General features: G+C 46.5%; 1 protein-coding gene across 2 annotated transcripts; it reads left to right on the plus strand.

The window, feature by feature from the left end:
- The first annotated feature begins 33,731 nt into the window (after positions 1–33,731).
- ITFG2 (integrin alpha FG-GAP repeat containing 2) lies at positions 33,732–119,126 on the plus strand. 2 transcript variants are annotated; one of them, XM_063927966.1, is made up of 12 exons: positions 33,732–34,016; positions 34,113–34,208; positions 35,608–35,649; positions 36,953–37,112; positions 75,560–75,696; positions 78,035–78,180; positions 78,651–78,745; positions 79,392–79,445; positions 85,993–86,084; positions 111,896–112,013; positions 112,095–112,268; positions 113,748–113,975. In XM_063927966.1, exons 1-12 carry the CDS (start codon positions 33,921–33,923, stop codon positions 113,777–113,779), a joined length of 1,242 nt encoding a protein of 413 aa, XP_063784036.1. In that variant the 5' UTR covers positions 33,732–33,920; the 3' UTR covers positions 113,780–113,975. The 2 variants fall into 2 exon arrangements, with proteins under 2 accessions (XP_063784036.1, XP_063784035.1); XM_063927965.1 differs by lacking the exon at positions 113,748–113,975 and adding an exon at positions 118,427–119,126 and having other exon boundaries at positions 33,736–34,016.
- Positions 119,127–121,896: the final 2,770 nt, after the last annotated feature.

Genomic DNA, 121,896 nt, shown 5'->3' on the forward strand with positions numbered 1-121,896 from the left:
AAAAACGATGTTCCTCTAAATCGTTGGCAAAAATGAGGATATCGTCTAGATAGACCACGACATGACGGTATAGAATGTCTCTGAAGATCTCATTGACAAAATGCTGGAAGACAGCTGGAGCATTGCTCAATCCGAAGGGCATGACGAGGTACTCATAATGTCCGTCACGGGTGTTAAAGGCGGTCTTCCACTCGTCACCCTCACGGATCCGGATGAGATTGTATGCACCTCGCAAGTCCAGCTTGGTAAAGATGGTAGCTCCGCTAACTCTGTCAAAGAGCTCAGTAATCAGGGGTAAAGGATAACGGTTCTTGATGGTAATGTCGTTCAAACCTCTGTAGTCGATGCACGGCCGCAGACCACCATCTTTCTTTTTTACAAAAAAGAAGCCTGCGCCGGCTGGAGAAGAAGAAGGTCGAATGAACCCCTTTGCTAGGTTCTCTTTAATATATTCCTCCATAGAATGCGTCTCAGGCAGAGACAACGGATAAGTTCGGCCTCGAGGTGGAACCTTCCCTGGAACGAGATCAATCGGACAGTCCCATTCTCTATGAGGAGGAAGGATATCAGCAGAAGCTTTACTGAACACATCCGTGAAATCTTGATATGGAGGAGGTGGAACATCAGACGACCTGGGGGAGGAAGAACAGACAGGCAATACTTTAAACAAACATGTCTCAGCACAGGAGGAACCCCATGCCAGGATTTGCGTAGTCGTCCAATCAATTGTAGGATTGTGAAGACGGAGCCATGGAAGGCCCAGGACCACAGGATGTGTGGCTCTTGGAATCACTAAAAAAGAAATAAGTTCGGAATGAAGAACTCCCACTCTCAGACGAACTGGCAGAGTCCTTAAAGAAATAACTGCATCAAAAATTTTGCTGCCATCCACGGCAGTTAAAGAAATGGACGAAGGAAGTCTCTCGGTGGGTAGGGACCACCGTTTAACATAGGCTTCGGTAATAAAGTTCCCAGCTGCTCCGGAATCAAGGAGGGCAATAACGTTCCGATAACGTTGAGCAATTTGGAGCGACACTGGGAGATTACAATCATGAGGAGATGGAGAGGAGATCATTACTCCTAGCCGGCCCTCTCCTGGGCGAGCTAGGGTTTGGAGTTTTCCCGGACATTCGGGACAGGCATTGATGGTGTGAGACGGAGCTGCACAGTAAAGACAAAGAGACTTGGAGAGACGTCTTCGGCGCTCAGCAGGAGTTAAACGGGAACGACCAAGTTGCATGGGCTCATCTTTAGATGGTGACAGTTGACGAGGAGGAGGAGCAGAAGATTTTGGAGCAGATGATCTTCCACGCTCAGTTGCTCTCTCTCTGAAACGTAAATCAACTTTCGTGCAGAGTGAGATTAGCTCATCTAACTTAGAAGGTAAGTCTCTGGTAGCTAACTCATCTTTAACACGCTCAGATAAGCCATGCCAGAATGCAGCATACAGGGCCTCGTCGTTCCATGCCAGTTCGGATGCCAGGATCTGGAACTGTATCAGATATTGTCCTACAGTACGTGACCCCTGGCGTAAACGGAGAATCTCGGATGAAGCTTAGGTTACCCGGCCTGGCTCGTCGAAGATGCGCCTGAATGTTGACACGAAGGCAGTGTAGGAAGATAGCAGGGTGTCGGACCTCTCCCATAACGGTGATGCCCAATCAAGGGCTGAGCCACTGAGAAGAGAAATAATGTAGGCAATTTTTGTACGGTCACTAGGAAAATTGCCAGGTTGTAGCTCAAACTGAATCTCACACTGGTTGAGAAATCCCCTGCAGAATCTTGGAGATCCGTCAAATTTTGCTGGCGTTGGAAGATGAAGACGTGGAGCAGAAATGGGTAAGGTGGGTGGGGTTATAGCTGGAGTCACTGTGGTTGACGCACCAGACGCGCCTGATCCACGGAGAGTTGTCTGAATCCCATCCAGCCGAGTAGAGAGATCCTGGAGACAGCGGATGATGTGGCCCTGTGCAGCCTCCTGATGTTCTAGTCGGGCTGCCAGTTCTTGCATCGGCCTGGCCGCTTGATCCTGGTCTCCGGCTGGATTCATTAGGTCAGTGCTTACTGTCACAACTGAGGGCCTGAGCTGACGGGAGGCAGCCTCAGTTGTAGGGGCTGAGATGTACCGGAACCTGGGAGGTTGTATCAGACCCCTGGACATGTAAGTAACATAAATAATAACTGCCCGAAGGCGTGACCACGACAACTTGGATAAAAGTCAATGATGTTTATTATGACAACTCCGCAACACAGCAGCAGTAAAAGAAAACGTAAAAGTCAGCAAATAATAAATACAGTTCCTGGGTACTACAGGATGGCAGGAGCCACAGGGCACTGGTAGTGTGAGATAGTTCTTATGATCTTCTAGATGGAAAGTCCTTACCAGGCCCGACTGTAGCAATGGAGATAACCCAGGATTGCGCCAGCTGGTGTTCCAGGAAAAGCTGGGTTGCTGAAGGTAAAACAGCTGCTGTGGATACTGGCTGGAACCAGACTGTTGTTAGCACGGAGTGGATACTGGCTGGAACCAGTTAAATAATAGATGAACTTGGGAGCGATGAAATATGAACTGAAATGTAGAATTTGAGAGCGGAGAAATAATAATACCGGTGGAGAGTGGTAAAGTGTAGAAAGGACACCGGCCCTTTAAGGGAAGCTGTACTCTGCTGGAAGCTGAGCTGGAAGCAGGTAATGTTGTAGCTGGAAACAGATGAATCCACAATGGATTGGAGAGTCAGGCTACACCGCAGGTGGAATGCTGGTGCGGGTCTCTATGGTGGAAGTCTTGAAACAGGAGCTGGAACCTGGAAGACAATCACAGGAGAGAGACAAACAGGAACTAGGTTTGACAACCAAAGCACTGACGCCTTCCTTGCTCAGGCACAGTGTATTTATACCTGCAGCAAGGAAGGGATTGGCTAGGCAATTATGCAGATTATCAATACTGAGAACAGATTGGTGGAAATGATCAGCTGACAGAATCCAAGATGGCTGCGCCCATGCAGACACTTGGAGGGAAGTTTGGTTTGTAATCCATGTGGTAATGAAAACAGTAATGGCGGCGCCGGCCACCGGAGACAGGAGGCGCCAGGCTGACAGATGCACATCCAACCATGCGGACACAGCGGAGGCCGCGGCTGACGTAATCGCCACTCAGACACTCTGCATGCAGAAGTTCAGGGACGGCGGCGGAGGCCGCGGGAGACGCCATGCCAGGTGTAATATGGCGTTTACTGTGACAGCGTCCCAGAGTGACAGGAGAGGATACAGGAATGTACACATCAGGATAACAGATGGGATCCGGTCCTGGAGCGCTGAGCCAGCCTTAGGAGGCATCTGATGGGTAAGAAATGGCGTCCAGATACCCGGATCGTGACAGCACCCCCCCCTTTAGGAGTGGCCCCAGGACACTTCTTTGGCTTTTGAGGAAACTTGGAATGGAATCTCCGGACCAAGGCAGGAGCATGGACATCAGAAGCATTGGTCCATGAACGTTCCTCAGGACCATAACCCTTCCAGTCAATAAGATATTGTAGTTGACCGTAACGGTGACGTGAGTCCAGGATCTTGGCCACTTCATACTCAACGCCTCGTTGAGTTTGGACTTTCGGAGTTGGAGGAAGTGAGGAATGAAACCGATTCAAGATCAGCGGTTTCAACAGGGAAACATGGAATGTCCTGGGTATTTTTAAGAAGGGAGGCAACTGGAGTCTGTAAGCAACAGGATTGATGACTTGTTCAATCTTGAAAGGACCGATATAGCGAGGTGCAAACTTCATACTGGGAACTCTTAACCTCAAATTCTTCGTGGATAACCATACCCGATCACCCACCTTGAGAGCAGGAACTGCTCGACGCTTCTTATCCGCAAACTTCTTGTACCTGAACGATGCCTTGAGCAGAGCTGATCGTACGCTCTTCCAGATATTGGCAAACTGATGCAAGGTGATATCCACTGCGGGAACAGAAGTTGCTGGAAGCGGTTGGAACTCAGGGACTTTAGGGTGGAATCCAAAGTTAGTGAAGAAAGGTGTTGAAGCAGATGAAGAATGATACTGGTTGTTATGACAGAACTCGGCCCAGGGAAGTAATTGAACCCAGTCATCTTGAGAGGAGGACACATAGATGCGGAGGAAGGCCTCCAAGTCCTGATTCACCCTCTCGGTTTGACCATTGGTCTGAGGATGGTAAGCCGTGGAAAACTTTAGCTTGACTTGGAGGACTTGACATAAACTTCGCCAGAATTTGGCTGTGAATTGAACTCCTCGATCTGAGATAATTTCTTCAGGAAGACCGTGGAGTCGGAAGATCTCTTGTATGAATACTTGAGCCAACTTGGAAGCTGACGGAAGACCGGTGAGAGGAATGAAGTGTGCCATCTTGGTGAACCGGTCAACTACCACCCAGATGGTATTGAACTTGTTGCACATGGGTAAGTCTGTAATGAAATCCATCGACAAGTGGGTCCATGGTCGACGGGGAACGGATAGTGGAACCAGTTGCCCCGCAGGCGACTGGCGGGATACTTTATGTTGGGCACACTTTGGGCAAGATGCAATAAACTCCAAGACGTCCTTTTTCAGAGTTGGCCACCAATAGGACCTAGAGATAAACTCCAGGGTTTTTTGGATACCTGTATGTCCGGCAAAACGGGAAGCATGGGCCCAATGCATGAGCTTCTTCCTTAGCATCGGCTTCACAAAACTTTTCCCTGATGGGGGCGTAGAGTCCATCCCTACCGTGGAGAATGCCAACGGATTTATAATAGGATGCTTGTCTGAAGACTCTGACTCATTTTCTTGCTCCCATGAGCGGGAAAGGGCATCGGCCTTGCGATTCTGAGAGCCCGGACAGAACTGGAGTTTAAAGTCGAACCTGGAAAAGAAAAGTGCCCATCTGGCCTGACGAGGGTTGAGACATTGTGCGCCCTTCAGGTATAAAAGGTTCTTGTGGTCTGTAAGTATGGTGATTGAATGAGAAGCTCCCTCCAACAGATACCTCCACTCTTCTAGAGCGAGCTTGATGGCTAGCAACTCCTGGTCGCCAATGGCATAGTTGCGCTCAGCTGGGGAGAACTTCCGGGAAAAGAAACTGCAAGGGTGTAAATGGCCATCTTTAGCCCTCTGAGATAACACCGCTCCTACTCCAACGGAGGAGGCATCCACCTCTAAGATGAAAGGAGAGTCGATGTCAGGCTGTTTCAGAACAGGCGCAGAGATGAACCTTTGTTTTAAAAGATGAAATGCTTGCATGGCTTCTTCAGACCACTTGGACGGGTTAGCACCCTTCTTAGTGAAAGCAGTAATAGGCGCCACAATGGTGGAAAAGTCTCGTATAAACTTTCGGTAATAGTTGGCGAACCCTAAGAACCTCTGGACCCCTTTGAGGGTTAAGGGTACCGGCCAATTTTGGATTGCTTGTAGTTTCTCAGGATCCATCTCTAGTCCGGAACCGGACACAATGTACCCTAGAAACGGAATGGACTTGACTTCAAAGACGCATTTTTCTAATTTGCAATAGAGATGATTGACACGGAGACGGGACAGAACCTCTTTAACCCAAAAACGATGTTCCTCTAAATCGTTGGCAAAAATGAGGATATCGTCTAGATAGACCACGACATGACGGTATAGAATGTCTCTGAAGATCTCATTGACAAAATGCTGGAAGACAGCTGGAGCATTGCTCAATCCGAAGGGCATGACGAGGTACTCATAATGTCCGTCACGGGTGTTAAAGGCGGTCTTCCACTCGTCACCCTCACGGATCCGGATGAGATTGTATGCACCTCGCAAGTCCAGCTTGGTAAAGATGGTAGCTCCGCTAACTCTGTCAAAGAGCTCAGTAATCAGGGGTAAAGGATAACGGTTCTTGATGGTAATGTCGTTCAAACCTCTGTAGTCGATGCACGGCCGCAGACCACCATCTTTCTTTTTTACAAAAAAGAAGCCTGCGCCGGCTGGAGAAGAAGAAGGTCGAATGAACCCCTTTGCTAGGTTCTCTTTAATATATTCCTCCATAGAATGCGTCTCAGGCAGAGACAACGGATAAGTTCGGCCTCGAGGTGGAACCTTCCCTGGAACGAGATCAATCGGACAGTCCCATTCTCTATGAGGAGGAAGGATATCAGCAGAAGCTTTACTGAACACATCCGTGAAATCTTGATATGGAGGAGGTGGAACATCAGACGACCTGGGGGAGGAAGAACAGACAGGCAATACTTTAAACAAACATGTCTCAGCACAGGAGGAACCCCATGCCAGGATTTGCGTAGTCGTCCAATCAATTGTAGGATTGTGAAGACGGAGCCATGGAAGGCCCAGGACCACAGGATGTGTGGCTCTTGGAATCACTAAAAAAGAAATAAGTTCGGAATGAAGAACTCCCACTCTCAGACGAACTGGCAGAGTCCTTAAAGAAATAACTGCATCAAAAATTTTGCTGCCATCCACGGCAGTTAAAGAAATGGACGAAGGAAGTCTCTCGGTGGGTAGGGACCACCGTTTAACATAGGCTTCGGTAATAAAGTTCCCAGCTGCTCCGGAATCAAGGAGGGCAATAACGTTCCGATAACGTTGAGCAATTTGGAGCGACACTGGGAGATTACAATCATGAGGAGATGGAGAGGAGATCATTACTCCTAGCCGGCCCTCTCCTGGGCGAGCTAGGGTTTGGAGTTTTCCCGGACATTCGGGACAGGCATTGATGGTGTGAGACGGAGCTGCACAGTAAAGACAAAGAGACTTGGAGAGACGTCTTCGGCGCTCAGCAGGAGTTAAACGGGAACGACCAAGTTGCATGGGCTCATCTTTAGATGGTGACAGTTGACGAGGAGGAGGAGCAGAAGATTTTGGAGCAGATGATCTTCCACGCTCAGTTGCTCTCTCTCTGAAACGTAAATCAACTTTCGTGCAGAGTGAGATTAGCTCATCTAACTTAGAAGGTAAGTCTCTGGTAGCTAACTCATCTTTAACACGCTCAGATAAGCCATGCCAGAATGCAGCATACAGGGCCTCGTCGTTCCATGCCAGTTCGGATGCCAGGATCTGGAACTGTATCAGATATTGTCCTACAGTACGTGACCCCTGGCGTAAACGGAGAATCTCGGATGAAGCTTAGGTTACCCGGCCTGGCTCGTCGAAGATGCGCCTGAATGTTGACACGAAGGCAGTGTAGGAAGATAGCAGGGTGTCGGACCTCTCCCATAACGGTGATGCCCAATCAAGGGCTGAGCCACTGAGAAGAGAAATAATGTAGGCAATTTTTGTACGGTCACTAGGAAAATTGCCAGGTTGTAGCTCAAACTGAATCTCACACTGGTTGAGAAATCCCCTGCAGAATCTTGGAGATCCGTCAAATTTTGCTGGCGTTGGAAGATGAAGACGTGGAGCAGAAATGGGTAAGGTGGGTGGGGTTATAGCTGGAGTCACTGTGGTTGACGCACCAGACGCGCCTGATCCACGGAGAGTTGTCTGAATCCCATCCAGCCGAGTAGAGAGATCCTGGAGACAGCGGATGATGTGGCCCTGTGCAGCCTCCTGATGTTCTAGTCGGGCTGCCAGTTCTTGCATCGGCCTGGCCGCTTGATCCTGGTCTCCGGCTGGATTCATTAGGTCAGTGCTTACTGTCACAACTGAGGGCCTGAGCTGACGGGAGGCAGCCTCAGTTGTAGGGGCTGAGATGTACCGGAACCTGGGAGGTTGTATCAGACCCCTGGACATGTAAGTAACATAAATAATAACTGCCCGAAGGCGTGACCACGACAACTTGGATAAAAGTCAATGATGTTTATTATGACAACTCCGCAACACAGCAGCAGTAAAAGAAAACGTAAAAGTCAGCAAATAATAAATACAGTTCCTGGGTACTACAGGATGGCAGGAGCCACAGGGCACTGGTAGTGTGAGATAGTTCTTATGATCTTCTAGATGGAAAGTCCTTACCAGGCCCGACTGTAGCAATGGAGATAACCCAGGATTGCGCCAGCTGGTGTTCCAGGAAAAGCTGGGTTGCTGAAGGTAAAACAGCTGCTGTGGATACTGGCTGGAACCAGACTGTTGTTAGCACGGAGTGGATACTGGCTGGAACCAGTTAAATAATAGATGAACTTGGGAGCGATGAAATATGAACTGAAATGTAGAATTTGAGAGCGGAGAAATAATAATACCGGTGGAGAGTGGTAAAGTGTAGAAAGGACACCGGCCCTTTAAGGGAAGCTGTACTCTGCTGGAAGCTGAGCTGGAAGCAGGTAATGTTGTAGCTGGAAACAGATGAATCCACAATGGATTGGAGAGTCAGGCTACACCGCAGGTGGAATGCTGGTGCGGGTCTCTATGGTGGAAGTCTTGAAACAGGAGCTGGAACCTGGAAGACAATCACAGGAGAGAGACAAACAGGAACTAGGTTTGACAACCAAAGCACTGACGCCTTCCTTGCTCAGGCACAGTGTATTTATACCTGCAGCAAGGAAGGGATTGGCTAGGCAATTATGCAGATTATCAATACTGAGAACAGATTGGTGGAAATGATCAGCTGACAGAATCCAAGATGGCTGCGCCCATGCAGACACTTGGAGGGAAGTTTGGTTTGTAATCCATGTGGTAATGAAAACAGTAATGGCGGCGCCGGCCACCGGAGACAGGAGGCGCCAGGCTGACAGATGCACATCCAACCATGCGGACACAGCGGAGGCCGCGGCTGACGTAATCGCCACTCAGACACTCTGCATGCAGAAGTTCAGGGACGGCGGCGGAGGCCGCGGGAGACGCCATGCCAGGTGTAATATGGCGTTTACTGTGACAGCGTCCCAGAGTGACAGGAGAGGATACAGGAATGTACACATCAGGATAACAGATGGGATCCGGTCCTGGAGCGCTGAGCCAGCCTTAGGAGGCATCTGATGGGTAAGAAATGGCGTCCAGATACCCGGATCGTGACACAAGGCTAATAGCATGACCACCTTCCACGTGAGATATTTCAACTCCACCATTTTGAGTGGTTCAAACCAGTGGGATTTCAGGAAACTCAACACCACGTTAAGATCCCAAGGTGCCACTGGAGGCACAAAAGGGGGCTGAATATGCAGCACTCCCTTTACAAACGTCTGAACTTCAGGTAGAGAAGCCAACTCCTTTTGAAAGAAAATGGATAGGGCCGAAATCTGGACCTTAATGGAACCCAATTTTAGGCCCAAATTCACTCCGGACTGTAGGAAGTGAAGGAAACGGCCCAGCTGGAATTCCTCCGTAGGAGCATTCCTGGCCTCACACCAAGCAACATATTTTCGCCATATACGGTGATAATGTTGAGCTGTCACGTCCTTCCTAGCCTTTATCAGCGTAGGAATGACCTCATCCGGAATGCCTTTCTCTGCTAGGATCCGGAATTCAACCGCCATGCCGTCAAACGCAGCCGCGGTAAGTCTTGGAACAGACAGGGCCCCTGTTGCAACAAGTCCTGTCTTAGAGGAAGAGGCCACGGGTCCTCTGTGAGCATTTCTTGCAGATCTGGATACCAAGTCCTTCTTGGCCAATCTGGAACAATGAGTATTGTTCTCACTCCTCTTTTTCTTATTATCCTCAGCACCTTGTGTATGAGAGGAAGAGGAGGAAATACATAGACCGACTGGAACACCCACGGTGTCACCAGGGCGTCTATAGCTATCGCCTGAGGGTCTCTTGACCTGGCGCAATACCTCTGTAGCTTTTTGTTGAGGCAGGATGCCATCATGTCCACCTGTGGCAGTTCCCACCGACTTGTAATCTGTACGAAGACTTCCTGATGAAGTCCCCACTCTCCCGGGTGGAGGTCGTGTCTGCTGAGGAAGTCTGCTTCCCAGTTGTCCACTCCCGGGATGAACACTGCTGACAGTGCGCTTACGTGATTCTCCGCCCAGCGAAGAATTCTGGTGGCTTCCGCCATCGCCACTCTGCTCCTTGTGCCGCCTTGGCGGTTTACATGAGCCACTGCGGTGATGTTGTCTGACTGAATCAGAACCGGTTGGTCGCGAAGCAGGGTCTCCGCTTGACGTAGGGCGTTGTATATGGCCCTTAGTTCCAGGATGTTGATGTGAAGGCAAGTCTCTTGACTTGACCACAGACCTTGGAAATTTCTTCCCTGTGTGACTGCACCCCAACCTCGGAGGCTTGCGTCCTTGGTCACCAGGACCCAGTCCTGAATGCCGAATCTGCGGCTCTCGAGAAGGTGAGTGCTCTGCAGCTACCACAGGAGTGATACCCTGGCCCTGAGGGATAGGGTGATTAACCGATGCATCTGAAGATGTGATCCGGACCACTTGTCCAGTAATATTAATGGCGAGATATTTTATTGAATCAGACTGCCAATTATACGAGTAGCGGGCTTGTAAGGAGGGCAAGACACTGGTGAGATTTATAGGGAGGGCGCCCGTTTTAGTTGTATTCAACTTATAGTAAGAAGCCTTACTATAGTCATCCAATAATAAAAGAAGATGTGGTAGGGTAGAAGAAGGGTTCGAGACAAATAAAAGAATGTCATCTATAAATCACCTATCACAACTCCTGGAAAACTACTATCATTGCAGATCCTAACTGCTAGTGGTTCAATAGCCAGAACAAAAATTAAAGGGGACAAGGGGCAGCCTTGCCTAGTTCCATAAGATATAGAAAAGACATCAGATAAAAAGCCATTGCTGAACACATGGGCCGATGGGGCTGAATACAATTAAAAAAAATAAGATTTTACTTACCGGTAAATCTATTTCTCGTAGTCCGTAGTGGATGCTGGGGACTCCGTAAGGACCATGGGGATAGACGGGCTCCGCAGGAGACATAGGCACTTTAAGAAAGAATTTAGGTTCTGGTGTGCACTGGCTCCTCCCTCTATGCCCCTCCTCCAGACCTCAGTTAGAGAAACTGTGCCTAGAAGAGCTGACAGTACAAGGAAAGGATTTTGGTAATCCAGGGCAAGATTCATACCAGCCACACCAATCACACCGTATAACAAGTGAAAACAACCAGTTAACAGTATGATAAGCAACAGAGCATCAGGTCAACCCTGATGCAACAATAACATAACCCTTATTGAAGCAATAACTATATACAAGTATTGCAGAAGAATTCCGCACTTGGGACGGGCGCCCAGCATCCACTACGGACTACAAGAAATAGATTTACCGGTAAGTAAAATCTTATTTTCTCTAACGTCCTAGTGGATGCTGGGGACTCCGTAAGGACCATGGGGATTATACCAAAGCTCCCAAACGGGCAGGAGAGTGCGGATGACTCTGTAGCACCGATTGAGCAAACACAAGGTCCTCCTCAGCCAGGGTATCAAACTTGTAGAACTTTGCAAAAGTGTTTGAACCTGACCAAGTAGCCGTTCAGCAAAGCTGTAATGCCGAGACCCCTCGGGCAGCCGCCCAAGAAGAGCCCACCTTCCTTGTGGAATGGGCCTTAACTGATTTTGGCAGCGGCAATCCAGCCGCAGAATGAGCCTGCTGAATCGTGTTACAGATCCAGCGAGCAATACTTTGCTTTGAAGCAGGAGCACCAAGCTTGTTGGAAGCATACAGGATAAACAAAGACTCTGTTTTCCTGACCCTAGCCGTTCTGGCTACATAAACCTTCCAAGCCCTGACCACATCAAGTAACTCAGAATCCTCCAAGTCAGTAGTAGCCACAGGCACCACAATAGGTTGGTTTATATGAAAGGATGAAACCACTTTCGGCAGAAATTGTGGACGGGTCCGCAATTCTGCTCTATCCGCATGGAAAACCAGATAGGGGCTTTTATGTGACAAAGCCGCCAACTCTGACACACGCCTAGCCGAAGCCAAGGCTAATAGCATGACCACCTTCCACGTGAGATATTTCAACTCCACCATTTTGAGTGGTTCAAACCAGTGGGATTTCAGGAAACTCAACACCACGTTAAGATCCCAAGGTGCCACTGGAGGCACAAAAGGGGGCTGAATATGCAGCACTCCCTTTACAAACGTCTGAACTTCAGGTAGAGAAGCCAACTCCTTTTGAAAGAAAATGGATAGGGCCGAAATCTGGACCTTAATGGAACCCAATTTTAGGCCCAAATTCACTCCGGACTGTAGGAAGTGAAGGAAACGGCCCAGCTGGAATTCCTCCGTAGGAGCATTCCTGGCCTCACACCAAGCAACATATTTTCGCCATATACGGTGATAATGTTGAGCTGTCACGTCCTTCCTAGCCTTTATCAGCGTAGGAATGACCTCATCCGGAATGCCTTTCTCTGCTAGGATCCGGAATTCAACCGCCATGCCGTCAAACGCAGCCGCGGTAAGTCTTGGAACAGACAGGGCCCCTGTTGCAACAAGTCCTGTCTTAGAGGAAGAGGCCACGGGTCCTCTGTGAGCATTTCTTGCAGATCTGGATACCAAGTCCTTCTTGGCCAGTCTGGAACAATGAGTATTGTTCTCACTCCTCTTTTTCTTATTATCCTCAGCACCTTGTGTATGAGAGGAAGAGGAGGAAATACATAGACCGACTGGAACACCCACGGTGTCACCAGGGCGTCTACAGCTATCGCCTGAGGGTCTCTTGACCTGGCGCAATACCTCTGTAGCTTTTTGTTGAGGCGGGATGCCATCATGTCCACCTGTGGCAGTTCCCACCGACTTGTAATCTGTACGAAGACTTCCTGATGAAGTCCCCACTCTCCCGGGTGGAGGTCGTGTCTGCTGAGGAAGTCTGCTTCCCAGTTGTCCACTCCCGGGATGAACACTGCTGACAGTGCGCTTACGTGATTCTCCGCCCAGCGAAGAATTCTGGTGGCTTCCGCCATCGCCACTCTGCTCCTTGTGCCGCCTTGGCGGTTTACATGAGCCACTGCGGTGATGTTGTCTGACTGAATCAGAACCGGTTGGTCGCGAAGCAGGGTCTCCGCTTGACGTAGGGCGTTGTATATGGCCCTTAGTTCCAGGATGTTGATGTGAAGGCAAGTCTCTTGACTTGACCACAGACCTTGGAAATTTCTTCCCTGTGTGACTGCACCCCAACCTCGGAGGCTTGCGTCCTTGGTCACCAGGACCCAGTCCTGAATGCCGAATCTGCGGCTCTCGAGAAGGTGAGTGCTCTGCAGCTACCACAGGAGTGATACCCTGGCCCTGAGGGATAGGGTGATTAACCGATGCATCTGAAGATGTGATCCGGACCACTTGTCCAGTAAGTCCCATTGAAAAGTCCTCGCATGGAACCTGCCGAAGGGAATGGCCTCGTATGATGCCACCATCTTTCCCAGGACACGAGTGCAGTGATGCACTGACACCTGTTTTGGTTTTAATAGGTTCCTGACCAGTGTCATGAGTTCCTGAGCTTTCTCCATCGGGAGATAAACCCTTTTCTGGTCTGTGTCTAGAATCATGCCCAGGAAAGGCAGACAAGTCGTAGGAACCAACTGCGACTTTGGAATATTTAGAATCCAGCCGTGTTGCCATTACACTTCCAGAGAAAGTGCTACGCTGATCAGCAACTGCTCTCTTGATCTCGCTTTTATGAGGAGATCGTCCAAGTATGGGATAATTGTGACTCCTTGCTTCCGCAGGAGTACCATCATCTCCGCCATTACTTTGGTAAATATTCTCGGTGCCGTGGAGAGACCAAACGGCAACGTCTGAAATTGGTTATGACAATCCTGTACCACAAATCTGAGGTACGCCTGATGAGGTGGATAAATGGGGACATGAAGGTATGCATCCTTTATGTCCAGAGACACCATAAAATCCCCCCCTTCCAGGCTTGCGATGACCGCTCTCAGCGATTCCATCTTGAACTTGAACCTTTTCAGGTATATGTTCAGGGATTTTAAATTCAATATGGGTCTGACCGAACCGTCCAGTTTCGGGACTACAAACACGGTCGAATAATAACCCCTTCCTTGTTGAAGGAGGGGAACCTTGACCACCACCTGTTGTAGATACAATTTGTGAATTGCAGTTAACACTATTTCCCTCTCGTGGGGGGAAGCTGGCAGGGCCGATTTGAGGTATCGGTGCGGGGGCATCTCCTCGAATTCCAGCTTGTATCCCTGAGACACAATATCTAATGCCCAGGGATCCAACTGGGAGTGAACCCACTTGTGGCTGAAATTTCGAAGACATGCCCCCACCGGGCCTAGCTCCGCTTGTGGAGCCCCAGCGTCATGCGGTGGATTTTGTAGAGGCCGGGGAGGACTTCTGTTCCTGGGAACTAGCTGTGTTGTGCAGCTTCTTTCCTCTGCCCCTGCCTCTGGCAAGAAAGGATGCACCTCGGACTTTCTTGTTTTTCTGTGATCGAAAGGACTGCATTTGATAATACGGTGCTCTCTTAGGCTGTGAGGAAACATATGGCAAAAAATTTGACTTTCCAGCAGTAGCTGTGGAGACCAGGTCCGAGAGACCCTCCCCTAACAATTCCTCACCCTTGTAAGGTAAAACCTCCATATGCCTTTTTGAGTCGGCATCACTTGTCCATTGCCGAGTCCACAGGACCCTTCTGGCAGAAATCAACATAGCATTTATTCTAGAACCCAGTAGACTAATGTCTCTTTGAGCATCTCTCATATATAGGACAGCGTCTTTAATATGCCCCGGGGTCAATAATATAGTATCCTTGTCTAAGGTATCAAGTTCCTCAGACAGGGTGTCCGTCCACGCTGCTACAGCACTACACACCCAGGCCGACGCGATCGCCGGCCTCAGTAAGGTACCTGAATGTGTATAAATGGACTTCAGGGTACCCTCCTGTTTTCTATCCGCAGCATCTTTGAGGGTAGCCGAATCCTGTGACGGCAGGGCTACCTTCTTGGATAAGCGTGTTAAAGCTTTATCCACCCTAGGGGAGGATTCCCAGCGTAACCTGTCCGATGGCGGGAAGGATACGCCATAAGAATCCTTTTGGAAATCTGCAGTTTTTTATTTGGAGATTCCCAAGCCTTTTCACATAACTCATTTAGCTCGTGTGAGGGGGGAAAGGTTACCTGTGGCTTCTTTTTCCCATTCATATGTACCCTCCTGTCAGGGACTGGGGTTTCCTCTGTGATGTGCAACACATCCTTAATTGCTATAATCATATAACGGATGGATTTAGCCAATTTTGGCTGTAATTTTGCATCATCGTAATCGACACTGGAGTCAAAATCCATGTCGGTATCCGTGTCAACAATTTGGGATAGTGGGCGCTTCTGAGACCCTGTCGGCCTCTGCGACATAGGATCAGGCATGGGTTGGGACCCTGACTGTCCTGAGGCTTCAGCTTTTTCTAACCTTTTATGTAAGGAATTAACATTATCATTTAAAACCTTCCACATATGCATCCAATCAGGTGTCGGCGCCGTCGGCGGAGACACCACATTCATTTGCTCCCGCTCTGCTTCCACATAGCCTTCCTCATCAGACATGTCGACACAAGCGTACCGACACACCACACACACAGGGAATGCCCTTTTTGAAGACAGTTCCCTCCACAAGGCCCTTTGGAGAGACAGAGAGAGAGTATGCCAGCACACACCCCAGCGCTAAAACCCAGGAATAACACAGTAACTTAATGTTAACCCAGTAGCTGCTGTTTATATTGTGTTTTTGCGCCTAATTTATGTGCCCCCCCCCCCCCCTCTCTTTTTACCCTCTTCTACCGTGAATCTGCAGGGGAGAGCCTGGGGAGCTTACTCTCAGCGGAGCTGTGGAGAAAAAATGGCGCTGGTGAGTGCTGAGGAAGAAGCCCCGCCCCCTCGACGGCGGGCTTCTGTCCCGCTTAAATATGCATTTTCTTGGCGGGGGCTCATACATATATACAGTGCCCAACTGTTTATATGTTTACTTTTGCCAAATAGAGGTTCCAAATGCTGCCCAGGGCGCCCCCCCCTGCGCCCTGCACCCTTACAGTGACCGGAGTATGTGAGGTGTGTGGGAGCAATGGCGCACAGCTGCAGTGCTGTGCGTTACCTCAGTGTAGAACGGAGTCTTCTGCCGCCGATTTGAAGTCTTCTTGCTTCTCATACTCACCCGGCTTCTGTCTTCCGGCTCTGCGAGGGGGACGGTGGCGCGGCTCTGGGATCAGACGGCGAGGGTGAGATCCTGCGTACGATCCCTCTGGAGCTTATGGTGTCCAGTAGCCTAAGAAGCAGGACCTAGCTTCAGAGAGTAGGGCTGCTTCTCTCCCCTCTGTCCCACGATGCAGGGAGTCTGTTGCCAGCAGAGCTCCCTAAAAATAAAAAAACCTAACAAAATACTTTCTCTCAGCGAACTCAGGAGAGCTCACTGAAAAGCACCCAGATCGTCTGGGCACAGTATCAAACTGAGGTCTGGAGGAGGGGCATAGAGGGAGGAGCCAGTGCACACCAGAACCTAAATTCTTTCTTAAAGTGCCCATGTCTCCTGCGGAGCCCGTCTATCCCCATGGTCCTTACGGAGTCCCCAGCATCCACTAGGACGTTAGAGAAATAGATGTTAATATTTTACCATGAAATCCAAATTTAAGGAGAACTTCTTTCATATACGACCAGTTTAGACGGTCAAAAGCTTTTTCTGCGTCGAGATAGCAGAAAAAGGCCCTGATCTTGCGATAAAGAATCTATTAAATTGAACACTCTACGAGTGTTATCGGATGTCTGCCTGTCAGGAACAAACCCAGCTTGGTCCGTGTGAATCAGTAAGGGCAAAAAAGAATTAACACGAGTAGCTATAAGCTTTGCATAAAGTTTAATATCGCCATTCAATAGAGCTATGGGCCGGTAGTTTTGGCAGTAGGCGGGGTCCTTGCCAGGTTTGGGAATAGTTACTATTTGTGACTCCAGCATTTCTGGGGGGAGAGTACCTAATGTGGAGATTGTATTAAAAAGTTCAGTCAACAAAGGAGCCAAAATTTCACGAATTGAGGTGTAAAATCATTGATGAAGCCATCAAGGCCTGGGGCTTTACCTTTAGGCAGAGACTTTATAGCTGCATCGACCTCCAAGCTGGTCCATGGAGCATGTAATGTGGCCAGTTGATCATCAGTAAGAGAAGGTAAATGTAGCTTATCTAGAAAAGAAGATATAGAGGCAGAAGAGGGTTGGAAGGTGGAGGTGTCATGGGAGAGATTATAAAGCCGGGAATAATACTTAGCGAATTGATTCGATATGTCTTTAGGGTTCAAAATCTTTGCAATAGTGGAGGAGAAAATTTGCCTAATTCTGTTCCGTGCTTGTTGCATTCTCAGTTTTCGAGCTAGCATTTTACCCGACTTATTTCCAAATAAATACAATTTCTGACATAATCCATTTAAAGCTGATTGGGTTTGTGCCATGAGCAACTTCTGTAATTGGCTATGAATGTCAGAGATTTCTTTACATAAGAGCTTACTAGGCAAGGCTTTATTCCTATCTTCTAGATCTTTCAGCTTAATTTCTAGGTCACGTTGACGTTGGATATTCTGTTTTTTAAGGGTAGCTCCAGCCTGTATGGCAGAGCCTAGTACGACAGCTTTAAGCGCATGCCAATGATTTAGCGTAGACGTGTCTTGAGGGACATTTGTGGCCAAATAAGACACTATACTATCTGCAATATTTTTTTTCGACATGTTGTCAAGTAAAAGATAGGGGGACAGATGCCAAGGCCTTTGTGGGAAGTGATGTGTTAAGATCCCAGCACCACAGTAAAGGTGCATGATCCGACCATGTAATAGGAAGAATGTCGAGGGATTTAGAGTGTTGCAAAGACCATTTATGACCTAGAATCAGGTAGATTCTGGAATATGTATTATGTACAGGGGAATAAAATGTATAGTCCCGACTGGATGGATTTTGTGTTCTCCATATATCGTAAAGATCAATTTCAGCTAGTACATTTCGAAACGCGGCAGAAGGGCCTGAGTTGATTGAGGTAACGGGAGGCTGTACAGAAGTGTGTTTAAGGGATCTATCCAATTTAGGGTTCAAAACTAAATTAAAGTCACCCATGAGGATTAAGGAGCCTTTAAAAGACTTACGAATTAATAGAAAAAGTTTACGAAGGAATGGGACCTGGTTAGAGTTTGGAGCATATATGGATACTAAAGTGACCAATTTATCATTAAGAAAACCAGTCAGTATTAAGTATCGGCCATTTTTGTCAGAAATCTGGGAGTGACGGACAAAGGACAAATCATTACGAAATAAAATAGCTACACCGTTTCGCTTAAAGGGGCCATTGGCATAGTACCCCAGAGAATATCTGCGGCCTTTAAACACGGGGGCTGACGTCACAGCTGGGTGGGTAAATTCATAAGCCCACCCAACTAGGTATCCTGACAGACACATCCAGCGGCCAATTGGTAAGTGTGTATACTTACCTGGATAGGCTACTCGGTCGGCACAATGGTGGGTGCGCCGATGTGTCGGTCAGGTGTGTGCCCATCTTTAGATGTATGGTCTACATAACGGGTGTGATACTATTTACCGGCGGTCACAATGCCAGCGATTATATGACCAACGGCAGTATCCCGATGGAGGCGATCCCGACAGGGGTGAGGTAAGTATACTTACCTTCCCCACTAACCCCCTTAACCCTCCCCCACATCCTAACCCTAACTCTCCCAGTGGTGCGTAACCCTAACCCATCACTCCATCTGCCTAAACCTAACCCTCCCCCCCTGCAGCCTATCCCACCCCGGGGGTACCTAATACTAACCCTCTAACAGCAGCCTAACCCTAACCCTCCTTTCCCGGCAGCATAACCCTCCCTGTGGTAGCAAAGTATGAAAACAGTCAAACAAGTTCCCTAGGCGCAAAGCTGCCTGTACACTTCTGATGTCAAAATAAATGTCACCACATTTATAAAACACAGATATACACAAAAAAATAGACACCAGACTGTGTCCTAGGCGCTTATAAAATAAATAATGTATACAATACGTTCCTTTTAGAGATAGATGACCTCAGAATTGGTTCACTCCTTGAGGAAGAATCGTGATCTCATCCAGTTATATTGTATCGTGGTTAATCGTACATATGAAAATAAAAAATAACATGCAATGTGTAATATTGCTAATAGTCCAATAACAACAATAATAAGGAACAGCTGGTGTAAATGGTGATCCTAAAATGTCGTGCGTACCCCACTCACACTAAGATAGATATTGGTGTGCCCATAAAGGTATCTTTTATGTAGTGGTATTAACAGCATCCAGGTAACCAGACATCAAGTAGTAATGGATCAATCATACACTGGCGTACCCAAGACTCACACGAAGGATATGGAGGGTACTCCTTAAAAGGTATCTTTAGACTTTATATTCTTCATAAAAATGAGGCGTACCCCAACTCACACTGGGACTGGAAGTTATGTTCCTATCAAGGTTTCTTTATTCCATGATGGTGCTTCCAGCAGACTCCAATGATCTAATTCGTTAGCTCATAAATATGCAGAAAAAAGGAAAATAATAGCAAACAATGTGTAGTATTGTTTTAGGCAAAAAAATGTGCACAAATTATAGGGCACTGATGTTTGGTAGGCAACTGATGTTTCGCGTACCCCACTCACATCAAAAGATAGGTGGCAATATGCCCGTAAAGGTATCTTTTATATGGAGACTCTCACAGACCGTAAACTAAAATTTTATCCGGAATAGATTAATGTACACAAGCGTACCCGAACTCACACAGGATATATAGCAGCCGTTCCTATAGTGGTATCTTTTACACCATATTACTCAAATGTAGGCGTACCCAGACTCACGTTGGAGTGGCGTGGCTGAATCCTATCAGGGTATCTTTTCCGGACTCAAATGATTTATTCTGTCTATCCTGTCTTCCAAGATTTCACCAATCGGTGTGTGATAACGAAAGGAATCTGATAAAGTCTACTATACACTGTTGGTGATGTGTAATTTTTCCCAAAAAATTTCCAAGTGCAGACAATGGCATTCGTAAAAACAAAAAGTGATTTTAATCCATTCCAGCAAAAATGTTTATCAATAAAATTGGAAAATCTAAACAACATACAAAAAAATAATGTCCTGTTAAAAAAGTTCAAGCGAAAAAATTTTGGAATCTTGCTACTCACAGTCCAGATAGTGTCGACGCGTTTCGGTCATAGGACCTTTGTCAAGACATATCTGGACTGTGAGGAGACTGGGTATTTATGAGGCCACTGGCCTATCTGTGAGTAGCAGGAAGTGGTGCAATCAATTAGCCAACTTCCTGTTCCTTAATATCATTAATTATGACAAAATATCCAAAATACAATGTAAATATATTGTAAGCCATGATGTATACAATATTGTTAGAGCAGCATATATATCGTTCATATATTGTATGCAGAACGTCCATTCCCGGTACATCGCAATTACCGCGCTTAGCCTTGTGGGATTCGTAGTTTTTTTGTTCAGCTATGCAATCCATATAAGGTGTTTCCGCCGGAAGCGGAAATGACGTCTCAGACGTCCCGGTACATCGCGATTACCGCGCTTAGCCTTGTGGGATTCGTAGTTTTCTTGTTCAGCTATTCAGTCCATATAAGGTGTTTCCGCCGGAACCGGAAGCGGAAATGACGTCTCGGACGCTCTGACCAGCGGAGTTTTGCAAAGTATTCTGGATCTTGTAGTCTAAGACCCCGGACTCGATTCAGAATACATGTTTCTTGACAATAAACAAAAATATCATTACCAATGGAATCAAAAGATCGTTCATTATATTCCAGCACCACTATAATTACTGTACCGTGTATTTATACCCTACAGTAATATGAAGATTTTTATGCGCAATGGTGACGTCAATCAAAATATTCATATCGCCAACTGAAATAATTAAACTAGTTAAAATAATTAAAATGATCCCTGGATACCCCTCCCTTTAATAATCCTCACTGGTCCCACTAACAAACATGCAATTTTACATGTCAAATGGGACCCGTTACCTTTATTATTTGAAATAGATGCACCTATCCTCATGATCATGTAATGTCCCTAACAATAGGAATATATTTATGAACCCAACCATAAGTATGTATTATCTCAACAATCCTGACTTAAATTATATGGGATTTAACCAGAGGTATTTAAATGTATTTACAGAAATTATAAGAACCACTTCAGCTCGAAATCACTGTTGAGACCCATCAGAATGAGAGTGTTGTATGTGAAAATAGCCTTCATTTCAGCTTTTGCAAGTTGGGACATTGTGTCCCTATACCTGATGTTATTTTTTATATGTTTAATTCCATAAAAGGCTACAATATTAGAAACTGCACAATTATGGACCTTTTTGAAATGTAATGAAAGAGAATGGGTCTCCAGACCCTTTTTAATATTTCTTACATGTTCCCCCATTCTAACTTTCAAATCTCTTGTGGTTCTTCCAATATAAAAAAGAGAGCAGGTGCATTTGATGGCATAAATCACATTTTTAGTGTGACAAGTGATGAAGTCAGTGATTTTGACTTCAGTGTCGTTTATACAGATACTTTCAATCTTATTATGTCCCTTGCTAGTGATATTTTTGCAGCCCTGACATCCCCCACATCTGTAAAAGCCTTTGGAGATGATTCTTGATATGGGCTGGACAGAGGGGAGATTACTGGAAATGAGTTTGGACTTCAAATTGGGTGCTCTACGGTATATGTGGATAGGCTTTTCGGGAACAAGGGTGCCTTTCCGAAGGAGCTCCCAATGTTTCTTAAACACCCCCTCAATCATACGATGTTGGGAGGTGAACTCAGTGATAAATGCCCATTCAAATTTGGGATCCTTCTTTGAATCTATTTTACTGTTAATTTTCTTCTCAAAGAGACTCTCTCTATTGATATCAACAATTTTGGATTTGGCAGTATCTATCATGTTCCGATCATACCCACATGCCACAAATTTTTCTGTCATGATATGAGCCTGTGATTCGAAGACCTCATTATCAGTACAATTACGTTTCAAGCGCTTGAATTGGCCAGTGGGAATCGAGTTCAGCCAGTTGTTATGGTGGCAACTGGTGGCCTCAATAAAAGTACTAGAATCCGTGGGTTTGGAGTATGTTTTGGTGTGAATTTTACTGTCTTGAATGTAAACTGTTATATCCAAGAAATTAATGCTGACTTTGCTACTTTCGAATGTGAGTTTGATATTCAAATTGTTGGTGTTCAGGAAGGAACAGAATTCGGTCAAAGAATCCATTTCACCCTTCCAGACGAAAAATATATCGTCTATATATCTGGCATAGGACACCAGACCCGCCCCAAATGGGTTGTGGGACCAGATGTTATTCAACTCCCACAAACCCATGAATAAATTCGCATAGCTTGGGGCGAATCTGGTGCCCATAGCCGTGCCCGTCTTTTGGATGTAGAAGTCACCCCCAAACATAAAAAAATTATTGTTAAGGATGAACGTTATTCCTTCTACCACCAGTTCTTGAAGATTCTTGGATAGATTAGAAGCATTAAGAAAATATTTCACTGCTTGTATACCATCTGAGTGATCAATGATGGTATAAAGCGAACTTACGTCCGCTGTTACCAAAATATAATCGCTCTGCCATTGAATCTTTTCTAACTGACAAAGAAAATCCCCTGTGTCTTTTAGGTGGGACTTGTTTTGAACAACAAGAGGTTGCAAGATAAAGTCGATAAACTTAGAGAGATTAGATGTAACTGCGTCAACCCCTGAAATGATGGGTCTTCCTGGTGGCGCTGTTGCGTGTTTGTGTATTTTCGGCAAAATATACATCACGGGTACTGTAGGGTTTTCGATGTAAATGAATTTAGCCTCTTTGGTGGTAATCGTGCCCTTTTTCTCATGTTTCTCTACCATTTCTTTGAGTTTGGATAGCACCTGTTCGGTGGGGTTGTTTCTTAATTTCCTATATGTGGATACATCATTAAGTTGGCGTAAGACCTCTCGTTCATAGTCCTCAAGGTTCATGAGGACTATGCCTTCGCCTTTGTCTGTAGGTTTGATAACCACAGTATCCAGATCTTTTAAATCTTTTAGGGCTTTTCTCTCTTTGTATGTGAGATTACATCTTGTCTGTTGGTTCTTTTTAGTAGGTTTGTCTAAGAGATGTTTACAGTCCTCAGTTACTAGGGCTCCAAAGGTCTCTATAAATGGACCCTGTAAATGTTTGGGGTAGAAGATAGATTTTGGCTTGAAAGGGGTTGTGGATAGTGATTCTACTTCACTACTGGACTCCTGATTAGTGAAAAATTTCTTGATGGTTAGTTTACGTAAAAACCTTTGTATATCAAGATAAATATCAAAGGGATTGGAAAAATTGGTAGGGGAATATTTTAACCCCTTTTCCAACACTTTTGTCTCGACATCGGTAAGTGTGTGTGAACTCAGATTAAAAATCTTTACTGCTGAGGAAATTTGTGGAGATACCTTTGGGAGGGTTTGAATAGATTTTTTATGTTTCTGGATTTTTTTCTTTTTACATTTCCCTTTATGCGGTCTCGGTTTACCCCCTCTCTTGCCCCTGTGGGTCTTATATCTTACTACCTCGGTTTGTTGAAATCCCGATTCCTCCCTAAAAAATGAGAGGAGTGACTAGTTCCCTCTAACGGTGAAAAGACATTTGATGTATATATGAAATCTCTTTGATTTCTCAGAGGTCTTTCTCTGTTGTTTCTCATGGGGATTTCTCTCCATTCTGGTGTATGGTCCCTCCTGGACCTTATCCGGTTCCTATCGGTGAAATGTTCTCTGTAAGGTCTGAATGTTTGGGAATTAAACCTATCGTTCTTAGGTGTGTGACTATTCCTCAACTCATTTTGTTGTATGGGACTCCGCCCCCTCCTGGGTCTAATTGGCGCTGTTCTTTTTTGTAATCTGTCTGATATTCTCATAATTCTTGGACTGGCCATCCCATATGGGGCTTCATTCGGGACAGTCAATTCCTTCTTGTCCCTATTAAATTTTTTTAATTTCTTATCTATGAGTTGTTTTTGGGCCCTTTTTAATTTCATCTCAATATCTTTCTCAAATTCTTTGTATTCTTTCGAATCACAGTACGGAGTTGCTAGGGATTTAAGAATACCTATTTCTTCCTCTAGTTTAGATAGTTCTTTTTTTCTTTCCCTGATGATTAATTTCATCAGGGAAAGGGAACAGTTTTGTAAAATGTTGTCCCATTCAGTCCTAAACTCTTCATTAGCTGAAGTAAAAGTGGAAGTTTTGGTGATTTTCAAACCCCGTGGGACAAGGTCATTCGCTAGATATTTATCCAGAGTAGCCACCTCCCACCAGATTTTACTTTCTTTTAATAAGATGGTCTCTAATTTTCCCATTACAGAATCTAAATTATAGTCTAAAAGTTCAGTGACATCTCTATTGTCTCCAAAGACATTTTCAAATAGTGCTGTACGTTGGTCTCTATATGCAAACATTTTTCAATAGTTGCTGCCAAATGGAACTAGCTTTAACAATGGTGAAGAAGTGGAATAGCAAAGTATGAAAACAGTCAAACAAGTTCCCTAGGCGCAAAGCTGCCTGTACACTTCTGATGTCAAAATAAATGTCACCACATTTATAAAACACAGATATACACAAAAAAATACCAAACATCAGTGCCCTATAATTTGTGCACATTTTTTTGCCTAAAACAATACTACACATTGTTTGCTATTATTTTCCTTTTTTCTGCATATTTATGAGCTAACGAATTAGATCATTGGAGTCTGCTGGAAGCACCATCATGGAATAAAGAAACCTTGATAGGAACATAACTTCCAGTCCCAGTGTGAGTTGGGGTACGCCTCATTTTTATGAAGAATATAAAGTCTAAAGATACCTTTTAAGGAGTACCCTCCATATCCTTCGTGTGAGTCTTGGGTACGCCAGTATATGATTGATCCATTACTACTTGATGTCTGGTTACCTGGATGCTGTTAATACCACTACATAAAAGATACCTTTATGGGCACACCAATATCTATCTTAGTGTGAGTGGGGTACGCAAGACATTTTAGGATCACCATTTACACCAGCTGTTCCTTATTATTGTTGTTATTGGACTATTAGCAATATTACACATTGCATGTTATTTTTTATTTTCATATGTACGATTAACCACGATACAATATAACTGGATGAGATCACGATTCTTCCTCAAGGAGTGAACCAATTCTGAGGTCATCTATCTCTAAAAGGAACGTATTGTATACATTATTTATTTTATAAGCGCCTAGGACACAGTCTGCTCCCTGTGGTAGCGCCTAAACCTTTCCTCCTTCCCCGTGGCCTAAACTTAAGAGTCCCCGGCATACTTATGTTCGGGATATCAGGGGTTGGGACTCCGGTGTTGGCCTTTTGACTTATGTGGGAGTACTGGATTGGTAAATTATCCGCGCATCGGGATTTTGACTGCCGGCATCCAAACAGCTGACATGCTGAATGAATCCTCGCATAACTATGCATTAAACCTAAAGAAGACGAGGGAAGAGGTTGTCCATAGTAACACACAGCTGTGGCTGCAGTGCCGACTACATAGTGCAGGGGGAGGGCAGAGGGGCTTAGCACATATAAACATACATGTTAAGATGTATAGATGTATTTAATAATATATGTGGTGGCTTATTTTATCCCGACACGGCAGCGCTGTGAATAACAGCAGCTGTGTGCCCCTGGAACTCAGCATTAGGCCTCTATCACTCTTCTTCTAAGCCACTCCCATTGGCTAGGTTTCAGAGGAGTCTGGGGGTGGGCTTTGAAGAACAGTGAAGCCGAATGCTGCATCCAAGACAAAGTACTGCTGATCCCCGAGGACCTGCAGCCAGCACATATATTAACTACATCTCTGCATTTATGTTTATATAACTGTATGTGCTAACCGGCTTCCCCTGCACTATGTGGTGTGAGCTGCAGCGGTTATGGTTCAAACGGTCTACCTAGTTAAGGTCGACAGTCAGTAGGTTGGCCACTATTGGTCGACATGGGCATGGTCGACATGGAAAAAAGTCAGCACAGTGAAAAGGTCGATGCGGGACAGGTTGACACATAAAAAGGTTGACATTACATTTTTTACTTTTTTTTGTGTTGTTTTTATGTAACATGACCAGTAACCCGAATTAGTGTACCGCATCCCCTTGCTTCGGTCGCTTCGCTCGCCATCTTGCGGGAAAAGTGACCTGCTCTGCTAACGCATCGCTCGGCACAGGTTACCATTCCCAATCGTAGTCTACGTGGATTGTAAAGTATGAAAAAAATAGGATTTTAATTACCTACCGGTAAATCCTTTTCTCGTAGTCCGTAGAGGATGCTGGGGTCCATATTAGTACCATGGGGTATAGACGGGTCCACCAGGAGCCATTGGCACTTTAAGAGTTTAACAGTGTGGGCTGGCTCCTCCCCCTATACCCCTCCTACCAGACTCAGCCTAGAAACTGTGCCCGAGGAGACGACATACTTCGAGAGAAGGAATTACACAGATAGTGGCGAGAGTCACACCAGCTCCCCCATACAAAGCAAACCCGGAAAACAAGCCGGAAAACTCAGCAACAGCTGAAACAGTACTGAAACAGGAAATAAATGCAGAACTTACCCAGGAACAAGGCAGTACTGAACCAAAGGACCACTGCAGGATAACGAAGCACTGGGTGGGCACCCAGCATCCTCTACAGACTACGAGAAAAGGATTTACCGGTAGGTAATTAAAATCCTATTTTCTCTTATGTCCTAGAGGATGCTGGGGTCCATATTAGTAACATGGGGATGTACCAAAGCTCCCAGAACAGGAGGGAGAGCGCGGAGGCTCCTGCAGAACTGCTTGACCAAACTTGAGGTCCTTAGAGGCCAAAGTATCAAATTTGTAAAACTTAGCAAACGTGTTTGACCCAGACCAAGTAGCCACTTGGCAGAGCTGTAAAGCCGGGACACCCCGGGCAGCCACCCAGGAAGAACACACCTTACAAGTGGAGTGGGCCTTAACAGATTTCGGACATGGCAATCCTGCCGTAGAATAAGCATGCTGGATAGTAACCTGATCCAGCAAGAAATAGTCTGCTTAGAAGCATGATACCAAATTTTCTTGGGATCATACAGGACAAACAGACAGTCCGATTTTCTGTGACGAGAGGTCCTCTTCACATAGATCTTCAATGCCCTCACAACACTCAAGGCCTTTGAAGCAATTGAGGAGTCAGTAGCCACTGGCACCACAAAAGTTGGTTGATATGAAAAGCCGACACATCCTTTGGAAGGAACTGTTGACGTGTCCTGAGTTCCGCCCTATCTTCATGGAAGACCAAATAGGTACAAAGGACAAAGCCCCCAATTCCGACACACATCGTGCAGAAGCTAAGGCCAACAAAGTGACAGCCTTCCACGTGAGAAACTTGACCTAAGCCTCCTGTAAAGGCTCAAACCAATCCGATTGCTGGAAATGTAACACCACGCTCAGATCCCAGGGAGCCGTCGGTGCCACAAAGGGAGGCTGGATGTGCAGAACCCCTTTCAAAAAGGTCTGAACCTCAGGGAGGGCAGCCAATTGTTTCTGGAAGAAAATGGATAAAGCCGAAATTTGGACCTTTAGTGACCCCAATCTCAGGCCCATATCCACACCTGCTTGCAGGAAAAGGAGAAACCGTCCAAGTTGAAACTCCACCGCAGGAAACCTCTTGGATTCACACCAAGACACATATTTTTTTCCAAATTCAATGGCAATGTTTAGACGTTACCCCTTCCTAGCCTGTATCAGGGTACGAATAACCGCGCTCGGAATACCCTTCCGAGCTAAGATCTGGCGCTCAGCCGCCATGCAGTCAAACGTAGCCATGGTAAGTCTTGATAAGCGAACGGCCCCTGTTGTAGAAGATCCTCCCAAAGAGGTAGAGGCCGTGGATCTTCCAGTAGTAGATCCAGCAGATCCGCGTACCAAGCCCTCCTTGGCCAGTCTGGAGCAATGAGGATTGCCTGAACCCTTGTTCTTTTTACAAGCTGTAGAACTCTTGGAATGAGAGGAAGTGGAGGGATCACATACACTGACTTGAACACCCACGGTGTCACCAGTGCGTCCACCGCCACTGCTTGTGGGTCTCTTGACCTGGAACAGTACCGCCGCAGCTTCTTGATGAGGCGAGAGGCCATCATATCTATGTCAGGTACACCCCACCAACCGGTTACCTCCTCGAACACCTCCGGGTGGAGGCCCCACTCTCCTGGATGGAGATCGTGTCTGCTGAGGAAGTCCGCTTCCCAGTTGTCTATTCCCAGAATGAAGATTGCTGACATCGCCACTGCATGCCTTTCTGCCCAGAGGAGGATTTTTGACACCTCTGACATTGCAGCTCTGCTCTTCATTCCGCATTGTCGGTTTATGTAGGCCACCGTGGTCACGTTGTCCGACTGCACCTGAACAGCCTGACCTGACCCTGTAGAATGTGTGCTGCTTGAAGAAGACCGTTGTACACGGCTCTTAGCTCCAGGATGTTTATAGGAAGAAGGGATTCCTGACTTGACCACCTTACTTGGAAGGTTTCCCCTTGAGTGACTGCTCCCCAACATCTGAGACTTGCATCCGTGGTTAGAAGGATCCAGTCCTGAACCCCGAACCTGCGGCTCTCCAGAAGGTGCAGCAGTTGTAGCCACCAGAGGAGTGAAATCCTTGCTTTCGGCGACAGACATATCCTCTGGTGCATGTGTAGGTGAGATCCGGACTACTGGTCCAGGAGATCCAGCTGAGAGGACCGAGCATGAAACCTTCCATACTGCAGAGCATAGTAGGCAACCATCTTCCCCAAAAGGCAGATGCACTGATGAACCGATACCCGGGCAGGCTTTAAGACATCCCGGACCATTGACTGTATCACCATCGCTTTCTCCACCGGTAGAAACACCCTCTGCACCTCCGTGTCGAGGATCATCCCCAAGAAAGACAGCCTCCTTGTCGGCTCCAGATGAGACTTTGGAAGGTTCAGGATCCAACCGTGCTCCCTGAGCAGATGCGTCGTGAGAGCAATGGGCCTTGATCAGCAGGTCTTCCAGATATGGAATTATGTTCACCCCCTGCTTGCGGAGGAGAACCATCATCTCTGCCATCACCTTGGTGCCGTGGAGAGACCGAATGGCAGTGCTTGAAACTGATGGTGATCGTCTAACAGTGCAAACCTGAGATAAGCCTGATGCGGCGACCAAATGGGAATGTGGAGTTATGCATCCTTGATGTCCATGGACACCAGAAACTCCCCCTCCTCCAGACCTGAGATCACCACCCTCAGAGATTCCATTTTGAATTTGAACTCCTTTAGATAAGGGTTTAACGATTTCAAGTTAAAAATTGGCCTGGCTTCGGTACCACAAAAAGGTTTGAATAGTAACCCTTGTTTTGCTGATGAGGTGGAACTGGAACAATGACTTCCGACAGATCCAGTTTTCGGACAGCTTCCTGTAGGATAGCTCTGTCTGTCAGCAAAGCTGGCAAGAATGCTGGTATGTTTCCGCACCAATGGTTACTATAAAGAGTCTATAGATACATGAATCGTGATAAACCAACTAGAAATGTTCAAGAATGCCGATTGCCAGTTATAATGGGTTGGTGGTGCACCAGTGTACAGTAGTATCCTACTGATAATCACAATTTAGAGAACAAGAAAGAAAGACCCTGTGTTGTGCGCCAACACAGGGTCTTTCTTTCTTGTTCTCTAAATAGCAAAGCTGGCAAGCCTGATTTTAAGAATCGGTGAGGTGGAAGAGTTTGAAACTACAGCCTGTATCCCTGGGACACAATATCCTGCACCCAGGGATCCAGGCCGGATGACATCCAGATGTGTTTGAAATGCCGGAGTCTTGCTCCCACCTGACTGACCTCCAGGCTGTGCGGTCCACCGTCATGCTGAGGATTTTGAGGCACCAAAAGCAGACTTCTGGTCTTGGGAACCTGCAGGTGCAGGTTTTTTGGATTTAGCACAACCTCCTCTAAAGAAGGTATTAGAGGGCTTGTTCTTTCTAGTCCTAGCGGACCGAAAGGACTGTGTCGTATTGGGAGAAAAAGGTTTCTTTGTAGCCGGTGCAGCTGAGGGAAGAAAAGGAGACTTACCCGCGGTTGCCGTGGAAATCCACGCATCCAGCGCCTCCCCAAAAAGAGCCTGACCTGTGTAGGGTAGGTACTCCACACTTCTCCTGGACTCCGCGTCCGCAGACCATTGGCGCAGCCAGAGACCCCTGCGAGCCGAGACAGACATGGAGGAGATCTCCGCAGCCATGGAACCTAGGTCCTTCATGGATTCTACCATAAATCCCACAGAATCCTGTATGTTACATAAAAACAAATCAACGTCACCCTTATCCAGCGTAGCCAAGTCTTCCAGTAGTGTGCCTGACCACTTTGCTATAGCTTTAGAAATCCATGCACAGGCAATAATAGTAGGCCGCAGTATCGCCCCTGAAGCCGTGTATATGGACTTGAGCGTAGTGTCAACCTTGCGTTCTGCCGGTTCTTCAATGCGGTAGATCCTGGGACAGGTAAGACCACCTTGACAGTCTGGAGACAGGTGCGTCAACTATAGGCAGGGTTTCCCATTTTTTCCTATCTTTCTCAGGGAAGGGAAAAGCAACCAGAACCCTTTTTTGGGATCTGGAATTTTTTCTCTGTGTTCTCCCAGGATTTTTCAAAAATAGCATTTAATTCTTTAGATGCAGGGAAGGTTAGCGAGGCTTTCTTATTATCAGTGAAGTAAGCCTCCTCAACCTGCTCAGGAGTTGCGTCAGCAATATTCAACATATCTCTCATGGCCTCAATCATCAACTGCACCCCCTTAGCAAGTGATGCCGCCCCCCTCAACACATCCCCATCACCGTCTGCTGTGTCAGAATCGGTATCCGTGTCATCCTGCGTAATTTGGGCAAGAGCACATTTTTGAGAGTATACCGCAGGGGGGCCCGAGGGAACAGAACCGGACAATACTGCCATAGTGGACTGTAAAGCCTGAGTAACATTCTCAGTCTGTGCAACCCTCTCAGAAATCTGAGAAATAACCCCCTTAAGAGAGGCTGACCACTCCGGTTCCCTAGCCGGGATATGCGCTACAACAGTGCAATCCTGATTTCATGGAATGGGATCTTCCTGAGAAGATATATCCTCTGCAGCATATGATACAGCGTCTGTAGACATGGCTGCTTGCAATCCCCACACCCCACATACACACAGGGTAATGGCTGACAGAGTTTCCTCCCAAGAATGGCAGAGAGACACAGAGATTGGAGCCAACCCACACACAGCACTTTTCAGGCAAAGGGAATTCCCCACCCCGTGCTGACTTAATAAATAGACACAGTATACACACTGACTTCCCCTTCCTTCTACAACCCCCTGGAACCGTACAGATAGCTGGAGTTGATGTGGAGGGACAGCGCTGAAGACTGCAGGCAGAGAAAAAGGCGCTGAACGCTGCTGGGTCCGCTCTGAGAAGCTCCGCCCCCTGAAGATGCCGCATCTTCCCACTCTTCACAAGGATTATACTGGCCTGAGGTATATGCTGGCTGAGATCCAGGGACCCCGACAGCTCTTGCTGACCAGTGCATGGTGTAGGCGCTGGTTCAGGGCACCCCTCACAGCGCCGCACAGTGTTCCTATGAGCTCCGGAGCGCAGTTAATACCACGCTCCCTACCCTGTTGCGACCATCTTCACAGCGGCTCCCCCCTTGTCAGGAGTGGGGGGGGAGGGGCGTTGACTAACTCGCCACGATCTTCTGGCTCTGTAAGGGGGTGGCGGCATGCTGCTGGGGTGAGCGATCTCCTGTGGCTGCGATCGTTCTATTCCCTCAGGAGCTCAGTGTCCTGTCAATGGAGTAAGTGGCTCAGACCCCGCAGGGCGGACACTACTCCCCCCCTTAGTCCCACGAAGCAGGGAGGCTGTTGCCAGCATCCTCCTTGTGACTAAACTCTATTAAAAATAATAAAACTAAAAGAACTCCTATGGAGCTCCCTTAGCTGTGACCGGCTCCTACGGGCACATTTTCTAAACTGAGTCTGGTAGGAGGGGCATAGAGGGAGGAGCCAGCCCACACTGTTAAACTCTTAAAGTGCCAATGGCTCCTGGTGGACCCGTCTATACTCCATGGTACTAATATGGACCCCAGCATCATCTAGGACGTAAGAGAAAGTTTAAAATAAAAATTGTGAAAAAGTCATTTTGACCATTTCATGTGTCGATATGTCCCGTGTGGACGATTTTAATGTGTTGACCTTTTTCCTATGTTGGCCACGTCTATGTCGACCAATAGTGGTGGACCTATTGACTGTCAACCTACCATCCGGATACCGCTGCAGCTTTTAGATGTCACTTATCAAGTACACATCTATCAACTACTGGTTTAGCCAATGCAGTACCTTTTCTCATGGTATGTACTGGCCAAACGGGCTGTACCGTTTGTACTGGGTCAGGTGAAGCGTCCGGACACCCATAGCGCTGCCATACTTTCTTATCAATTAACTAGCTCACCCCAGGTGATGGCAATCATACATTACCAGGAAAGTCCAGGAACAGAGCATTTTCTCCCTCATGGAGAGGGTCAGGTAGACAAGTATGAGCGCTGCGCAGTGATAGGCGGCTCCCTCTGCGGCTCTCTACAGCTATCCTGCCAGCACCAGGCCCCCAGACCCCAGGAACAGCTTTACACAATCAGCGCTGGCACGCCTCATGCCCCTCCGCCACTGGCGTTTCTATAATGGGTGCAGTGTGTGTGGTGCACACGGGCCCCTGAGTGCAGAGGGGGCCCCCACCGTACACACTGCACGCATTTTTAAAATACTCACCCCTCCGAAGTCCAGCGCCGGCATTCGCAGCGCTGTTAGAACACAGTGAAAATGGCTGAGTGGCCATTTTCACAGAGTTCTGCGCATGCGCAGTAGAGAAATCTCAGGGAAAATGGCCACTGTGCCATTTTCCCGGAGATCTGTGCATGCGCAGTAGAGTCTGAGCCCTCTAGTGCTCAGACTCTACAGCGCTCCAGGCAGAGAGAAGGGGGCCCGAACGGAGGAGGCTGAACACGGGCCTCCTCTTCTCTTAAAACGCCCCTGCCCTCCTGTACCGTTTTTTACTAGGAAAATATTGGAAGGCATGCCAGCACAGTGACAGACTCTGGTTGCTATGGGCAATTTATCCACCCATCCTCTTTAAAAGGTGTGATACCGTGCCCATACTACCCTACACCACCGGAAGCAGCTGGGGCGCTGCCGCGTAACAAATCATAGGAAAGCTACGGTAGATGCTAGATCCAATTGGCCTAAAGGACCTATGACATCAGGGTGAGGAGCCACATCATCAGGGGGAGGAGCTAGGCCAGCGGGATAGTTCCTCTACTATCCACGCCACCAACTACTACCTTTAGTAACCCGGTGGCGAGCCCAAAGCGTGGCGAGCGTACATTTCTGGTACCCTGGGGGTAATTCCAAGTTGATCGCAGCAGGAATTTTGTTAGCAGTTGGGCAAAACCATGTGCACTGCAGTGGGGGGAGGGGGGGGGGGCAGATTTAACATGTGCAGAGAGAGTTAGATTTGGGTGGGGTGTGTTCAATCTGCAATCTAATTTGCAGTGTAAAAATAAAGCAGCCAGTATTTACCCTGCACAGAAACAAAATAACCCACCCAAATCTAACTCTTTCTGCATATGTTATATCTGCCTCCCCTGCAGTGCACATGGTTTTGCCCAACTGCTAATAAAATTCCTGCTGCGATCAACTTGGAATTACCCCCACCCCACTGTTCGGCCGTGGCTCCTTCCCCTGGTGACGTCAGAAGTCCTTTACTCAACTTGGATTTAGAACCAACCGGAAAGCTACACTATTACGCGAAAATCTGTGCGTCGACCGAGAACTCAAAGTCACGTGAACAAAAGAGCCGACCAATCGCAATCCGCAGCGGAGCAGTAGCGTCAATAACCGCACGACGTCACTCTAAAGCGCCGGCAGCAAGTCACTTAGATCTAGCATCATCTACAGTGTAACATACCCCTAGTGAGCGGTTCGGGTGAGAGGACGCCGATCTCGCGGTGGCCATGCGCTCCCTCAGCTACGTGCAGCGCGCGGTGCTGGACTTCAGCGGCTCGCTGTTCCCGCACGCGCTGTGCCTGGGGGACGCGGACAACGACTCGGTAACGGGGGTAGGGGCAATGGTGTGCCGCCGGGGTGACCGGTAACCCTGACTGACAGCTACTGATCTCGCCCCCTCTGCTCTTTTCTCTCTGCAGCTCAACGAGTTGGTTTTGGGAGACACCGGTGGCAGGCTGCACGTGTACCGCAGTGACCACAGCAAGCCCTGGCTGACCCGCTGCTGCTCCGGCATGGTGAGCCTCGGCCTCTGCCGCATCTCTCTCTCGGCTCTCAGCACTGGTACTTCCGGGCACCGTATGGTGCGGCTGCGCTTCTGCTCTCGCCTCAGGGGACATAATGGCTTCTGTGACTGTAGTAAGATCACCCACACTGGGGTTCCTCAGCCTGCCTGGCTCTGAGTGTGCTGTTTCCAGTGTTGGGCTGGGGAATACAGGGGCAGGGGCCCATGTTTATGGAGGTGTGGTCTGCAGCCACATTGGTTTGCCTAACCATGAGAGTGTATGGGGTGGGCCCCATAATAAATATATAGTTAATACAGCTAGTGCCTGCATGTATCAGATTAATAACAGCAATACAATGTAGAAAAGACACCTTAGTCCTGTGCAGTATTAGGTAACGTGTATTATTTAAGTGCACAGTCTGGAACCTGGGGGTAAATGTATGAAGCAGTGATAAGAGTGGAGAAGTTGCCCATGGCAACCAATCAGTGAAGTAACATAATTTGCATACTATAAAGTTGTACAGAACAGCTGATTGGTTGCCATGGGCAACTTCTCCACTGGCTCTCCTCCACTCTTATCACTGCTTCATACATTTACCTCCTGATCCCTAGAGAAGGAGGTGGCGCCCACTATGAGTGTCCCCTGTGGGCCAAACTAACCCTTGCTGTTTCCTGTATCCCCAAACAATACGCTGTTACAGCTGTTAGTGCACCCAGTGTTCTAGCCTTCCACAAAAAAAAATTGCTTCAATGTCCATACATATAGTACAGAGCACATTTTGATAGTGAAAGTATTATAGAGTCCTCTCATAATGTTGATTGTTTGGAATGTTTCACTTAAGTTATCACTTTTAGTGTTCACGCTAGGCTATTGCACCTTGCTAAAACACTGCCGCTGCTGCCACTATGTGAATAGATGCCTGTGCTGGGCACGCCCACATCCCTGATGCTGACACCTGTCATGCCCCCATTAGTGATGTGTATGGGTAGGCCCACCCCCAATTGCACAGAGTACCCCCGCAGCTCCTGTGCCCTGCCAGCCCAGAAACCTACAGTGAACACTAACTTTCCTTGGGCAGGTCATGGTAGACTAGTTAAGGCTACACAGTAGGTTCCATTCTTGTACATTTAGGCTAGGGGTTATGTTTACTAAAGTGCAGACTTTTAGAAGTTCAGATGTTGCCCATAGCAACCCATCAGATTCTGTTATCTTCTAGAAGGTGCTGGATTAATACGTAAAATCTGGTTGCTACGGGCAATGTCTTCACTTCTAAAAACCTGTATCTTAGTAAATATACCCCTTAGTCTTCACAACTTGCAGATGTAGCTGCTGATGCAGGAATTCACATACAATTTTTGCTGCTGCTACCACTGCATAGATTTAAACTTATTTTCTTTATTTTTTTTTTTAGCTGACCTGTGTTGGTGTAGGTGATGTCTGCAATAAGGGAAAGGTAAGGATAGCGGATACTGTCATTAACGGAATGACTTCTGAATGTGTGGTGTTATTCTAATTAAATACCCAGCAAGCTTTTGGCATCTTCATCCCGCATGGTGGCTGTTCAGTATGAATAACTGCCGGATGGAATGCCGGAGGTCACATTACCAGTGCAGGCGTCTCAATGTGTGAAATCCTGACACAGGCAAGGTAAGTGTGTCCCCTAACCCCCCCAGGTGGTGCCTAAACCTACCCCACCCCCTTAGTGCCTAAACCTAACCTCCCTCCGGAGAAGCCTACCCCCTTCCCCGCAACCTAAACCCACTCCATCTCCTCCTCCCCCCGCCCAGGTGGTGCCTAAACCTAACTGTCCTAAACTGGCCGCTATACTTCCCTTCGGGATACTGGTTGTCTCGGTTCCGACAGCCTGCATCTTTAACTGCATTGTATGTGGCTCTAGAATATTCTACTGTTATTAATGGTTTTTATTTGCAGATTAGCCCAATTAACTCTTAGGTGTGTTTCTCAATTATGTGATTAAGACATGTTTGAATTTTGTTCCTCCATTATATTGGTGGCATGTTGTCTTTGTACTGTAGAAATTACTGTCTAAATTTCCTAACTTTACAATACTTGTTTTCTTGGCTCTAATGAATGATGAGAGAGAAACTAGAAGTCTGTACGCTTCATAGCTTTAGTTTCCCCCCTTCATTTTTTCGATATTTTTTTTTAATTTTTTTTTTATGATGTTCCTCTTTTCCCACACAACACGTAACCAGCCTATGTCTCTGATCATAGAAATGAAAACAAAAGCACCAGCCTTTGTCATTGTTTACTTTACTGCCCCAATATATCTGCCCATGACTTCGTTCCCGAAATTACACCCAGCATTTGGCAATGTAAACTGCTTGCTATGTTAGTGTGGCCAAAGCTGTTACCAGTTTAAGTTGAAAAGCCCAATTATTTTATTTGAGTTTTCTGTTAACATTACAACAGTTGGATACACTTAATGCCTGGGACACTCCATCCTGCACTGAGAACAGGTTTTAACAGTTACAGACATAACCCAGAGCCTGCCTCCATTGTAAGAGGTTAAAGAATGCAATGTTGCCTTTTTAAACGCTTCAGTGATCTGTCTAACCCTGATATAGCTGCAGTAAACATTAGCGTCCATGCACTTTTCTTACTGTGTGATGCTATGTCATAGCAGTTGGGATTATATTTTCAGTTTGATACCTGTATGCAAGTGATAACATGGATGTATGTTAGCAGTACTTTAAAAAAAAATCGAGCTAAGCATTTTTTTTTTTATTCTATAGAATTTTGTGGTTGCAGTTAGTGCTGAAGGCTGGTTTCATCTGTTTGACCTGAGCTCAAAACTGGAGGCTTCAAATGACCTTACAATGGGAGAGGACTTAAAAGCCACCTACACACAGCATCTCCCTGCCAACACTAAGCTTGTCCTTATAAGTGACATTGGTAAGAGTAAACCGAAAACATTTGTGAGGTAGCACTATGTATGTGTATGTGTGTGTGTGTGTATATATATATATATATATATATATATATATATATATATATATATATATATATATATATATATATATATATATATATATATCTATCTCTATCTCTCTATCTCTCTATCGATAAAAATCAGAGGGGGCACTCTCCAGACTTTTTTACTATAAACAACTGTTCATTTATTAATGATATACTTTACATGGTCAGCATAATGACAAGAATTTCCTCAAGCGCTTTCGGCCCAAGCAAGGGCCTTCCTCAGGAGGCACTGTACATCAATCACAGCTTCCAACGAACATGAGCAGAAATCCAGACATCCAGCAATAACGCTGATCCTGCCTGACTGGCTCTAAATACCCTCACCACTTGAAAATGGCGCCAAAAACATTATGATGTCATCAAACAGGGACAAATATTCTCCTCAATAGATAACCACCCATTCAAAGGATAGAGAACACCACACTCGCCCCTATCCAGGAGCACAAACAGCCAAAATCACAATCAGCAAGTAGGTGACGATGGGGCCGCCGCAACCCATCTCTGACACCCGCCGCGTCCCGGAGCGGAGCACTTCTTGTCCGTGGAACGCAAACGTTCTCTATACACTCCCCAAGGTCCATAAATCCATGGTCAACCCTCCTGGCAGACCCATTATCTCTGCCAGGGGGTCCCTCTTACAACCTCTAGCTATGTTTGTGGATGTTTTTTTACAAGAATTAATACCATATATACCGAGCTACCTTAGAGATACTGGTGACTTTCTGACTAAGGTTATGGACCTTGGGGAGATAAAGGAGGATGTGTTGCTTGCAACACTTGATGTATCGTCGTTATACACTATCGTTCCGCATAGGTTAGGTTTGGAGGCTGTGAAGAATCTACTTACCTCAACTGGCATAACCACTATCCCCATTGACTGCATCTTGGAATTTTTAGAGATTATTTTGACTAATAATCACTTTATGTACCAAGGAGAGTACTATATGCAGTGCTCGGGGACAGCCATGGGCTCGAATGTGGCCCCTATATATGCGGGTATATTTATGCATGAGTACGAAATGTTGAATATCATGCCAAAGTATGGCAATAAGATTGTATATTATAAACGTTTCATAGATTATGTTTTTATGCTGTGGGACGGTACCGAACTAGAATTTAATGATATGTTAGAATACTTGAATAACCTAGACTCTACTGTACGGTTTACGGGACACTCAGACACAAAGTCTATTAATTTCTTGGACTTGACCATTTTTCGTGATGGCACTAATTTAGGGACTACCCTATTCAGAAAAGAAACAGATCGCAACACGATTTTGCATGCCACGAGTAACCATCCACCATCCTTGAGATCTAGCCTGCCGATCTCGCAATTTATGCGAGTCTTGAGGAATAATACAAATTCAACCACTGCTGAGAATCAGATTGTGGAGATGAAAGCTCGCTTCACTCAGAGGGGGTACAGTAAAGGTACTATCAACAAATGCCTGGAAAAAGCACGATCAAGAATAGTTGAGGTGAAACCGACCAAAGAACCGCGGATGATATATGTCACACAATTTGATGCAAAATCGCCTGCTGTCAGAGCATCAATAAGGAGGCTGGCCTATACTGAATTCAGACCCAAAATTCAAAAAGACACTTGAACATCCACCCATGCTGGCCTATAGACGTGAGCGCAATTTGAAACAATTGCTGATGCACCCAGCTAGACAAACGGGTGGGCCTGAAAATAATTGGCTAAATAAAACAAGAAAAGGCTGCGTCAAATGCTTGGGTTGTGTGACATGTCGCTCGATGTTGGTCGGTGAGAAGTTTCCACATCCACTTAGTGGAAAACCAATCACTATTCGATACCGATTACATTGTCGGATGGACCATGTCATCTATATGCTACTATGCCCTTGTGGACTTCCGTATGTGGGGATGACCACCTGTTCGTTCAGAGAACGGATGGCAAACCATTGCAGTTCAATTCATCAAGCGCTGCAAACAGGTCGCACTGACAAACCGGTGGCCCAGCATTTCCTAAATGAAGGACATCAAGTGGCATCCTTGAAGTGCAGAATTATTGATTGGGTCCCTGTCCCCAATAGAGGGGGTGATCGTTCACTTCTCCTAAAAAAGCTAGAAGCAAGGTGGATACATAGATTGGGCTCAGTGACACCCAATGGTCTGAATGAGTCGAACCCGTTAAACGTTTTCTTACGCTAAACTTGTTTTGTGAAACCTAGGTTTTTTCCTTGCCCGATGCACTTTTTAATGTTGTCTGTCTGGTATTTGTATTTTTTGTATTATATATATTTTGTGTTCTTTGCTTTGATCTTCAGGGTGCAATGGGGATGTGCTGAACCGATTTAAGTAAATAGTGGTAGAATACTTTAGAACTTGGGTTATATACAACGTTCGGTGTCGTTTGACCATTGCACTCTGGGGATCTAGCTAATCTTGGAGGGATGAGGGTTTGTTGGGGAATGTTCAATACTGCCCTGTCTGGCTCTACTACCCTCGTTCGTGCATTTTATATGCATATGGCCACTTGCATTTGTTTTGCACACTTGCCCAATATGGGTGTGATACATAGGGCTGATAAATCGGAATGACAGTCCGCCTACTTATGATGTCCCTTGGTGTTGTGCTTAAATTATAACCTCTTTCTATGGGAATTAGTGCCTGACTTCCTGTTTGCGTTCCGGGTGGGCACTTCCGGCCGTGTGACGTTTGCGTTCCACGGACCGGAAGTGCTCCGCTCCAGGACGCGGCGGGTGTCGGAGATGGGTTGCGGCGGCCCCATCGTCACCTACTTGCTGATTGTGATTTTGGCTGTTTGTGCTCCTGGATAGGGGCGAGTGTGGTGTTCTCTATCCTTTGAATGGGTGGTTATCTATTGAGGAGAATTTGTCCCTGTTTGATGACATCATAATGTTTTTGGCGCCGTTTTCAAGTGGTGAGGGTATTTAGAGCCAGTCAGGCAGGATCAGCGTTATTGCTGGATGTCTGGATTTCTGCTCATGTTCGTTGGAAGCTGTGATTGATGTACAGTGCCTCCTGAGGAAGGCCCTTGCTTGGGCCGAAAGCGCTTGAGGAAATTCTTGTCATTATGCTGATCATGTAAAGTATATCATTAATAAATGAACAGTTGTTTATAGTAAAAAAGTCTGGAGAGTGCCCCCTCTGATTTTTATCTACATATTTGGATACCGTGGTATTCGAGTGGACACCCCAGCGTTTGCTTACTATGAGGATGTGAGTGCTACCGCTTGTTGGATATAGATATAGATAGATATAGATATATATATATATATATATATATATATATATATATATATATATATATATATATATATATATATATATATATATATATATATATATATATATATATATATATATATATATAGAATAGCGAAGACCTAGGCGCTTCAGTACCAGTGTGCAATATTAGAAAGTTGTGAATAACAATCCTTATCTCTTTTAAGAGTAGCTGCTCATAATACAGAATGTGTGTATGGTATACACTTAGTGAAAAATAGGAAATGGGAAATATAAGCGCTTAGGAGTGATGTAACAACTTTTCAAGGGAAAGAACAGAGTGAGGTGGGTATAATTAAAACCAATGTTACTTATCTGGTTTTACACAAATTTCCAACCGTGGTTGATCATTTTGGGATTCACATGTAAAAAAGAATATAACAAAACATAGTGTGTACTGTTTCAACCGAGTAAATGTCATATATCAATATAGAGCAATCAGTTTAGGGAATATGCTTATTCCCAATTCTATAGATTTGATAGCCCAGACATTTTAAACGTAAAAAGGCAACAGTTTAATATACAAGACAAACAGATGGCTACACTAAAAACGTACAAGATAAAAGATATAATGAGGCTTATCTGTCCATCTAAAAGGGACTCAGCAGCAGACTGTCCCGATACATAAAAAAGCCAAAATGCATGCGTACAGGTGTTTTAAAAGTTCAAACGCTTATCTGTCCATAAGAGGAATTTCAGCATCAGCAGCGTAGTCCCAACGCGTTTCGTCCGTTCAAGAGCCTGGACTTCTTCAAGGGGATATGACCAGTGTATCCATAATGCTCCCATTTTATACCATTCAAGTGGAAGTAGCACATGGTTAGTCTCTGACATCACTTCCTGTTGTGATGCGTACAGTGGTCACAGAGTATGAGACAAAAAGAAGTATTGCTACATATTTGTATGCTATATTTATGAAGCAGAAGGTAGATATGTGTGCAATAAGTGCCAATTCGTGTGCAGAGTGAAAAGAATACGTGGCAGATTCTGTCCAAGAGATCCGGCGGCGGTGGAACGCAATTTGGAACGCACCGCCGTCTAGATGTGCCGTGGAACGCATCGCCATCTTTGATGCGTCACTTCCGCCGCTAGAGAAGATGGGTGGAACGCACCACCATCTTGTGTGCGGAAGTGTCCGGAAAAGTCCCCACCAGTGTTTAAAAATCACCAGCGCGAATTATGCTAATAATGTTTATTAATAGAAAAAGAAAAAGAAGGTCAATACTGACAGTTTAAAAACATTAGTGAATCTATGAGTTAGAAACGAGTGGAATGCATCGCTAATTTTATATAGTAGTGACGCCCCACCATTTTGGAAGTGGGAAAACAGGAGATTGCTTAAGGGAAAAAAAGTGCAGAGTAAGAATTAAGATGATTGTGGTAATTGTGATGTAATTTACAAGTGCGGTGAAGCATTTTAGCTGTAAAAAGATTTATCATCATCTATTAAAAGGAGGATATTTAAAACCAGCTTTGGTTTGATTTTTCAGTTATCCTTGTGGTGGTTCATGATTTGTGAAATTACGACTGAAAAAATGAAGAGAAGGGGGGGGGGGGGAAGGGGGGAGGAGGGGGAAGAAAAGGACAATAGTATTAGTCCAGATAATAATAGCAGTTAATCATCAAAGAGAAAAATATAAATATATAAAAATAATTAAATTATTAAAAAAAAAATATATATATATATATATATATATATATATATATATATATATATATATATATATATATATACAATTTTTAATAAAAGAGTGATAAAGTGACTATGTTCCCTCAGGATGATTGTGAAACTAAAGGAATGAACAGGTATATTGAAAAAGTAATAAGCAGCATTAAAGGAATGGAGCAATTTCGAAAGCTTCGTTAAGTCCTTGTGGCGACAATGTTTGAAGTTCATAAATCCAAAACATCTCCCTTTTGGAGAGTTTATTCAATATATCTCCACCTCTGTCATTAAGTTTAACGCATTCAATAGCTTTAAAGTTGATTTCTTCAGGGTTTGATCTATGTTTTTCTGTGAAGTGTCTGGATACTGTATGGTTATCGACTTTATTTTTAATATTTCTGATGTGTTCCTGTATTCGTAGCTTAAGGATCCGCTTAGTTTTGCCCACATACTTCAAACCACAGGTGCATTCTAGTAGATATATAATCATAGTGGAGTTGCAATTCAGAAAGTCTTTTATTGTATACTCCTTTGTGTTGTTGTGGTTAAAGAACTTTTTTCTGTTTGGATGGAGAAATTTGCATATGTTGCAGTTGCCGCATTTGTAACATCCATTACATCTTCCAATGGTATTTCTGGGGTTTGATGATTTAATTGGCAAGTGGCTGGGAGCCAAAATGTCCTTCAGGTTGTTAGTTTTACGAAATACTATGTCTGGTTTTGAGGGAAGAATTTCTTTGAGAATTGGATCAAGCAGAAGAATGTCCCAGTGTTTTCTGACTGATTGTTTAATTTTTTGTTCTTGATTGCTAAACGTGGTGATGAATGGAGTGAAGTTACGATCTTTCACTTGACTCTTTTTAGTGAAAAGTTCTTGTCGTGATGTGGTAGCTGTTTTTAACAGTGCTTTTTCAATCACAGCTTCGGGATATTTTCTCTCTTTAAATCTGTCAGCATATGTAGCTAGCTGTTTATCACAGTCTTGTTTGTTGCTACAATTTCTTTTTATGCGATAAAATTGTGAATAGGGTATATTGGTTTTCCAATTTTTCGCGTGGCAGCTTTTAAAATGGAGGTAGCTGTTGGTGTCGACATTTTTAATGTGGTTACTGGTAACGATCTGTGGTCCATTATTTGACAATGTTAGGTCAAGATAGTTAATTTTTTCACCGTTAGCTTCATGTGTAAATTTCAAGTTGTAATTATTACATTCCAATTTACCAAGGAATTCCTTAAACAGGTCAATGCCTCCTTCCCAAATGATTAGTATGTCGTCTATATATCTTTTATAGACTATAAGATTTTTGAGGAATTCATTGTTGTTGTAGATGTGGTCTTCCTCCCATGATCCCATCAGCAGGTTAGCAAAACTGGGCGCAAATGTAGTCCCCATTGCGGTTCCGCAAATTTGTAGAAAAAACGTTTTCTGGAAGATGAAGTAGTTATGGCTGAGTGTAAAGTTCATCAGGTCACATATTGCATTTTTATGGAGAGTTGAAATATCGGGGTCTCTATCCATAAACCTTCTACATGATTCTATGCCTTTATCATGTTTGATGCAAGTGTACAAACTTTGTACATCGATAGTAATCCAAACATATGATTCTTTCCATTCAATATTAGACACGATATTAATTACACTGCTAGTGTCTTTCAAAAAAGCAGGTAATGATATGACGTATTTTTGTAAAAAAATGTCTATATATTCAGAGATGTGACTGGTAAGAGAATCGATACCTGAGATTATTGGTCTTCCTGGTGGTTTGGTTAATGATTTATGTATCTTGGGTAGATAGTAGAATGTAGGTATCACTGGAGTTGTCATCAATAAGAATTGAAATTCATTCTTATCCAGAGTGTTATTATGGAAATAGTGTAGTAGGATTGGTCTTAATTCCTCGATGAAGGTACTCGTAGGATCCTTGGTAAGCTTTTTATAAGAAGATGTATCGTTCAAGAGGCGGTATGCTTCTTGTTCATAGGCATCCCTATCCAGGATGACAATGCCTCCCCCTTTGTCTGCTTGTTTTATGATGATATTGGGGTTCTGTTGTAATGTTTTCAAGGCTTCTTTCTCTTTATTCTTTAGATTGGAAAATAGGTGTGGTGTTAAATCCGTGTCACATATGTCCTTTTTCACAAGTTCCTGAAAGACATTAATGTGGTTGCCCTTTGATTCTAAGGGGTAGAATTTGGACTTTCTTTTGAGTCCTGATTTAGATGGTTCTAGGAACTCTGAGTCCAATTCTTTTTTCGCAAAATGTCTTTTTAGAGTTAGTGATCTGGCAAATTTATTTAAATCAATGAAAGTTTCAAATTTGTTCATCTGTTTCGATGGGGCGAATTTAAGTCCTTTACTTAAGAGAAATTTCATCCTTCCCCAATTGTTGGTTGGATAGGTTAAATATGCCTAGTTCGGCTATGTCTTTCACTAAAGGAACCGTCTTTTGTGCAGTCTTTCTGCGTCCGCCCCGAGTACCTCTTCTTCTTGTAGACCTCTTTTTAGGGGGAGTCTTTCCTTGAACCTCTCTCTGAAGAAGGTTTTCCTTATTGAAGAGGGATTTTCTGTAGTTGGGTCCGGAGATAAAAAATCTGAGTCACTGTTTGATTCACATCTTTGAAGTACTGAAAATCTGTTGTTAGTATTCACATAAGTGGAATGCGGGGAATTTAGCTTATCTCTAGTTTGGTGTCCCTGTTGACCATATTGGTTTTGGCGGGGATTCCTTTTTTTGGTAAAAAGGTGTTGTTTTCCATTTTTTCATTCGTGGATCTTGGAAAACCGGAATGGTGGGGTGTTTCTTCTCCTTAAATCTGCTCCAATTTTGGATCCGGTTGTTCCTGAGGGAACATAGTCACTTTATCACTCTTTTATTAAAAATTGAATATATATATATATATATAGGTAGTGAATGAACGGCGGCACTCAAGCAGACTTAGTCGTTATAAAGATAAAATTTCCTTTAATCGCCTACATGTTTCGGGGAAAATCACCCCGTCCTCAGGGCTCAAACAACAATAAAAGCATCTACATATGACATTTATATACACCACAGACAAAACAACATTAGTACAAAGATTGTACTCACCTGTCCTCACGGCGCCGCCGCCCGCCCGCACATGCTGCACGCTTCCGTGTCGCAGAGTGATGACGTCACGGTGCGCCGCGGGACAGGGAGATCGTCATAGTAACCAACACTAAACAATTGCAGGCATCCGAAGGGCCTGTACAAAGAACATAATACATTTAAAAAGACAATTAGCGATGCTTTATGTGTATTTTAATTGTGTTGTCTTTTTAAATGTATTATGTTCTTTGTACAGGCCCTTCGGATGCCTGCAATTGTTTAGTGTTGGTTACTATGACGATCTCCCTGTCCCGCGGCGCACCGTGACGTCATCACTCTGCGACACGGAAGCGTGCAGCATGTGCGGGCGGGCGGCGGCGCCGTGAGGACAGGTGAGTACAATCTTTGTACTAATGTTGTTTTGTCTGTGGTGTATATAAATGTCATATGTAGATGCTTTTATTGTTGTTTGAGCCCTGAGGACGGGGTGATTTTCCCCGAAACATGTAGGCGATTAAAGGAAATTTTATCTTTATAACGACTAAGTCTGCTTGAGTGCCGCCGTTCATTCACTACCTATGCTAGTCACATTGCTGACTTGGAGGGCACCGCAGCAAAGGAACTCGTTGTCGTCTCTGGGAGTGCCGGTATGACTTCTGTATATTTATGGTTTGACTTCCACTGTGTGGTCTCTCCTTGCATGGCACCCAGCACTTTATAAAATCTTCCCAGGACATCGACATTTGCTTTGGCTGTACTCACTGGCAGCCTTTTAAAATCCATTCATCGCTGGTGGAGCGTGGTATATGCAATCCCTGTTTTATGTTAATAGTCTCCAACATTATTGAGGTCTGTGTGGCAAGATGGAGATTAATCCTGATATGGATGCTACCCTTGACCTGGTACATCAGGACGCACGTGAACGTTTAAGTTTCTCTGATGCAGAAGCTAATGCCATCCTGGTTGCAAGGAGATTGGTTGATGAGACTGTGCCTAACACTAATGAGGAGTTGTACCGACAATGGAGTAAACTGAAGCAAAGGGAATGTGATTTCATGTACCATGGTATTACATTATCCGACTATTATCGGAGTAATTTAATCCCTCGTGGCTTCAGAATATCCAATTCACCGACGATAGGCCGCTACAATGCACTTTTTTGTCGCCGGTGGGTGGCAATTTTAAATAAGTGCTCGATGGACCTTATTCTATTAGTGGTGGAGGAATCTACCCGGGAGCTAAACCTGGTTAAAGAGCAGATCCAGTCTTTTGAGTTACAACATAAAACCACTATCTGTGCGGATACACAGACCGACTGGATGAATAAATTGAACACCCAGATGGATAAATACCGTCAAGACCTTATACGGTTTAAAAAAGATAAGCTTGCAAAAGTCCAAAGAGACTATTCACAAAGACAAGTTTATCCCTGGCTGGGCAGCTCCAGGTCTAATCAGCAACAAACCTTCTCTAGACGTCGACAGCAGAATTGGCGACGCAGGGAACAACCTGGCATGTCATCCTCGGCGAGTGACTCGGATATGACCTCAGCACCTTCAACCTCTACTGAGAGAGCGGTCCCTTTAGGACAGACTCAGAAGGGGGTCCAAGGACGCCCCAATCGCAATCCTACAAGCGGCCGCGGCAGAGGACGAGGAGGTCCAAGCAAAATCAAAGGATCGTACGAGCTAAGACCGCCTCGTCACTAAAAGAGCTTGTCTTTAATCTTTCATCAACCCCTCTTTCCGACCAAGAGTATGGCCTTTTGGCTAAAGGACTTTCCTTTGTCCCCACAACGATCCCAGACCCACTGGAATGGAAGACGGAGGTCTATCGTTTCAATAGGACGTTGAAACGTAAGGAATATTTCAATAACAAAGTCCCATGTCAGACACCATGGGAGGTGGCCTCTTCAGCAATACCGAGACAGCTTTCAAAAATAGTCCCCAAGTCTCAATTTGACCCCCCCAGTCAGAATTCGTCAATTAGGACATTTATCCGCATGGTGGAGCAAGAAGGTGTACAGGCTATGAATGAGCCAGTATACCTAAATCTTACTCTTGCAGAACGCACTACATTAAAGAATTTATCTACCAGAAACGACATCATAATTCGTAAGGCGGATAAAGGTGGGTCAATAGTTGTTCAAGACATTGGGGCTTATATTGCTGAGTGTGAGCGCCAATTAAGGGACTTATCTGTTTATTCCCGTCTCATGAAAGATCCTACTAAGGACTTTAAGAAAGAGCTGGACATCTATTTAAAGGAATCCAGTGATTTGGGTATAATATCACAAGATGTTCGTACTGCCCTTACGGTAGACTTCCCGGTAGTACCGCTTTTTTACACCTTGCCTAAGGTACACAAGACCTTAGAGAATCCCCCAGGTCGACCTATTGTGTCAGCAAGGGGCTCGTTATATCAGCCCATAGCGGTCTACCTGGATGCCTTCCTTAACCCCTGTGTTCAAGCTTTGCCTTCCTACTTAAAGGACACATCGTCTCTTTTGCTGCAATTACAGCAAGTGGAGTCGATACCCACTGATACCCTTTTATGTAGTGCTGATGTGACCAGCCTCTACACCTGCATCCCACATGATGCAGGTGTGGAGGCTGTCAGAGTGCTTATTGAGGGCAATGTTTTATACCAGGGTCCAGATGTGTCTTTCTTTTTACGTTTATTGAATCTGGTCCTTACAAGAAATTATTTTGTCTTTAATGGGGAGTTTTTCTTACAGTCTTCTGGTTGTGCGATGGGGTCCGCTGTGGCTCCATCGTACGCTAATGCCTTCATGTACCAACTTGAAAATATCATGTTTTACCTTAACCCTTCAGTTAAGTCCAAAGTCGTCTATTACAGGCGTTATATTGACGATCTTCTGGTCTGTTGGGGTGGTTCTAGGGAGGAGCTTACCAGTTTGTGGGAACAACATAATGCCTCAGACCATGTAGTAAAATTTACATATGTGATTGATGAGAAGCATGTTAATTACTTAGATGTTTCCATTACTCTTAGCTCTGGTCAGCTTAGTACTTCCATTTTTGTTAAAGATACCGACAGGAATACATTTTTGAATCATCAAAGTTTTCATCCATTGGCCCTTAAGAAAGGGTTGCCGTACTCACAATTTTTGCGGGTGCGGCGTATTACATCGGACCCTCAGGAGACCATTGTGGCCCTTAATGCAATGTTACTGAGATTTGCACAAAGGGGGTACCCCATCAGGGAACTTGAGAAATCTAAGGAGGCGGTCCTCCGTATTCCTAGGCAACAATTATTGAACCCCAGACCTGATCAGAACTTGGGGGGCGATAGACTACCATGGGTAAGCAGATTCACTACGAGCACTAAACGAATAGTGAGCAAGGCCAAACAATTGTGGCCCATCATACAAACCGATTCTGCTTTAAGTAGTCTATCTAATACTAGACTACTTCCCAGTCACACTAGGGGTAGCAACATAGGAGATCACATTGTTCGCCTTGATGTCACAAATTTGGCCAAAAGTAATCAGTCCCATTTCCTTAGACCTAAGATGGGGTGCTACAAATGCCTGGGATGTGCCACATGTAACACTTTACAAACCGGCACTACTTTTAATCATCCCCAAACGGGTCAGAAGATCCCTATTAGACATCGTCTAACGTGCACTACAACCCATGTAATTTATTTGCTTACATGTCCCTGTGGTCTAGCCTATATAGGCAAAACTATACGACAGTTTAGGGAAAGGATGGCACTACATAGGAGTGCCATCAAAAAAGCGTTTGAGAAGGGCACAAGTGACCAGCCCTTTGCACGTCATTGTCTGACAGCCAAACATGGGGTGGCTAGCATTCGGGCTATCCTTATTGACCATACCCCTACTTCTTTGAGGGGTGGCAATAGGGATAGATTACTCCTACAGAAGGAGTCCCGTTGGATTTTTAGGTTGGGAACATTATCCCCTGGTGGCCTCAATGAGAATTTGGGCCTCCTTTGTTTTCTTTAGGGCCACATAATATACATCTAATTCTGTGGTGGGATTCTGCTATTGGTTAAATTGTTTATTGCTAAATATTAATGGTTAATACTCTGTTGGATTAATAACAGAGGTATTTAATATATTACCATTGAGATAGCTATACTATTTTGACTAGGTATTGCTGTCCTCCTCATTAGCGATGCTTTATGTGTATTTTAATTGTGTTGTCTTTTTAAATGTATTATGTTCTTTGTACAGGCCCTTCGGATGCCTGCAATTGTTTAGTGTTGGTTACTATGACGATCTCCCTGTCCCGCGGCGCACCGTGACGTCATCACTCTGCGACACGGAAGCGTGCAGCATGTGCGGGCGGGCGGCGGCGCCGTGAGGACAGGTGAGTACAATCTTTGTACTAATGTTGTTTTGTCTGTGGTGTATATAAATGTCATATGTAGATGCTTTTATTGTTGTTTGAGCCCTGAGGACGGGGTGATTTTCCCCGAAACATGTAGGCGATTAAAGGAAATTTTATCTTTATAACGACTAAGTCTGCTTGAGTGCCGCCGTTCATTCACTACCTATGCTAGTCACATTGCTGACTTGGAGGGCACCGCAGCAAAGGAACTCGTTGTCGTCTCTGGGAGTGCCGGTATGACTTCTGTATATATATATATATATATATATATATATATATATATATATATATATATATATATATATATATATATATATATATATATATATATTTTTTTTTTTTAATAATTTAATTATTTTTATATATTTATATTTTTCTCTTTGATGATTAACTGCTATTATCATCTGGACTAATACTATTGTCCTTTTCTTCCCCCTCCTCCCCTCTTCCCCCCCCCCCCCCCCCCCCCCTTCTCTTCATTTTTTCAGTCGTAATTTCACAAATCATGAACCACCACAAGGATAACTGAAAAATCAAACCAAAGCTGGTTTTAAATATCCTCCTTTTAATAGATGATGATAAATCTTTTTACAGCTAAAATGCTTCACCGCACTTGTAAATTACATCACAATTACCACAATCATCTTAATTCTTACTCTGCACTTTTTTTCCCTTAAGCAATCTCCTGTTTTCCCACTTCCAAAATGGTGGGGCGTCACTACTATATAAAATTAGCGATGCATTCCACTCGTTTCTAACTCATAGATTCACTAATGTTTTTAAACTGTCAGTATTCACCTTCTTTTTCTTTTTCTATTAATAAACATTATTAGCATAATTCGCGCTGGTGACTTTTAAACACTGGTGGGGACTTTTCCGGACACTTCCGCACACAAGATGGTGGTGCGTTCCACCCATCTTCTCTAGCGGCGGAAGTGACGCATCAAAGATGGCGATTACACAGAAAATCCCTCTTCAATAAGGAAAACCTTCTTCAGAGAGAGGTTCAAGGAAAGACTCCCCCTAAAAAGAGGTCTACAAGAAGAAGAGGTACTCGGGGCGGACGCAGAAAGACTGCACAAAAGACGGTTCCTTTAGTGAAAGACATAGCCGAACTAGGCATATTTAACCTATCCAACCAACAATTGGGGAAGGATGAAATTTCTCTTTTAAGTAAAGGACTTAAATTCGCCCGGTGACGCGACACTTCCTGTGAGGGGAGTGACGTCAGATCCGGCACCCGGGCGGCGCGACGGCTGGAGGTGGTGAGTAACCTCTAATTGCACATGTATTTAAACACTGTTTATTGCTATCTAATTCATCCTGACGAAGGGGCTGCGTCCCCGAAACGTAGATTGACTGAATAAAAGCACTTGATTTTTTTCACATTGCTGTTCACGTCTCCCAGTGCCGCGCTCATTGCTACCGTTATAGAAGGGATCCACAAAATCCAGGAGCTGAAGGCACGGGGGCAAGGATTCTTTAACGCTGGGGAGCGTATGGAGTGCCGGGTCATTCTGCATGCTATATATATATATATATATATATATATAATATATTTTGTGTGTGCATGAGTATAGATGGATAGATCGATCCACTGCACTCGCCATTCCCAGGAGAGGGGTGCACATTCGTACTCCCCACCCCTAGGTTGGGGTGCGGTGGGCTGTGACCACCTACCTCAAATATACATATATAGAGAACCTTGCACTCTCCTTAACAGCTTCATTCACCTCAGTGCTTTAATACACAACTAGATAAACAATGGGGTTTTGGTTTATGAATTGTACAATGCATGTAAGCTTGTGGCCCACTCCATGGGACCCCATTTCACCGCAAGTCCTTCTCTATCACATAAACTTTCACATAGATTTCTCTGACATCCTAGTGGATGCTGGGAACTCCGTAAGGACCATGGGGAATAGACGGGCTCCGCATGAGACTGGGCACTCTAAAAGAAAGATTAGGTACTATCTGGTGTGCACTGGCTCCTCCCTCTATGCCCCTCCTCCAGACCTCAGTTAGAATCTGTACCCGGCCAGAGCTGGGTGCTCCTAGTGGGCTCTCCTGAGCTTGCTAGAAAAGAAAGTATTTGTTAGGTTTTTTATTTTCAGTGAGATCTGCTGGCAACAGACTCACTGCTACGTGGGACTGAGGGGAGAGAAGCAAACCTACCTGCTTGCAGCTAGCTTGTGCTTCTTAGGCTACTGGACACCATTAGCTCCAGAGGGTTCGAACACAGGGCCTGACCTCGATCGTCCGTTCCCGGAGCCGCGCCGCCGTCCCCCTTGCAGAGCCAGAAGACACAAGAGAAGCGATGAAATCGGCGGCAGAAGACTCCTGTCTTCATTAAGGTAGCGCACAGCACCGCAGCTGTGCGCCATTGCTCCCACAGCACACCACACACTCCGGTCACTGTAGGGTGCAGGGCGCTGGGGGGGTCGCCCTGGGCAGCAATTATAATACCTTTTGGCATAAAATACACATAATACAGTCTGGAAACTGTATATGTGTAAAACCCCCGCCATTAAGTTACATAAAACGAGGGACAGAAGCCTGCCGCTGAGGGGGCGGGGCCTTCTTCCTCAGCACACCAGCGCCATTTTCCCTTCACAGCTCCGCTGGAAGCAGCTCCCCAGGCTCTCCCCTGCAGTATCCTGATACAAGAAGGGTAAAAAAGAGAGGGGGGGCACATAAATTTAGGCGCAAATAAGATATTTAAGCAGCTATTGGGTAAATCACTTTTTATAGTGTAAATCCCTGTGTTATATAGCGCTGTGGTGTGTGCTGGCATACTCTCTCTCTGTCTCCCCAAAGGACTTTGTGGGGTCCTGTCCTCAGTCTGAGCATTCCCTGTGTGTGTGCGGTGTGTCGGTACGGCTGTGTCGACATGTTTGATGAGGAGGGTTACGTGGAGGCGGAGCAGGGGCAGATAAGTGTGGTGTCGCCCCCGACGGGGCCGACACCTGATTGGATGGATATGTGGAAGGTCTTAACCGACAGTGTCAACTCCTTACATAAAAGGTTCGATGACGCAGCAGCCTTGGGACAGCCGGGGTCTCGGCCCGCGCCTGCCCAGGCGACTCAGAAGCCGTCAGGGGCTCATACGCCCGCTAGCTCAGATGGTAGACACAGATGTCGACACGGAGTCTGACTCCAGTGTAGATGAGGATGAGACAAATGTACAGTCTACAAAAGCCATCCGATGCATGATTACTGCAATGAAAGATGTATTGCACATTTCTGATATTAACCCGGTTACTACCAAGAGGGGTATTGTGTTTGGGGAGACAAAGCAGCCAGTGACTTTTTTTTCCCCCATCTGATGAATTAAATGATTTGTGTGAAGAAGCGTGGAGTTCCCCTGATAAGAAACTAGTGATTTCTAAGAGGTTACTGATGGCGTACCCTTTCCCGCCAACGGATATGTTACGTTGGGAAACATCCCCTAGGGTGGACAAGGCGCTGACACGCTTATCTAGAAGGGTGGCACTGCCGTCTCAGGATACGGCCGCCCTAAAGGAGCCTGCGGATAGAAAGCAGGAAGCTATCCTGAAGTCTGTGTATACACACTCTGGTACTCTACTGAGACCTGCTATTGCTTCAGCCTGGATGTGTAGCGCTGCAGCAACATGGACTGATACCTTGTCAGACAACATTGATTCCCTCGACAGGGATACTGTTTTGCTAACCATCGAACATATAAAAGACGTCGTCTTATATATGCGGGATGCCCAGAGGGACATTTGCCTGCTGGCATCTAGAATTAATGCAATGTCCATTTCTGCCAGGAGAGTATTATGGACTCGGCAGTGGACAGGTGATGCTGATTCTAAAAAACACATGGAGGTTTTGCCTTATAAGGGTGAGGAATTGTTTGGGGACGGTCTCTCGGACCTCGTATCCACAGCAACTGCTGGGAAGTTTACTTTTTTACCTCAGGTTCCCTCACAGCTTAAGAAAGCACCGTATTATCAAGTGCAGTCCTTTTGGCCTCAGAAAGGCAAGCGGGTCAGAGGAGCATCCTTTCTGGCCAGAGGCAAGGGTAGAGGAAAGAAGCTGCACCAGGCAGCCAGTTCCCAGGAACAAAAATCCTCCCCTGCTTCCACTAAGTCCACCGCATGACGTTGGGGCTCCACAGGCGGAGCCAGGTGCGGTGGGGGCGCGTCTCCGAAACTTCAGCAACCAGTGGGTTCGCTCACAAGTGGATCTCTGGGCTGTACAAATTGTATCTCAGGGATACAAGCTGGAGTTCGAGGCGACTCCCCCTCGCCGTTACCTCAAATCAGCCTTGCCAGCTGCTCCCAGGGAAAGGGAGGTAGTACTGGCGGCAATTCACAAGCTGTACCTCCAGCAGGTGATAATCAAGGTCCCCCTCTTTCAACAGGGCAGGGGTTACTATTCCACAATGTTTGTGGTACCGAAACCGGACGGTTCGGTGAGACCCATTCTGAATTTAAAATCCTTGAACACTTATATAAAGAAGTTCAAGTTCAAAATGGAATCGCTCAAGGCGGTTATTGCAAGCCTGGAAGAGGGGGATTTTATGGTGTCGCTGGACATCAAGGATGCTTACTTGCATGTCCCCATTTACCCACCTCACCAGGAATACCTCGGGTTTGTGGTACAGGACTGTCACTACCAATTCCAGACGTTGCCGTTTGGTCTCTCCACGGCACCGAGAATATTTACCAAGGTAATGGCCGAAATGATGATACTCCTTCGGAAGAAGGGAGTTATAATTATCCCGTACTTGGACTATCTCCTCATAAAGGCGAGGTCCAGAGAGCAGTTGTTGGTCAGCGTAGCACTCTCTCAGGAAGTGTTGCAACAGCACGGCTGGATTCTAAATATCCCAAAGTCGCAGCTGATTCCTGCGACGCGTCTGCTTTTCCTGGGCATGATTCTGGACACAGAACAGAAGAAGGTGGAGAAGGCCCAGGAATTGTCATCTCTGGTCAGGGACCTCCTGAAACCAAAACAGGTGTCGGTGCATCACTGCACGCGAGTCCTAGGAAAGATGGTGGCTTCTTATGAAGCAATTCCCTTAGTCAGGTTCCATGCAAGGATCTTTCAGTGGGATCTGTTGGACAAATGGTCCGGATCGCATCTTCAGATGCATCGGTTGATCACCCTGTCCCCAAGGGCCAGGGTGTCTCTGCTGTGGTGGCTGCAGAGTGCTCATCTTCTCGAGGGCTGCAGGTTCGGCATACAGGACTGGGTCCTGGTGACCACGGATGCAAGCCTCCGAGGATGGGGGGCAGTCACTCGGGGAAGATACTTCCAAGGACAGTGGTCAAGTCTGGAGACTTCACTACACATAAATATACTGGAACTAAGGGCCATTTACAACGCCCTGAGTCAAGCAGAGCCCCTGCTTCAAAACCACCCAGTACTGATTCAATCAGACAACATCACGGCGGTCGCCCATGTAAACCGCCAGGGCGGCACGAGAAGCAGGATGGCAATGGCAGAAGCCACAAGGATTCTTCGATGGGCGGAGAATCACGTGCTAGCACTGTCAGCAGTGTTCATTCCGGGAGTGGACAACTGGGAAGCAGACTTCCTCAGCAGGCACGACCTCCACCCGGGAGAGTGGGGACTTCATCAAGAAGTCTTCACACAGATTGTAAATCGCTGGGAACTGCCACGGGTGGACATGATGGCGTCCCGCCTCAACAAAAAGCTAAAAATATTGCGCCAGGTCAAGGGACCCTCAGGGGATAGCTGTGGACGCACTAGTGACACCGTGGGTGTACCAGTCGGTTTATGTGTTCCCTCCTCTTCCTCTCATACCCAAGGTACTGAGGATAATAAGAAAGAGAGGAGTAAGAACTATACTCATCGTTCCTGATTGGCCAAGAAGAACTTGGTACCCAGAACTACAAGATATGATCTCAGAGGACCCATGGCCTCTGCCTCTCAGACAGGACCTGTTACAGCAGGGGCCCTGTCTGTTCCAAGACTTACCGCGGCTGCGTTTGACGGCATGGCGGTTGAACGCCGGATCCTAACGGAAAAGGGCATTCCAGATGAAGTGATTCCTACGCTGATAAAAGCTAGGAAGGATGTGACAGCAAAGCATTATCACCGCATATGGCGGAAATATGTCGCTTGGTGTGAGGCTAGGAAGGCCCCAACAGAGGAATTCCAGCTGGGTCGATTTCTGCACTTCCTACAGTCAGGGGTGACTATGGGCCTAAAATTGGGGTCCATAAAGGTCCAGATTTCGGCCCTATCTATTTTCTTTCAAAAAGAACTGGCTTCACTGCCTGAAGTTCAGACGTTTGTTAAGGGAGTGCTGCATATTCAGCCCCCTTTTGTGCCTCCAGTGGCACCTTGGGATCTTAACGTTGTTAGATTTCCTGAAATCACACTGGTTTGAGCCACTTAGGACCGTGGAGCTAAAGTATCTCACGTGGAAGGTGGTCATGCTGTTGGCCTTAGCTTCAGCTAGGCGTGTGTCAGAATTGGCGGCTTTGTCATGTAAAAGCCCGTATCTGATCGTCCATATGGACAGGGCAGAATTGAGGACTCGTCCCCAATTTCTCCCAAAGGTGGTATCAGCGTTTCATTTGAACCAACCTATTGTGGTGCCTGCGGCTACTCGGGACTTGGAGGATTCCAAGTTGCTGGACGTAGTCCGGGCTTTGAAAATTTATGTTTCCAGGACGGCTGGAGTCAGGAAAACTGACTCGCTATTTATCCTGCATGCACCCAACAAGCTGGGTGCTCCTGCTTCAAAGCAAACTATTGCTCGCTGGATCTGTAACACGATTCAGCAGGCTCATTCTGCTGCTGGATTGCCGCATCCAAAATCAGTAAAAGTTCATTCCACAAGGAAGGTGGGCTCTTCTTGGGCGGCTGCCCGAGGGGTCTCTGTATTGCAGCTTTGCCGAGCTGCTACTTGGTCGGGTTCAAACACATTTGCAAAATTCTACACGTTTGATACCCTGGCTGAGGAGGACCTAGAGTTTGCTCATTCGGTGCTGCAGAGTCATCCGCGCACTCCCGCCCGTTTGGGAGCTTTGGTATAATCCCCATGGTCCCTTACGGAGTTCCCAGCATCCACTAGGACGTCAGAGAAAATAAGAATTTACTCACCGGTAATTCTATTTCTCGTAGTCCGTAGTGGATGCTGGGCGCCCGTCCCAAGTGCGGACTCTCTGCAATACATGTATATAGTTATTGCTTCACTAAAGGGTTATTGTTATGAGCCATCCGTACAAGGAGGCTCAGTTGTTGTTCATACTGTTAACTGGGTATGGTTATCACAAGTTGTACTGTGTGGCTGGTATGAGTCTTACCCTGGATTCCAAATCCTTTCCTTGTTGTGTCAGCTCTTCCGGGCACAGTTTCCCTAACTGAGGTCTGGAGGAGGGGCATAGAGGGAGGAGCCAGTGCACACCAGATAGTACCTAATCTTTCTTTTAGAGTGCCCAGTCTCCTGCGGAGGCCGTCTATTCCCCATGGTCCTTACGGAGTTCCCAGCATCCACTACGGACTACGAGAAATAGAATTACCGGTGAGTAAATTCTTATTTTTTTAGGGACCTGGCTACTGCTGTCACATAGGGGAAAATGTGCTTACCTAGTTTAAAGCTTACCTGCTACACTTACGGCTTTTAAAATGTAAGACAGTCACCAACACAACTACACAAGTTATATATTTTCATTTTTTCTTTTTTTTTTGTCCCTCTGTAAACTTGAGCAGATGTATGTATTCATGTGGCAAATGTGAGTTACTGGATTGTTTATTTTCAAAAAATGTGAGAAGTAATTGACACTTGGGGGGGCTATTCAATTGTTAGAGAGAATGTTAGCCTCCATGGGCATCTAACGGAGCTATTCAAATGTTGCTCGGTTTAGATGCCCTTTAGCTGCAACAGTCGCACTTCAGAGCGCACCTCCGGAGGGGAAGGTTAGGTTTAGGTAGGAGAAGGGGTTTTAGGGTGGAGGGCCGAGAAGGGTAGGATTAGGGACCGTGGAGGGAGGGTTAGGTTTAAGCACATAGAAGGGGAGATTAGGGTTAGGCACCAAGCAAGGAGAGTTAGGTTTAGGCACCCACAAGGGAGGGGTTTGTGTAGGGGGCAGGGGAGGTTTAGGGTACTTTAGAGGGGGCTTTCGGGATTTTGATGGACGGTATGCTGCTGGCGGTATTCTGACCTCCGGCGTCCTGTCCATCGGGAAATCATACTGAAACCATCCATGTATTCCACAGTGCTATGGTCTTGCCACTTTCGTGGTAGGGAAATCCATGAAGAAATTGTATTAGCTTGTTTGGCCTCTTGTGTACATGACTCCATTATTGCCAGTCAGCCCTAAGCAAGCTTTAAAGAACCTTTGTGGTTTTCCCTTGATACTGGAAAACTTCGTCTTGACCAATTCTGTGGTTTCATGACTGACTGCTTTAGCAGCTGACCTAATTTTTAAGAAGTCAAGTAAAATTGCTTTTGGGTATTCAATTGCAGAAGGTTATTTTTCAGTTGGTTGAGGTTAAGTACATTTCTCTAGCATCCATAAGGGATATTGGGGGTTATCTATTACGATGGGGTATAGACGGGGTCCAAAGGAGCAAGTGCACTTTAAATTTCTTCAACTGGGTTTGCTGGCTCCTCCCCTCTGTCTCCTCCCGCAGGCAGTTTAGAAAAAAGTGCCCTCAGGTGAGGATGCACACCTCTGAGCTCCAGAGAGTTTTCTTCAATTTCTTTTTTTCTGTTTGTTATTTTCAGTATGCTGTTTGGGCAACAGCGTACCTGCACTGTGGGGGGGGGGGATGGGGCGGTCACCGGCCTTACGAGGTGCAGAGCCACCTCCCCACTGCAGGACCATCGTGAGGGGTTGTTGTTCAGCGGGGCACTGCGCCTTGGCTGTCGCAGCTGCAGCAGCCCGCACACCCCTAACGCTGCGTGAAGGTGACATCGGTGGTGAGTACACACCGACGGCTCCGCCAGTGGGGTCCCCCGGTTCAAAGTGCGGCTGACCACGGGCGCGGCGTATGGGACCCTCCCGGGGGGTCCCGTTAAGATTCCCAGTGTAGACTGCACAAAAACTTTTTGACTAGCACTTGTGATGTTTTTAAGCTTTATGGAGACTTTGCCAGTATAATATATCAGTGTAACTCCGGCGCTATTGTAGGGGGGCGGAGCAACACCAGAACGGGACCTGAGGCGTTTTGGTGCCTTCCTCTGCTTTCTGCAGCCATTCGTGGCACACACAGCGATTCCTGATTCCTCAGCCACGCTGGATATCTGGTACAGGGTGTAGCAAAGGGGGAGAGGTGCTTGTGTACACTATCTGGATCCTGTTTAGGACAGAATTTGTTAGTGTTTACTGTGATATAGTGAGCTGACAGCCTCGCTGGGGCTGTACAGCTAGGGGTGTGCTGGTGTCCTTCTTCTCTCTCTGTGTCTCCTCACATACAGTAGGGCAGGCTTGCAATATAGCTGTCTGTGTGTGTTATTGTGCTTACTGTGAAACCTGGGGAAACTTGCTGTGCAGTGTATGCCACGCCAGATTCTATCCTTAATCTACTGACTGTTTCATGTGAACAATGCAGCCAATCTTCACAAATCAGTGAAGGGGCTGGGGAAGAGGGTCCAGAGCCCCACTGGTTAGTGTCTCTTAAAACTATGATGTCAGATATGTCTTCCCAGCTCACTGCTAATGTGCAGAAGACTCAGCTACTACAACAAGCTGTTGCAGATTTAGCTGCTAGGGCAGATGCAGCACAGCCCCCCCCTCTCTCATGCAGGTCCCCAGAAGCGTAGGTTACCTGCACTAATCTCTGATACAGATGATGATATACAGGAGGATGAGGATGACTTGGATCCTGATTCTGCTCAGGGTATTGAACCCCTAATTCTGGCTATACGGGACGTGTTAAAGCTCCCTCTAGAGGACGCTGCGTCACAGCAGTCATTTTTCTTTACACAAAACAAGCCTAGTCACTTTCCCTGACTACAGAGTTAGATGACCTATTCAAGCTGGCCTAGAAAAATCCAGACAAAAAATTACAAGTATCCAAAAAAAATTTGTGTATTTTCCCATTTCACATAAGTTATTTTTTTTCGTGTGGCAATATAATCCACTTTTAATTGATGTAATAAATGTTATATCTTAAACCAATTAGTGCACCCTAAACAGATCCTTTTTCTTTCCTCTTCTATCTCATCCTGAAGGTAGGAAATTTTGGGAGGAACCCCCTGGGGTGGATGTATCCGTCTCTCGCCTGTCCAAAAAGGCGGTGCTGCCTGCCCCGGGCTCCTTTTCCATGAATGATCCTGAGGATAGGAAGATAGAGACTACACTAAAGTCTGTCTACACAGCAGCAGGTGTATCACAAAGGCTGGTCATTGCGGGTTGCTGGATGACCCATACATTCATTCTTGGGCCACTCATTCAGGGGGTCCTCTCGGGGGGGGGGGGGGGACATGCCCTTGGTTTCTATGGTGACCCTCCTAAAACACATTCAGGACACTGCACGTGTCCTCTGATTCGCTCAAGGAGATGGGGAACATTAATGCTAGGAATTCTGCCATGGCAGTGTAGGCGCACAAGGCCTTGTGGTTGCGTCTGTGGATTGCGGACGCAGAATCCAAACGTAGTGTGGAATCCTTCCCCTTTTCTGGGAAATGGCTCTTTGGGGTTGAATTGGATACCTGGATTTCCAAAGTTACAGCTGGGAAATCCACGTTTCTCCCCTCTGGGGCCCCGCCGGCGAGGCGCTCCTACCTGGGGCTGTCTGTTCAATCCTTTCGGTCTCACAGATTTCGATCTAAGGCCAGAGGTGCCTCCAATGTGACTAGAAGCACCAGAGGTAAGTCCAGAAAGCCTGCAAGCACCAGCTCTCAGGAACAGTCCACCAATTCTGCTTCTGGTAAGCCCTCAGCATGACTGTGCCCACCCCGAGGGTATCTCGAGGTGGGAGCTCGACTGCGTCACTTCAACCGCGTCTGGGAGACCTCCTGCCAGGATACCTGGGTCAGAAATATCGTTTCTCAAGGCTGCAAGCAGGAGTTCGACAGTACTCCTCCCCAACGATTTTTTCAAATCAAGCTTACCAGCTTTGGAGGATATGCAGGTTACGTTGCAACAAGCCATCCAAAAGTTGGTCCAGGTCCATATCATTGCTCCAGTACCAATACCGCAACGCGGCAAGGGGTTTTACTCCAACCTATTTGTGGTGCCAAACTGGACGGTTCGGTAAGACCCATTTTGAATCTAAAATTCTTGAATCCTTACTTAAAGGTGTTCAGGTTCAAAATGGAATCCCTGCAAGCAGTGATTGCGGGCCTGGAAGAACAGGAATTCATGGTCTCCTTGGATATCAAGGAGGCCTACCTCCATATTCCAATTTGGCTGCCTCATCAGGTGTACCTGCGGTTTGCCCTACTGTACAATCCCTTCCAGTTCCAGACACTGCCCTTTGGCCTGTCCACAGCCCCGAGGGTATTCACGAAGGTGATGGTGGAGATGTTTCAACTCCGGGTCCAGGTGGTTAATGTTGTCCCGTACCTGGACGATCTTCTGATGTAAGAAAAAACAATTTTTGTTCCCTAATGCACACTGAGTGAAAAATAATACTACATAATCAGATAATACGGAGATCTTAGTTGCGTATATCTGCAGATATAGGGTTAAGCCCCCAGGCCAATCGGCAAGGCTTCTCCGTCACTGGGGGTCCCTAATACTAGGTATGGGTCCGGGGTGCAGGACCCCATCATGTCGGCACAGGTCGGCTACCCCAGGTCAGCACACAGGTGAAAATTAATAAGGGTTAATAAGAAGCACAGAAGTGCTATGTAAGTGGTGTGATTAAAAGCAAGATCCAGGGAGCTTTTATTGCTCCATATCGACCGCACTATCCTACTTCTGTCAGACCATGGGTGGATCCTCAACTTACAGAAGTCCCACCTATAGCCAACTTAGAGGCTCCTGTTCCTGGGTATGTTGCTGGATACTGTGGCCCAGAAGGTGTTCCTACCAGAGGACAAGACGAGAACACTTCAGGAGATGGTCCGCATGGTGCTCCGACCTACTCGAGTGTTCATCCATCTTTGCATAAGATTGTTGGGAAAGATGGTCGTTTCTTACGAAGCGATCCATGCTAGAACATTTCAATTGGATCTCCTGAGCAAGTGGTCCGGATCACATCTACAGATGCATCGGATGATTTGGCTGTCACCTCAGGCCAGGATTTCCCTCCTGTGGTGGCTACAGTCCTCCAACCTCCTGGAAGGCTAGAGTTTCGGGATTCAGGATTGGACCCGCCTCACGACGGATGCGAGTCTAAGGGGATGGGGAGATGTCGCCCAAGGTGCTCAGTTCCAGGGCAGGTGGTCAGCCCACGAAAGCCTCCTTCCGATTAACATTCTGGAACTTTGGGCGATCTACAATGCTCTGCTTCAGGCCTCTCCTCTGCTCAGGGATCACGCGATCCAGGTACAGTTGGATAATGCCACAGTGGTGGCGTGTATCAATTGACAAGGAGGGACAAAAAGCAGAGCCTGCATGCGAGAGGTGTCAAAGAAACTCCTTTGGGCGGAAAGAAATACAAGAGCTCTGCCGGCAATCTTCATTCCGGGTGTGGACAACTGGGAAGCGGACTTCCTGAGTCGTCACGATCTCCACCCGGGGGAGTGGGGTCTCCCACTAGCAGGTGTTCCAGCAGGTCATCGACCGGTGGGGGTTCCGCACATAGACATGATGGCTTCTCATCTCAACAAGAAACTTACCTGGTATTGCTCGCAAACCAGGGACCCTCGGGCAAGGGCAGTGGATGCTCTGGCGTTGCCTTGGCCTTAACGGCTGGTCTACCTTTTTCCTCTGATTTCATTGCTCCCAAGGGTGCTAAAGTGAATCAGGAATCAATTCTGATTGACCCGGATTGGCCTCTGAGGGCGTGGTACGCGCATCTTCTGGATATGTCCGTCGAATACCCTTGGCCTCTGCCACTAAGAAACGATCTTCAACAAGGACCGTTCGTATACCCGTGCTTACGGAGACTTCGTTTGACAGCAAGGAGGTTGAGCAGAACATCCTGGCTCACAAGGGCCTTTCCAAAAAGGTTATTGCTACCATGGTTCAGGCAAGAAAACCGGTGACGTCAAAGCACTATCCTCCTATCTGGAGGAGAAATGTCTCTTGGTGCGAGGAGCGCACGTATCCGCCTGCTGAGTTTCATTTGGAACGTTTCTTACATTTCCTGCAGGTTGGTGTGGCTACAGGCTTACGTCTGGGTTCCAATAAGGTCCAGATTTCAGCCCTCTCCATTTTCTTCCAGAAGAAATTGGCAGTGTTGCCAGAAGTTCAGACATTCTTGCAAGGGGTACTCTACATCCAACCTCATTTTGTGCGGCCTACGGCACCTTGGGATCTGAATGTAGTGTTGGATTTTCTACAGTCCTCCTGGTTTGAACCTCTGATGACGGTAGAAGACAAGTACCTCACATGGAAAACGGTGATGTTACTGGCCCTGGCTTCTGCTCAACGTGTCTCAGAATTGGGGGCCTTGTCGTGTAAAAGTCCATACTTGGTCTTTTACGAGTACAGAGCAGTACTACGGACTTTGCAGCAGTTCTTGAATCAGTCTATTGTGATCCATCAGGTTCTGGCGCCTCTGCTCCTCCGGAGGCATTGGATGCTGTGCGAGCCTTGAAGATCTTTGCCAAGAGAATGGCTCGGATCAGAAAGACTGATTCTTTGTTCATGCACTGTGATGCACAGAAAAAAGGGTTGTCCTACTTCAAAGCAGTCCATTGCTCGATGGATTAGACTTACTATTAAACAGGCCTATGTGTCGACAGCCTTACCTGTACCTAAGTCTCTGAAGGCCCACTCTATGAGATCAGTGGGTTCTTCCTGGGCGGCTGCCCGTGGAATCTCGGCCTTACAACTTTGCCGAGCTACTTGGTCGGGGAAGAACACTTTTTTTTTGTGAAGTTCTACAAGTTTGGTACCCTGGCCAAAGAGGATATCCAGTTTGGGCAGTCGGTGCTGCAGCAGGCTCCGCACGTTCTGGAAGCTTTGGGACGTCCCCATCATACTAGATTCCACCAATATCCCTTATGGATGCTAGAGAAAATAGGATTTTAATTACTTACCGGTAAATCCTTTTCTCATAGTCCATAAGGGATATTGGGCGCCCGCCTCAGTGCGTTGACTTTTTTCTGCAGGTTCTTGTTATGTGGTTACCTTTTCAAGTGTTGCTGTTATTGTTCCCAGCCGTTGCTGGATGTTAGTGCTGTGCTGGTTTGTAAATCTCACCACTCTATCATATTTCCCCCACTCGCATATATCCTTTCTCCTTCAGGCACGTTTATACCTATAACTGCTAGAGGGGAGGAGCCAGCACACCCAGTTGAAGAAATTTAAAGTGCATTTGCTCCTTTTGGACCCTGTCTATACCCCATCGTACTAGATTTCCCCAATATCCCTTATGGACTACGGTGATGGAAACTGACTCGAGCAATCCCATTCCGCTTGTTTTAGAACTTCTTTGTTACACCATCTTTAGGGTGGTTTTCCTATCCCAGGAGAAGATAAAGGGTGTTCTGGTCAGGGTTTTTTATTTTAGACGTCCTCCCTGACAGTGCATTGGGTCATGCGCCTCTTGTTTATGAAAGATGTCACCTTTGCTCATACAACTCCCTCTGCATCTCCTGCAGAGACTACTCCAGGTATGACAGCTCCCTTTATTGCACACTCTTCTATGAACAGAAGGAACTCTACTGTGGTTGTTAGATTGGATAAAACTCGCTAGTTGGCGGATTGTCCCATATCTTTCCTGAACACAGCAGTTGGAATTTGGAATACTTGCCATAGGATTGAAACCATTTTTTGGGGAGGCTGCAAACTGCAGGGGCAGTGGAAGAAGTCTCTAGGGAAGACAAATACCCTGATAGAGTTAAACTGAGAATAATGGTTTGTTGATGTATGCTGACATGCAGAACTGGGAAGTAATCGACATACATTCTCACATTGTGGGCAAATATTTCTCTGTGCTGCAGGTGCAAAGATAAACAAATGTTGCAATGAATTCATTGGAATGTCATTATCTGCATGTTCCCAGGGACCGTAGAACGGTCTAGAAATCCGTAATTATTTGCTTGTTAAGTTAAGCAATGCTGCCCCCTGCTTCTAATACAAAATAGAGCTTAATGTGTACGTGATTCTGATAACATTCTTGCCAAAAATGCATGCATACTCTGAATATTTGATGCTTTCTCAAAGAAGTATATAAACTCAGTGCATGCCTAATATAGACAGAGTATTGCTGGAACTCCGTAAGTGTGTGTGTATTCACTTACACTCGGGCTGCAATTTTTTTTTTTATTTTTTTTTTATGGATAGCCTTGTTATGTGACATCTTTCCTTTATCAGCCCCTTTCAGACATAAGCCAAAACTTCATTTTTGTATTTATTTTTTTGCCGTGCAAGTGCATCTGTCTGAAATGTCTGACCTAGGTTGACTGTCCTGGGTCCACGACCCTCCAACTGACCAGGGTTATTCCTGCTACCTTGATCAGTGCCCCGGCTTGTGTGTAAAAGGTATGACCCAGGTCTTGATGACCAAGGTCATGTCTAAAAGGAATCATTGATGGGGGACAGTAGCACTTGGACATAACATCTCCAAGTACCCACTGTAAGCCTGAAGACCTGGGTCACATCTGGTGATGACATGGGAATAAACCTGCTTGTCGCCCATGTGTCAACGGGTAAGTACAGAAAACACTGGCTTCAACCCGTGCTAAATGTCCTGGGTCCGAGGCGGGTTAAACCTAGGGTTTTAATTCTGAAAGGGGTATTCCCAAAATCTTTAGCTCGGGGGGAAAGGGGGCCATTTTCTGATGAGCAAGCAGTCGGACAACATCACACCCATGTAAGCCCCCATAGTGACGCATACAGCACTTTAGTCGTGCCATAAGTGATGATCCTGTAGTTGAAAGAAGAAACACTTTTTATCAGGTATCTTTTACTGCATTGGGGAATCCTCAACAGTGCATGACCAACTGGAGTCCTATATATGTAGACCCTATGGAATTAAGTTTCATCACCAAGATTTCCTTTTATTGTGTCTAATCTCATGATCCACAAGCTTTCTTGTTGGAAACGATGGTGAGACACCTGCCAAATGTCTGTTATTTCTTCCAGGTTTTTGAAAGTCCGGGCAGACTGAGGCTTGTTTGGTATGTGAGCCTTCAATCCATGGCCGCAGTCTATGATGGTTTCCACTTTGTATGTATTTTCTGCATTGGGTTCCCTTTTTGCAGAACCTCAGAAACCGGAAGAGCCTCTGAGTTGAGACACAAAAGCTTTCCAGGAAATCCCGTTGGTCTGGTGGGTTAACATTTCTCCACCTGTTTTATTTTTTTCTTAACCCAGCTGTCCACCTACACTCCTGTTGTGGGTAGGGCTGTGGATCCGGTACGCTAAACTTTCGACTCGGACGCCTCTATTTTACTACACTCGGATGTCTTGATAAATGAGAAATGTATAGTAATGTATTTGTAGCACAAGGCATATTCATCACAACGAGGTAACTCCATAAGGTTACTTTGACTTACCACAAAAAGGACAGTTATAGTAGACTTACCTTCATTAACTATTTCTTTGAGGTCCACAGGTGAGACAATTGGGTGTAGGTGGTGGTATAAGACCGGGTATCAAACACTTAAGCTTTTAGGTTTACTAAGATGCTCTGGTCCCCCCCTCCTCAATTCCCTGCCTCTATGCTCAGGCTTCTCAGTTTTGTCAACAAGCCCAAGGCAGGAGCAGGATAGGAGAGAAGGAAGATATGATACACACAAGAACACACTCTCAGAGTAGATAAGAGAACCGTGACCTAGAGAAGAAACCCATAGAAGCTAGGTTCGTCATGGTGGGCACTCTGTGGACCCTATGGATCTCGAAGAAAGAGTTAAAGAAGGTAAGTTTACCATGACTCTCCTTTTCTTCGGGTTCCATTGGGCTCCACAGCGAGGCAATGGGGATGTCCCAAAGCAGTTGTTCGAGAGGGGCCGCTCCTGAGCAGAAAGGAGAATCTGGCATCCAAATGAAGCATCCTGGGAAGTGAGTGTATCACAGGCATAGAACCTGAGAAAGGTGTGGACAGAAGACCACGTGGCCGCCTTGCACAATTGTTTGGCGAATGCACCACAACATTCTGACCACGAAGGAGACACAGCGCGTAGAATGAGCAGAGATTGTAGCGGTCACAGGAAGGGTCAGCCTGTGTGTATGCCTGTGAGATAGTCATGCAGAGCCATCTGGCCAGAGTCTGAGTCAGCTGGCCAGCCCCTCTTGGGGAAGCCATAGAGGACAAAGAGGGAATCCTATTTCCTGATGGAACTGGTACGATCTATGTAAATCTGGAGAGCACGGACCACATTAAGGGAGGCCTCCTCTGCCAAGAGCTCCAGGGAGAGGAAGGCCGGTACCACAATATCCTCATTAAGGTGGAAAAGGTAAACCACATTAGGAAAGTAATCAGGCCGACTTCGAAGAACAACCCTGTCCGATGAAAATTCAGAAAGGGAGAGTGCCCCCCAAATCATACACTCGTCAAACAGATGCAGTAGCAAGAAGGAATAGTCTTTGCTTTAGCTACTTGAGATCCGCTGTATCCAGGTATTCAAACGGAGGCTCCTAAAGCACATGGAGATCCACTGATCAATTCAAAGGAGCCACTGGAGAGACAAAGGAAGGTTGAACAGGGAGGACACCTTGAAGAAAGGTGCGAACATCCAGCAGTGGAGCAATCCTGTGCTGGAACCAGACTGAAAGAGCAGAGATGTGCACTTTGAGAGAGGCCAGAGGGAGTCCGAGAACCAATACAGCTTGAAGAAAGGCAAGGATTCGGGAAACTCTTAACACCAGAGGGTCATAGTGTTGGGTAGCACACCACTGGAAGTACATATGCCACGCCCTGTAATAGATACGGGCAGACGACGGCTTCCACACTCTGAGCATGGCATGAACCACAGAGTGAAAGAAACCTTTTGGATCTTAAGATGGATGACTCGAGCCACATCGTCAAAGACAGATGGGCTATGTCTGGGTGGAGACAGGGACCCTGAGATGGTAGGATCCAATCGTAGAGGAAGTGGTAAGGGAGCGTCTATGGAGAGACTGTAGATTGGACAACCAATGATGTCTGGGCTATGCCGGAGCTACCAAGTGGACAGTGTCTCCTTCTTGCTCGAGCTTCCAAACAACCCGCGGAAGAAGGGAGACTGGAGGAAAGACGTACGGCAGACCTTCTGATGACGCAGTCCTTGGCCTTGCCACTCTTAGAAAATGGTGGTGCTGTTTCTGGCGACCCCCGTCCCTCTCTCCGATCGCCTCTGCCTGTCAGACAGGCGTTCGCTATACAGCGATGCGATTGCAGGTCCCGTTCTGCACATGCGCAGAACGGGTCCTGCACATGCGCAGTTTCCCAATTATCGGGAAACTGCACTGAGGATCGCACCTGGGACCAGCACTGAATGAGTGCCTATGTACGGTACTTTTCACTGTACTTTTCATGAGCAAATGACGCATAGACCAGTCAATGGTAAAAACTTTTTCTGTGCTGGTACATTTACTGTAAGTAACCACGAGTACCCCAGCACAAGGACTGCACAACTTGCAATGTGTAATAAAACGACCGTTATCGTGAATGTAAAAAAATAGATCCACCATAATATAACAAAATATGCTGTCAAATTTGAGATGTAAATAAAAAAAAAATAATCTAAAGTATTTCTTAAACTATTAAACTACTTGACTTTACATTGGAGACTTCTCGCATGCTGGTGGTATTGCACTCGCCGGAGACTCAATTCTTTACACTGTTGACTAGTTTTTCCCATTACACGCCATACAGAGGATAGATGAACGTGGATACATCTGTAAATTCTAAGGTGTTTTTTTTTTTTTTTTTTTGCTGAAGTCGTTACATTTTTACAAACTCCACATAAAATTGCCTCTGACTCCAACTCCAAAGCCCTAGTTGTGGCGTGAGCCTTTAGAATATTCAAAACTTTATACAGGTTGAGTATCCCATATCCAAATATTTCAAAATACAGAATTTTTTGAGAGAGTGAAATAGAGAAACGTTTGTTTTCGGATGGCTCAATGCACAAAAACTTTGTTTAATACGCAAAGTTATTAAAAATATTGTATTAGATGACCTTCAGTGTGTGTGTGTGTGTATATGAAACATAAATGCATTCTGTGCTTAGACATGGGTCCCATCGCCATGATATTTAATTATGGTATGCAATTATTTAAAAATACAGAATAATCAGATATCCAAAATACTTCTGGTCCCAAGAATTTTGGATAAGGGATTCTCAACCTGTATATGTGTGTTGTTTTTTTGTTTTCTCTTTCATCCACTAGGGACACTGGAGTCCTATACAGTAGGGGGTGTGAAGCCTTGAACCGGAGGTGTGGCACAATCTAAAATTAGCATTGCATGCACAGCCGGCTCCTCCCCCTTCACATCCCTCCTCCCTCAGTTTGAAAAATTGTGTTGGAGGTACAGCACGTGGAGCACTGAGCTCCTGACTAAAATCTAACAGAGTGTGCTGCATCCACCTAATAAAAGGGAGACCAAGACACACATATATATTGGAGAGACAAAGATCCCTATTGAAGGGACCTGCCTCTCTCCACAGGAGATCCTCCTAACAGTGAGTACTGCTTGAAGGGAAGAAGTAGCTTAGGCAGGGTCCTTCATGTAATTTTTTTTTTCTTTCTTTTTTTTCTTGGATGTCTTTCCTTATTTCATAACATAAACTATCACTGCTGCCTCCTGTAATAGACCCCCTCTTGCAGCTACAGCGGTGGGCGCGGGAGCAGAGTGAGGTGTGGGACTCAGCCCTTCCTCCCTGTGAGCAGGGAGCGACGGCAGAGAGGCGCGCTACACAGCAAAGCCAGACGGAACACGAATCGGTCAGCCGAAGCGGAGCACAGGCGCCGCTACGGGACTGTCCAGGCGCGCGCCGGCCAGCGGGTCCGGAGCGCGCGCCAGATAGTAGCGGGGAAGTCTACTCACCGAGCGCAGATAGCAGACTCGGCGCGCGCCAGCCAGCGGGCAGCGGTAGGGGGCCAAAACAATCAAGGCAGCAAGTGCTTCCAAACTATAATGAAATAGAAAATATATATGGGACAGACCATATAGTATTACAGGACATTTAGTGGGGCCATATTTAATGATTATGGCGCCAGAATGTGATAATGGATGGGTCCTCCCCCTCCCACCAGTAAAGTACATAGGAGAAGGTTGCTTATTACAGAATTGGCTCCCCCTGCTGCACTGCCTGCATAGTGCATAGTATAATATAGCAGAGAGATCGTTAGGTAACAGCTCCCTCTGCTGGTGTACAATATATTTACAGTATATGAGGATCTCCTGAAAAGTAATCAAACTTTACAATTTATATTTTCAAGGGACTTCTGTTTCAAAGATCCTGCAGAAAATTCACGGAAGCAAGCGAATACTAACTCTAACATCGTAGCTGATTTACAGTTGGTGTGAGGATTGCGAGTCGGCTGGTGTTGGTTTTTTTTTTTTTTTTTATTTAATTAAAGTAAAGATATTGGCCTGCTCCATTTTTATATACGAAAAGGACAGGTAATTCCAGCCGGATCCAATACCTTCGCTTCCGTCATCTCCCAGTCTTTCTCTTCCTAGTTTAAAGGGTGAAAGCGCGGCGGGTTACCCTGGTACAGGGTTTTCAAAACAACATGTCTAAGGCAACCAAGGCCTGTTATGTTTGTACGAAATGTAACAAGAAGAGCACGCGGGTTGGCAGCTCCGGGGTGTGCGACTCCTGCTTAGACAAGGACGCTCCACGTGGGAGCAGTGCTCTGGCTAAGGCATGGGAAGACAACCTTGCTAATAGAATCTCCATGGAGATGGCAGAATCGCGCAAGCAGCAATCAGAATGGGCTGCGGGATTCTCAAAGACGATGGAGGAAATTCTCATCAGGTTAACGTCGCCCGCACACGCAGAAACAATTGTGCGCAAGGCTGTTAAAAGAACTCTCCCTATGATACCAGAATCAGAAGAGGAAGAGGGTTTTCTTCTTGATACTGAGGAAGGTGAGTTAATTGAACCTAACCTAGACGCCGACTTTCCAGAAGAGGACTCTGCAATCTCAGGTCTAGACTCCTTAATTGACGCGGTAAAAGAGATCCTAAGCTTTAAGGACGAGGAAATACGGGAGCCGGAAGATTTCGATTTGTTCGAATCCCAGAAGCCGCGTTCAGCAGCGTTTCCCATTCCTAAATCCCTCCAATCTCAGATAGAGGAGGCTTGGTAACAACCTGACAAACTGTTTCAATTTCCGAAACGGTTTCAGGTAACTTATCCCCTACCTAAGGGTGTAATGGACAAGTGGGAGACTCCGCCGGTAGTGGATGCTTCACTAGGAAGGTTGTCAAAAAAGACAATTTTACCAATTCCTAACGTAACTACTTTAAAGGATGCGTCAGACCGTTAAGTTGACACTGCGTTAAAGTCAATTTTTGTTGCAGCTGGTGCAGCGCAGAGACCTGTGATCGTCTGTGCTTGGGTCAACAAGGCTATGGGTGCATGGTCCGGCCGTATTGTACAAGCTATTGAGGAGGAAAATAGCTTAGAAGAGATTACCCAACTGGCGGAACACATTCGGGAATCTGCATCGTACTTATGTCAAGCTTCTAAGGATATTAGCAGAATAGCATCGCGCATATCTGTATCAGCCATATCGGCTAGACGGATTTTATGGCTGAGAGAATGGCAGGGAGACTCTGAGACCAAAAAGGCGGTAGAATCCATCCCCTTTAGGGGTGAAATGCTGTTCGGACCAGAATTAGACAAGTGGATTTCGCAGGCTACAGCTGGGAAGTCCACTTTTCTGCCTACTCCTTATACGAGAACCGCTCCACAAACTAGGAGAGGTTATTCGGGACCTGCGTTTACTTCATTTCGATCACAGTCCTTTCGAGCCAGAGGAAGGGGTTTCGGTACACACGCACGTGGAGGCAGAGGTAGAGGCTGCTCACAGGCAGCAACCAGAAAGCAGGATAAACCTACTGACAAGACCGTGGCATGACGGCCTCCCAGCTCACCTGGGGTCCCCCTTGGTGGGCGGCCGACTGGAAGGTTTTCAGGACATCTGGGCCAAGACCTCACCAGAACTTTGGGTGAACAATTTAATCTCTCAGGGATACAAACTGGAATTTCAACAGAGGCCTCAGTCAGTTTTTTACGACAGGACTGCCTCAGTGCCCTCCAAAAAGCAAGGGCACTACGGGCAGCAATTCAAAAGTTGCTACAGGCAGAGGTCATTATTCCGGTTCCCGCTTCTCAGAGGAACGGGGTTCTATTCCAATCTTTTTGTCGTGCCAAAGCCAGACGGGACGGTCAGACCAATACGCAATTTAAAAGTTTTCAACCAGTTCTTAAGGGTCTACAAATTCAAGATGGAATCAATCCAATCGGTCATTGCAGGCCTAGAACAGGGCGAGTTCATGGTATCCATGGACATAAAAGATGCATATCTGCGTATTCCAATCTGGACTCCTCTCCAGGCTTACTTAAGGTTCGGACTGCTGGCGGATCACTACCAATTCCGGGCCTTGCCGTTCGGTCTATCATCAGCCCCAAGAATCTTCACAAAGATCATGGCAATCATGGTTGCAGGACTGAGACTGTTGGGGGTCACGATTATACCTTATCTGGACGATTTACTGATCAAGGCACCATCTCAAAATCGACTGCTCAGGGATGTTCAGACATCCCATCAATTTCTTATTCAACATGGATGGATTATCAATTTCCAAAAGTCCAACCTCATACCGACTCAACGGATTCAATTCCTCGGTCTCATCTTGGACACTGTACTATTACGTGTGTTCCTGCCAGAGAACAAGGTCCAGGACCTACAGAGATTAGTGGCTCAGGTACTGAGGACGCAAACTGTTTCTCTGCACCTCTGTGTGCAACTTCTCGGGAAGATGGTGGCGTCGTTCGAAGCTCTCCAGTACGGCAGACTTCATTCCCGACCATTCCAAATAAACCTCATTGCTCAGGGAGCAGGCTCGCACTGGCTTCTCCATCGGAGAATCAGACTTCAACCGCAGGTACGAGTCTCCTTGATATGGTGGTCGTTACACAAGAACCTTGCAGCCTGCAAGAAATTCGGCATTTGGGATTGGAGGATTCTGACAACGGACGCCAGTCTCAGAGGTTGGGGAGCCGTCCTAGAGGACCATCAGTTTCAAGGACGGTGGACGTTACAGGAGAGCAGACTACCCATAAATATCCTCGAACTAAGAGCAGTTTATAATGCGCTTCTCTCAGCAGAAGACATAGTCATGAATCAACACATCAGGATTCAGTCGGACAATGTCACGACGACGGCTTACATAAACCGTCAAGGAGGGACAAAAAGCAGGATGGCCTTAAGGGAAGCCACAAAGATCTTGTTGTGGGCAGAAAGACGAAACATCATCCTCTCGGCAGTGTTCATTCTAGGTGTTGAAAACTGGGACGCAGATTACCTCAGTCGCCAGGACATGGTGCCTACATCCACGGATTTTCGTCATGGTGGTGAGACGATGGGGTCGGCCTCAGGTGGACCTAATGGCGTCTCGGCAAAACCATCAGCTGCCCAGATATGTGTCAAGGACTCGAGATCCAGCAGCAGAAGGAGTGGACGCATTAACGCTTCCTTGGCGTTACAGGAGGGTTTACATATTTCCACCATTCCCACTCATACCCAGGGTTCTGAAAAGGGTGAAGCGGGAACGAGTGTGGGCGATTCTATTCGCACCAGATTGTCCCCGCAGGAGTTGGTACACCGACCTGCGGGGGTTACTTGCGGAAGATCCTTGGAGGTTACCTCAAAAAGAGGACCTGCTATCTCAGGGACCGTTTCTACACCCCGACCTGAACAGGCTGCGTTTGACGGCGTGGATATTGAAACCCGGATCTTAAGAAACAGAGGGATTCCAAGAACGGCCATTCCTACAATGATTGCCGCTAGGAAGCTGGTCACAGCCAGGCACTACTACAGGATTTGGAGACGGTACATGGCTTGGTGTCAGGAACGGGGATGGAATTCAACGAACTTCCACTTATCTCGACTGTTACTTTTCCTTCAGGCCGGTCTAGAGGGAGGACTCAGACTGGACTCTCTGAAGGTTCAAATTTCGTCTCTCTCCATCTTTTTTTCAACAGCGGCTAGCATCCTTGCCAGAGATTCAAACCTTTTTACAGGGGGTTCTGAGGATTCAACCCCCTTTTCGTCCTCCCACGGCACCATGGGACTTAAATTTGGTGTTAGAATATTTGAAGTCACCGACTTTTGAGCCGTTGACAAGAACAGACCTGAAATATCTCTCTTGGAAGGTCACGTTATTACTTGCCTTGGCTTCGCTAAGGCGGGTTTCTGAGTTGGGAGCCTTATCCTGTAAGAGTCCTTTCTTAGTTTTTCATGAGGATAGGGTGGAACTCCGTACAAGAGCGGACTTCCTTCCGAAGGTGGTTTCAGGGTGGTTCCATCTTTCCAGGGTGTCTCAGATGAGGACGTGTCCTTGGATGTTGTCTGAGCTTTACGGGTGTACGTACAGGTTACGTCGTCCTTCAGAAAGTCGGACCATTTGTTTGTTCTTTATGATGGGCTAAAAAAGGGTTGGCCAGCTTCTAAGCAGTCTTTGGCTAGATGGATCAGACTTGCCATTCGGCAAGCTTATATTTCCTGTGGCAAACAGGTTCCGGTTCAGACGGGTGCTCATACTACCCGTTCAGTGGGTGCCTCGTGGGCGGCTGCCAGGGGTGCTTCCACTACTCAACTTTGCAGAGCGGCCACGTGGTCTTCAGCCCACACGTTCGCAAAATTTTACAAGTTTGATACTTTTGCGTCCGGAGAATTTAAGTTCGGACGTTTAGTTTTGCAGGCCACCGACAGCACTCCCTCCCTGGGGGTAAACTTTGGGACGTCCCCTACTGTATAGGACTCCAGTGTCCCCTAGTGGATGAAAGAGAAAAGAGGATTTTGGTACTTACCAATTAAATCCATTTCTCTGAATCCTCTAGGGGACACTGGACGCCCGCCTCGGTGCTGTCAACCTGCTGTGTTCTAAGTTCTTGTTTTAAACAGTTCGTATAAACGGTGTTCCTTATTCGGTCAAGAGTTCTTGGCCGCTGTTTGATATGTTGTACAGTTCGGTTCGGTTCCTCGCCATGTGCTATAGTGTCATGTCCTATTCTCTCAGTCAAATTTTTCAACCTGAGGGATGTGAAGGGGGAGGAGCCGGCTGTGCAGACCATGCTAATTTTAGATTGTGCCACACCTCCGGTTCAAGGCTTCACACCCCTACTGTATAGGACTCCAGTGTCCCCTAGAGGATTCAGAGAAATGGATTTATCGGTAAGTACCAAAATCCTCTTTTTTCATGTCTTGTAGCTATTCCGTGGTTTAGATAAAGGAATAATGCAGCCTTTTCACAGTTTATCTTGTGGGGAGTAAATGAGATTATTCACTGAGGCTGTCAATAATTTTTTTTTTTTTTTAACACATTCTATGTGGGATGTGGATCTTCTGTTGCCTGCAGATATGATGCTTCAGCAGAAAAGGTTGTAGTTGTAAAGCGCAACGGAGTTTGCTGTGCTATATAAGAAACTGTAAATAAATAAGGTGCCTGGCCTTATGATCCTCTTATACCTCTTCCTTCATACTGACGTTTTTGTTGTGAGGCGAGTTTTGGTAGTGTAGTGTTGGCTTTTGCCTCATGTGCTTGGTTTTCTACTGCAAAGTGAGTTTAGGTATTCCCCGAGTATTTAGTTCGAAGTAATAACATTATTGCCAATGATACACAAAGTTCTGCAGACATTTCACAGTAGCAGTGGTCTTGAGAATCTTATTTGAATGTTTTAGAGGCTTCTTCCTATGAGAATGCATTCCTAACTGTCAGTTTGCGTGGGTATTTCTCCCTTAGACGGAGATGGGCGCTATGAGTTAGTGTTGGGATACACTGACCGCGTGGTCCGAGCATTCCGCTGGGAGAGTCATCCAGATGCTGATGTGGCATGTGGTCAACTTGTGCCATTGAAGAAGTGGCTGTTGGAGGGACAAGTAAGTTGTGAACACATGAGGATGTGAATGTTCAATTCATTAACGGGCTAATCATCCCACGTTTCTCCAGCTGTGCGAGAAGTCCTGCCTTTAGAATGTTAGACTTGCTCATATGGGGCTGTTTTTGAGTTACATGGAAGTCTTATTTGTAGCAACCTCTTCTGTGTGTGGTTTTTTTTTTTCTATTGCACTGTGCATTTGTCGGAGATGAACTTATACAGCTATAAGCCACTACGGGCGATTTAGAGTTGTATGCATGTAATTCGCATCTCCATTTGTGACTGTGTGTTACTCTATATCATGTTTGTGTGTACTGTAAGCGCTCTGTGGGTGTGATGCAAGCACATTTGTCATATACTGAGTTACATGTATGCAGAGAGTTATCTGCTTTTATACAGATCTCTTAACCAGGGATAGGAGTTGATTTGAAGGGTTTGGGGTTGAAAGAAATTGCTGAAAATGACAGGATGTAGTGTTCACTCTAGGATTTTTTTTTTTTTTTTTAGGGCAGGCTGCTGATCATTGAGGAGAGCACATTTTAATTTTGAAGGGCACATTTTTTGATGTGACACTTTGCGCACAAAGCATGGCGCATATGTTTATAGTTTTTATACATATTCTCCTGTTCGTGTATCATATACCCCTACCCACATGACACCCGTGTAACACCTGACATCTGTGCTGAGAAAAATACTGTACATGTGCAGTCTTCCTAAAGATTGGCTGTAGCATATAAATAATTAGATAATAAATGTTTCCTCCAGTACTGAAGTAGTTATAATCCTTATGTCTTATTTAACAGAAGAGTTAAGCAGATGGTTCAAATATATAGGTACAAAATAAGTCTGTTCTTTTACTAGGGAAATACCGTAAGCAGCACATGCTCACTGCTTACTCTGTTCTTTCCCTTTGTGTCAGAATGCTGTTATGCAGGCAGCCACAGCAGTGATGCTATTTACAGTCCCTCCTCTGCCATCCACTTCACGAAGGATAAAACTTGGGTTTTAATTTCTGAGCTGGGCAACAAGTAGAAAACTGCATTGTAAAATTTATTCAGACTGTTGCTTTCTGTATACAGGGGGCGGTTTATGACCTTGCAGGGGGCTATTTCACATTTCAGAAATGGGCAGGGTGCAGCACCCTGCTGAAACAGCCTAGAAGGAACACTAAGGATGTATTGTAGGGGGTAATTCAGACTGGATCACGGCAGCGATCGCAGTCTGAATCCCTTTGTGGAGTGTGCACATGCACCCCGGGAGCCCAGTGAGATGCTAACAGCATCTCTGGGCAGCGATCGCCTCTGCCGGATTGACAGGCAGAGGTGGTTGTGTGGCGGGAGGGGGCGTGCCAACGGTGGTAGAACGCTGTTGGCGGGGCACAGGCCAGACAATGCAGGCATGTCCAGACCATTGCGGGGTGCGGGCCGTGGCGGCTGCGTAACGTCACGTAGCTGCAGGGACGTGGTGGGAAGCCCCCTGCCAGCGCGCAGGAGCTGTGCAGGCAGGGAGCTACTCGCCCGGGTGCAAAAGCATCGCCGCCATGCGATGCTTTCGCACCCTTGTGGGGGGAGGTAGGGCCTGACTTGTGGGGTGGACTAGCCCTGGGCTGGCCGTTACCCCCGCATGTCTGAGTAAGTGATCATAGATGTGCTAAATCTAGCACATCTACGCTCAGATCTGAATTACCCCCATAGTGTGGTGATGTGCACACCGCCAGCATCCTGAATTATAAATATTCAATGGCATATTGATTTCAATAATTACTGTATAGGACAAATATGTATTTTTTTCTGATCATTTATCAATAAGGGAATGCCACTTATAATAGTGTCCTGGTACTAATAATACCATCTAGCTACCTGTAATAATAAATATAAATAAGAAATGAACCAGTGTATGATATAGCTGGGGCTATTTTGGAGCTCATAATAAACGAGTGGGAATATAGCCCTGGTGCACCAGGATTCCCTCCGTCGAAATTTCAGCATCTGTATCCTGAACGCCGGGATCCAGACAGCCGGCATTTTAACTGTAACCCCATTAGAATATAGTAGAAGTCTGTGTGTGCCTTACAGGAATACTTTTTTGGTTATATGCAAGGATAGGGGTTGTACAGATGCGTGCTGATAGTGAAGACAGCTACTTCTGCAAGCCAAGGGATAGGGGCAATGCGGGCAGCTGTCAATACAGGCAAAGGTTTCTTTATTCCATGCATGCAATGTGACTGCTGTGGGTGTTTTATTTGTTTTTTTTGTTTTGTTTCTTCTGCTGTACTGTGCCGCTGACTTCAGAAAACTGAAGCCCCAACACTTATTTTATTTTTCCCCCTTTTATCGCAGGTGGATAGCCTTTCGGTAAATCCTGGTGTGGATGGCTCACCTGAGCTGATGGTGTCACAGCCAGGTTGTGGCTATGCAATACTGCGCTGTACCTGGGGAGATGAATCCAGCTTGGGATCTGATGAGTCAGTAGTTGCAGAGGCAAGGTGAGATTTAATGATTTACCGTGGCTTATTGATCCCTGTGGGATAATAGTTATCCCCTATAGCGGACACTATTGGGGATTTTGTTTCATCTGCCCGCGTCCCGTGTGTGTGTGTTTGCATGAAAACAGGCATAATAAAAAGGGGGATTATTGAATTCCTCCACCCCCATATTCCCCCTGCTCCCACAAAAAAAATAATTGCGGTAAAACTGGAATTCCCCCTCTTAGAATTTGCTTAAGCTGAATGTGAGGAACAACTGTCCACCCATACTTTCTGAAAGTACCACGGGGATAGCTGCAAGAGAGAGCTGCCTTTTCCATCATATATGGTCCGTTATTTCCAAGTGAAATTCATGACTTGAAATCGCAAAGGAATTTTTTCTGAAAAGCAAAGCACATGTTCCCTATATATCCATGCTTCTCTATATATCCACTCTCACCACATTTGTATGGTTCTGTGTGTTTTTAAAGGGAGATATCTGCTCGAGATGTCATCCTCCACCAAACGTCTGGCCGCATCCATAATAAAAATGTTTCTACGCACCTCATTGGAAGTATAAAGCAAGGTGAGTTGGCTGGATTGGTTGCTGTCTAGTCTTTTGTAGGGCAGTGTGTTATTTTGCAGCAAGATGCCTGAAAGTACAGATCTAAATAGAGGTGTTTGTACCTGGAGACTAAATATGCACACTTACGGTGTCTCTGCTACTCGCTTTATATAGTACTATTTGATAGAATGTTATTATTTATATCTAGAAAGTGTTTTCTTGACCTATAAATATCTATAGCAAGATTAAAATGAGTTTGCTTCTTTTATCAGACTGTATACTTGCTCAACCTTCCAGTGCAAAGAATAATTCAAATTGTACGGTGTGACAAAAGGGTGACTCAATAGTAAAGCAAGAGCCGTGGCCTTTATGGTGTTAAATGGCTCAGTTATGATATGAAAGAGTTAATAATGTATTGACATAAATGGGAGGAGTACTCGCTCTCCCGCGACCCGAGTTTGTGAGGTTTTCGGCAGACTTTACCGGTTCAGTCCAACTGCGGGACTTGCACAAGGGTATTCACCACTAATTGAACACCTCTGATGTGGCATGTAGCGGTGGAAACACCCCCTTAATGTGTTTTCATTGTCTTTGTATTTTACATGCCATGATGCAAGCATATTATACTACTATTACTCCTGTGTTCAGATCTGTTATCTCTGTTTAGGACCTGGTGTGGGAAACCGAGAGGCTGGTCTGTTTGCACTGTGCACACTGGATGGTAAGTATCCTGTGTAGTGATGCAGAGTGTCTTTATCGGTGTTAGATGATGAATTAGTGTATCTCTTTATAAAACTGTGTGTGTACTGGTTTCCACATGTTTGTCAGTCTGTCAGGGTGCCTCTTAAATCCTTATTTCTCCTTCATCCACTAGGGGCCACTGGAGTGTAGTTACAATGGGGAGATAGTAGGTGGTATTGGTAGCTGGCACTTTAAAAATTCTCACACTGTGGCTAGCTCCTCCCCTACTATCTCCCCTCCAAGCCAGTCTTAAGGTGTGTACACACGGTAAGATATTTTCTTCCGATTCTGACTATATAGTCAGAATCGGAAGAAAATATAGTGCAGATCGCAAGGTGACAGTCACCTTGCGATCCCGATCCGATGCCGATGCGCGGCCCCGCGCGGTCGGCATCGGAAGAAAAAATAGGCTGTGCAGGCAAGTCAATCCTGACTATCTCTATAGAAGAGATAGTCAGGATTGAAATCGCACATAGCCAGCATCGCAAGCACAGTTATTATGTGCTTGCGATACTGGCTAAGTGCCGACCCGGCCCCCTGTCGCACGGTGAGAATCGGATAAGTCCGAATCTCACCGTGTGTATGCACCCTTAGTTTAGTGCCCGAGGTAGCTGGTTCACTTGGGTTTAGCTGAAGAATTTTCTTCTTTTTTTCTTTATTATTTTATTTTTCTTACACACACTCACAGACTGGCAGCTCTGCCACTGCCAGTCTGCACCGTGGGAGCTGCCGGCGGGGTCCCATCGCAGCTGCGTGCGGCTAGGGATGGGCCCCGGCTGAGGGAGACACTGAGCTCTCCTGAGTTGGCGGACACCGCTGCGTGCGGCGCGTGTCGCGGCCACTCCATCCAGCAGAAGATTATGGCAGCGGTGAGTATCAAAAATGGTCGGACACCGCTGCGTGCGGCGTGTGTCGGGACCACTACATCAGAAGATTCCGGCCGGACACCGCTGCGTGCGGCGCGTGTCAGGGCCACGCCATCAAAAGGACAGTGAGTACAATCTCCCCCCCTCCAGACTGATGTGTGATTTTACACTTAAATGTGATGGTTTTTTACTGTGTGTGTCCTGTATAACAACCAGTGTTTGAACAGAGTACAGAAAGGAGCTGTGGCTCATCTAGTAAATTCAGGGACCCAGAGCATAGAAAGTACCAGTACCACTGCAGTCTGGGTTCAAATCTTAAACACATAGTGTAATCTTGGCGCCATTATGAGGGGGGCGGAGCTTCAGCCCGCTCTGTAAGCGGGCTCAGCGCTCTTCTATCCCCGGCTGCAGCAGAAGGCAGCCGGGTGATACATTTACACTACCCAAACGCAGCTCAGCCGGGTAATACAGGCGCCGGAGTAGCTGAATTTTAGATTTAAAAGTGGCGCCGGAGCAGAGGGGCGGAGCTAAGTCCCGCTCCGTCCGGCGGGCTCAGAATCAGCTGCATACAGGTGGCCGGGGGGGTTACACACCGCTCCCCGGCCACAGCATATATGACAATATACATTCTCCCCGGCAGGGCCGGGGGTTATATTTGCCCGCAAGGCGGCCGGGGGATACCTTTGCACGAGGCAGGGGGGGTGGAGCTAACTCCCGCTCTGTACGGCGGGCTCTCTCCGCTCCCCGCGCCGCTGCAGCACGCCGCTCCAGTGTGTGTCTCACACTGAAGACCCATTCCTCTCCTGGCTGTGCAGGGAGGATTTCTTTACAGATAACCCGCTTTACTCAGCGGGCTCCCAGGTCTCCCTGTCGCTAGGCAACAGACCCTGTCTCTGGGGTTTTTAACTTTTCGATACTTCAGGCTGCTGAAATATTGCTACATTCCTCCTGCAGTAGAGTCCTCTACCCAGCATTTCCCTACTTGCAAATCAGGGAACCTGCTCTATTACAGTAGCTAGGACTCAGCTCAATAATAATTAAAAGAATCTACTGTGCAGTATTTATTTACCTACGGTGTGTGTGTGTGTGTGTATATATACATATATAGTTATGTTTGTGCATGTATATATATAGATATATATGTTTAAGTGCGTGTAGGTATGTATATAGATATATCCATAAAATACCAGATATAGGGGATAAAACAAAACTTCCGCAATGTTTTCTAATAACATCTTGCACATAACATTTTCCCCCATCTTTCTCACAGGCTGGTCACCATTTTGAAAAGCCAGCGGAACCTCCGAGAAACATCGGGTGCACCTTAATTAGCGGTACACTAAATACAGGGCGGGGTGTTGCCTTCCCTTTATTATTCCTTGGTGTCACTAGTTACTAATGCTATTTGTAATTGGGGAATGTGTGTAAGGCATCAGACAAATTGCGCTGCGGCTCAGTACGCTAGTAGCGGGTATCTGAACAGGGGTTTGAATCCAAACAAAACTTTAAGGAGAACTCCTATAGCCTAGGGCTAAGACTCCTGTCCCACAGCGCAGCGTTACTGGTTCGGGTCTCCGCTGCTCCAGAAAGTTTATTTTAATCGTATCGGTCACTACACATTATAGTGCAGCCCTTACGTAGGGCTCTGTTTATTTAACCCACCTTTTCTCCTTTCGTTTGTCTCTCCTGGGATAGTCGAAGAATTCCCTCTTAGGTGTGAAGTATGCGGCGGAGCCATCTGCTTCGCCCTCCACGCACCTGCACACCCCTGTTTGATCAATGATGCAGGTAATGTCACTATTATCCAGACAATAGCTCATCAGGTAAGCCCTTGGACTTTGGTCCCGCTGTGATTTGATCCTGTGACCTTGGAAACCAAACACACCTTTCCAAAAAGAAACTTTGCTAACATTCCATGCATTACTGATGTCTGTTTTCTGTGGATCTGAACCAGTGTCTCAGAATAGACAGGTACATAATACAGCAGTTCATCTGATACTGCAGGTAAAGGAGGAGGACACGTCAAGTCCATCAGGGTTCCACGCCATTGACGAAAATGACAGCGACTGGTCCAGTTTCGGATGAGCTGGGCAGGCTCCGGTAGGCGGCCGACAGACACGAATACACAATATCAGGTATCAAACAAGGTTTGTTTTCCTATCTTTTCCCTGCAGATGGCAGGAGATGGTATCAGAACCTCTCTAGGGTATACACCTCGGTGTATCGCCGGTCCATCAAGCCGCCGTTTTCCTGAGGCAACCTTGCTCAGGGATCCATCGACATATGCGGCAGCATGGTTCTACCGTGTCCGGAGCAGGTAGGTTGGGGAACAATTGTCCTCTAGGTTACAGGATGCTTTGCATCAGGATCAATTGATACTTTGGTACAGGTCAGAATCACGATTCTGCTTTATGTTCCTTGGAGGTCTCCACGTCTACAGACTCGGACCCTGCATCTTCGCTTGGGCTGTCTTAACCCGACGACCTCTGGGGCTGCGACAGTGACAGGTAAACATGAAATCCTACGGGGCAGATGGTTCTGGGGAAGGAACTTTCTGCAGGATTTCTTGAACCAATGGAGGTAGGTCCACTTTGATTTCTCCTACTACTGCCCCAGCTCCAAGACAGACCTTTACTGGTCTTCCCTTTAGATTTTTCCGTGCCCTTTCAGGCTTTTGACTCCACACGGGTGATATCTTCGTCGCCAGGGGTTCTCAGGGTAAAAAGGCTGAAGCAGAGGTTCAACATCCTCGGTCCAGTCTGATTTTGTCATCCTATACACCCATTACACAGACTTTTCTACCACCTGCAGGGTCCCAGGGTAGGCGCAGGTCGATGGGAGAAGGCTTGGGCGGTTACAACCGTCTCAGGAGTCCCTCGGCATGGGTCGGCTGATTTACGATGACAAGAGAGTCATACTGCAGGCTGCGCTCCATAGGTTTCTAACCGCAAAGGGTGTTGATCCCTGTTTTTTTTCACATATTTGAATGAGGACAGTTCTCAGGCCTTTGTTTTCTTTTCACGTTCCGAAGCCAAGTGGCTCGGACAGGCCTATTCTGGCCTTACAATCCTTTTAGTCTGTGATTGCTAGTTTAAACAAGAAAGGGAGTTTTACGTGTCCCTTGTCTTCAGAGATGCCTGTTTACTGATTTCCGTTGGACAGGCTTTTCTCAGATTCCCCCTTAACAGGATTCTCATTTTCACTGTAAGTCCTTTACTCTTCTCTCTTCCGCTCCCACAGAGTTTAGGAAGATAACAGAATAACTCTTTTTCAAGGGCAGTGGGTGACGTTGGTTCCCTAATGGGACAATTTACTGGTTCCCTAATGGGACAATTTACTGCTACTATCCCACTCTGTACATTAGGTGGCTTCTGAATATCTGGAGGATCCACGAGCTTCTGATTCGACACAGATCCAATTTATGCTCCGCATAGACGTTTCTCAACACGGTCCGTCAGAGGATTTTTCATTCCTCGGCACCAGAGACTCTATTTCTTCAGTCAAGTTGCGACGCAATGAGTGGTCGCCTCCATTCCTCTCGGAGCGGGGGACAACAATCTTGTTTCCAGATCAAGCCACCAGGTCAGACTCCTGGGTGAGGGAACATGCCCCGGAGTTTTGTCAGCTGGTCCGCTGTGGGCGGAGATTTCGGATCGACCTCAGGGCGTTCTGACTGACTCTTTAACCCTTTATTACTCTCGGACGGCAGTAGCCGTGGAGGCCCTCAGGGCTCTGGGGAGTTTTCTGGTTATTCTATCCTGCCTCCTTTTCTATTTCTACTTCATGTTCAGTAACACAGGAGGGGATTATGCGTGCTAGTCCTCTCGGTGGCGCTGGTTGGGCCACGCATGACTTGAAGATACAGATACGCCTGTTGTCAGTAGAGGAGCCTTGGCTCCTACCTCGACTGGACTGTCTACTTCAACAGGCTCCTTTTTTCTCCTTGTTCAATTTTACACTGGTTTCGGTTACCCGTGTGACTGTTCACGAGACCTCAGAAGGGAGGAGTTCCCTAGTTCGGTTAGGCCTACTGGGCTCCGATTTCAGAAGTCTATTGCCTCTTCTCGCTTTTGCCACTTTGGGAAAACTTTATGGGACATAATGAAGATAAAAGGGGTTTTTCCCCCTTCTTCCAGTTACCATTCATCTTTGGTTTCTCTGGGAGGTTTTTTGCTCCGCTGCGCTTCAAACCACACTGACCGGAATTTTAGGTCTCTGCCTTTTTCGCTTTTCTTCCAAATGATATTAGCCTAGCGGCCGTAAGTTCGGCCTCTTGTTCAGGGAGTACTCTATTGGCAACTCCCCGGGCTGTGCTTCGGCCTCAGCGGTCGTTTCTTCCAGAGGGGGATGTCCATTTTTCATATAAATCTGACACTAGTGGTTGTCAATCCTCTCTGAATGTTGTCAGGGCTCGTCAACTCTCTCTACAGAGGTCTCAGGCTATTCGATGTAATGTTTATTCTTCTTTGCTCTGGACGATGCTCCCGTACTAAATAGCCGGGGTCCCAGCATATGCTGGACAGTTGGATACATCTGATCATCAGACAGTCTTCTTGGCGGTTACTAGGGAGCCTCCGTTTTCCATTTCAGCGCGCTTTACGCGCATTGTAAGACCTTCGTGGGCAGCCGCCCGCGGGGTATCCATGAATATTTTGTCGGGCGGCTACTTGGTCAAACCGACATTCGTTTTGTCAAATTCTACAAGTTTGACACTTTTACGGCCTCTGCATCACTGTTTGGCCGAGCAGTTTTTACAGGACTCTCAGCGCTTTCCCACCCGTTTTTTGGGAGCTCTGGGACGTCCCCATTGTAACTACACTCCAGTGGCCCCTAGTGGATGAAGGAGAAATCAGGATTTTGGTACTTGCCGATAAATCCCTTTCTCCGATTCCACAGGGGCCACTGGACGCCCGCCCAGCGCTGTTTCTCCTGATTTTTGTTTGATTAACGATTGCAGATCACCATATGACTGCTTGTTGGGTTCAGGCTAGCCTGGTTTTTGTCAGGTTCTGTTCCAGGTTTAGTTTGTGTTCGCCTGGTTTACAGGGCGTCGCTAACCTCCTCTACCTTACGGTTTGTTTATTACAGCTCTCCTCGGGCACAGTTTAACGTAGACTGGCTTGGAGGGGAGATAGTAGGGGAGGAGCTAGCCACAGTGTGAGAATTTTTAAAGTGCCAGCTACCAATACCACCTACTATCTCCCCATTGTAACTACACTCCAGTGGCCCCTGTGGAATCGGAGAAAGGGATTTATCGGTAAGTACCAAAATCCTGATTTTCACATATAAAATAAGTAGTTTATTTCTGGTGGATAAAAATCCGGATGGTATGCAGTTAAGTTGCCAGCAGGCGGGATCTCTGCAGTCACGATACCGACACCAGGATGCAGGCAGCTGGAGTCCCGGCTAACAGGAGCTATTCCTACTTGTGGGTGTCCGTGACAACCATAGAGTGGAAATAGAACCTCTAGTGAGCCACCAAACCCACAGCGTGGCGAGTGCAGCGGGCCCGCAAGGGGACTCTTTGCGCTCGCTTTGCTGCCGGCATACTGACGACCGGGATGCCGTTGTCGGTATACTGACAGCTGGCATCCCGTTCGTTGATAACTCTTACTCATCCCAACCTCATGGTTTTTTTTTCTTCAACTGTATCTCCTGTAGGCACCCTGAAGCTAATGCAAGGCTCTGACAGACTCCTATGGTCAGTTCAAGTTGATCATCAGCTTTTTGCTCTGGAGAAACTAGATGTGACGGTGAGACAGGGACCAGCCTGAAATTTCTATTCTGACTATAATACACATTTTTGTTCATTTGTAACAGTGAACAGTTATTACATGGACCTACCTTTTGTGGATGATGTAATGGATCGCCAACAGCTCCCATCATATACATGAGTTGCACAATGCCAGATTTTCTTATCGGCTATTCTCAGCCTGTTATAGTGAAGAGAAAATGTTCCTCTTTGTTTTACTTACTATGCCAAAAGCTCTGCAGACTTTGTCTTATACCCCTTTCTCTTTCATCCACTAGGGGACACTGGAGTCCTATACAGTAGGGGCGTGAAGCCTGCAACCGGAGGTGTGGCACAATCTAAAATTAGCATTGTCAGCACAGCCGGCTCCTCCCCCTTCACATCCCTCCTCCCTCAGTTTAAAAAATTGTGCTGGAGGTACAGCACGTGGGGAGCACAGAGCTCCTGACTAAAATTTCTAAAGAGTGTGCTGCGTCCACCTAATAAAAGAAAGACAAAGCCGCTTTATATTGGAGAAATCCCTTTTGAAGGGACCTGCATCTCTCCACAGGAGATCCTCCAACAAGCCTCAAAAGTGAGTACTGGTTGAATAGAAGAGGTAGCTTAGGCTTCTTTCATGTAGATATTTATTAATTTATTTTCTCCCTCTCCCTATTTGTCTCCTGTAATAAACCCCCTCTTGATAAAAGGCTATCCATAGCGTCCGGCACGCGGGAGCCAAGCGCGGCGCGAGACTCGGCGTGTCTTCCCTGTGTGCAGGGAGAGACGGCAGAGCGGCGCGCTGCAGAGCAGAGAAGAAGCAGTGCACAGGCGCCGCTACGGGACCTTGTAACAGCGGTCCTGGCGCACGCCAGCCAGCGGGCAGCGGGAGGGGGGGGGAGAGTGAGAGACACACACAGCGCCGCGTGGCTGAGAGGTGCGGCGATATGACAAGAGGCACTATAGAATTCTTAAGAAAGAACTCTGCTGCAAACAAGGCTCTTTTGTTATACTCTGTCATATAAACGTGACCTGGAAATTTAGAGGGGCCATGTTTAATATTACGACTTATGGCGCCAGTCTGAGGAAAAGGATGGGTCCTCTTTCTCCCTCCCCCCCCCGCCGCCGCTAGTAAAGAACATAGGAGAAGGTCTTCTATTAAAAAAAAAATAGCTTGCCCTGCTACTTTGACTGAATATGTGAATAGATCATTATTAATAGAGAGATTCATTAGGCTAACAGCTCCCTCTGCTGGTGTAAAATATATTTCTCATACGTCCTAGAGGATGCTGGGGACTCCAAAAGGACCATGGGGTATAGACTGATCCGCAGGAGTTTGGGCACACTATAAGACTTAAACTGGGTGTGAACTGGCTCCTCCCTCTATGCCCCTCCTCCAGACCTCAGTTAGACTTTGTGCCCAGGAGTGATGGGTCACACACTAGGGGAGCTCTCCTGAGTTTCTCTGAAAGACTTTGTTAGGTTTTTTATTTTCAGGCAGACCTGCTGGCTTCAGGCTCCCTGCATCGTGGGACTGAGGGGAGAGAAGCAGGACCTACTTCTTCTTAGTTTAAAGGCTCTGCTTCTCGGCTACTGGACACCATTAGCTCCAGAGGGTTCGATCACTTAGTGCGCCTAGCTGCTTGTTCCCGGAGCCACGCCGTCACCTCCCTCACAGAAGCCAGAAGAAAGAAGCCGGGTGAGTATTGGAAGAAAAGAAGACTTCAGACGGCAGAAGACTTCAGTAACGGAGGTACAGCGGTTGCGCTGCGCTCCATGCTCCCACACACCAACGCACTCATAGGGTGCAGGGCGCTGGGGGGGGAGCGCCCTGGGCAGAAAGTTACTAGTCTTCTTAATGTGATCTGGCATATAAAAGCATTTTGGTGCCGAGGCACTGTGGTTCATCCCCCGCCAGCATGGTTTAGCGCTACGCGCCTTTGTTTCCCCGCCGCCGCTTATATGGGTGCAGGGCGCGGGGGAGGAGGGGGCGCCCTGGGCAGCGAGTCAGTTTGTTTTTTAGCTGACTGCTTGCGCTGCCGGGGCTCCGTATACAGACCCCCGCCGGCGTGTTATAGTGCACTACACGCCAGTCTCCCCCGTCGGCCTCCATGGGTGCAGGGCGCCGGGGGGGGTGGCACCGGCGCCCTGGGCAGCATAGGTATTTTGGGGGTCCCGGACGCCGCATATGATAACCCGCCATTAGATCTGCGGGTGCGCGGGGCCTTCGGTTGCCTGGGGTGCAGGGCGCGCGCGCGGGGGGGGCGGGGGCGCCCTGAGCAGCATTGGTGTCTGTGTGGGTATAGTGTTTCACACTATATAGGGTGCTCGACCTGCTTGTTTTTTTGAATACAGGGGGGCTATAGCGCGCCAAGAGGGGCGGGGCTTAGACTCACACATAGTCAGCGCCATTTTCCCTGCTGTCCCCGCCAAGGAGTTTGTAAAGCACAAACAAAGGGGGGGCGGCATAGTGTTTGGGTGTTATGTTGCCCCTCTCAGATATCTTCCTGTATATAGGGTCCCCCGGCTCAATATAGGGTTATATATATTTATATTTGAGCGGGCTTAAGCGCGCCGGGAAGGGGCGGAGCTTAGCCCTCACAGAGGAGTCAGCGCCATTTTTCTCAGAACCCCACCAGGAATTGCTGTGTAGTAAGAAGGAGGGGGGGCACAGTGTTTTTTAATGCTATATGGGTGTCATATAGCATTATTATTGATAATGGACGCATAATCCTTGTTGTATTACATAAATTCACTGTTTCCCTGTTTGTTTACCCACTATCGGTTAGTCGACATATGTCGACAGGTGTGAGGGCTTTGTCACAAGCTGCTGTGGGGATAACTGTCGGCTTCGCCGGCGCATGGCGGTACTTGATTCGGAAAATTAAGTATTAGCAAGTTGGTGTTTGTGTGCTTAAAACAGTAAACACGCTTGGGGAGACACACAGTTGTTGGTGGATGCCCTGTCGGCATCAACGGTAACCTCCTGGGTAAAAACATTAACAGGCTGTTATTGCCTTGTACCTGTATATATATATTTCTAGGTATATGTGGGGGGAGTGTTATCGAAATTGTATTTGTATGCTTCCCTCAGACCCCTCGGGGTTCCAAGATTATTATTATTTTTTACCCGATTACTGTTCCTGGCTGTCGACATTTACTTAGTTTCTGTCGACCATAACGTTCCTGGTAGATCCACTTCGGGGGCGTGTCAGTACATGGTCGTACACATTCACAACACATTACTGTCTCTAGGGACCTGCAAGGTCTAGACAATCCACTTGCGTATAGGTTATATCTATATGTGTATATATATGTAGATATAGGTTTATATATGCAGGGTTAGGGTATATGTGTTTTATTGTGTATTATATGATGTATATCCAGAAATGCTGAAATAATGGTATTCTTATGTGCTGGTCGCTCTGTTGATTAAGCTCTAGATTGGCCGTGGCGAGTTGGGTTTCGATCCTCTCAAGGAGTCCGAATATTATTCTCTTCCCGACGTGGAGGGAACATTATGACAGTCAACTCCTGGTCGACGCAGAGCCTGGTCGAAAAGGATCATACACAGGAAGCTAAGTGATATTTCTCTGACGTCCTAGTGGATGCTGGGAACTCCGTAAGGACCATGGGAAATAGCGGCTCCGCAGGAGACAGGGCACATCTAAAGAAAGCTTTAGGATCACCTGGTGTGCACTGGCTCCTCCCCCTATGACCCTCTTCCAAGCCTCAGTTAGATTTTCTGTGCCCGACGAGAAGGGTGCACACTAGGGGCTCTCCTGAGCTCTTTGTGAAAGTTTTAGTTTAGGTTTATTATTTTCAGTGAGACCTGCTGGCAACAGGCTCACTGCATCGAGGGACTAAGGGGAGAAGAAGCGAACTCACCTGCGTGCAGAGTGGATTGGGCTTCTTAGGCTACTGGACATTAGCTCCAGAGGGACGATCACAGGTTCAGCCTGGATGGGTCACCGGAGCCGCGCCGCCGGCCCCCTTACAGAGCCAGAAGAGCGAAGAGGTCCGGAAAAATCGGCGGCAGAAGACTTTCCTGTCTTCAGATAAAGGTAGGCGCACAGCACCGCAGCTGTGCGCCATTGCTCTCAGCACACTTCACACTCCGGTCACTGAGGGTGCAGGGCGCTGGGGGGGCAGCGCCCTGAGACGCAATAAATCGATAGAAAACCTTTTATGGCTAAAATAAATGCATCACATATAACTCCTGGGCTATATGGATGCATTTAACCCCTGCCAAATCATACAAGAAAACGGATGATAAGGACGCCGAGAAAGGGGCGGAGCCTATCTCCTCAGCACACTGGCGCCATTTTCCCTCACAGCTCAGTTGGAGGGAAGCTCCCTGGCTCTCCCCTGCAGTCACTACACTACAGAAAGGGGTTAAAAAAGAGAGGGGGGCACAAATTAGGCGCAGTATAAACAATACAGCAGCTATAAAGGGAAAAACACTTATATAAGGTTATCCCTGTATATATATATATAGCGCTCTGGTGTGTGCTGGCAAACTCTCCCTCTGTCTCCCCAAAGGGCTAGTGGGGTCCTGTCCTCTATCAGAGCATTCCCTGTGTGTGTGCTGTGTGTCGGTACGTTTGTGTCGACATGTATGAGGAGAAAAATGATGAGGAGACGGAGTAGAGTGTCTGTAATAGTGTTGTCACCCCCTGGGGGGTCGACACCTGAGTGGATGTACTGTTGAAATTGCGTGACAGTGTCAGCTTTGTATAAAAGACAGTGGTTGACATGAGACAGCCGGCTACTCAGCTTGTGCATGTCCAGACGTCTCATACAGGGGCTCTAAAGCGCCCGTTACCTCAGATACAGACGCCGACACGGATACTGACTCCTGTGTCGACGGTGAAGAGACAACCGTGATTTCCAATAGGGCCACACATTGCATGATTGAGGCAATGGAAAAAGTTTACACTCTTCTGATAATATAAATACCACCAAAAAAAAGGGGTATTATGTTTGGTGAGGAAAAACTTCCTGTAGTTTTCCTGAATCTGAGAAATAAAATGAGGTGTGTGATGATGCGTGGGTTTCCCCCCGATAACAATTGATAATTTCTAAAAAGTTATTGGCAGTATACCTTTTCCCGCCAGAGGTTAGGGTGCGTTGGGAAACACCCCCTAGGGGGGATAAGGCGCTCACACGCTTGTAAGAACAAGGGCTCTACCCTCTCTGGAGATGGCCGCCCTTAGGGATCCTGCTGATAGAAAGCAGGAGGGTATCCTAAAAGGTATTTACACACATACTGGTGTTATACTGCGACCAGCAATCGCCTCAGCCTGGATGTGCAGTGCTGGGTTGGCGTGGTCGGATTCCCTGACTGGAAATTTGATATCCTAGATAAGGACAGTATATTATTGCCTATAGAGCAATTAAAAGATGCATTTCTATATATGCATGATGCACAGCGGAATATTTGCCGACTGGCATCAAGTATAAGTGCGTTGTCCAATTATACCAGTAAAGTGGTCAGGTGATGCGGATTCCAAACGGCATTTGGAAGTATTGCCTTAAAAAAAAAAAGGGGGGATGTACCCCAGGTCGCCTCTCAAAATAAGACGCCGTATTATCAGGCGCAGTCCTGGTTGGCAAGCGGACAAAAGGGTTCCTCTTTTCTGCTCGTGACAGAGGGAGAGGAAAATGGCTGCAGAGATCAGCCAGTTCCCAGGAACAGAAACCCTTTTCCGCCTCTGCCAAGCTCTCAGTATGACGCTAGGGCTTTACAAGTTCAGGCACGGTGGGGGCCCGTTCTCAATGAATTTCAGTGCGCAGTGGGCTCACTCACAAGTAGACCCCTGGATCCTTCAGGTAATATTTCAGGGGTACAAATTGGAATTCGAGACGTATTCCCCTCGCCGTTTCCAAAAGTCTGTTTTACCGACGTCTCCCGCTGACAGGGAGGCAGTTTTGGAAGCCATTCACAAGCTGTATTCCCAGCAGGTGATAATTAAGGTACCCCTCCTGCAACAGGGAACGGGGTATTATTCCACACTATTGTGGTACCGAAGCCAGACGGCTCGGTGAGACCGATTTTAAAATCTAAAATCTTTGAACACTTACATACAGAGGTTCAAATTCAAAATTGAGTCACTCAGAGCAGTGATTGCAAACCTGGAAGAAGGGGACTACATGATGTCTCGGGACATCAAGGATGCTTACCTTCATGTCAAAATTTACCCTTCTCACCAAGGGTATCTCAGGTTATGGTACAGAACTGTCACTATCAGTTCAGACGCTGCCGTAGGGATGGTCCACGGCACCCCGGGTCTTTACTGAAGTAATGACCGTAATGATGATATTCCTTCGAAGGAAGGGAATTTTAGTTATCCTTTACTTGGACGATTCCCTGATAAGGGTGAGATCCAGGGAACAGTTGGAGATCGGTGTAGCACTACCTCAGGTAGTGTTGCGGCAGCACGATTGGATTCTCAATATTCCAAAATCGCAGCTGGTTCCGACGACTTGTCTTCTGTTCCTAGGGATGATCCTGGACACAGTCCAGAAAGAAGGTGTTTCTCCCGGAGGAGAAAGCCAGGGAGTTATCCGAGCTAGTCAGGAACCTCCCAAAAAAAAAAAAAAAAAAAACCGAACCAAGTCTCAGTGCATCAATGCACAAGGGTTCTGGGTAAAAATGGTGGCTTCCTACGAAGCAATCCCATTCGGCAGATTCCACGCAAGACTTTCCAGTGGAACCTACTGGACAAATGGTCCGGGTCGCATCTTCAGATGCTTCAGCGGATAACCCTGTCACCAGGGACAAGGGTATCCCTCCTGTGGTGGTTGCAGAGTGCTCATCTTCTAGAGGGCCGCAGATTCGGCATGCGGGACTGGGTCCTGGTGGCCACGGATGCCAGCCTGCGAGGCTGGGGAGCAGTCACACAGGGAAGGAATATCCAGGGCTTATGGTCAAGCCTGGAGACATCACTTCACATAAATGTCCTGAAGCTAAGGGCCATTTTCAATGCTCTAAGCTTAGCAAGACCTCTGCTTCAAGGTCAGCCGGTGTTGATCCAGTCGGACAACATTACGGCAGTCACCCACGTAAACAGACAGGGTGCCACAAGAAGCAGGAGGGCAATGGCAGAAGCTGCAAGGATTCTTCGCGGGGCGAAAAACCATGTGATAGCACTGTCAGCAGTTTTCATTCCGGGAGTGGACAACTGGGAAGCAGTTTTCCTCAGCACGACCTCCACCCGGGAGAGTAAGGACTTCACCCAGAAGTCTTCCACATGATTATAAACCGTTGGGAAAAACTCGACAGGTATTGCGCCACGTCAAGGGACCCTCAGGCAATAGCTGTAGATGCTCTGGTAACACCGTGGGTGTACCAATCAGTGTATGGGTTCCCTCCTCTGCCTCTCATACCCATGGTACTGAGATTGATAAGATGGAGAGGAGTAAGCACTATATTAGTGGCTCCGGATTGGCCAAGAAGGAATTGGTAACCGGAACTTCAAGAGATGCTCACGGAGGATCCGTAGCCTCTACCTCTAAGAAGGGACCTGCTCCAGCAAGGACCTTGTCTGTTCCAAGACTTACCGCGGCTGCGTTGACGGCATGGCGGTTGAACGCCGGATCCTGAAGGAAAAAGGCATTCCGGATGAAGTCATCCCTATCCTGATCAAAGCCAGGAAGGATGTAACCGCAAAACATTATCACCGCATTTGGCGAAAATATGTTGCGTGGTGCGAGGCCAGTAAGGCTCGACGGAGGAAATTCAACTGGGTCGATTCCTACATTTCCTGCAAACAGGAGTATCTATGGGCCTGAAATTGGGGTCCATTAAGGTTCAAATTTCGGCTCTGTCAATTTTCTTCCAAAAAAGAACTAGCTTCAGTCCCTGAAGTTCAGACATTTGTTAAAGGGGTACTGCATATACAGCCTCCTTTTGTGCCTTTAGTGGCACTTTTGGGATCTCCAGGTGGTTTTTGGGTTCCAAAAGTCACATTGGTTTGACACACTTAAATCTGTGGAGTTAAAATATCTCACAGAAAAAGTGGTCATGCTGTTGGCTCTGGCCTGGGCCAGGCGCGTGTCAGAATTGGTGGCTTTATCCTGTAAAAGCCCTTATCTGATTTTCCATTCGGACAGGGCGGAATTGAGGACTCGTCCTCAGTTTCTCCCTAAGGTGGTTTCAGCGTTCACCTGAACCAAACCTATTGTGGTGCCTGCGGCTACTAGGGACTTGGAGGACTCCAAGTTGCTAGACGTTGTCAGGACCCGGAAAATATGTTTCCAGGACGGCTGGAGTCAGGAAATCTGACTCGCTGTTTATCCTCTATGCACCCAACTAGCTGGGTGCTCCTGCTTCTAAGCAGACTATTGCTCGTTGGATTTGTAGTACAATTCAACTTGCACATTCTGTGGCAGGCCTGCCACAGCCAAAAATCTGTAAATGCCCACTCCACAAGGAAGGTGGGCTCATCTTGGGCAGCTGCCCGAGGGGTCTCGGCTTTACAACTTTGCCGAGCAGTTACTTGGTCAGGAGCAAATACGTTTGTAAAATTCTACAAATTTGATACCCTGGCTGAGGAGGACCGGGAGTTCTCTCATTGGGGGCTGCAGAGTCATCCGCACTCTCCCGCCCGTTTGGGAGCTTTGGTATAATCCCCATGGTCCTTACGGAGTTCCCAGCATCCACTAGGACGTCAGAGAAAATAAGAATTTACTTACCGATAATTCTATTTCTCGTAGTCCGTAGTGGATGCTGGGCGCCCATCCCAAGTGCGGATTGTCTGCAATACTGGTACATAATTATTGTTACCAAAAAATTCGGGTTATTGTTGTAGTGAGCCATCTTTTCGAGAGGCTTCTCTATTATCATGCTGTTAACTGGGTTCAGATCACAAGTTGTACAGTGTGATTGGTGTGGCTGGTATGAGTCTTACCCGGGATTCAAAATCCTTCCTTATTGTGTACGCTCGTCCGGGCACAGTATCCTAACTGAGGCTTGGAGGAGGGTCATAGGGGGAGGAGCCAGTGCACACCAGGTGATCCTAAAGCTTTCTTTAGATGTGCCCTGTCTCCTGCGGAGCCGCTATTCCCCATGGTCCTTACGGAGTTCCCAGCATCCACTACGGACTACGAGAAATAGAATTATCGGTAAGTAAATTCTTATTTTTATTTCTATACTTTGACCTTATTTGCACTGTATGCACTTGAGGGAGTGTTGTATTCGGGTAGGCATCCGATAGAATTACCCTACCCAGAGTGGGTAAGCTTGCCTATGTTGATTCTACCTTTTAACATTGCAGCAGGCTGCCACGTGACAGCAGGATCTCCGAGAGATACTGGGGGGAGAGGTATTCAGCTGTTTGGTGAAGCCTCTGTTCAGTCAACTTCGGCGGATACCACTGGTAAGTCTAACTTCGTGAGTTAGCCTCCTTCACAACGGTTGGTGACGCATTCTTTTGTGGGATGCAGGCGTTTTAACCGGTTCGATGCCGTTCTTTTTTTCCTTTTCTGTGCAGACAGTGAGAGGTGAAAAGGTAAGAGTTCTGCAGCCTTGTTAGGTTCGCAGAAGTGGATGTCGTTTTCTGTTTCCTACACATCCACCACTTGTCGCTGAGTCTATCGGGCTGGTCCCCACTCTGGTGAGCACTCGTCTACTAATTTTCAGTTGGTCCAGGAATAGACTAAGACCTGTGGGTTTTTATAGAATCCAAAAGGGAACATTCTGGGTTACGGTTGTTTCCCCTTACTGTTTTCTAATAGATCTTGCCGTTCCACTCTGGAAGCGAAGATAGTACGCGACGCCATACAGAGGTGCGTCAGCATCAGGACATTGTCTGGTTGTCCCTGTATAAAGGCGCAAATCGTTGTTTCTCTCTGACTGTTCTTCGACACAGGGATTGGCTGCTGTTTCCAACGTCACAGATGTCGGAGGTGGGTGTTAGAGTAGATAATGACCAGTTAAGGTTCGATGTTTTCCGGTGAAAAGAGGTCTGAAGATCCAGAGTTGGATCAGCTTTGCTGTGACACTTCATCACTGTGTTCCGTTACTAAAACAGTTGGGTGCGGCCTGAGAGGGTTTTTTTTTTTTGGTGAGCAGGTCTAATGCCAGAGTGGCTTTCAAGAGACCAGTTGGGATTGTGGTCCAGGTCTCACCTGCACATGCACCAGAATATAATCCTTACGGCCAGGACGTCGCTCCTGTGGTGTCTGCTCGGTTCTCCTCTTCTAGAGGGATGAAGGTTCGGGTTCCAGGTGTAGATCCTGGTGTCCGTGCATACGGATCTCTGAGGCTGGGGAGCAGTCCTTGTAAGGGACATATTTCCAGGGGATGAGGTCAAGTTGGAAAGCTTGTCTGCAATAGCCTTTCTTGAATTAAGGGTTACTTCCGACGAACGTATTCTTAGTGGTCTGCCCGTGTTCGTTCTACCAGATGACTTGTCGGCAGTGGCGTAAGTAAGCTGCTATGGCGGAACAAGGAGAATAGCGGCAATGGCAGAAGATGCACAGTTTTGCTGTTGGGTGGATAGTCTGGTAATCGCTAACTTAGCGGTCTTCGTTCCGGAGGTGAACGACTGAAAAATAGATTTCCTCTGCTGGCGCGTTCTCCATCTGGGAGAAATTCAGTCAGCGTCAAGAAGTTTTCACAGAAGTGACAAGTTTTTGAGGAATGTCGCAATTGGTCAAGTGGACGTCTCGCCTCAACGAGAGGCCTCAGGGATATTGTTCCAGGTCAAGGAACACTCAAGCTATAGCAGTGGACACCCTCGTGACCCCGTGGGTGTTTTTAGTCAGTCTATGTGGCCTCTCCGTTTTCACGTTTCTGAAAGTGCTAAGCGTAAGATGAACAAAGGTTCCGGTGATCATCTTGGATCCGGGCTAGCCAAGGAGGGTTGGCTATCCAATTTTTTCACGGGTTACTCATAGAAGATTTCTGCCCTCTTCCTCTACGTGAGGAACTCTTACAACAAGATCGGGGCGTGTATCAAGTCTCACCGCGGCTCGTCTGACGGCGGGGCGGTTGAATACCCACACCACACATTTGGGACTTACTTTTTTCAAATAATTTCCACATTTTCAGGCGCAGCAACGCAGCTTGACCTGATATTTTTTATTTAGTATTTTTCTAATATCTTTATTTTTCATTTTTATTTTCATTTTCATTTTTCCATTTTTATTTTTTCCTCCAACCTATTTTTCCCCCACATATTTGCAATAAGCAAATCCTGACTTTACACTACTTATACTAATAAACGTTAACCTACTAATTGTACTACATATCCTCTCGTGATTTTTTCTTTCAACACCGCATTCCCAACACACCCAGTTTAAGTCTTTATAGTGTGCCCAAGCTCCTGCGGATCCGTTTATACCCCATGGTCCTTTTGGAGTCCCCAGCATCCTCTACGGACTAAGAGAAAAGGATTTACCGGTAGGTACTAAAATCCTATTATATACAGTATGTGAGGATCTCCTGAAAAGTAATCATAATTTACACATTATATTTTCAAGGGAATTCTTTTTCAGAGATCCTGAAGAAAATACACGGAAGCAAGCGGATACCAACTCTAACATCGTAGCTGATTTAACAGTTGGGGTGTGAGGGTTGCGAGTCGGCTGGTGTTTTATTTTATTTTATTTTTATTTTTTTAATGTAAAAATATTTTGGCCTGATCTTTTTATATAAGGAAGGGACAGGTAATTCCAGCCGGATCCAATACCTTCACTTCCGTCATCTCCCAGTCTTTCTCTTCCTAGTTTAAAGGGTGAAAGCGCTGCGTAATACCCTGGTAAGATGTTTAAAAATAAAATGTCTAAGGCAACCAACACCTGTTAAGTTTGTACGAAATGTAACAAGAAGAGCACGCGGGTTGGCAGCTCCGGGGTGTGCGACTCCTGCTTAGACAAGGACGCTCCACCTGGGAGCAGTGCTCTGGCTAGGGCATGGGAAGACAACCTTGCTAATAGAATCTCCAAGGAGATGGCAGAATCGCGCAAGCAGCAATCGGCGTGGGCTGCGGTATTCTCAAAGACGATGGAGGAATTTCTCATCATGTTAACACCGCCCGCACATGCAAAAACGAGTGTGCGCAAGGCTGTTAAAAGACCTCTCCCTATTATACCGAAATCAGAGGAGGAAGATGGTCTTCTCCTTGATACAGAGGAAGGTGAGCTAATTGAATCTAACCTAGACCCCGATTTTCCAGAGGAGGACACGGCAATCTCGGGTCTTGATTCTTTAATTGACGCGGTAAAGGAGATCCTAAACTTTAAGCTAGAAGAAATACGGGAGTCGGAAGATTTCGATTTGTTCGAATTCCAAAAGCCGCGTTCAGCAGTGTTTCCCATTCCTAAATCCCTCCAATCTCAGATGGAGGAGACTTGGAAACAACCTGACAAACGCTTTCAATTTCCGAAAAGGTTTCAGGTAACTTATCCTCTACCTAAGGGTGTAATGGATAAGTGGGAGACCCCACCAGTAGTGGATGCTTCCCTAGGAAGGTTGCCGAAGAAGACAATCTTACCAATTCCTAACATAACTACTTTAAAGGATGCTTCAGACCGTAAGTCAATTTTTGTAGCAGCTGGTGCAGCGCAGAGACCTGCGATCGTCTGTGCTTTGGTCAACAAGGCCATGGGTGCATGGTCTGGACGTATTGTACAAGCTATTGAGGAGGAAAATAGCTTAGAAGAGATTACCCAACTGGCGGAACACATTCGAGAATCTGCTTCATACTTGTTTCAAGCCTCTAAGGATATTAGCAGGATAGCATCTCGCATCTCCGCATCGGCCAGAAGGATTTTATGGCTCAGAGAATGGCAGGGAGACTCTGACACCAAGAAGGCAGTAGAATCCATCCCCTTTGGGGGTGAGATGCTGTTCGGACCAGAGTTGGACAAGTGGATTTCGCAGGCTACAGCTGGGAAGTCCACTTTTCTGCCTACTCCTTATACGAGAGCCGCTCCACAGGCTAGGAGAGGTTATTCGGAACCAGCATTTACTACATTTAGATCACAGTCCTTTCGAGCCCGAGGAAGGGGTTTCGGTACACAAGCACGTGGGGGCAGAGGTAGAGGCCGCTCACAGGCAGCAACCAGAAAGCGGGATAAACCTGCTGACAAAACCGTGGCATAACGGCCTCCCAGCTCACCTGGGGTCCCCCTTGGTGGGCGCACGTCTGGAAGGTTTTCAGGACATCTGGGCCAAAACCTCACCAGAACTTTGGGTGAACAACTTAATCTCTCAGGGATACAAACTGGAATTTCAACAGAGGCCTCACAGTCAGTTTTTTACAACAGGATTGCCTCAGTGCCCTCAGAAAGCAAGGGCACTACGGGCAGCAATTCAAAAATTGCTACGGTCAGAAGTCATTATTCCGGTGCCCGCCTCTCAGAGAGGAACGGGGTTCTATTCCAATCTTTTTGTCGTGCCAAAGCCAGACGGGACGGTCAGACCAATACCCAATTTAAAAGTTTTCAACCAGTTTCTAAGGGTCTACAAATTCAAGATGGAATCAATCCAGTCGGTCATTGCAGGCTTAGAACAGGGCGAGTTCATGGTATCCATGGACATAAAGGATGCATATCTGCATATTCCAATCTGGACTCCTCACCAGGCTTACTGAAGGTTCGCACTGGTGGCAGATCACTACCAATTCAGGGCCTTGCCGTTCGGTCTATCATCAGCCCCAAGAATCTTCACGAAGATCATGGCAATCATGGTTGCAGGACTGAGACTGTTGGGGGTCACGATTATACCTTATCTAGACGATTTACTGATCAAGGCATCATCTCAGAATCGACTGATCAAGGATGTTCAGACATCTCCTCAATTTCTTATTCAACATGGGTGGATTGTCAATTTCCAGAAATCCAACCTCATGCCGACTCAACGGATTCAATTCCTCGGTCTCATCTTGGACACGGTACTATTACGAGTGTTCCTACCAGAGAACAAGGTCCAGGACCTACAGAGATTAGTGGCTCAGGTACTGAGGACACAAACGGTTTCTCTGCACCTCTGTGTGCAACTTCTCGGGAAGATGGTTGCGTCGTCCGAAGCTCTCCAATACGGCAGACTTCATTCCCGACCATTCCAGATAAACCTCATTGCTCAGGGAGCAGGTTCGCAATGGCTTCTACATCGAAGAATCCGACTTCCACCGTGCATACGAACCTCCTTAATTTGGTGGTCATTGCACAGGAATCTTGTAGCAGGCAAAAGATTCGGCATTTCGGATTGGAGGATCCTGACAACGGACGCCAGTCTCAGAGGTTTGGGTGCCGTCTTAGAGGACCATCAGTTTCAAGGCAGATGGACGTTATTGGAGAGCAGACTACCCATAAACATCCTCGAACTAAGAGCCGTTTACAATGCGCTTCTCTTAGCAGAAGACCTAGTCAAGGGTCAACACGTAAGGATACAGTCGGACAATGTCGCAACGACGGCTTACATAAACCATCAAGGAGGAACGAAGAGCAGGATGGCGTTAAAGGAAGCCACAAAGATCTTGTTGTGGGCAGAAAGACGACACATCATCCTCTCGGCAGTGTTCATTCCAGGTGTGGAGAACTGGGAAGCAGATTATCTCAGTCGCCAGGACATGCATCCGGGAGAGTGGTGCCTACATCCACAGATTTTCGACATGGTAGTGAGGAGATGGGGTCTGCCTCAGGTGGACCTAATGGCGTCTCGGCAAAACCATCAGCTGCCCAGATATATGTACAGGACACGAGATCCAGCAGCAGAAGGAGTGGACGCATTAACACTTCCTTGGTTTTACAGGAGGGTTTACATTTTTCCACCGTTCCCACTCATACCCAGGGTTCTGAAAAGGGTGAAACGAGAACGAGTGTGGGCAATTCTAATTGCACCAGATTGGCCCCGCAGGAGTTGGTACTCAGACCTGCGGGGGTTACTAGCGGAAGATCCTTGGCGGTTACCTCAGAGAGGACCTGCTATCTCAGGGACCGTTCCTACACCCAGACCTGAACAGGCTGTGTTTAACGGCGTGGCTATTGAAACCCGGATCTTAAGAAACAGAGGGATACCAAGAACGGCCATTCCTACGATGATTGCCGCTAGGAAGCCGGTCACAGCCAGGCACTACTACAGGATTTGGAAGAGGTACATGGCCTGATGTCAGGTATGTGGGTGGAATTCAACGAACTTCCACTTATCCAGACTTCTACTTTTCCTTCAGGCCGGTCTAGATGGAGGACTGAGGCTGGGCTCTCTGAAGGTTCAGATTTCGGCTCTCTCCATCCTCTTTCAACGGCGGTTAGCATCCTTGCCAGAAGTTCAAACCTTTTTACAGGGAGTTCTGAGGATACAACCCCCTTTTCGTCCTCCCACTGCACCATGGGACTTAAATTTGGTGTTGGAATATTTGAGATCACCAACTTTTGAGCAGTTAGCAAGAACAGACCTGAAATATCTCTCTTGGAAGGTCACGTTATTGCTTGCCTTGGCTTCGGCTAGGAGGGTTTCTGCGTTGGGAGCCCTATCCTGTAAGAGTCCCTTTTTAATTTTTCATGAGGATAGGGCAGAACTCCGTACAAGAGCAGAATTCCTTCCGTAGGGTGTTTCGGGGTTTCACGTAACCCAACCAATTGTGGTCCGATCTTTCCAGGGTCTCACAGATGAGGACGTGTCCTTAGATGTTGTACGAGCTTTACGGGTATACGTACAAGTTACGGCATCTTTCAGAAAGTCGGACCATTTGTTTGTTCTTTATGATGGGCCAAAGAAGGGTTGGCCAGCATCTAAGCAGTCTTTGTCTAGAAGGATTAGACGTGCCATTCGGCAAGCTTATATTTCCTGTGGCAAACAGGTTCCGGTTCAGACGGTTGCTCATACTACCCGATCAGTGGGTGCCTCGTGGGCGGCTGCCAGAGGTGCTTCCACTACTCCACTTTGCAAAGCGGCGACGTGGTCCTCAGCCCACACGTTCGCGAAATTTTACAAGTTTGATACCTTTGCGTCCGGAGACTCTAAGTTCGGACGTTTAGTTTTATATAATAACGTGAGGCCTGTTCAACGAAAAGATGTTTATGAGCATTTCCTAATTGTACAACCTTCTAATGTTATACTTCATAATCGAGTTTCAGCAACAAGGCAAGAAAGCCAACTTCTGAGGAGTCTAAGGATAATACACCTATATGGTGCGATATGTCAACTTGAATCAATTAAAATGTGTGTGGCAATTTAAATAAACCAGTGTTCCATTCAAGCAGTATTGCACTATGTTTTATTGTTTTTGAGTTTCGGGAACCAAGCTAATCAAAATACCTACTCCACTGAAAATTTCTTTCAAAGTGTACGATAATTGTTTTTTACCCCTGTTTTATTGTTGTTGGTGCCACTGTGTGGCAGTTTTGTGTTATTTCCATTGGTATGTTCTGAGTGCTCTGTTTATCTGCACCACAGGCTGCATCCAGCGTTTGCGCAATTTGGGTCTATCAATACTTTATAATGTACTCTCCAAGAAATATACTTTTTCTTTTGAAACAGTTTTGTCTTAACTAATTTAAATGTTAGGCTGAACATAAACCTAATTATCTCCAGGAATGGTCGAGCATTTACCATGGTTTGTCTGCTTGTGTGCGAGAGGCATTGAATGGGAGCAGCATTTGGAAGGCATGCTGTTCCTTGGAGTGCCAATGGGAGATCCTGGGGGTGGCTCCTGGGTAAGTTAGCTCTCTGTCTGGATGTGTTTTAGTAATAGCCTTTATTATGAGGCCTACTGTGACAAATTACATGGCCCTATGTGGGCACTGCCATTGTGTAGTGTCAGGACTGCTGACATCGGAGAAGCCGTGAAGTGGCGCAGCAGCTTAAACATGTGTTTGCAAACATGTGTAAACTAATTCTCTGAATTTCTATTACCAGATAGGTTCAGGTATGGTTACAGGTAATTTTTTAGTGTGCTGAAGGGAAATGTAGTGGTGGGATTTGGAACCCCTCCCCTCTCTGTCTGTTTGAACGATATGGATAACAGGTGTCATTATCAAAAAAGAACCTTGCGATTGGTTAAGACCAGTATAAATATCTACATAATTTGGATACCTGTATATACTGTACCTCCTGAGGAAACCGATGAATTTGGGTAGCGGAGAAACGCGTTGAAGTTGAGCACAGGCGTTTGATGTCTGTTCCATCATACCAGATCAAAAGAACGTGTTGGAAATCGGACCCACCCGCCACCCTTTGGACACCACCTAGCCGGAGCCGTAAGACCGCTAGCGCAAGCGCCTATACACCCGTGGTTACCACAATAGACTGTTGTCTTAATCCAGGAGTCCGCAGGCTGCGAGGGGTGCCTGGCAGACGCTGATCACATCACAGCGAATCGAGCGTGTTAGCTCAGTGAGTTAATCGGTGGATGGTAACTGCATCTAATCCATAAGGGTGGGAGAATACACTGCATATACAGTGGGGGGTTGGAAGTATATTGTACCTGAAAAATGATATTGAGTATCCCTCTGGGACTTGGTTTAAAGAAACTGTTATTCAAATAATGGATATGAATATATAAAGCCATACCATCTGGGATTCCATTCAAACACAAGACTGACACATACAAAGATAGGTCTTGCAACATATACCTATTTGGATACAAATAATTGATACGGACAGCAACACTGTCGCTATATGGAATTTTTTGCTTCCTCAGCCTAATTATTTGTTTTTAATTTTGTGTTCTAATGTTTCAGATGTCTATATACATTTTTATGTGATTAAATTATGTAGTAGTAATTTTGTTACTTTCCATTAAACATACAATTGAACAGTTACTTTTACATAAATGGCAAATCCAACCATTTATCCCATATTTTATAGTATTTGCTCTCTGCCTGTCTGGACCTGTTTACACATTTTTCATGTTTCATTACTTTGTTAGTGATATCCATTCTGCCGTCCCAGGCCCAACCGATGACATCCATGATCTAGCCAGGCAAACCTTTGCCAGCATGCATAAGTTAACAATATATCTCTGGGTGATTTTGTCCACAGTATCATCCTCAAAGGCGGCTAACAGGCATACTGATGGGGTGCACGCAACACGAGGTATTCCAGTAGACGCTATAATCCTTAAGATGTCAGACCAGGATGCACTAACTACTGGACAAAAGTAGTACTACTACTGGACAAATAAGTGCCAAAAGTCACCCTCCAGAGAATTGCATTTAGGGCATCTGGAGTCTTCCCTACCCCCTATTTTAAATTAACGTACAGGTGTCAGGTAGACTCTGTGGAGGATAAATAGCTGGATTTGCTGAAACCTGATAGAAGTAGAGGATAGACGGGGGCTAGTCAAAGCAGCATCCCAAATGTCTTGAGCCAAAGGGCCCAAGTCGGCCTCCCATTGAGTTTGGAGGTGAGGAAGATCATCACCATGGTGAGCCATAAGCAAGCAAGAATAGATCTGAGATAGCAGGTGCGTGCTACCCAGCGATTTCATCATGAGCTTAATAGGGGATTCCTGAAGTGTAGCAGAGTTATCAGGGAATTGTGCATTACAAGTGCGCCTCAATTATAGATATCTTTTTTTTTTTTTTTAATAGAGTATTTTTATTCAACAAGAATGAACTCGTTACAGACATTTCAGTATATATTGGGAGCTTCAAATGTTGTTACACAATATATTCATACATACATCCTTCTCAAACAATATGTGCATATGCGTGGTGTAACAAGTGGTCGCGGGTCCATATAATGTCAACCCACAGATACCAGATTCTCTGAAGTCTGCAAACAAGGTCAAAACACATACTAACATTTCTTGTTTTCTCCCCGAAATACTTCAGTAAACCCCCCCAACTATGGGGCCTAATAAAGCCTACAAGACGCCCGAAAAAAAAAAAAAAAAAAGAAGATAGCATAAACCAAAACAAAACAGACCAAAACAACTCCAGCAAGTCTAGATTCCTACAGTTGTGCAAGATGAGGTGCATTATCCCTATAGTGTAGAATACGGGAGAAGAGCCTGGCTCGTCCCCACGGGTCCAAAGTAGCCGCGCCGCCGTAAAAGGCGTACGACAATTTAAGTTAAGTTATAAATCTTTAAATTCTAAGGGCAGGGGAGGAATATGTAGAGTTAATCCAAGAGGACCATATCTTCTCGTGCTTAGAAAGGGCATTGGTTTTCATATAAATGTACCGATCCTTCAATACTGTGTCATTCACAAGGGCTTTAAATGCAGACATCGTAGGGGAGTGTGGAGCCATCCATGTCAGCGCAATGCACACCTTGGCGAGGGCGCATATACTACGAGCATACAAGTCCTCCCACTTAGGCCCAGAGTCAGTTCCTCCTGCTCCCAGAATGCAAAATCCTGGAGTCAGCATGCTTCTCGGTATCCCCGTATGTTCCCGAATCGACCCGACCCCAGCCCAGAACGCCTGCAAGGATGGACACTCCCACACCAGGTGCCAGAATGATCCGCCAGCGGTCCCGCACTTAGGACAGGCAGCAGCGCCACCAGCCCCAAATCTGGCCAGCATGTTCGGAGTCATATATGATCTATGCAATATAAAGAGTTGGATTTGTTGGAACCGTAGTGATTTGGTGACCTGGCTCGAGTTCCCCAGCGCCACCTCCCAGTCCTCCACTTCTATGGGGCCCACGTCCCGCTCCCAGCGTTCCCGAAGGTTCGAGAGCGGGTCTGCATGAATTGTTTTGATAAGGTACGAGTAAGCGAAGGAGATCACCTTGACCCGACCCAATGAGCATAGAAAGGTCTTTATGGGGAAGGGGAGAAGCACTGGGGGGCAATCCCCGAACTGTGATTGTAAAGCGTGCCTAAGCTGTAGAAATCTATAAAAGTAAGAGTTTAGGAGACCAAACTCTTCCTTTAGTTGCTGAAAGGACTTCATTGTACCATTGTCGTACAACTGGAATATGGAAGTTACCGAGTACGGGGCCCACACCGCCCCGCCCCCCCCCCCCTCCAGAGACCCTAGTTCATGGAGTGATGCGGAGTGCCAAAGGGGAGTATCCGGGTCCATACTATCGTACCCGCCCGAGCATACGTATCAAAGCCAACCAGATCTTCATGGCCTGAAAATCAATAGGAGGGGACAGCCGAGAAGCTCTCCCCCCCCCCCCCCCCCCCCCCCCCCCCCACTAGAATCTGTGTCTGAGAAAGGTCCGGGTAGTAACACTGGAGAAACGCCCAGCAAAGACCGGCCTCCTCTCCTCCCCGCAACCAGATGCCGATGTGTGCCAGCTGGGCCGCATAGTAGGTATAGTTGGCAGTGAGGCAAGGCTAAGCCGCCATCCACTTTTTGTCTAGTGAGAGTATTTAACTTTATTCTAGGCCTTTTATTGGCCCATATCAGAGATGATAGTATACTGTTTAATTTCTTAAAGAAGGCCGGGAATATGTATACAGGGGATTGCGAAAGAACATACAGTAGTTTGGGCAAAACTATCAACTTAATAAGGCTAACCCTACCTGTCATTGTCAGCGGGAGTTTACACCAAGCCCTCGACTTGCGTACAATCAGCTGTACAAGTGGTTCAAGGGTATAAAATCCAAAGGGTCATTAGAAACCTGGATCCCAAGATATTTAATCTGGCCTGTCCAGCTCAGCGGTAGGGAAATCTTTGGGACCCGTGGAGGAGAGCCCATAATGGGCATTATAAATGATTTATACCAGTTGATGCGGAGACCAGAGAAGCCGCCAAAGGTCTCTATGACCTGCAACACCACAGGCATATCCACACTGTAGTCGTGTAAGAAGAGTAATAGGTCGTCTGCATAAAGGGCTATTTTGTCAGTACATGGGCCCGTGTCTACTCCCCCAATGTCCGGGTGCGATCTGACCAAACAAGCCAAGGGTTCAATGGCTATGGCAAATAAGGCTGGGGAGAGGGGGCATCCCTGTCTGGTGCCCCGAGTCAGAGTAAAGGAGGAAGAAACATAGCCATTAACCAAGATCCTGGCACGTGGGCTTTGATATAGCAATTTGGTCCATTGTATAAAATTAGGGCCGAAGCCCATACATGTCATGACCCCCCACAGATATGGCCATTCGACACTGTCGAATGCCTTAGCCGCATCCAATGAAACCACAACCGCGTCCGAGGGGAAGTCATGGGGAGCCTGCAAAATAGTGTATAGCCTGCGCAAATTAATGGACGTGGATTTCCCTGGCATGAAGCCAGATTGATCCTGGTGTATTATGGATGTAATGACCAAGTTGAGCCGGACCGCAAGGATTTTTGCCAGGATCTTGGCATCGGTAGGGATAAGGGAGATTGGCCTATAGGACTCTGCTAGTTTGGGGTCGTTACCGGGCTTTGGCAGTACTACAATTACGGCCTCGGACATTGAGGAAGGAAGTTTATTAGTTGCAAATATGTCTGTATACATCTCATGCAGCTTGGGACCAAAGAACTGTATGTATTGTTTATACAGCTCAGTGGGGATGCCATCGCTTCCCGGAGACTTGCCACTGGGAGACATTACCACCGCTGCAGTCACCTCCTCCAAAGTTAAGGGCGCGTCTAGAATATCCCTAGCCTCGGGGGAAAGCTTGGGAAGGGGTATATTGGACAGGTACAGGTCTAAGTCTTCCACGGAGCACGTCGACTGAGAGTCATAGACCTCTTTAAAGTATGAAAGGAACATCTGCGCTATGTTAGGGGTATTATCTACTATGTAGCCATCAGGGTCAGACATCTGCACTATCGTGGACCCAGGACGGTCTTAGTGCACCAAATGGGCCAATAAACTACCTGGCCTGTCCGCCTGCATATATATATTGGTGGCCCTGAACAAAAGGGAGCGCGCATTTCTATCCGAGAGGTGAGCTAGCCAGGCCTCCTGAGCTAACAGCCAACTTGCCTTTACCGCAGAGGTTCCCTGAGCCAAATAGCGGGTCTCTAGATCCCTATATTCAGATTCAAGCCGTCTCTCCATCGCTCTGTACTCTATCTTGCGGGCAGCTATTTTGCCTATCAGCGTACCACGTAAATAAGCTTTGAATGCATCCCATATAACCAGTGTCAGGGCCGAGCCCACGTTATCCGCAAAGAAACCTTCCCACCTAGGCGGTAAATCCGGGCACTTTCCCAGCTGAATCAGCCAGGACGGGTGCAACTTCCAATATGACTGTCCCCTCCGGCACTCCACATCGAGAGACAGCAACAGGGGCGAATGGTCGGACACCCCCCGTGCCTCATAATGAACATCCGTTATGCTAGGTAGGAGCATGGGCGAGACCAGGGCCAGGTCAATTCTGGAAAAAAAGCTGTACGAACTGGAAATACATGAAAACTGCCTAAGCGTAGGGTAGCGAGCCCTCCAGACATCCACCCACTGCATGCCATCTATAAAATCTGCATACTTAGATTGAGATATAGATTGGCCACCCCCCGAATCCCGAGAAGACCTCCATCTATCCAGAGAGGCATCCAACACGTTGTTAAAATCCCCTACACAAATAACAGGAGTATGTGGAGAGGAAGCAATAAATGAGGCCGCCTTCTGCAGGACATCATACGAGAATGGGGGAGTAACATAAACAGACAAAATAAAGAAATTACGGGAGTTCAGCTTGCATTCCAGAAACCTACCATTTGGATCCCTGTTTACTGTAATTAATTCAAACTGTACAGTTCTCTTTATCATGACTGACACCCCCCTAGAAGAGGAGGAGTGAGAGGAATGATACGCCCAGCCTACCCAAGGCCTGCGGAGCGACAATAGTCTATTTCCCTCCAGATGAGTTTCACTCAGACACATAATATCCGGGCCATATTTCTTAATCATTTGAAATACTAAGGATCGCTTTACTGTATTATTAATGCCCCGGACATTCCATGCCAGAATCTTTAAGGCAGACATGTCGTCCTTTGTACCATTTGAGACACAGCGTGCAGAGACCCTACAAGGTGAGAAAGGAGCCCCCCCATCACCATTATCCAAGTATCTATCTGCCCGTACTCTGTACCATCCCTGGAACCATATCGCCCACAGGCCCCGGGCCCCGAGCCAAACCCTTCTAAATAGCACAACATCACCTCACAATTTGGTAAATGGTCATATGAAAAACAAAAAACTGAAAAAAAGAGAAGTAGAAAAACAAACATCATCCCCCCTCCCCGTATACCTCCCCGAACTGTGGCATACACATATCCCTAACAGAGCTCTAACCTTGGTGATCCGAAAGCCTACGGCAGTGCTATGCGTAGCATACAGATTCAAACAAAACCCCCAATACAAAACCCGCTGCGTAAAAGTCACTACCCGGCAAAGTCCAGAACAACTAATGCAAAAGGAAGCTCCCCGGACTTATACTTGCATATTGTAGGCCCATGTAGAAAGGACACTGGATGTCAGTCCGGAGCCATCTGGCGGGCACCCGGAGCGTATCTGTCCAGCCAGGCCGCCGCCTCCCACCCTGAAGAACTTGGTTTCCCCGTCCGCCACCACACGCAGCCTGGAGGGAAACCGCATCGAATAGGGAAGATTCAGGTCACGAAGACGCCGCTTGATGGGCAGAAACTGGGCCCGATCCTTCTGGACATCCGCTGCAAAATCTGGAAATGCCGACACCCAAACACCATTTCAAAGCAGGGGGCCCTTCACGCGGCCCAGGCGCAGGACGGAGTCCCGGTCTTTGTAGTGCAGAAACTTGGCTATAAATGTTCGCGGAGGTGCACCCGGAGGCAGAGACCGGAATGGCACTCGGTGCGCCCGCTCCACCGCAAACTGGGGCGTAAAGGATTCAGCGCCATACGCCTCTTTCAGCCAGGACTCCAGGAAATCCTCGGGATGTGCCCCCTCCTTTTCAGGCAGGCCCACGAATCTCACATTGTTTCTGCAAAGGCGTCCCTCCATATCCAGGAGTTTAGTTTGCATAGCCGAAACTTGCTGGGAGACAGCAGACACAGACCGCTGCAAGGGGCCAGCGAGGTGCTCTAGGTTGGAGACCCGCGGCTCGGTTTCGCCCACTCTCTCTCGGACGCGCTGGACATCCTGGCGTAACAGTGATAAATCGCACTGCACCTTCTCCATTTTGTCCGACAGGCGTTGTTCGCTGGCCGCTATGGCCTCCAAGACTTGTTGAATGGAAGGAGCAGACGGCTGCATGTCCACACCCGTATCGGCCCCGGCCGGGGAAACGGGTCGGGTGAAGGGGGAGGTTTTAGGAGAGGATTGCGTCGACTGGGTGGGAGACTGGCGGGCGAACTTCTCCAATTTAGCCGCCGCCGCGCTTTGACCACCCCTCACCATAATATCAATGTTCAAGCAGCACTCAAAGCCCAGGTATTCAGTGTCAGGAAGTTCAGCAAAGGGCAGTAGTTGCAGTGTCAGCAATGCACCAGGGCCCCAGGCATCCTGTAATGAAACAGGGGGGATGGGAGCCGGGGGGACCCAAGAAGTAGTGTTATAATATAATGTAGGCTGGGCAATGAAAGACAGGGCAGTGTGTCCTGGATCACTCTATCCAGCCCTGCAGCCTCTGTAGAGTACCAGAGCAGTGCAGTGCAGAAGGATTAATGCAGGGAGGAACTTACAAAATGGCCGCTGGGCCCACTGCCTCACCTCCCTCACTCAGGCACACGGATCTCGGGCACCAGGGGACAGGAGCAGCCAGGTATGGGATCCAGGTGGTGCAAGGGGAGGGCGCCGCTCACCCCACGCCGCTGGCAGCGGCAGTCTTCACCGCGGGTCCGCGTCCGGCTGTGTCCCGCAAATCGAGGCCGGGGATGTACTGGCGGCCTAGGCCTGAGAACCGGGCGGCAGCTGGCGCTGGCCGGGGACACGGGCAGAAGTCTCTCAGCAATGCCCACCGCCTCCCCAGAGAGATTATGAGGGTTAGGAGCCGGGAAGCAGTTTTAGAGGAGCCCAAGGAGTGGTTCATGATTAATAATCCGGGGAGCTCCTGTATCCTGCTTCCTACCGGCTTGCCGCCGTGGCCACGCCTCCCCCAATTATAGATATCTAAAAAAAAAATATGTATGTGGAATAGGTTAATCAAGCTGCAACTGGGAAAAAGTTTTGAATACAGATTGTGGGTATAACTGGCCGATAGAGGTGACACCCCATCTGCTCCATATTTCACGGAGCTGTAGTCCTACCAACTCCTTAAGGCCTCTAGTACCATCCAGTGGAGTGTCCGGGTCCCATCCCTCCATTTTCATAAGAATGTTAGCCTGTTTCAAAACCAGTTTCAAAACCAGTATTGCTTGTTAAATATTGGCATTTTGATTATCCCAGTATTGCGTATACCCTGGTATCATTTCAGAGACTATGTGCCAATTTTGATTATACTATGTACTAGATAGTACACTGCACAGTCTCTTTCCTTGCAATTCCAACCCCGCGGGAGTGTGCATCGGTATTGCAAGCTGCCTAACACAGTGCGATTTGCACTAACTTTCATTGAGATTTTGACTATATAGGCAAAATTGCAAGGATAAATCTCACCGTGTGTACACACCTTTAGTGTTGTGAAGCAGTGGCCTAGAGCAGGCATTCCAACTTCGGTCTTCAAGGCATGCCTTGAAGACCGACGTTGGTAATGCCTGGCCTAGAATATATACATCTATGTAGTGTTGCCACTTCTTTCTTAGACATAGGATAATTTATAATACTGTTGTAGAGGAAATACTGAGGTGTTGCCTCTTGCAACCAATACCGTTTAGCTTTAGCTGGTTTAGCTTTGAGGTGATAGCCTCTTTCAGTGAATGCAGTTTTAATTTGATTTAAAAGTGGTTCTTTATTTTTTGGTACACCCCTGAATTCTCGATCACCTTTTTGTGTGCTCTGTTCCATGGTGTAGATGTGATCCACAGACAAACTCCTTAGTGTCACCACTGATTGTGATTGTTCTTGCAGGGCAATGGACAAGAGGAAGTTGTTGCCTGTGCCTGGGATGGACAAACTTATATCATTGATCACAACCGCACAGTCCTGCGCTTCCAGGTGGATGAGAATGTCAGTGCCTTTTGTGCTGGTCAGTACACGGTCTGCCTGTGCATAGAAGTGAATTTCTGCAATTTTTTTTCTTATAGTTCTCCTAATACTTTCTCACCAGGACTTTATGCCTGCAGAGGAGGTCAGAATAGTCCTTGTCTGGTTTATGTTGGTTTCAACCAGAAAATTTACGTATATTGGTCTGTGACATTAGAGAGGATAGAGTCGGCAAACCTTTTGCGAGTCTTGGAGGAAAATGAAGAGTTTACATCTCTTCTCAGTGAACTGCATGTGGGTAGGTGCAACCTCTGTTTAATGATTTGAAAACAAAACCTCCCCCCTCCCCCCGAGAATCATACAGTTACGGTGCTGTTAATTTTATGTTTTACTTTTTTTAATTGTTTTAACAATGCATTTCTATTTTTCAGCGGAATCTAAAATAGCATCAGAAACTTCTTGCTGGTGCACCTGTTATAACATAGTGCAATAATAATTTGCATGGTCATGTGCCATTACTTAAAAATTGTACATGACCTATTGAAAGTTTGATCTCTTATTTAAAAAAAAAAAAAAAGATTGTTGCAACAGGAACCCTTTACATATACTAAATGAAAGTAGTCTGGCATTTAGCCATTTCTCAAGAACAAGTTCTTACACTCTTAAAACACTGGTACAGGAGCCAGCTGGGGGTTAAACTCCTGCTTTCAGGATGTATGTACAGAGCTGCTTTGCACTTTTTATTAAAGGCATGAAGTGATGGCAAAGAAGATTGGAAATACTTTTTGTGCAATTTAGTTGGAACCAGAGATAACCGCAAAAGAAGTTTATACACATTGTTTTTGCTACAGATACGCATGGGAAAATTTGTCAAACTTTGACCATATATTAAGGTGGGTACACTCTAATTGATATATCTGCAGATCAACTGATCTGCAGATATATCTATGGACGGATCGGGCAGTGTGCTGTGCATACACACTGCCCGATCCGTCGGGGACTGACGTCATGAACTGGGCGGGCGTGTACACACGCCCACCCAGTTCAGCTGTCAATCACCTCCGGCCGCCCGAGCATGTGTACGGGCGGTCGGCCGACCGCCCCGTACACACGCAGCGATGTGCCAATATATCGGTAGATATATTGGCCGTCGGCTGTGCTGCGCGGCCGGCGCGATACGTCTGTGAACTCCGTCGTTCACAGACGTATCGGCCGTACACACTGGCCGACGGTCCCGCAATATATCGGCCGTTCAAGAGAACGCCCGATATATCGACCAGTGTGTACGGGCCTTTAGACTACAGTAATTGTCTGCATCAGTCAGTATCCCATTGTCTGTCATGGAGAGGCTTTATGTAGTAAGAATTTAGGAGAGCAGAATGGTAATGACGTTGTTGACCCCTGCACGAGAAGCCTCGGAGGCAGAATTATTTAAACAGAGAGAGGCTTTACAGAGAGTTGGTTCCTAGAGAACTGAAAGAAATATTGTATATGCAGAAAGTAATGGAAACTAGGACAAGGCGGATTGAAAGTCTGTTGAAAGATGGAAGAGGAGACTATGAAGATAGTCTTGTATATCTGAGGCAAGATCCTGAGGTAAAGGGAAGTGGGAGGGATTACAGAGAGAGTAGTAATAAAAGTGGAAACACCAGTTTTGAGGGGGATCTTTGGTCAAGCTACTGGAGTCTCAAATTATATTTTTATAGGATGATGAGCGCAACGTTGATGAAGATTCTAGCAAGACAGTTGTTTGCTTTTGCTGCCTTTTTTTTCATAGGACCTTTGGTTCAGCCGTCACAGCTTTCTTAGACTGGATCACATTGCGCTGGCCTCGTAAGACCATAACTGTTTGTAAGGTGGAGTCAGAAGGAGATGTCTGATGCTGGACTTTGACTGTTAATATTTGTGCTGCAAGGGATCAAAGGCAGATAATTTATTACCAAGAGAGGTGCAAGCTTCATGCCTTCAATGTTCTTTTAGTATAAATATGTATTATTTTGTGTGCCTTCCGAAAGGCTATTGTAATATAATACTAATATGTAATCTTTTTAATAATAAATAATGCTAAACTGAACTAATTTCATTTTTAGTGAATATTTTTATGTTCATCAAAAAAGCGCAGTTTCTTTCTCTTCATGGATATAATTGTTGGGGGTGACTATCCTGAGAGTGTAGTCCATTGTAGCACCTGATTAAGAAGTATTTTGTATGTTCTGTTTGCGGTATAGAATAAAAGTCCACCTTAAACCTTTTACCTGATGGAGCTACATTCATGAAGATGTTTCCATTAGTGTAAGAAATGTATTCTTTATCTTGCTCCAGACATGGGAAAAGACAATCCATTTATCATTGCAGGGACGGTTCTAGGGTGTTTGGCGCCTCCCTTCAAACTATATATTTGCGCCCTCTCTCGAATACTTAATAAAGGGACAGCACGCACGCTCCTGATTCATATTATGCCACATAGTAGTGTCACTTTATGATACACAGTAGTGCCTTTTATTCAGGGCTTAAAGTGGACCTGGCGGAACTGTGCCCTAATCCCCATAGTGTGTGAAGGAACAGTGCGTGCTGAAGGTGCGCGCTGCAAAAAAGGGGTTACAAGGAAGGGACGTGGTCACACAGCAGTAGTACCCCCAATTAAAATTACACCACACAGCACAAAATTATCGTCGTTACACCGTACGTAGTGCCCCTATTTCATATTACGTCACACAGTACTGCCCCATATTCACGTTATGCTACACAGTAGTGTCCCTTATACACAATGCCCAAGATAACAGTGCCGCTTATACACCTAGTAATGCATACAGTATCAGTGACGCTTATACACCTAGTAATGCATACAGTATCAGTGACGCTTATACACCTAGTAATGCATACAGTATCAGTGACGCTTATACACATAATAATGCATACAGTATCAGTGACGCTTATACACCTAGTAATGCATACAGTATCAGTGACGCTTATACACATAATAATGCATACAGTATCAGTGACGCTTATACACATAATAATGCATACAGTATCAGTGACGCTTATACACCTAATAATGCATACAGTATCAGTGACGCTTATACACCTAATAATGCATACAGTATCAGTGACGCTTATACACCTAATAATGCATACAGTATCAGTGACGCTTATACACCTAATAATGCATACAGTATCAGTGACGCTTATACACCTAATAATGCATACAGTATCAGTGACGCTTATACACCTAATAATGCATACAGTATCAGTGACGCTTATACACCTAATAATGCATACAGTATCAGTGACGCTTATACACATAATAATGCATACAGTATCAGTGACGCTTATACACCTAATAATGCATACAGTATCAGTGACGCTTATACACCTAATAATGCATACAGTATCAGTGACGCTTATACACCTAATAATGCATACAGTATCAGTGACGCTTATACACCTAATAATGCATACAGTATCAGTGACGCTTATACACCTAATAATGCATACAGTATCAGTGACGCTTATACACCTAATAATGCATACAGTATCAGTGACGCTTATACACCTAATAATGCATACAGTATCAGTGACGCTTATACACCTAATAATGCATACAGTATCAGTGACGCTTATACACCTAATAATGCATACAGTATCAGTGACGCTTATACACCTAATAATGCATACAGTATCAGTGACGCTTATACACCTAATAATGCATACAGTATCAGTGACGCTTATACACCTAATAATGCATACAGTATCAGTGACGCTTATACACCTAATAATGCATACAGTATCAGTGACGCTTATACACCTAATAATGCATACAGTATCAGTGACGCTTATACACCTAATAATGCATACAGTATCAGTGACGCTTATACACCTAATAATGCATACAGTATCAGTGACGCTTATACACCTAATAATGCATACAGTATCAGTGACGCTTATACACCTAATAATGCATACAGTATCAGTGACGCTTATACACCTAATAATGCATACAGTATCAGTGACGCTTATACACCTAATAATGCATACAGTATCAGTGACGCTTATACACCTAGTAATGCATACAGTATCAGTGACGCTTATACACCTAGTAATGCATACAGTATCAGTGACGCTTATACACCTAGTAATGCATACAGTATCAGTGACGCTTATACACCTAGTAATGCATACAGTATCAGTGACGCTTATACACCTAATAATGCATACAGTATCAGTGACGCTTATACACCTAATAATGCATACAGTATCAGTGACGCTTATACACCTAATAATGCATACAGTATCAGTGACGCTTATACACCTAATAATGCATACAGTATCAGTGACGCTTATACACATAATAATACCCACAGTATCAGTGCCAGTTATACACAGGCCCACAGTATCGGTGCCACTTATACATATAATAATGCCCACAGTATCAGTGCCATTTACATACATAATAATGCCCACCGTATCAGTGACGCTTATACACCTAATAATGCCCACCGTATCAGTGATGCTTATACATATAATAATGGCCACCATATCAGTGACGCTTATATACACAATAATGCCCACCATATCAGTTACGCTTATACACAGGCCCACCGTATCATTGCCACTTATACATATAATAATGCCCACAGTATCAGTGCCATTTACATACATAATAATGCCCACAGTATCAGTGCCATTTACATACATAATGCCCACCGTATCAGTGACGCTTATACACATAATAATGCCCACCGTATCCGTGATACTTATACAGGTTGAGTCTCCCTTATCCAAAATGCTTGGGACCAGAGGTATTTTGGATATGGGATTTTTCCGTATTTTGGAATAATTGCACAACATAATGAGATATCATGGTGATGGGACCTTAGTCTAAGCACAGAATGCATTTATGTTCCATATACACCTTATACACACAGCCTGAAGGTCATTTTAGCCAATATTTTTTATAACTTTGTGCATTAAACAAAGTGTGTCTACATTCACACAATTCATTTATGTTTCATATACAGCTTATACACACAGCCTGAAGGTCATTTAATACAATATTTTTAATAACTTTGTGTATTAAACAAAGTTTGTGTACACTGAGCCATCAAAAAACAAAGGTTTCACTATCTCACTCAAAGTCCGTATTTCGGAATATTCCGTATTTCGGAATATTTGGATATAGGATACTCAACCTGTACATATAATAATGCCCACCGTATCAGTGATGCTTATACATATAATAATGCCCACCGTATCAGTGACGCTTATACATATAATAATGCCCACCGTATCGGTGACGCTTATATACACTAATGCCCACCGTATCGGTGACGCTTATGCACACAATAATATCCACTGTATCGGTGATGCTTATGCACACAATAATGCCCACAGTATCTGTGCCGCTTATACACAAGCCCAGAGTATCGGTGCCACTTATACACATAATGCCCACCGTATCTGTGACGCTTATACACACAATAATGCCCACCGTATCTGTGACGCTTATACACACAATAATGCCCACCGTATCTGTGACGCTTATACACACAGTAATGCCCACCGTATCTGTGACGCTTATACACACAATAATGCCCACCGTATCTGTGACGCTTATACACACAGTAATGCCCACCGTATCTGTGACGCTTATACACACAATAATGCCCACCGTATCTGTGACGCTTATACACACAATAATGCCCACAGTATCAGTGACGCTTATACATATAATAAATGCCCCCCCCCACACACACATCCCCTTCTCTGGTTCATATATCTATCATACACGCACACACGTAATATATATGGCTGGTAAACATTAACTATTGAACACGCTTGCAGCAGGAGCATTCATAACGGTATAGAACGTTATATATAACATAACATTCATAAAAGGTTTTCAAAGTGTTAAACTCACTGATGTCGGGTTTCGGTCTGCCCTGGACACACTCAAGCTTCCGTGCATCAGCGTGTAGAGGGGAGGGCTCAGAGACCCGAGTGCACAGAGAAATGTTCTTTGCTTCACTCCATAAATCACCAGCAGCCCGGAACAGAAAGTATAAGCAGACAGCCCCTGCGGACAGAGTGAGACCCCTCCTGCATGCTCTGCTGGGAGGGGGAGGGAAGGGAGATCTGCTGGGGGAACTGAAGTATCATGCTTCCGGCACCACGGACTATGCAGTGTGACATGCACTGTGGCAGCCAGCAGCAGCAGAGCACCTCTCTAAGCCGGCACCTCCCTGCTTTGCAGACTCTGCTGAGCGTGTAGCGTCGACACTGTATCAATGTTTAATAATGTCCTTCTCTTCATGGTCTGGTTATTGTGTAGCCTAGTATGATTGTAGTAACTTGTGCATGAACTGGACACTGGAGAGATCAGTCTTAATATTGCTTTACTAATTATAGGTACAAATGTATGGTTGCATTTTATTGACTGATTCTTGTCTGGTATTTCAGATGTGAATGATGTCTCTGCTGTTCGTGAACTGATACATCGAACTATGTATGTTCCTAATGAAGAACATAAACCCTGTGCTGAAAAGAAGGGGACAGACAGTTGGAATCTGACTACTTAAACATTTACACTAAAGCCACATGGCGGCAATGCAAAATGCTCATCCTATGCTACGTCTGTACAGCATTCCTAATGTGCGCAGTATATTTCTTAGGAGGAGTGTTTTTAGCATACTAAGCTATGCGCATCAGAAGGAGCACAAGCCTAGAGCATTAATGCACTGTACTTACATCTGTATTCTGACACACTGGCCGAAGGCCAGGTAGAGAACTTACCGGCCAGCAGTGGTGGCTCCAGAGGTAAGGCTCCAGGGCAGTCCAAAATTTAACTAGGGGAGCCACACCATCTGCCAGTGAGTCCTGGCTGGTGGTGTCTGGCAACGTTTTGGGTGGCAGTTGGTTTTGGTCCCCTATTTGAGTTTTGGTCTGTGTTGCAGCACCACCTCTGCAGCTGCCCCTGCTGCCCAGTAATTCTAGCATCTCTTTCTATGCACCAGCAAATTACTCACTTCCAGTGTTAAGTGAAGAGGAAGGCAATGCTGCATCAGTGGTCTTTATAATGACTGCAGCAGAAGTGTATCAGGCCACCAATCTGTACTTTTGTCTCATTTTTGTTAGTTTGCAAATATATGCATGCAAGTGACATTTGTAAGGTGTTGTGTATGGATATGGTGGTAATGTTATTTCTCTATCGTCCTAGTGGATGCTGGGGTTCCTGAAAGGACCATGGGGAATAGCGGCTCCGCAGGAGACAGGGCACAAAAAGTAAAGCTTTAGGATCAGGTGGTGTGCACTGGCTCCTCCCCTATGACCCTCCTCCAAGCCAGTTAGATTTTTGTGCCCGGCCGAGAAGGGTGCAATCTAGGTGGCTCTCCTAAAGAGCTGCTTAGGAAAGTTTAGCTTAGGTTTTTTATTTTACAGTGAGTCCTGCTGGCAACAGGATCACTGCAACGAGGGACTTAGGGGAGAAGAAGTGAACTCACCTGCGTGCAGGATGGATTGGCTTCTTGGCTACTGGACATCAGCTCCAGAGGGACGATCACAGGTACAGCCTGGATGGTCACCGGAGCCTTGCCGCCGGCCCCCTTGCAGATGCTGAAGTAAGAAGAGGTCCAGAATCGGCGGCAGAAGACTCCTCAGTCTTCTAAAGGTAGCGCACAGCACTGCAGCTGTGCGCCATTTTCCTCTCAGCACACTTCACACGGCAGTCACTGAGGGTGCAGGGCGCTGGGAGGGGGGCGCCCTGGGAGGCAAATGAATACCTATTTTGGCTAAAAATACCTCACATATAGCCTCCGGAGGCTATATGGAGATATTTAACCCCTGCCAGAATCCGTTAAGAGCGGGAGACGAGGCCGCCGAAAAAGGGGCGGGGCCTATCTCCTCAGCACACAGCGCCATTTTCCCTCACAGAAAGGCTGGAGGGAAGGCTCCCAGGCTCTCCCCTGCACTGCACTACAGAAACAGGGTTAAAACAGAGAGGGGGGGCACTAATTTGGCGATATGCTTATATATATATTAAGATGCTATAAGGGAAAACACTTATATAAGGTTGTCCCTATATAATTATAGCGTTTTTGGTGTGTGCTGGCAAACTCTCCCTCTGTCTCTCCAAAGGGCTAGTGGGTCCTGTCCTCTATCAGAGCATTCCCTGTGTGTGTGCTGTGTGTCGGTACGTGTGTGTCGACAGGTAGGAGGACGATGTTGGTGAGGAGGCGGAGCAATTGCCTGTAATGGTGATGTCACTCTCTAGGGAGTCGACACCGGAATGGATGGCTTATTTAGGAAATTACGTGATAATGTCAACACGCTGCAAGGTCGGTTGACGACATGAGACGGCCGACAAACAATTAGTACGGTCCAGACGTCTCAAAAACACCGTCAAGGGTTTTAAAACGCCCGTTTACTTTAGTCGGTCGACACAGACACAGACAGGGACACTGAATCCAGTGTCGACGGTGAATAAACAAACGTATTCCTTATTAGGGCCACACGTTAAAGGCAATGAAGGAGGTGTTACGTATTTCTGATACTACAAGTACCACAAAAGAGGGTATTATGTGGGATGTGAAAAAACTACCATAGTTTTTCCTGAATCAGATAAATTAAATAAAGTGTGTGATGATGCGTGGGTTCCCCCCGATAGAAAATTATGGGCGGTATACCCTTTCCCGCCAGAAGTTAGGGCGCGTTGGGAAACACCCCTTAAGGTGGATAAGGCGCTCACACGCTTATCAAAACAAGTGGCGGTACCGTCTATAGATAGGGACGTCCTCAAGGACCAGCTGACAAGGCTGGAAAATATAATAAAAAGTATATACACACATACTGGTGTTATACTGCGGCCAGCGATCGCCTCAGCCTGGATGTGCAGAGCTAGGGTGGCTTGGTCGGATTCCCTGACTAAAAATATTGATACCCTTGACAGGGACAGTATTTTATTGACTATAGAGCATTTCTATATATGCGAGATGCACAGAGGGATATTTGCACTCTGGCATCATGAATAAACGCGATGTCCATAACTGCCAGAAGATGTTATGGACACGACAGTGGTCAGGTGATGCAGATTCCAAACGGCACAGTATGGCCGTATAAAGGAAGAGGACTTGTTTGGGGTCGGTCCATCGGACCTGGTGGTCACGGCAACTGCTGGAAAATCCACCGTTTTTTACCCTAAGTCACATCTCTGCAGAAAAAGACACCGTCTTTTCAGCCTCAGTCCTCTCGTCCCTATAAGATCATATCTGCCCAGGGATAGAGGAAAGGGAAGAAGACTGCAGCAGGCAGCCCATTCCCAGGAACAGAAGCGTTCCACCGCGTCTGACAAGTTCTCAGCATGGCGCTGAGACCGTACAGGACCCCTGGATCCTACAAGTAGTATCCCGGGGGTACAGATGGGAATGTCGAGACGTTTCCCCTTCGCAGGCTCCTGAAGTCTGCTTTACCAAGTCTCCCTCCGACAAGGAGGTAGTATGGGAAAAAATTCACAAGCTGTATTCCCAGCAGGTGATAATTAAATTACCCCTCCTACTACAGAAAAGGGGTATTATTCCACACTATATTGTGGTACTGAAGCCAGAAGGCTAGGTGAGACTTATTCTAAAAAATTTTTTTTGAACACTTACAAAGGTTCAAATTAAGATGAAGTCACTCAGAGCAGTGATAACGAACCAGGAAGAAGGGGACTATATAGTGTCCCGGGACATCAGGGATGCTTACCTCTATGTCCCAAATTTGCCCTTCTCACTAAGGGTACCTCAGGTTCGTGGTGCAGAACTGTCACTATCAGTTTCAGACGCTGCCGTTTGGATTGTCCACGGCACCCCGGGGTCTTTACCAAGGTAATGGCCGAATTGATGATTCTTCTTCGAAGAAAAGGCGTCTTAATTATCCCTTACTTGGACGATCTC

This window comes from Pseudophryne corroboree, chromosome 6 (assembly GCF_028390025.1).
Source record: "Pseudophryne corroboree isolate aPseCor3 chromosome 6, aPseCor3.hap2, whole genome shotgun sequence".
NCBI classification, from domain to species: domain Eukaryota; kingdom Metazoa; phylum Chordata; class Amphibia; order Anura; family Myobatrachidae; genus Pseudophryne; species Pseudophryne corroboree.

What these genes read in the sequence shown, in the direction of transcription:
- ITFG2 (XM_063927965.1), top strand. Translation starts at nt 33,921, where the DNA reads ATGCGCTCCCTCAGCTACGTGCAGCGCGCGGTGCTGGACTTCAGCGGC. An exon ending in TCAGTAGTTGCAGAGGCAAG is followed by an intron (nt 78,181 to 78,650) that starts GTGAGATTTAAT and finishes GTGTTTTTAAAG; the next exon opens with GGAGATATCTGCTCGAGATG. An exon ending in TCTCAGTGAACTGCATGTGG is followed by an intron (nt 112,269 to 118,426) that starts GTAGGTGCAACC and finishes CTGGTATTTCAG; the next exon opens with ATGTGAATGATGTCTCTGCT.